Genomic DNA, 144,179 nt, shown 5'->3' with positions numbered 1-144,179 from the left:
ACCATAAACAAGTGCATTGTTAGAGTTAACACGATACAGGAGTTTGAATACAATAAGCACATTTCTTTGCAAATAACACATTCTTTGTGGCAATGTGCTTCTAGGCGCACAGATTGTGACGCCTCCTGTGCAGCTGGAACTACACTGTTTCTACAGCATGTAATCTCTCAGGCAAAGAGGGTGCTGCATCAGAAGAAAATAAATCTGTCTCTCCTACTTTAATGCTAATTGAGGAGACGTACTGGAGATTCACATTAACCTCTTCAAGTTCACAATTTTAAAAAGGAGGCATTCACAAAGAAAACTGCATAGAATGCAGCAGTCCGTTTCCTTGGCAGAGCAATTTGTGTTCTTCCAGTGGATGAGCACGGGTTAGGGCTGGGGTGAGGCAGGAGAACTGCATTTAACACAAATGGGTTGGGGGCAGAACTTTATGATACATAGATCAAGTAGCAGCACTGCATTCCCATTCAGTGTGAGGCATGCTTAAAACAAGCACTAGGCTTTGGGCTACATGCAGGCACTATATGGATGTGTATTCTGCATTGGTCTCCCTCATTTCACATTCTGGGGTGGGCCTGGAGCGGGATCTTGTCTACAGATCAAAAAACATCACTTTGCTTGAGGCAGCCAATACCTCCCGGCTCCTGGACTCTTCACTCTTCTGTTATTGCTGGCTCAGAAACAAACACAATTCTGAATTTTTGGTGTGCCTTGTGTTAATGCTGAGCCCCTGCTGGCTGAGCCTAAGCCCCATCGAAGGGATCCATTTAAATGGGCCTCTGTACAGGCTGCCTGCATCAGTGGCCGCGCCCAGTGCCTAAATGAACTTGATTATTCTGGCACAACAAATGATTGACCCGTCATGCTGTGCCTCTGCTGTAGAGTAGACCTCACAGTGGGAGCCCCCACCCCTCTTATGTGAATAGATTCACACTGTCAATTGTATCTTGTAGTTCAGGTCATTTCCAGGGACAGCAGGAGGTGGAATGACTTGGAATTATTGGATACTTGTAAAAATCCTCCTCTTTCTGCCTCCCAAACACTCATATTTCTCCACTCCACGAAAGAGACACCCAAATGCTCCAGTGCGCTTAACTTAAAGCCAGAAAATGCATTGAAGTCTGCAGATTTGCCCCAGAAGAACAACACATTCTAACAAGTCAAACAGGAAATAAGTCTTGTCTTAAGGAAGCCAGGGGAAATTGTGAGATGCATTATTTTTAGAGTGTAATAAAAGTAAATACTAAAAGGAAAATAAGAACCAAATATAAACTAGAAAGATTAATGTCCAGCTGGCAAATAATACAGCTTTAAACAGGCTAGCACTGGCCTCTAGGGCAATAGGGCAAATAATAAAGTGCTGAAACCACATTCCAGTGTGTGCTGGCTCTTTTGGTCAAATTGGGCAGTTATAAGCACAATGCATGTCCTTCACTGGAGTCCTGTTAAAAACAAGCATTGACAAAACCAACAGTTTTGGCTTGTCATGCGCTTCCTTTATATGCCTAGGTACTCGCACCATTTTGCACCTTTATCTATATAGTACTGCTATATCGTCTTCCTTCCATCTGTTTTATTTTGCAGGGCCAATTAATGCAACTTTTCTATGTTTATATTCCAAAAGGAACATTTGTATATACATATTGACAAATTTCTAGTAGCAAAACACTATTCGGTTCCATATTCGGCACGACCGGATACTTGGGTCAACTATTCGGTATTCGCCCGAATGCTAAATTTACTATTCGGTACACCCCTAGTAAAAATATCCATTTTTTTTATTATTATTGACTGGGAGACTACAAATACCAGAGTGCAATTTAGCAAAAGGCAGAAGATGGTCTGTGAGTGCAAAACAATCAAGCACTGAAAGTAGCACGGTTTAAACAAAATAAATAATGTGGATGCCTATTCGGTCGCCCATCCATGCAGTAACCAGGACTGACCCTGCTTAGCCTCAAAGCGGGACTGACCCAGCTTTGCTTCAAAGCCAGGAAAGGGCTGGCCTGTTTCTCTAAGTGGTCTTGTAACTTTGGCTCATTTATTGGGCAACGTGCCCCGGGGAGGCTGGCTCCTTACTCACATTGAACCCTAAGCAGCATCTGTCGTGGTTACTGCATGGTTGGAAGACCTGGATGGAAATTGTGTCACTGGCCATGGCCACCCCCAACATCACTACAGATGTAAAAATATTGTTTACAAGAAAGAAACGTAACCACTGGTACTGAACTACACATAACCTCAGCTATCTTTAGTCCTTTATAGTCCTTTATAGCCTCGAATATAGCCACAAATATCGGAAAAACAGCCAGAATTAAAAAATGCTTTCCTGCTCCTCATCTGTGCCAGCTCCTCCCACTCCCCAGATGGCCACCTCTCCTGCCCTCTCCTTTTCCCCCCCACAACACACACTGTTTCTTTGACGCAGTTTGCTTTGAGATGTCGGCTATTCGTGGCTATTGCCAAGGCTACAGAAAGCTTTGTGTTGCAAACTCAGCCCGTAGACCCCCTCCAAAAGTCACTGAGTCCCGCTAACCCCCCTCCCACCACCCACCTCTTGCCTGATGGCATTTGCATGTTTTTGACCTGCAAATAGCTTTTCTATTGAAATTCATTTTCCCATATCATAGGCTACATCCTCGGTTATCTCTCGCATCGAGAGAAAAACAAGATGGCGGCTTTTTCATTTCTGAAAACCATGACCCTGCAATGGACCATGGGAGATATAACTACCCATTTTTGAGAAGGGGGCACCCGTCAAATATTTAAAAAACGCTCCACTGAATATCCCCAAAGCATGCATGGATCGCGAGTCAACGCTTCGTGCTCAAGTTGTTTTGAACCCAGTCCAAATCCATCCAGCGATTTGGGCTATGTGCTTTGGCAAAAATGTACCTTGTTTGTCTATGGGAAAATGAATGAGAAGTAGGCCGCAACTTTGGAAAACTTTCTTTTCTTGTCTTCTTAATAACTTGCTTATTTTTTAACGTATCTTCAGGGAATTTTGCAGTCTGAGGGGGGCACCAGTCCCTTAAAACTTTCAAAACTTCGGTCAAATCTGTTACTCGAATCAAGCCTACCTTGTATTACCACTTGGCCTGTCTTGCATATGTGCAGCTATGCAACCATTGTACTTTTTTATTGACCGTTTGTGTAAGAACAGCGCCCAGATGCCTCCGGGTTGGGTGTGCTATACAAATTGCAAAATAAATAAACAGTTATTAACAATAGAATTTTAAGGGGTTCCTATGGGAGTTTAACTCACCTTAACTATGGACGGCTATCGCTGCCCTGTAATATATATATAGGGTGAAACGTGTTGGGTTTTTTGTTTGTTTTTGCTGCCCTCCTGTCCACAACAATGTTTCAATAAAGGACTTACTGTATAGCATCAAGATCTGGGATTTTGTCTTTTTTACTTTTTCCCACAAATTGCCTGAGTGCCGCCCTCTTTGGACTGTGCGACAGTCCATTTTTTGTTTTTTTCAAATATACCTATATATATTTTTTTGAATGAAAAAACCTTTAGTTAATGATCAGTTAAGGTAAAAAACATCTCAACAAAACCCAGGAAATTCAGCTAAAGCGACATTAACTTCGCACCCCCCTGTTGCGCAGCCGCTGACCACAATGATGACATCACAGATGACATCACTGATGAAATCACTGTTTGCATCACTATTACCATCCTGTATGACTTCACTGATGACATCACTGATGCCACCTTAACTTCGCACCCCCTGTTGCGCAGCCTATGACCAGAATGATGACATTACCAGTGACATCACTGCTTTTGTCACTAATAACATCATGTATGACTTCACTGTGGACATCACTGATAACATCACTGGTGCCATTACTAATAACATCATATATGATAACAATGATTATTTAACTGATGGCATCAGACATAAGCTCACTCTAGGTATTTGCACATATTTAGACCACCCTTACGTTTCTACATATGTGATTTTAGCATTTTAAACTAGTTCATAACAATGAGTACATTGTGAAAAATAGTCAGCAGCTACTCATACATCATAAGTATGAAGGTGTGAAAGACAGAGGAAACCCACTGCCCACAGCAGTCGTATCCCACCACCCAGCGCAAGATGATAAGGAGTAGGCGAGTTAAATGGTAATAGAGGACAAAGTGAGTCCCACAGCAGGGGCAGAAGCAGGGCGCAGCAGCATCATGGAGAGAATCATAGAGTTGAGCATAGAGACAGCACCAGTTGTCCAAGGACAGGGTCTGCACTTGAAGGACCATCCATAAACCCAAAGAAAACTGTGTATGTGTGCAGGAGTTCTACTTTGGCCGCTGGTGAGTTGAGAGCTGTTGTCACCAGTGATGTCATTAGTGATATCATCATTGTGGTCATAGGCTGCGCAACAGGGAGAACAAAGTTATGGTGCCTTTAGCTGAATTTCCAGGGTTTTATTGCAATACGTTTTTTTACCTTAACTGATCATTTACTAAAGTTTTTTACATTGAATTTCAAGGGTTTTGCTAGTCAATAGTTTTATTCTGTGCCACTGGTCATGGCCTTTGGCCATGCCCACGGTCTATTTTAGAACACTACCAGACAATTAGAACACTACCAAACAACCAGCCATAGCCTTTGTCCATGCCCACTGTCCATTTTAGAACACTACCAGACCACTAGTCATCTGGCCGTGCCCACTTCATTTTTAAAATCACTCCCAGACCACTAGCCATGGCCTTTGGCCATGGACAGTGGACACAGCCTTCACCCGTGCCAAATGTCCATTTTAGAACACTACCAGACCCACTAGCCCCGGACGTGCCCACTGTTATGTTACAAATCACTAGCAGACCACTAGCCATGGCCTTCGGCCATGCTCACTGTCCATTTTAGAAAGACTACCAGACCACACCACAGCCAGTGTATTTTTTAAATCACTACCTGGTCACTAGCCATGGCCTTTGGCCATGCCCACTGTCCATTTTAGAACACTACCAGCCCACTAGCCATGGTCTTTGGCCATGCCCCCTATATTTTCTAAATCACTACCATACCACTAGCCGCAGTGAGAATGGCCTTTGGACATGTCCACGCTATCTTTTAAAACACTTGTACGTTCCCATTGAGTTCCCCGATAACACTGTAGCCCCCCATAATGCAATTTTCTGTGGCATTGTGAATCCCTTCTCTTCTAATAAATATGTCCTTTTGGGCTTTGCAATGGGAACGCATCGGGATAAGCAGGTCCTGAGTTCCCAAATGCGTTGAGTGTCAGGAGATTTGTTGCAATAAGTTTCTTACCATAACTGATCAACTTAGCTAATGTTTTGTTCATCGAATTTCAAGGGTATTGTTATTCCACAGATTTTTTACGCACCGCAGGCCAGTCTTCGCCCATGGCCATTGGCCACAGCCTTTTGAATGTGCCCACTGTTTATTTTCCAAGTCATGTCCACAGTATTTTTTAAATCCCAAACTGGTCACTAGCCATGGCCTTTGTCCGTGCCCACTGTGTAGGAGTACAGTGCACTGTTGTATAGCCGACCTGATTGTGAGTTTGTTCCGTTGTGTCCAGTGCGGGGCTAGAGGCCCTACTGGTCAGTACATTTTCACTGATGGAGTGTCCTTCCTGTACAGCCGATTGTTCTTGACATTGGATTACCAGGCTAGTAGGTGGATTGACAGTAATCCCCTCACTAGAATCGATCAAGCTCAGAGTACCATCGATCAAGACCGCCATATGCCCCTGTGTAGGAGTGATCAGACCCTGCACAACGGATTCTATGAACTTGGTTCCAATGCATGGGAGCTTGGCACTTAGTTCTTCCATGAATTCCGCATGAAGGTCACCAGGTGCTTCCTGCAGATAATTGTCTGTGGCAGGCGAGACGTCCGTAATTTTAGTATTGTGCCTAGGCCGGGGTGTTAAGTCTCCAACGACTACCATCCGTTGGGGGCAGCCACGTGATAAATGCTGTGGACTTCTTTGTGGTTGCCCTTTGGGAGTTGTTGTTTCAAGGTGTTCCAATTCCCCTTCCATCCCCCCTCTGCTAGGTATGGCCATGGCATCAGGCCAATTTGTGCCGTTATTTCCGACTTCCCCTGCTGGGATAATCATAAGTAGGGAAGAGCCAGGAGCCGGAGTAGATGCTTTATGCATTATCCCTCGCGATCCTCGATCCTCCGCGCCCCCACCTTCCCTGCTTTCCTGCCTTCACACGCCCCCCCTGAATTGTGCGGTGCCTCGCTTTCCTGCAATCACGTGTGCCCTAGCGCCCCCCTCATCCTTGGCCACTCTTTGTCAGTGCGTTCCTCTGAACTTCCACAAGCATTGTTTTTCTCGGCGCCCTTCCATCCTCGGCCTCGCTCGCGCCGGCGTGCCTTAGCCCGTGTGGTCCTCACAATCCCTGATCACTTGGTTTGTCGCACTTCCACCCTGGTTCGCCCGCAGCGGTGCGTCCCTGATCGTGTGGTTCCTCGCAGCTCCCTGATCACGTGATCCTCGCAACATCCTACCGCATGCTCCTCGCACTTCCATCCTTGGTTTGTTGCATCGTGGTCCTGGACCGCTGGTCCTTCGCAACTCGTGACCACGTTTGCCTCACGCCTCCCCTTCATCCTGCACCCTTGAATCCCCTACTGCTCTTCCTCACTGACTGCCCTGTTCATTGTATTGTTCTATTGTTCTGTGTTCTGCGGTATTCATCCCTCCTCTAGGTTATCATTTGCAGACTGCTCTGCTCTGTGTTCATTGCTTTGTGTTTTTCCTCACTGACTGCCCTGTTTTGCATTGTACAGCTTTGTGTTCTGTTCAATTCCTCCCTCCTCTAGGTCATCATGTGTCAACTGCTCTGTTATTTGTATTGTTCTTGTGTTTTTCCTCACTGACTGCCCTGTTTTACATTGTATTGCTGCGTGTTCCTATGCATTCTTGCTTCCTCCAGGTTTACATTTGCCGACTACTTTGTCCTTTTTGTATATTGTTCTGTGTTATGCTATGCTCCACCCTCCTCTAAGTTACTAGTTTTAGCTACAGCTCTGTTCTTGATGCCCTGGTAACCTGAATGTGGCTGGACAGCCTTTCCGCCGCTCTTCCATCTGAGTTCTTGTTTTCTTAAATTGTCTAATATTGTCTGGTCCCTCTCTGTCTCGTCTGCTTGCACCCCACCTTGTGTCCTCCCATAGCGTCTCGCACCCCTTCTTTCCCCTCCACCCATCTCTTCATCTCTCCTCTCCTCCCACCTACTCTATGGTGCTCTCTGTTTCTCCTCTCTTTTCTAACTGCTTCTCTATTGACTATCCTGTGCTCCTTACTCAGGGTCGTCATTTGGGGGTTGCCACAGGTCTCCCTTGCGACCTCTGTAAAAAAAAAAAAAAAAAAAAAAAAAAAAGTTTTTTTTTTTCTTCCGTTTTTTTGTAATGCAAGGTCCTGGAGTGGCTGGCTCTCATGTTCAGGCCCTTTAAAAAAAAAAATAAGAAAAATAAGAATAGGAGTGCCACAAGTCTAACACTTTCAGCACTCACCCTGAATAAGAAAGAATAGGAAACCAAATAATGTGTCTTTCTGGAATTCTGTACAATAATTGCTAGACTCATTAAAGGTTTATTTCAGGCACACTTCAGGGGGAGAGCCACTGATTTAGTCTGTTCTTAAACGCCTCAACTCAGCCTTTCATCCTTCTGAGGTCGATAAATGAGTACCACGACAGGTTGGGTGATATTGGGTGTATATTTTTTCTATATAAAGAGCTTAAGCGTAAGTGCTATATAATAACACATCATTATCATTTGGTCATGGACGTCTGCTTGCATTCACAGTAATTTGGTAATATAGGCCTATACACACTGATCTTAACGCTACATATGGCGATCCATTCTTGCATGAAATGTACATCACATTATATTGATATCGTAACCATATTTTTCGTAGTGTACAATGCTGTGATGTCACTTCCTGTTTTGGCAATGGGTGAAAGGTCGTGTTCCATCGCTTCCCGCGATATCACTTTGGGGTGGGGTCAAATGACATCACTTCCTGTGATGTCATCAGGGGGTCAAGGGTCGTGTGATGTCACTTCCGCTACCCCTGGCATTTTGGTGAAATGACGTCCCTTTCCTTACTGAGTCTGGTAGGAGGAAGTTCAAGAGGGACATACTGGTCTCCAACCCAGGCCTCCTTATCACTGATACCTATACCAGTGCTTCTTCAAGACAGACCCTCACTGACATCCTCTTTATTGTTCCCTCACCAGACCTATGGACTCTTCATATGGTCTCTGTGCTCTCTCCTTTCTCTTCTTCTCCCATTAATGGTGGCATCCGGTGGGAGGTACTCTGGGCCCCTTTCCACTCTTCCAAGGTCATCATTTATGTTTACCTGAATGGCACCGTCTTGGTCCAAGGCCCTCAGGCCAACCTTCTCCTCTTTGATAGACGCTTCCTGCACCTCATCAATTTCCTTTCCTCTCCTGCTCTCCTTTCCTCAGCTTCCTTGCCTCCCCCCCTCTGCCTCCTGCTTGGCTATTTCTACACCTACGCAGGGCGTATCTCTGATCTGTACCCCTCCCTGGAAGTCTTTCAAGGATGGAAACCCTCTCCATATTGCCACTCTCAACTCTTGCTCAGCTGTCAAACACTCCTCTGACATCTGGCGCCTCCTGGAAGAACTTGACCTCGATGTCCTCGGTCTCACATAGACATGCTTCACGGCCAGCTCTGTCACAAGCTTTGACACTCTCCTTCCTGATGGCTACAAGATCCTGTACGCACCCATATCCAACTGTTCTGGAGCAGGTGTAGCCTTGATTTTCACTGAGTGGATTCCTGCCTCTGTCATTCCTATGCAGGCCTACTCCTCTCTTGAATGCCTTGTCTGCAGGCTTTCTCTGTCTCCTAGCCCCTCTCTTACCATGGCTACTATCTATCGGCCACCTGGCCAGATCACCTCCTTCCTCTCTGAGTGGGCAGACCTCTCCTCATCCGTCCTGGCCTCGACCACTCAACTCCTCCCTCTTGGAGACTTTAACATCCACCTTGATGCTTCCTGTCCATCCTGTGGACTCTTTTGTGCCCTCTGCGACTCTCTCTCTCTTTCTATTCTCCCCTCTGGCCGACTCACTCTGCAGGGCACACTCTGGATGCTCTGATCTCCTCAGACCTCCCCCTCTCTATCCCTCTCACCACTCCTCTCTCCTGGCGTGATCACTTTCTCCTTTACTCCCATCTCTCCCTCTCTTCCCCTCAGGCCAAGCCAACTCCAGCACTGACACCTACCTTCTCGGTCATCCGACCCATGAAGCGTGAGTCAGTTAAGGCTTTTGCCGCCACTTTCTCTCCCCCTCCTCCTCCTCCTCTGACTGACTCACATCCTGACACAGCCCATGCTATGCTCCACTCTTCTATCTCTGATACTCTTGATGTGCTTGCCACTGTCATGAGGATCCGCTTGAAGCCCAAAGCCAAGTGCAACTCCTGGTGCGACTCTGACCTCATCACCCTTAAATGTAAGTGCAGGGTGGCTGAGAGGAAATGGCTAGCTTCTTGTGCATCCTCTGGCAAACTGGCCTGCCGCCTGCTACAAAGGCAATACTGGCTCTCTGTCCGCACCAAGAAGAGAGCCCACATCGAAGCCCGCGTCTCTGCAGCATATAACAACTTGGCCAAACTCTTTAAAATCTGCAAGGAGCTGGCCAATCCTGCTGCAGTCGCTACCTCTCCTGTCCCCTCCTAGGTCCTATGCACGGCCCTGGCTTCTCATTTCATCTCTAAAACTCAAGACATCCTGTCCACTCTCTCGTCCTCTCCTCCTCCTCCCTCCACTTCTTCCCTGTTCTTCCAAAAACATCAAGGACCACATTGACACACTCACTCCTGCCCTGGCTGACTTCTGCAACCACTCCTTTGCCACTGGAGCCTTCCCTTCCCCCCTGAAGCACTCCCTGGTGCACCCTCTTCTTAAGAAACCCTCAGCCGACCCCTCCTGGCCGGCTAACTATGGCCCGATCTCCATCACTCCTTTCCTGGGAAATCTCCTGGAAAAGCTGGCCATCTCCCAGCTTAATCTCCATACTGAATCTGTTGGTTGTCTGCATGACCATCAGTCTGGCTTCAGAGCTGCTAGAAGCACGGAAACTGCTCTTCTGAACATCCGTGAAGACCCGCTCTCTAACCTCGATTCTAATCTCCCCTCTGTTCTCATCATACGCTAACTCTCTTCTGCCTTTGACACGGTCAACCATGCCATCCTGCTCAATCGTCTCTGTGATAACCTGGGTATCAACGATCAGGCCCTGGCATGGCTGACCTTGTTCCTCTCTGATCGACCCTCCCAGGTCCAACGTGGGTCCTCCCTTTCCTCTATCTCACTCTCTACCTGTGGTGTTCCCCAGAGGTCTAACGTCTCTCCCTGGCTGTTCAACCAATACCTGGAACCTCTTGCCCACCGCATTGCTGCTCTCTGCTCTAACTTTCAGGGCTATGCGGATGACACTCAGATCGTTTTTAGGCCCCCCTCTGCCACGTCTTCTCCTTCTCTCATTTCTGACTCTCTGTCTGCTATCCAGGAGTAGTGTGCCGCCAACGATCTCTGCCTAAATGCCAGTAAGACAGAGATTATCCTCACCAGCACACCTGCACCCTCCTTTCCTGTCACTCTCTGGCCGGCCTCCCGTGGCCCTCTTCCTGCTCCCACCTGCGAGGGTAAGAACCTTGTGGTCATCTTCGACTCCACACTCTCTATTTCTCCTCACATTTCTGACGTCTCTAAGAAGTCAAACTACCAACTGCACCTCCTCAGAGGTATTCTTCCTTTCCTCTCCTTCCCCCGGAAGCTCACTTTCTCCAGAGCTCTGGTTCTCTCTATGCTGGACTACTGCAACAGCCTCTTTCTAAATCGGCATGCTTTCTACTCTGTGCCCTCTGCAACTCATCCAGAACAGGATTGAGAGACTTGTCCTTGGCCTCATGCCCAGGGATCGTACCACTCCAGCACTGAAATCTCTGCATTGGCTCCCAGTGGCTGCGAGGATTAATTTCAAGACCCTCTGCATTGTCCACAAGGCCTTCTGCGGCCTGGGGCCTAAAACCCTCCAACTCTCTCTTCGTAAATACCTTCCTACTCAAGCTCTTCGCTCCTCCACCTCCAACTCCATCAGGGTCAGTTGCTTCTCCAAGCAACAAGTTGGTGGTAGATGTCTTTCTTTGGCTGGGGCCTCCCTCTGGAACAGCGCCCCTGACTCTCTGAAACTTGAGGAGAACCATCTCCGGTTCCGGAAGTGCCTCAAGACCTTCCTCTTTGTTTCTGGCTTCTCTCTACCTCTCCCCTGCTGATTTCCTGTCTGATACTGCCCTGGTCACCTGGCTACCCTCTGCACTTGGGCCCAGGTCCCTGCCCGCCCAGTTGCACACCCGCACTGGCCCCTGGCAACCCTTGCACTTGGGTATCTATCTGTAACCCTACAGTCCCTCTACCTGCACTTTGGACACCTGCTGTCTGCACTTACCCTTGCACCTGCCACCCGTTGGCCGCACTTCTTGTTACTGTTTGATCCCATGTTCAGCACTTCCATCCCCCCCATCCCCTCGCACATTTCCCCTCCACTCTCCCCTGCACATGCGCGATCTCAATGTCACTTGGCCTAGTAAGATTGTTGTCTCTGTCCTCCCTCTGTCCCCCTTCCTTACCTCCTCGTGCCTTTAAACATTTGTGTATAGGCGCATTATAAATGCCATATCATATCATATCACTGCGGCACGATTAGATGCTTGTGCACGGCAGTTGTAGTTGCTTGCTGCTTCGTCGTGTTTGTACTGCAAACACTGTCGGAAAGAAAGAAAGATTCTACTGTGTCTCTTTTGCATGAATGTTATATAGATTAAGTGCTGTTAGTATGCTATAATAGGCATGCTGATATCAGATGGTATAAAGCTGTGTATCGCGCTGGTTCAGTCTTACTGTTCAATGCATGTTTGTTGTTATAAGGAGTCGGAAGAAAACCAGAGATTGTCCATCAGTGCCCTCATGCCCAAACACCAAAACAATCAGCGTGCTCCTCGCGGAGTGAGGTATTTGTTGCAAGGTTATCCTCCCTCTCGAGCTGACAATAATAGAAATTGGGAAAATCCGGAACAAAACAAAAGTGTTTTAGGGATCCAAATCAATGCGGCAGCCACAGCCTTCACCAAAACACTCTGCTCACTATGCGCGCTCCACCTGGAGTGAGGTATTTGTTGCACAGTTCTCCTCCCTGTTGAGCTGGCAATAGTAGAAATGGTGAAAAGCCTCAGGAACAGCACAAAAGTGTTTTAGGGATCCAAATCAACGCAGCAGCCACAGCCTTCACCAAAACACTCAGCTCACCCTGCGCGTGCAGTGAAGTATTAGTTGCAAGGTTCTCCTCCATCTCTAGCTGGCAATAGTAGAAATGGCAAAAAGGCTCAGGAACAGCACAAATGTGTTTTAGAGGGTGGCCACCCGGGGGCCCAGAGACAACAATGCTCTCTGCGTGAGCTCTGTTCCTGGGCCCCCAATAAGTGGATTGAGCCCCCACTTACAGGACCCGCCCACAGCTACAAACAAAATGCCAACTGTCGGAATACCCCCCCCATCAAGTGGGCGAAAACCTGGAGAAAATCAGCAAAGGAGTTGCCAATAAATCAACACGACACGAATTGGCCTCAACAAGCTGGCTGACGAGAAAGTGAAACCAACGAGACACACAGGCACTGAAGCGCGCTATACACCGAAAATACACCCCCAGGAGCTCCCAAGGCAAGGCAGCACGCTGCTTTTAAATACAGACAAAGCAGGAACCACAGCAGAGACTCCAGCACCGCAACAAGGCGAACAGGTGGGTGCCTTTGACCGTGCACCACTCGCTCGAGGCAGCAGACGCGTGCTGCGTGCTCTCGCCCCCTTGGGTAGCCCACTCCGGGGCCCGGACCGGAGCGCAGAAAAAGAAGCGGCCCGGGGCCCCTCACTTCAAAGGGTCCTCCAACTTGGCCTGGGAGACATCCGCTGTGCCCTCAGGCACCCCGGGCCTCACGCTGCAGCATCAGGCACTCGAGACTGGCCCTGGCAGAATACGGAGGGGGCGTTGCGGCCCCCGTGGAGCGGGCGCATGCACCCTCTCTATCAGCAAGCCCCATCGCCACCATAAAACGTGTGCAAAGCACCCGTCGGTGCACTAGATAGCCATACGAGGGCCCGGACCTGTTGTGTCCACATAGACCAGCAATATCCTGCTTACCCCACGCGGAGGAGCAAGACATAAGCCAAAGAGAGAACAGCGACCCCGTCACAGAGTGTGGACTGGCCCCATAGGACACAACAACACTCACCCACTGGCACTCAACCTAGGGGGATAACATTGAGTGGGGGTACAGCCACGAGAAGAGCGGGCGACGGACCACGGACCCTCCAGACCCCGAATACTCAGCTCATTACTATAGGATCCAGACCAGCATTTTACACCACAAGGTGTTCCCCGAGGCGAATTGCCAAAAAGACAGGCAACACCAGCTGCAGGGTCTCCAGCTCTGCACAGCACAAGATAAGGCGAACGACACAAGGCGCTTGAGTCCTCTCCCCTCAGCTCACAAAGATTGGATCTCCCCTCACCTCACAAAGATTGGGCCCGAAATAAATTAAACATTCATACATTACGCCCTCCTGCCTGACCCAACAAACAACAAAGAAGAAAACCCGACTCACCATAGCCCACACCTCGGGAAATCTCTGGGCCTCGCTTCGCAGAGAGCACAATAGAACAAACCACAACCTCAGGTACCTCAGCATACAACAGCGTACCCCCCAAACAAACCCTGCGGGGCGCATAGAAAAGCCGAATCAAAGAACCAACCTGGTAAGCCGCCCCCCATACTATTGCGGCAACACTGGCCCAAATCTAAACGAACATCACCTCTGAGATCTCCCAAACCCCATGAGCATAAAAGAGAAATTAGCCCCATTCACCTACGCCTCTTTGCCCTCTGGAACCAGCGAACTTAACATGGCAAACACAGACACAATGGCAAGTGAATTAGCGGCCACCAAAGGCGACATTGCTGCCGTGGGCACCAACGTTGGATGTAAAAGACACAAAATTACGAATCGCCTAGACACTATGGAAGAAAGGCTGGAAGGAGTTGAAAACACCCAAGCCTCTATAGACACACTAGAGGCACAGCTTTACCAGAGGATGACGGAGCTAGAACAGCGGGAAGAAGACTTCAAACTAAAGCTCGATGACTTGGAAAACCGGGAATGACGGAACATACGTATTTTTGGTATCCCGGAACGAGATGGGGAAACGGAGAGCAACCTGAGAAATATTTTGCATGACATCATTAAACTCCTAGTCGCTGACGACGCAATTGATGAACCCAAAACCGAAAGAATACATAGAGCCGGAGGCCCCCCAGGCGGACCAAGATCAGTACTCGCCCGATTCCATCACTTTCAGGACAAGGCCAGAGTCCTAGAGAAGGCAAGGAACAGCACTTCGATCACGCTCAAAGGCGCTCAGATCTCAATATATCAAGACTTGTCATCCATGACACTGGCACTCCGGCGGATGTGCGGACCCCTTACAAAGCACCTGAAAGAAAAAAACATAAGATACAGATGGGGCTACCCCTTCTCCCTCTCCTTTGAATACAAAGGCAACAAAATAAGGCTGAGCTCGGAAAAGGAAATCAAAACATACATCTCCGACCTACTTGAACTGCGCTCAGAAGGAGATAACCGAGAAGGACCACGACGGGAAGACAGAGGATGGCGCCTACAGGGTCCCAGGAGAAGGTGTGTGAAGGGCTCGAGGAAATACCGAAGAGGTAATGCCTCCCGGAGGCAGCCAATTGACCACCCACAAGTATCGGTAAAATGGCATATGTTTCAGTGTAAAAAATAGAGACCTGATTAGACAAAATATTTCATTTTTGGTCGACAACAAGAACAAGGTCAAGATTCCAACATAAGGGGGGGGGGGGCATAGGAGGCTCAGGTGAAATCGAGATGTTATATTAAACAAGGGGGCCATGAAGTAACGGTCCCCATAGGTGGCTCGATGCAGGACCAGAGTAACCATCTAGGTTCAATCGAACGCCATCAACTCAGGGAGGGAGTGGAGGGGGAGAAAAGGGGGGACAGACATTTTGAAAAGGTTGTAGCAACATCTGAGTTCATCAGAAACATTAAAGACGTTGTGGGACTTGGTGAGAAAAGAATGTTGTGGTTATGGAACACAAACAACTCTGCAATAAAGAATAACAATGGCATCACCTGAAGAGCTGAAGGGGAGAGACTCTCTCAGAGTAGGGACAATCAATGTAAAGGGATTGAACTCACCAACCAAGAAGTCGCTGGTATCTAGAGAATTCCGGAGATCCAGAATTGACATCCTTCTCTTGCAGGAGACAAAGTTTGCAAAGGGTGAAGAACTAAGCATTCTGGGGAAGTGGGGAGGACTATAATTCTGGGGCTCTGGGCCACTCAGAAAGGGAGGTGTCGGAATCCTGCTCAAGAAGGGAATTAACTTTGAGGTAGATAAACATGGTCAGATGTGGGAGGACGTGCTCTGCTGATAACGGGGAAAATTGCAAAAGTAAAGGTAACAATTGCTACGGTATACTCCCCCAACACTGACAAGCCAAATTTCTTGAAAAAACAATCCCCAAAACAATGTTGGAAGCCTCAGGTCATATTATTCTGGGAGGTGACTTTAACCAGTGGGCAGACCCGACCAAAGACTGGAAACCAGGTAATCCCGAAACGAGAAACCATAACAAAAGCGACCGCACTGAACTCTTAGAAATCATGGACATGTATGAAATGAAAGATGCGTGGAGAATCTTACACACCAACGATAGAGGATACACCTTCTACTCGAGCCCACACAACACATTCACCCGTATTGATTATGTATTCCTTACTAGGGATCTCCTTAACACCACAACATACTCAGAAATCATTCCAATTACATGGTCCGATCACAACATGGTCCTGGCAGACATTAACTGGATAGATCTACCTGTTATGGGAGGGAAATGGCGGTGCAATGAGAGCCTTTGGAAAGATGCAGTTTTTAAAACAGATATGGAGAATGAAATTAACAAATACTTTAAATTGAATGAAAATTGGGAAGTATCCAAACAAACAATCTGGGAGGCTGGGAAAGCCACATGGAGAGGCATCCTAATACGTGAAGGGTCCTCTAAGAAGAGGGAGCGAAAGATCATAGAACACAGATTCAGAGCTGAAATATGCCAATTAGAAGGAGATATAAGAAAGAACCCCGAGGTAGATCCCGATAAAATGAATACAGCACAACAAAAAAGGGAGGAACTACGATTGTTGGAGCATGAACAAGTAGTGCGTAAATTACGATTCCTTAAACAAACATTTTACGAAAAAGGGGACAAGGCCGACACACTATTAGCCGCCAGACTTGGAGAACAAAGGGCAGAGCGCAAGGTACAAGAAAGAATAGAGGACAATCCCTCCACGACTCAAACCCCTCACACCATACCAGAGTGCTTTGCCAACTTCTTTGAGACCCTATATACCTCAGAAGTAACCCCCGGCCAATTAGACACAGATTCCTACTTATCCCCAATCAAAATACCCAAAATAACATATGTAGAAGCTGAGCTGCTCGACTCCCCAATAGTTGAACAGGAAGTCCAAGATGCAATAAAAAGACTAACCCTAGGCAAATCCCCTTTAGAAAACAACTAACACCATTTATGACAAGCCTATTCAACGAGATACTAGAGACAGGAGAAGCCTCAGACTCCTTCAAAAAGGCATTGATAACGGTGATCCCTAAAGATGGGAGGGACCCTAAACACTGTGGATCATACCGCCCTATCTCCCTACTCAATCTTGATGCCAAAATCTATACGAGGGTGTTAGCTGCTAGACTAGAGATATTAATGCCTCAGATAATACACTCTGATCAAGTCGGGTTTATATTGGGAAGGCAAGGGGCAGACATTATGCGCAAAACACTCCACCTGGTTCAAGCATTGCATACCTACCCGATGATCCCGCCCTCTTATCGAAGACGCAGAGAAGGCTTTCGACAGAGTGGGGTGGGAATACCCAAGAGCGGTCTTAAGGAAGGTGGGAATAGGACCGAAATTTAGAAAGGGAATACAGGCAGTATACACATCCCCCAAAGCATCGATATTTGTAAACGGAGAATACTCCAGATGGTTCGAACTGAAATGTGGAACCCGACAGGGCTGTCCCCTCTCCATAATTCTGTTTGTGCTTTCCCTAGAACCCCTAACACAAAAAATGAGAACCGACCCCATGGTGGAGGGTATCGACTGGGAGCAACAGAATATAAGGTAGCACTCTACGCAGATGATATACTATTGCACATAACTAACCCTTCTGTATCCATTCCCCGCGCCCTACACCTACTAGAAGAATATGGACGACTCTCTGGGTTCAGGGTGAATAAGACCAAATCGATACTATTCCCTCTCCAAGGATCCAAAGAAGAAAATGAAACCAGATTCCTCCCACTAGGCCTCAATATTGAACACTCTACACTAACTTACTTGGGTATACGGATCACCAAGACTTTGATCGATCTATACAAAGCCAATTTCCCTCCCCTTCTCCAGAGATTCGCTGCTGATCTGAATAAATCGAGTAAACTCACGATTTTCTGGTTGGGGCGAATCAACGCCATTACAATGGTGTGCCTCCCCCGATTTCTGTATCCCTTCCAAATGCTACCTGTCGAGATGCCAAAAGAATTCTTCATTGAGGCCAAAAAGATTATGGTAAGGTTCCTCTGGCAGGGGAAGAAGGCGAGAATCCCGTACAACACATTAACGCTTCCCAAAGACAAAGGTGGGGTAGGGCTCCCTGACCTACAAACTTATTACAAAGCCACCCAGTTACGCATCCTCATTCCACATCTTCGAGATCGCAAAAACCTCCAATGGATTCAAATGGACAACCATTACCTATCACCAGCCACAGTATCAGAGTGGTTATGGACCCCGCAGAAAAGGCTTTAACGAATACTCAAAGGCCACCCAATATTAAGCACCATATGGAGAATATGGCGAATAGGCAGAGAAATGCGCAAGATTACCACTTGGCCGTCCCCACTTAGCCATCTATGGTCCCCCGGCATAAACGACCACATCCCTAACGTAGGAAGATTTCAATCATGGTATGAGGCGGGCCTGGAGAGGGTTGGGCAGCTACAAAGAAAAAACTCCTTCATTTCCCTCCCGAAACTGACTGAAGCCCTACGAATAGGTACACTATCCACATTCCAATACATCCAAATAAAAGGCGTTTTAACGAAACCTGAATAGAAGGATAAACTTAAGAGGGACCTTACCCCATTTGAGAAACTCCTAGACTCCAAATCCGAAATGAAGGGCCTCATATCCGCAATGTACAAAGAATTAATAGAAGCAGGAGATGGATCCACGGACCCTCTGAGAAATAGATGGGAAAAAGACATAGGGGACGAGATAAGCTCTGACCAGTGGGAAACAATGTGTAAAGCGGCATCCAGAACGTCCATATCCAACCAATACAAACTTCACGCCATTAAATTATTACATAGGTGGCAATATGACCCACCCATGCTCTCTAAAATGTCCCAAACAATGAGTCCAAAATGCTGGAGAAAATGTGGGGAAACAGCCGACTACTGGCACATGTGGTGGAGTTGCCCGCACATAAAGGTGTTCTGGTATGAGGTCCTGGGTTGGATCAAAGAAATAGATGGTATACAGAGAGGTGCCGACCATTACTTGATCCTATTTGGGTTGGAAAAGAATGAAGACGATTGGATCAGAATTAAAGGACTGGTCCCCCAATTAATACTGGCGGCCCGTGCCTTACTGGTAATGAAATGGAAATCCATAACTGTCCCGGGAAAAAACGAATGGATCAACATAGCTTCCAACATCTATACCATGGAAATGATCACAGCCTCTGTGCACAACAAAGCCTCACAATGCGAAACCCTATGGATGGACTTCAAAAACAAATACCTAGCACCGTCCGATGAACCTCCAGAGACTTAACGCAAACTGGAAGGATCAATACAAGACATAGGGAAAAAGCCCAGACCTCTCAACTGAGAAACCACTGCATCAGTATAACTCTGATCACTTTCTTCCCACAACATGTACTGCATTTGTAAGATGTCTGCTCAACCAACGGGGGGAGGGGGGAGGGTGAGGGTAAAGTTTCTTTTGTTAACTGTTACATCTAGAGAATGAAGACAAGGGTAAAAATGTTTATAAGTATAACAATGCTATAAGCTCAGCTCTTCTCATGTAACCATGAGCCAATATTCATGTACTATATAATGTGAATTTGTTTGTTTAAAATCAATAAAACCAAATAAAAAAAAAAAGTGTTTTAGGGATCCAAATCAATGCTGCAGCCACAGCCTTCACCAAAACACTCATCTTGCTACGAGTGGAGGGAGATATTTGTTGCAAGGTTCTCCTCCATCTCGAGCTGGCAATAGTAGAAATGGCGAAAAGACTCAGGAACAGCACAAAAGTGTTTTAGCGATCTAAGTCAATGCGCCAGCCACAGCCTTCACCAAACCACTCAGCTCACTCCGCGCGCTCTGTGTGGAGTGAGGTATTTGTTGCAAGGTTCTTCTCCCTGTCGAGCTGACAATAGTAGAAATGGTGAAAAGCATCAGGAACAGCACAAAAGTGTTTTAGGGATCCAAATCAAAGCAGCAGCCTGAGCCTTCACCAAAACTCTCAGCTCACTCTAAGCGCTGCGCATGCACTGAGGTATTTGTTGCAAGGTTCTCCTCCATCTCTAGCTGGCAATAGTAGAAATGGAGAAAAGACTCAAAACAGCACCAACCAACGCGGCAGCCACAGCCTTCACCAAAACACTCAGCTCATTCTGCGCGCTCTGCATGGATTGGGGTATTTGTTGCAAGGTTCTCCTCCCTCTCGAGCTTTCCCAGACACAACTGCCACTTTGCTTTAGCGTGAGCAGGAAGCTGCGTATCATGCGCTGTGTGCTCCCCAGGCGCTGCCGGTATTGCCAATACTACTGCTACTGTAGCCACGTTGTAGCCAGTATCAATGTCTGTGTGTGCCTCCTTGCAGCAAGCCAGACAGGTGGGACGAACACACAGATTAAGCCAGACAGGATGAGGCAAAAGGAGAAGACGGGACTATGCGCTTGCTGGAAACAGGACGAATCGTGATTGCAAAATTTCAATTTAGGAGTCAGAGGATTCTGAGAGAGCAAGCGGGTGACAGATATTGTCAAAACCTGCCAAAGGGCTGCAGGGAAAGGCCTCTGAGAGACTCCGAGCAACCAGGAGCAACAGCTGTAACGCAGACCTTGCAAACCCAGCAAAAACAGCCCACTACACTACATCTGCAGTATAAAATAAGCTTAAAAATCTAGACAGTATGAGTTAACATTTGCTAGCACCAAGCAGGGGTTACGGACACCAGGGTTAGGGAGGAGGTTCAAAATAAGAGCGATAAAAGGTGGCCTTAGGACCCACAAAGGAAACAATAAAAACCCTTGAACGGTCTGGTCACTCTACATGTCAGAGTGATTTCTGTGCAATCGCTGACAGCGGTCCCACAATGACTGCCCTTCTCTGTAAAGTCAACTCCTCTTATAGAACACACTTTCAAGACAGACTACAAACAGGCCTCATCCTCTTCAAAAAAAACATCCTCGACCCGAAGGATCTGACAAACTACTGTCCTATCGGTAGGCTCCCTTTTATCAGAAAGATCAGTGAGAAGGTGGTTGCCAATCTATTTTCAAAATGTCACCATCTCTGCCTTCTTCAGGATTATCACTCCGGCTTCTGCCCCCAACTCGGCAAGGAGATAGCCACCACTGAGGTGAGTGATGACTCCTGTGGAGTCATCACTGATAACCCAGTGATGATCTCCTCCCACATGGCCATCGGTTGGCAGCCGCTACCTGATCCTGACCCTGGGCGTGGTATTATGAGGGAGGATGTGAGGAATCACCCACTTAGACCTGGTGGCGAGACCGGGGTTCAGTTGAACGCGTAGTGTAGCCGTAGAAATCTTCCTGACAATGCAACTCCCAATAGTACCAAAGGACTGTTTGGAAGGGGAATTGCCCGGAAGATTATGGTGAGTCGGAACACAGCCGCCTAGACAGAGAACACAGTGTCAGGAGTTGGGTTCACGAAGCAAACAAGAGCAAACAATAACTGAGCAAACCAAAGTACTCACGTAGTGGGATACCTCTGGGCAATGATAGCAAGTCAGACAGAGCGGAAGGCCAGAGATATCCAGGAAACCAGTCTTGGTGCTTGTCCGTGAAAATGTTCCAGCAGTGGAAGTGGAAACCCAGAAGAAAATAGGAAGTCCGTCCGAGGAGCGTGGTTCCAAAATAAAGACAATCCAACCTAAACCTGTACCCGCCGGCACGCGGACGCCTGTAGAGAAATGGAAGTCCGTGACAAGTTCCCAAAGTAAATGTGTTCCTTGTGACAAGTTTGCAAAGTGAATGCGTTCCGTGTGACAAGTCCCCAAAAGTGAAAAGAGTTCCTTTCTGGGTGAAGAGGAGAGTTCGGGCTCGCGAAAGGTCCCGGAAAAAACAGATGATTGATTCTGTGTAACAGGACGTGCAGGAAGTGAGTTCCGAGGCGACAAGACAGAAAAACGTAAGGCAAGAGGAATGGTCGTTCGTTCCGAAGTCAAGGAATACAAAGCATCAAGTACGAGGCCAGGGGTGTCCAATATCAATCCGTAGGGCAAAAACAAGGTTGTGGTTCAAGGCAAGAGGTAACAACAAGAAGAGAGCTCCAAATGACAAAATTCAGAAGCAGCGTTCTATGGTCAGGGCGGAGATTTATACAGAGTCACGTGACCGCGAGGGGAACGTTGCACACGCCGTAGTCGTGTACGTACGTGCTCAGGCAACCAGCGTTTCCAAGGCAACCCCCAGCGTTGTCGGAGGGTTTGGAAACGTGAGGAGACGAAACGCTTCGGCTCCAAAGATCTCGGGGATTCGGGACTTGCATGTTTGGCATAACGTTTGGCGGTACGGGGAGCTGGTTTCCTGACAGAGGATCATGTGGGAGGGGACAACTATCGGGAGGAAGTGATGACTCAACTAGAAGAGACACAGTATTCTCCCCCCCCTTCTGAAACTCTAACCGCTAAAATACTGATAGGCATACTGTCAATCTGATCCTACCATTACACCTAATGCTCACTTAACATCTCCTGTATTAATGGTTTTGAGTTAAACAAAGATCCAAAACAGGACAACTTTAAAAAGCACAATAATCCTATGGATTCCAACTCCCATAAAACCTCAGGTACTGAGACGAGGAAAAGAAAGGAGTTAATGTACATTCAAAGTAACATCAAGCTAAACGTGCAGACTAGTTGTGATGGAAATCAGCTGTGCAGGACTTTTAAAAATTGTGTGCCTCTTCCAGTAAAGAGAAAAGGTGAGCAAGAGAAATGCAAATCGGTCGAAGCAGGAAGCAGAACGGAAGGCAGACACCCAAGAGCCGACTGTGCTGAAGGAGACAGGCGCTTGCTACCAGAAAGGCGAGAGACCGGGAGAAGTACAGCGGGTATCGTAGAAGGACTGCTGGGGAGCCGGCAGCAGTGGAGAAGCTGTTGGGGACGCAGTCGCATTGAAGAGCAGCAGTTAAACCATTGTGTGAATGAGAAGCCGGCTGGAGAACTACACAAGGGTCTCCAGAGCCAGAAACGATTTCCCAAAGCAAGGACTTTGCCTCAGCTATACACCACGGGTGGGAAACGCCAGCAAACACTGCTGAGTCTGCCCAGAACTATTGGGTGTCCCAGGGCGTACCAACAGGCGGAACAGACAATTAGACACTTGTTATGAATATCAAGCAAGTAATATAGAAAGATGGAATTTACACAAGTCTCCATATATGAGATGTCGATATGGGGAAAACTGGAGTACAAATTGTCATAAGCAACTGAACACTAATGAAGAAGTTGAAATGCAAGATCTGTACAAGTCTTCATATATGAGATGTCAATATAGGGAAGATTGGAATAAGTATTGCCACAAGCTAATGAATACTAACAATAAAGCTAACAAACCAAACTTGAACAAGTCTCCATACATGAAATATTGATATGGGAGGAGTTGGAACAAGTGCTACCTAAAGCAAATAAAGTATAAACAGTGAAGGAGTAGAACTGTGTTATACATAAAGAGAAATCCAAGATTTGCACAGCGCTAGCATTTATTTTTCATGCTTAGAAACACTTGTGTACAGGTGAGTTATAAATGCCATATCATATATAAATAACGGAAGCATTACAAATGTCTGCCTTTCATTTTTGACCCCTCACAGGTGGTTGTTGAGACCTTGAAAATTATTGCTAAAGGTGATGCATACCTATTAGTCCCCTCCAACCTCATTCTACACATTCTACCAAGACACACTATCGTCCTCGCTTTGTCACAGAATGGGCTTTGCAGGCAGAGCAGTTGTCCTTCTACCTATCTAGGAGACACTAGACTGCCCAAACGGGCTCTCTAAGGTCGACATGCTACCAAGTGACCTGTGGTGTGCTTCAGAACTCCATCCTCTATCCGGTCTTATTCAGTCCATACATTGAACTGCTGAAAACACTCCTAACGGACTGACATCTGAAAACACCAATACGCGGAAGACACTCAGCAATACAGCCAAGCCATTTGCTTTGCAAGGTCTCATTACACCTCTCCAAAGATGCATCCAAAACCCAAACATGTTCAACTTATAAAACCCCATACAAATCGTATCCAGACTGCCCAGAAGTACTGGGTGTCCCGGGGCGTACCAACAGGCGCACAGACAATTAGACACTTGTTATGAATATCAACCAAGTAATATAGAAAGACAGAATTTACACAAGTCTCCATATATGAGATGTCGAAATGGGGAAAACTGGAGTAATAATTGTCATAAGCAATTGAACACTAATGAAGAAGTTGAAAGGCAAGATCTGTACAAGTCTTCATATATGAGATGTCGATATAGGAAAGATTGGAATAAGTATTGCCACAGGTTAATGAATACTAACAATAAAGCTAACAAACCAAACTTGAACAAGTCTCCATACATGAAATATCGATATGGGAGGAGTTGGAACAAGTGCAACCTGAAGCCAATGAAGTATAAACAGTGAAGGAGTAGAACTGTGTTATACTTATGAACAGAACTGCTAGATTTGCGCAGCGCTAGCTTTTATTTTTTGTGCCTAGAAACACTTGTGTACTGGCGTGTTATAAATGCCATATCATATCAAGATAAAGAAAAGGTCATAAGAAGACCTTGTGAAGACATACATCAGGCAGTGAGCCTTTGGGTGAAAGATACCTGGCAGGAGAGTATACCAGGGGATCGTCAAAGCCCAGAGAGGATTCCTGGCAGGGGAGTACACCAGGTAATCCACCTAGATTAGGTGAAAGGAAAAGACATTGTAAAAAGGTTCCCTTTGCCACTCTTTAAAACACAATTTCTTGAAAAATACACTTTTTTAACCAAGAAAGTGTTATGCAAAAGAGACATTTCTACTGTTCTTAAAGAATCAGGTTTTGAACAGAAGATTTTCAATATTCTACTTGGGACAGTTCAATGGAATGGAATCATCTCCTGGATGCAAGGATTGTTTTGTTGCATTTACATACTTTGTTTTTGCACACTTTTTGCTGAATCGAAAGCAGAGACATTTACCTAGCACCTTCTGTTGTTCATTTTTAGTGTGAGAGTCGGATACGTTTTGTACACAAGGACAGATAGCTTAATTTTGACGACGAACCACAGACTGATCTTTAGTTTTGATTTCCTAAGCATGGAAAAACTCTTTCGGATAGGGACAGAAAGGCCCTTATCCAAACCCTTTTATTTTAATAAAATGTCTAATGTTGAAAACATTACAACTTTGTGTCTGCCGCTCATTTCTGACCCCTCACAGGTGGTTGTTGAGACCTTGAAAATTATTGCTAAAGGTGATGCATACCTATTAGTCCTGTCCAACCTCATTCTACACATTCTACCAAGACACACTACTGTCCTCCCTTAGTAACGGAATGGGCTCTGCACAGGACAAAAAACATCCAGCCCAGGCTTGTGCCGCACATGCAAATCTGTATATACCCACATCTGGGCAGGGAAATCTAATCCCATTCTCTGCACCAGCAATACTGTTTTTGGTCAAGTAAACTGTCCCCTGGTACATTTTCACATTTCAACTTAAAAACCTGTTCCTAGTCCCATGGAGACTGCTCTTCACAGAACCCAAACCCAAAATGTAACATGGTTTACCGCAATTCGCCTCTCTCCACAAAACCATAAGAAATGTACCGCTCTGTAAAGGGAAAATCCACCACTCTGCACAGAACCAGAAAGTAATCTATGCCGAAACATGTCCCTCTCTCTGCACAGGACAAATAACATCCACCCCACACTTCTGCTGCACATGCAAATCTCTATATACCCACCTCTGGGCAGGGAAATCACATCCCGCTCTCTACACAGGCAAATACCCAACTTCTGTTTTTTGGTCAAGTACACTGTCCCCATATCAAATACCCAAATATCTCTGCTGTGCAAGGCAACAAATTCCATACTTCCCGAGCTTTCTGTGCAGGACACATACCTAACTTTGCACTCTCCACAAAGGACAATGACCCACGTTTGCCACTGCAAAGGCCAAATTGTCACACCTTCCTCATTACACTCCGTTAACCCTAGCTGTTCCCTTGACACAACTTCTCCCTTGTACCCAGTTACCCCAGACTGCCCCCCTACCTTGAGATCTTCTGTGCTCACCCAGCGGCGGCATCTGTTTACGGCACTTTGGCACTCCCGTTGCAGATGGCTTACTCACGTGTCGTTGCCGGCAACCATGGCGTCTGTGGCCTCAATGGAGACTGCGGTTTCCGTGGAAACAAAACGCAAGCAGCAGTACCATTCGTAACAGCCGAGCAACGCGGACCCAATCACGTGATCACGCAAACCTGCGCTCACGTGATCGCAACGGGACGCTCATAAGGAAACCGATGCCCTAGAACAGTGCTTATCAGCTGTTCTCTGCAGTTGCTACGTGATTTCTCGACCTTGTTATCTCAGACCTTTTGGAACTTTGAACCTCTGCTTCGCCCCTGGATTGCTTTTGCCTGACGTTTGGATTGATCTTTCCTGTGCTACTGACGACCACGGACTGTTTACCGGACTGCTCGTGTCTTTGCCCTTATCTTTGATGTTTGGCTGCCGACCTCGGATTGGTTAACGGATTACCTCTTAAGTGAACTCTTGTTTATTACGGAAGTACCTCTTGCTGCCTTCTGTCCTTCCCCGTGTATTGGCAGTACCTTTGTACTTTCTTGCTGGAACACGAAGCAGAATTCCTCCACTATATCTGCACGCCATCATCAACCTGCAGCTGCTGGGTTTGCCTTCTTGTTCTTTAGTATACCTTGCCGTTTCACAGCTGCACACCAGGGTTAGAGACCCCTCATTTCCAGCGCCATACAATACCCAGCTGTCCATTGTCTTTTGCCCTGAACCTTGTTACCTAAGAAAGTTCTGTCAACTGTCGTACCATTGTATTTTCCTTGCAGCGGCCCGAGGTCCTGTGTTCCTGCTCTCAACTAACTGTGGCCCCAATAACCGGTCAGCAAGTTTTTATTAATCTCTCTGACTGGTGCTTGGGGATGGAGGTTTTCATAGTCTATGTGGTTATGGTTTCCTGACACAAATACACCATCTGCACAGGACAAGCTGCTCCTTTATGCTGGAGCACAAGTAGTCTGCCATTCTTCAATACCCAAACATGTCCATATGCGCAAGACAAATGCTCAAGTATGCTGGTGTACCATCAGCTCTCGACCACGATGCTGTCTCAAGGTCTTGCCTTCCCGCTTGTGCAATGATGACAAGGTGCTAAACTGAAGGGCGATGTAATGCTCAAGTATCCTCAACTGCACAAAACTCCCCCCCTCCACTGCTCGTAAGAGATCCACAAACTCTGCTAGGGTGATCACACGTCGCAATTTTGCTGGGACAATCCCAGAGTTGGTCCTCTCTCCCCCCTGTCCCAAAAGATTTTTTAAATTAAAAACCCTGTCCCGGTTTTAGGGAAAGGGAAGTGACCACTGACAGTTCCATCACAAAAGGATTGAATGTTGACAGTGGGCAACACTTATAAATCAAAAAAACATTGGAATACTTAACGTATTTGCTGTATCACATTAACCAGATCTCTGACATCGCAGGGTGGGCTCAAACCCCCAATCTTTCAGGTACCCAGGAACCCTTCACACAAATTACCTGATAGTGTCACAAAGGCTGGCTACAAAATGAATACCTAGGAAGATCTGTAATAGTACTTGGATCAATCACAACAAAAGCTATTTTATTAATGGCATACGTATCTTATACATCAGGTTCAAAAGGTCATAGTTTAGTAGGGATAGATGGTCCTCTGCGCATTGGTTTATTGGTTGATCGTATTGTGGCCTGCAGCCTGGCACAAGGTTTGTCAGGGAACCTACCTCCAGAGGTTCCCATAGGAATCCCTCGACACCAGACGCACGATCAGGATATACCCAGATGAGCTCAGCTATCCAGCTTGCAGCTGGCACCCTAACGGGGATGCCCGCGCATCTTTCAACTGTCACCTAAGACAACAACCATTCTCTGCCTTGATAAAGACTACGGTCGAAACCCGCGTCTGCTTTTGTTTCACCTCACATGGCTCATGTTGCCAGTCCTAATGTTCATAAGTACATTAAAACATGTATATAAAAACAAGTCAGGAGTGATGTGCATATGATTTCAATTGACTGAAGCAATCTAGTACAAAGATAAAGTCACAGATACTCAGCAACCACCAACTGCCAGCGCCAACACTCAACAAAGTTTGTCTCCTCACCCAGGGTCGGACTGGGACAAGAAATAGGCCCGGACAACCAAAAGAAAGTGGCCCACCCCTCGCCTCAAAAAAGTGGCCCACCCCGCACCTAAAAAAAGTGGCCCTCAAACCATCATCCGTGAATCGCGTCAACTCATAACTTTACAGAAAATGCTACTTATGGAGGGTTCATGTGTCTGTTACATTACAACACAACTCATAAAATAATATAACTTTGCATACAGTTCTGTGACAGGGTCCACAGCTCTGAGCAGGAGTGGCATGAACACGACCTTTCACCCCTTGACAAAACAGGATGTGGCATCAAATAGCATTGCTCCTAAGTACACTACAAAAAATACGGTTATGATTTAACTAATGTGATATACATTTCATACAAGACTGGATCACCATATGTACCATTAATATCTGTGTGCATTGATGCGTATTGTCAAATTACTGTGAATGCAAGCAGACGTCCAAGGACAAATGATAATATGTTGCTGTATACCACCTGTGTTGGTACTTATTTATCAACCTCAGAAGGATGAAAGGCTGAGATTGCCTTGCTGGGATTCGAACTTGCAATCTGCAAATCACACACAGATCGCAGCAGCGAGCGCTGAACCGACTGAGCTATCATATCAGCAATAGTAAAATGAGCAATTATTATGTTGTGGATACCATTAAACTGGTAACTGAGATTTAACAGCAGACCAGTGAGTTAAGTTCATCTGCAGGTCTGGTACAAATTTGGCTGCATTTCAAGCCTGCGTCACGTGCATCTACTTTCAGGTTTCAAAAGAGGTTGGTAAATTACGGAAAGCAGCGCATCACAGGCGTGGTGTTTTTCCCACAAAATGAAGGGACTTCTGGCAATCATGTCATTGGATGCGGCAGGGAAGAAGTAGTGGCGGACCCCATGGAATAAGGAGGCCTTCTGCTGTGAATGAGGCACACATGTATGTTCGGGATCACTTATTAATTCATCTAACCCAACTGCCTGAAAGACACAGAACCGCTGAACTGCAGATTGTCCTTTGTGGCATAAAATACCTCCTTAACTCTGCCTTAGTGCACATTCAGCAAAGATTGAGGAGTTGCTGGAGGGCAGTTACGCCGTCACAGCCAAGTTCACAGTGCCATAAGCTGAGGGCAAACAGATACCAGGGCAAAGCAAAGCAGTGAGGGTAGGTGTGGAGTGGCAGCACCATTGGCACCAAACAGGCCCTACTCTATGGCTTCATGACTGCATCAGTGACACTGTTCCGATGACAAACCCAGGAAGGCCAAAATTCAATCGTATTTGCATCAGCTTTAATCATCTAAAATATTATGGACTAGCACAATATTTACATCAGAGCTGTGGGAACCTTAAGATGAACACGTTAAACACACTCTCTCTCTCTCTCTCTCTCTCTCTCTCTCTCTCTCTCTCTCTCTCTCTCTCTCTCTCTCTCTCTCTCTTCTCTCTCTCTTTCTCTCTCTCTCTGTCTTTTTCTCTCTCTCTTTCTCTCTCTGTCTCTCCTTCTCTCTCTTTCTCTCAATTTATATGCCCTCAATAATAATATTTATAATCAATGCATGATCTTTAAATAACATTCTGTGCACATGTAGAAAATAGTGATGGATTTGACAAAGGTGGTGGGGCTGTTTTCTGTCACTCTGCACACTGCATTGACTTCGAAAGGGCACGTGGTGCCCTTATCAAAGAAGATTTAAAAACACTGTGTTCTAACAGCTCTAGCACTGCAGGTACAGGGGAAGGGTAGAGACACACTTTAATAATGGAAGAGAAGAATAATTAGTCTTCAGATTATGGCCCTGCATTGCTAATAAACAGTGCTTAATGGGATTTCAACATCCACAATGTACTATAATAAGCTGGACAAATACCTACAATGATTTACCTAACCTTTTGCTGCAGTCATAGACCGGGAACGGTCTTCTATTTACAGTGTATGTGTCTATTTAATGTCGTATTAATACGTACATTTGTAATCATTATAGTCTTGCAATGTCGCTTTTAAAAACAGAAAGCAGTCTTGGAAAGTCCAAAAACTGCATCTATTTGCTAATGAAATCCACAAACACAACGCCACCTCAGTAGACTGCGGTGATTGCTTTGTCTTTCAAGTAGTGTGCTAGTTTGCAATTGCAAAGCCACCGATGCCGAAAGGGTCAGGCTTTGGGCCCGCCAAGTAGTGTTACACATTTGTAAGGAGCCCTCAACACTAACCCACATTATAACTCTTTGGATTGTGAGCCCTGTACTTCGCACGATATAGCAAAGCTCTGGAGCTACTCAGGAAGTCACAATGCATTGCACAATTATTTCCTCACAATAACCCTGCAAGTCCTTTGTGGAGGAGTGCATGTACCTAGTTGCCACCAGATTAGTAAAATTATCAGTATTATGTGCATGAGGCACTCAGCCTTTTGGGTGTTGAAATCTGCCTTCCCATTTTCAGTATAGCCATGACCGATAGCTAGAGTCCCTGTCCCAAACACCAGTTCACACGGCAGGGAAGACAGAGGATGCAAAGGCAGGATGGGAACAACCAGGAATACAGAGTGGGAAAGGCAACACACCGACGCCACTCTGCTATGCCACAGGAGAAACATTGAGGAGCACATAAGCTGCCGCAACCAGAAAGATATTTGAGGGGGTATGCTCCTTACAAATGGTCACAGTGAAAGTGCAAAGCTGTGGCTTGACGGTGACAACTCTGCAATATTTTTTTAAGTACTGCTAGTGAAACTATACTGTTGCCTGTTCCCTAGCAAGCCAGCTATGACCTAGGGGCACATTTCTTAGGTGCCGCCAACGTCGTTATGACTCTACTTTCGATGCCTGCCATAGTCCCATCAGACCACGTACCATAAGTTTCACTACAGGCCCCCATAGGGCCACACGGCACCGGAGGAGCTCCCAGGTTATGTGGTTACTAAGATAGATTTAGATTTGTCTAGTCTTACGTGCCTAGGCAGGCAGACACGACATTGCTCTGCAGTCCGCACACCTATATCCCGGGGACCGGCTGCACTGCACACAAAGCCGCTCTGTGCCTGGCTGGCCATCGGCCGATGCTCACCCTGGACAGCAGCCTACCGTAAGAGTGCTTACATCATGCCATGATACTCCTGGTGATGATGCATAATAAATATACAGCAAAAGTACTCTTGCAATCCCGCCCGGGGGTACAATGCAGCGCTTCCCACGGATGGGTTGCACTGCGGACAGAGTCGTTTTTTGTGTGGCGACCTGTAAAAAAAAGGATGAATTTTAAGACAGTATTCCTGACCCATATGTGCCTTTTTGGCCTTCTTTCTTTCATGTCTTATCTTTGGCTTTAAACTGCAAAGTAGGAACCCAGGTCACCAGTCGGCCACTCGTGACTGTACCGACTGGTGTTCTGTTCACTGGCCCCCAAACAGTGAACATTTTTCAAAGAGGGATGGGGCGGAGTAGGGCAAAGTTTTTACTGAGCCAGGGGCCCTGACATCTTCCATGGGGCCTGACTAGGCCAAGTCTGGTTAAGTTCTGCAGCTGTCTCTGCCAAAATAGCAACTAGTCTTGAGAAGCGAGCAGGCCCCTAAGCTGCTTCATGAAGAATCATAAAATCATTTAAAATAAAGAAAATGTATTGTGTTCTGGACCAGTAGCACACATAAGCCAGGTCAAAGGCAGCGGTGAGATGTGTGTCTGCTGAAGGCCCCAACTCTTGATCAGTTGGTCATGCATGGGTGCATTAACGGTGACTACAAGAATTACAACAGAACGTATTCACTCTTAAAAGGTGCACGCTAATGCGACACATTGGTACATGTGCCCTGGTGGTCAATCTTACCTGTGATTTTGTCACAAGTCACTCACCATAAAAGCTGTGTAGCCACTAACTGCCTCCGGTCAACACCTGATGCTGCTGGGGTCTACTCTTCAAGCCGGTGGCCGGCCGGGAGGGGGGCAGCCAAGTCTGCTGCTGACTCTCCTCTTACTGTGCTGCATGCGTGTCGTTGTCACTCGTGGCACTGCTGCTGGCTGGCTGCCTCGTCGTGGTGGCCAAAAAATAATGCCCAGGGTCAGGAGGGATCCTAATATCCTCTCAGACTAGAGTTAGAGTCACGTGTCCCTGTGTCCACCACTCCAGAATTGTGGCGGCACGGAGTCTGTGTCTGCCCCCAGGCCCAGGCACAAGTTGCTTTCAACTTTGCAGGGCAACAAATTCGTTGTTGTTACTTCTTGCAAAGTTTGAAAGCAACTTGCTGTGAACTTGGGGGCAGCCCCGGCCCCAGCCCTGCAGGCAGGAGGAGCCGGAGCAAGCAGTCATCCAGCCTCCTGCTGCAGAGGTGTTTGTATTAGCATTTCACACATCATTCAGGAGCACGGCCAGTCGGCCACGGCAGCCCTGAAGTGGATGCACGGCCGCCGGCCCTCCACAAACACATGCATGATGCTGCATCATGCATGCATCATAATTATGATGCATGCAATTTGCAAATCATCAAAGCAAGGTAACAACATGTGTGTTGTTGTCACCTTGCTTTGATGAATAGTTATGCTCCAGGAACAGCTCTGCAAGGCAGCCCCTGCTCCCCTGCTGCCAGAGAGAGTGTCAGTTTCCTGCGGCGCCGCTGCCGAGAGGCGAGCTGCTCGGGCCGCCCCCAGTCCCACAGCACACACACTGACACTGTCGGCTCGGCAGTTTGAGCGTCTCGTGACTCAAAGTAAAAACATCAACACAAAAAAAAAATGTCCCAGCTTGGGCCGCGCGGCCCGCAGCACAGTGGACTGTGAGTCTGCCGTGCAAATGTTTTAATAAACATTTTTTTTTAAAACGGCCCAGGTGTGGCCTCTTAACAAACCAGCCCCCAGGTCCTCAAAGGTCATCGGCCAGTGGCCGATGGGCCGATGCTGCCAGTCCAACCCAGTCCTCACCTTATATTATACATCTGCACATTTTATATGGAGGATAGCAGTCAAGTCCAAGAAATACTGTTCGATGGGGGGTTTTGAGGGTCTGCTTTGGTAGTGCTTTTATGTTTGTGGCCGTCCCAATTTGTGATCTTGAAAATCTGGTCGCCTACCCTCTCCACGAGAAAATAATCCAAACAATTACTGTTTTGCTGGATGTGTCTCTCTGCACAGGATAAATAGTCAAGTATGTCCCACTGCCCAAAACACATCTCCCCTCTCTGTTGCACATAACAAATCCCCAAAATACCCTTCTCAGGCAGACAGGACAACAAAAAGCCTCCCCACAAGAAAACAGAAAAAATAACTAAGAGTATTCATGTAAACTGGGGTAATGGAAATTCACCTGGGAACTGAGTGCTCAGCCTGACTGTACAGTGTCTATTCCCCAAAGTACACCGATATATCCCCTCCTCCGACAGGAGAAATCGCCCCACTAAAATAACAACCAAGTATGAGATGGCTTGAGACTTACTGTAGACCAAATTAGCTTGGTAACTGAGGAATGACGGTGTTCATCAGTTCTCAGCCACGACTTGTTGTTGATATTGTCTCAAGTTCCGAACTCCCCCTCTCGGCCACGAGGCTGCGCCAGTCTCCCGCTCATGCGACGCTTTGCAAACTACAAGTTGATGTAGTGCGCAACCTGAATCACGTGACTTCTTAGAGACGCACGAACGTGCCACCCACGTGATGAAGAGACGGCGGAGCGTTGCTAAGGTCCGGCACTCGGATGTTAAATAGATACTGCGGAGAAGGGACGGGAGAAGTATCGCAACTTCAGGGCGTGACATCACTGTAAGACAATGGGAGTCAGCTCCATTATACGTTAAAGTTAGCAGGTTGGTAAGAATTCGCTGACGTATTGCATGCGTGACTTTCAATGTATTGAATTTTGGAGGGTGTCCTGTCACCACCTTATTTGCGCTTTACCAACAATAGAAATATCTTCTTTAGACTTAAAAGGGAAAACGACGCTCCCAACACAGTTTAATCGCCTTCCAGAATGTGTTATCTCCGTTGTCGTTAGAGAGACCTCGACCTCCACAAAGGCATCTTGTACCTTGCATTGTCAACAGGTTGGCAGATATTTGAAATCTCTCTAACTTGTTTGCAGCATTGTTTCAGCTAATTAACCGGTTATTTTGTACCCATGGAATCTCGCGCAAGTATACTGTTTAGAAGGCGTAGACCTGCAACAGGTTGTGAAAAGGCATTCTATTGGAGCGAGAGTGCCAATAACCGTTCCCCGGGGATAATGGGACACGAGTTCTACGAGCCCATGCCAAATAAGGCTTGCAGCTCTTCAGGGCAAACTAGACCGTCTAGGTTTTAATGGAAAAGAAAAACGCAGGCCTTTTCATCCAAAGATAAGAAAACAAGGTATTGTATTTGGTGTCTCCGGTTTTTTAAATTTATTTTTTTACTTTTCACTCCATTTTTACACATTAAAAGAGAAAAATGGATATCTTGAATTGCCAGCATTCTTTAAAATACTAATGCTGGTAATGCAAACTGGTTTACGATATAAAATTACAACTAAGTTATTTAATCTACATGAATTCCGTTAAAAAACATTAATGCTCCTAAATCCATTTAATCTACATGAGTTTTTATGACAAATATATCAATCTTTCTTATTATTATTATTAATACATCTTGGCCCTCCAGCTTGGCTCTTTAGAGTGCGGTTGTGGATTAACTTCTTATTAGCTTTGATGCCCTCAGCTGATTTGTATGTATGTTATGTTAAAGGTACTTATATAGTGCACCGTCACCAACGGAATTGATCCCCAGGCGCTCTGGCGGATCTGTAAACAGGAAGGATGGGTAGGGTTAGTCGGGAGGAGGTGAGAAGGAGATAGGGAGAAGTGGTTTAGTTTATTATTTATAATGAGCATCAGGGCGTAGCAGAAAGGATATGTTCAGCTTAGTTACATGGCCAAGCAGGCCGGCATATATAATAACACGTCAATATATACAGAGTAAATTACATAATCACAGGAGAATGCACTGAAATTGCATAGGTCCATGAGGTACAAGACAAAGTAGGCAGTGGCATGTCAATATATACAAAATAGGTTCCATGGTTTAGGTGGCATGGAGTGAGGTAGACACAGTACCTTAGTAGGTTGTCCAGGTGGACTGATGCAAAATAGGCCAATCCATGGGTAGAGTATAAGAGGCAGAACGCCGCGGCGGTGTTAGTCTGAATTTATTTGTCGTTTTCTTTTTGCCAGTTGGTCAAGATCTGTCTGAATTTGGCATAAGGCTGGGGGGCTCTAATACTTGGAGGTAGGGAGTTCCATAGTTGTGCAGCCTTGACTGGGAAGCTATGTCCACCAATAGTGGAGAGTCTAAATCGTGGAACTTGGAGGCAGTTAGAGTTAGCTATTCTCATCGGTCTGGAGGATGTTTTTTTGCAAATTCTGTCTGTAAGGTAGGGTGGTTCATTGTTATTAAGGCACTTGTGGGTGAGGGAGGCAGTCTTGAGTTTGATTTTGTCAGCGGTAGATAACCATTTGTATTCTCTTCTTGTAGAGGAGATATGCTCACTTCTGTTGATCTTCAATGCTGCTTTCAGGGCATTGTTCTGGAGAACCTGTATTTTATGGATAATTTGTTTATTCGCTCCAATGTAGAGTGCATTACAATAATCCAATTTGGAAAATATGAGGGCTCTAGCCAGCGTGAGGCAGCTCTCAGTGGAGAGGAATTGTTTATTGGCTCTAATGAGTTTGCATGTCTATGCAGTAACCGATGCAAGGGAGTTAGCTTGTTTAGTGAAGTTCATGGTGGCGTCTAGGTAATAGCCTAGGGTCTTCACTTCTTTTGCTACTTTTATGTTATTACCATCAATAGCGAAGTTGGCATAATCTGGGCTAAATTTCGCTAAAAGGGTCGGGGTGCCTAGAATGATGAGCTCAGTTTTGTCGTCGTTCAGACATAGACCATGAGTGGCCATCTATGCCTGAACGATACTGTAAATTCTATTCACCAAAGCCAGATCAATGGCATAATCTCCTGAAAGCGGAAGGAGGATTTGGGTATCGTCTGCATAGTTGGTGTAGGCGCTACCCAAATGGTCCATTTCGTCAAAGAGGGGCTTGGTAAATATGTTATAGGGTGTGGGTGACACACAGGATCCCTGTGGAACGCCGCAGGTTATGGGTATAGGATCTGCTGAGGCCAAGGGAGAGAAGACTTGCATGGTCCGGTTACTCCGGAAAGACTCTATCCAGGTTATAGCCTCATTAGAGAACTGGTCTGCGGAGTTTAGGTGACTACATAGGACTTTGTGGTCGACCAATTCAAATGCAGCCGAGAGGTCTAGAAGGAGGAGTAGTGCTGCTTGGCCTCTGTCTCTAAACTCATCTATTTGGGCCTTAAGATCAATTAAAGCCGTCTCAGTGCCATCTTGAGGGCAAAATCCAGATTGACGAGATCCTAGGAGGAGGTTGGATTCCAAGAAATTCTGGATTTGAATATAGGCCACTTTATCTGAAATGGCAGTCGTGATAGGTCTAAAGTTCGTGGGAATGGAAGGGTCAAGGGTTTGCTTTTTCAGTAATGGCAGGACCCAGGATTCTTTCAGATTGTTCGGGACCGTTCACGTGGTGAATGATGAGTTGATAAGTTTGGTTATGAAGGGAGAGAGTTCTCTTGCAGCATCCTTGACAAGCTGCGCCGTGCATTGGTCTCCTTTACAATTGGAGGGTTTGAGTCCCAGTATGACCTTCTCTACCTTGATGGTCGATACTTTTGAGAAGCGTGTTTCTTGTTTATAGTGTGATCGGGTAGCTGTACTCTGAGGCGTTTGGGGTGCTAGAGCAGCTTTTTTGTGGGCAATTTTAGTCTGTAGGTTGGCTACTCTGTTGGTAAGGGCATTTGGATACTAGAACACCACTTTTTTATCTTTAATACAATTTTCTTGTGGTACAATGGGTGTTTCCAGTTCTTTCAGGATATTGAACAGTTCTTTAACACTAGACTTAGATTGGGATATTCTATTGTTATAGGTTTCCTGTTTGGCTAGGAGAATGTCTTTCTTGTATTAAGATGAGACTTTGGTAAGGTTGAGTTTGATTTCTGCTGATGGGGAGAGTCTCCAAGCCGTTTCCAGCTTTCTTTTGAGTAATCTCAGGTTTTTTAAGTGTGGGGTAAACCAGGAGTTGAGGTGTTTTTTAGGTTTGCTATTCCTTAGTTTCAACGGTGCGATATTATCTAGCGCTGAATTCATGACTTCGTTGTACCGTTCGACTAGGGCGTTAGGGTCCGTGTTGTCTGGTGTAGAATTAAGTTTAGGTAGTATATGGGGCAACAGTTTTTCAGCTGTCATAAGTTTTTTTTGTTCCTTGTAAGAGAGGGAGGGGTAATCATAGGCTGGACCGCGGCTAGGTTAGTGGCTAGTGTGAATACTAGGAGATGGTGGTCTGTCCAGATCTGCGGAACGATGGCTGTGATATTTACCTCAGTTAAATTCTGCAATCCAGTCGAGGATTCGACCTTTGTTATGCTTGGGTAGGTTGACTTTCTTGGAGATGCCAAGCTCTTGCAGGGTCATAGCAATGGCCGTAGAGTGGGTATCTTTAGTATCATTATAACCTAAGTTGAAATCGCCTAACACTAGTGTTTGGATAGTGTTTTTTAGGTTATTAGACAAGGCCGTAGAGATGTCTTTCGAGAAGGTTCCAATAGGACCTGGAGGCCTGTAGATAAGGAAGATGTTTAACGTTTGTGAGTTGGCCGTGGCGACTTTGACCGACAGGCATACACAAGATTTCATGGTTGGAGCTGTCACAATTCTCAAGTCTAAATTAGTCTTGGCTATTATTGCTATTCCTCCACCTCGAGAAGTGTATCTATCTGCTCGCAGGATAGTATAATTTTCGGGGACTGCCAGCGATAGGGCAGGGCCTGCTGCGTCATGTAGCCAAGATTCTGAGATGGCCAAGAAGTCTAAGTTGTCTGTTAATAGAATGTCAGAGATTTCAGTTGCATGGGCAACTAAAGACCTAGCATTTATGAGGCCTCCTCTGAGGTTAAGATAGAGGCTGTCTGGTTTGAGGGCAGTGCTATTGCTATCTTTGGGCTTCTGTTTAGTACTGTTCAAAGTCGGTCTTTTATGATTAGAGGGACTAGGATTGGACTCCCAGGGTACTTTCTGGAGTGGGCATTTTTTTTTGAAGGTTTAATTGTTCCATTTTTTTCGCTGGTAGTTCATATAATTTGGAGAGGCGGGCACGCAGTCTTAGGTTTCTGTCGGTGGTGCTGCATGGTAACTGTGGATGAAAATTCTTGGTAATGGCTGGTTTTGTACTTTTGTATGTCTAGTGATGTGGGCAGAGGGGAATGTTGGGAGGAGCAGTGCAGGCGCGCATCATGTCACTGGTTTTAATAAGCAGACTGTTGGACTGTAATACTAATATGAGGGCAAAGGCAATGCATCTTGGGAGGGGTTCATGATGGGTGTTTGTACAAGCTATGAGTGTGCATCCCGGTAGTAATGGGCAATTCTAGGTGAGCCAGGAGGGCTACTACTCAGTTGAATTCTGGGGCATGCTATAGGCTGTAAGGCTACGTATGCAGTGGCCAGTTCCTGGGACAGTATCAGATTTGGTCTCAATGCTTTGCTAATATAGTCAAGGGTAGGAAGGTGATAGCTAGTTCCATGCACTCAACATGCGACTACGCTTACCTAAATGCTGCATAGGTGGCTTGGACTTCGTGGTGGGGGGCCTGCTGCTCCAACAGAGGCAGAGCCTGGCCCTGGGGCTCCTAGGCTGGGTGGGTGGGAGGGGATTCAGGCATAAACGGGCACTAGCCTTGTTTCCGAGGGCCTTGTAGGAGGTGGGCCGGCTACGCCTGCCGGCACCCAGTCAGGTAGTAAGTAGGCACGAAAGCCAATCAGCACGCAGTGCTGGTGTGTTGTTGGTAGCTTCAACTCGGTATACACGGAGTGCTGGGCTTTGGTGCTAGTATCGGATCGGGCAAGTCCTCGTGTGCTGTAGGTGATATTTATGTGTTGATGCAGTGTGCTAAAGTGCGTGCGGATTGCTGGGAGAGATTTTTTTGAGGATTAAGTATGCAGAAGATTGAGGGTTGTGTTAGTGGGGTCTGTATCCCGATTCAGGTACTTCTGGTTCCGTGAGAGTTGTATCCCTGTGGGTTGGGTTGTTGCTGGTTCCTTGTGGGCCATCTCGCTTTGGTGGTGCTGCGCTGACCCAGCTTTATCGTAGTGAGTATTGTATGAGTGATGGGTGTGTCTGAACCTTTTCTTCAGATGGGGGTCTGGGTTGGTAATATCTATTATCTTGTTATCTGGTGTGACGCTGGTCAGTTGAGGCTTTAAATGGTTCAGGGTCGGAGTTCTGTTGATGTGGCGTCCTAGTGCATCCGTCTTAGTGAGCCTGTGTATTCAGTCGTTTGTTTCCTCCTGTCATGACTATCTTTCCGTTGGTTCTTTGGTTTCCGTGGGGTGAACTTCCTTGGGGCTATTGTTTATTTGTAGTTTGCGTGTGATGGCGCATTGTGCTTCCCGCTGTGTATTGGTGAACATTGTGTAATGATGAAACATTCTGTTTCTCACCCTCTGGATTGGGTCTAGTGGTGCAGTGCTTCCTTTCCCTCTCTATCTATCTGTTGTCGGAATAGCTATAGTTTAGGTTCATGGTCCTCTTGATGAGGAGTCCTAGTGTTTCTGTCTTTGTCTTGCTATGTATACGGTCCTTGGTCGCATTGCGGCTGTCTCCCGGTTAGTCGTTGTGCATGTTGTGGGATATTTTCCATTGATTGCTTGGTGTGGATCAGGGTCTCTCTTCGTTCATCAATGTTTTATTTGTGTGTGTTCCCCTGTGGCCGGTTTTTCCAGTTATGACGTGAAGAGCCAGGTTTTGAGTCGTTTCCTGAATAGTTGGTGGTTTCTTCTGTTACGTATATGTACTTTGGAAGGTCATTCCAGGTCTTCGGGGCTTGGTGAGAGAAGTACGATCCTCCAAGTTTTCTTTTGTTGTAGGGTTTGGGGTCCAGGCGGATGTCAATGCTTGATCTGAGCGTTCTTGTTGGTTGATGTAGACACAGTTTGCCTCTCAGTAACTCAGCGCCTTCGTTGTGTACTGCTCTATGCGTGATGCACATTGTTTTGAATTTTATTTGTTGTTTTATTGGTAGCCAATGTAGTGTTTTCAGCGCTGGTGTGGTGTGTTCTCTTCAGGGTAGTTTCAGAAGCAGTCTGGCTGCTGCTTTTTGTATGCGTTGTAATTGTTTTAAAGTCGTTCAGGCATACCCAAGTAAAGGCTGTTTGCGTAGTCTACTCTGGACATGACGAGGGCGATGATGATGATGATGGTGGTTGTTTTGTTGGCGAACTATAGGAATGGTAGGATCCTCTTTGCCGCTGGAAGGAGGAAGAAGCTTTTCTTGAGAAGGGCGTTACTTGTGGCTCTAGCGTGAGATTATTGTCCATCAGGAACCCCAGGTTTTTTTACAATCGGAGAAAGTGCTGGGGTTGTCCCGAGTTCTCTTGGCAATGGGATGAAGTGGTTTTTGTGACGATCATTATTTCTGTTTTTCCTGGGTGGATTTTGAGGCAGTTGGGAGTTCATCCAGAAGAATACATTGCAGAGGCAGTTTTCTAGCGTTGAGTTTATTTTTGGGTTGTCTTGTAGTTAGAAGATTTGTGTATCGTCGGCATAGTTGTAGAAGTTGAGGCCGTGGCTTTTGATGATTCGGATAAGTAGATACAGGTAGATGTTGAATAGTAGCGGGGAGAATGTTGATCCTTGTGGTACTACACTGGTGAAATCGCTCGGGCTGGATTTGAAGGGTTTCATTCATACAGTTTCTTTTCGGTTTGTTAGGAAAGATTTGATCCGTAGTAGGGCGGTGTCTGTTATTCCAAGTCCTTGTAATCTCGTTGTGAGGGTGTCGTTGTTAACTGTGCCCAATGCTGATGATGGGTCTAGGAGTATCAAGGCAGTGCTGTTGTCCGAGTCTGCGTTTAATTTTTAGATTGTCCCATATTGAGAGTAGAGCTGATTCCATTCCTCTCAGTGGTCTGAAGCCAACTTGTGCCTGGTCTATGAAGTCTTGGGTCGTTTTGTATATGTACGTTTCGAGCAGTTTGGCTGTGTACGGGATGGTGGAGATGGGTCTGTAGTTGGAGTGGTCCTCTACGTTTCCCAGTGTATCTTTGAGTAGTGGCCTGATGTATGCAGTTTTGTGTGGCACTTTCCCAGTTGCGATAGAAAGGTTGAGGAAGTTCCTGTGATATTCCATGGACCTTCCTTCTTTAAGAATCGATTTGTATATGTCTGGTTGGCAGGGTCTTCTTAATGCTTGTAGTTTGTTTGGGTGTTCCTACTGGATGTAGGTGGGGATCGTGGTCAGATAAGGAGGTCTGCTTTGTATCGTTTGTTGGATGCTGGTGATTTTTGTTTTTGAAGTGGTCTGCAAGGTCATTAGGCTGGAGTTTTTGATGGTTCACCAGTTTCTTTTCATGGTATTCAGTGGTTTGTTGGGGTGGTCATTTTGATTACGAAGGGGATGATGAGATGGTTGCTCCAGAGTATTTGAATTGGGGGTGCCGTGGTAAGGAGTTGTTCGCGAAGATTGCATCAAGTGTATGCCTTCCAAATGGGTTGTTCCTTTGACTAGTTGTTGTAGATTAATTGCTGCTAGTTGGCTGGTTAGCGATTTTTGTATGGTTGTGGTTTCTTCAAACCAGATGTTGAAATGAGGACTATCAGGCGATTGTATTTGATGGCTAGGACGGGCGTCTAAGAAGGTTGCATCGTAGGTTGGTGGTCTATATATCAGTACAAATTTCAGGTTTGTTTTGGGGCTTACTGCTAGACGTATGATTAAGGATTCGCATTTATCGATGTTTAGTGGGTCTTCCAATTTGATGTCATATATCATTTTGTATGCATATGGATTTATGAATTGCTAACGCGTGTGTAATAGAATACTGTACACAGGGAGTGAAAATAACTTACTGTGTAGGTCATTCAGGGGCTGACTAAGTTTGATAAATATATGAATATATTTCTGCTTTGACCCTCCAAACTTATCACCATGGCACTACTTTTCATTTTAAACTTTCACTTGTAATTGCATTTTAATTTCGGAGGGCCCTCATTACAATTTTGAGCCTTTGGGTGCTACATCGTTGGGAGGAATGGGTTAACCTGTTGGGTAATATAAGTCATGATACAAAGTATTACTTATAAAACATAATAATGTAGTCTTTGATTAATATATTCACATAACTAATTGGTTCAGCGGAGATACCTGTCTGTTATCAAGAATGGATAAAATTAAGCAATATTTACATGATCAATAGATAACATTTCATATAAAAGGATTACAATATTTGGTTTGTGCAATCAAAATGGAAATGTTCTCTCCTTCCATGTATATAAACCATAGCAAAGAGATAGAATTCTGGTTGTCTGCGTTGTTGGAAGGGAGTAGGACTTGTCATGTGGTAGCAATGGTTAACTTTGATCAGTTGTTGGTTCATGAGAAATCCTGAAAGGAAAGGATGTACTTATCTTTAAATTTTATTGGATTACGGAAAAACAGAACTATTCTTTGCCTTTGGTTGGGAGTTTAACCTGGAATGGATTTATTTTTATTTCACTCTGGTTTGTTGCTAAAAAATGTTTGCAATTTTTATTAAAAAATAAACCATAGGCGTTCATCGGCATGTACAAACCGAAAATCTGAAAACCGATTGATTGACTGTTGTACTCGGACAATAAGATGCTTGATTTTTATTTCTCTCCAGAAGTTCCAATCTACAAAGCCTACAACCGCTGTAGTAATCTCTGTGATGGGGCAGGATTCCTCCATATTTCAGTGCAGTTTTCTTTCTCTTTCCGCAGGCGTTCCTGGAGTCGCCTAGTTGCAGTGAAAGAGGACTGATCCTTTTGAGTTGCTGTATACCATTTCTACTAACTAGGTGCATGTTTTTCTCTCCGCTTCAGTAACCCTTCCCTTACGGCAGGGGGTAAAGAGGTGGAGAGGAACCATGGCTACCACATTCCACATCGGGGATGACCTGGAAAGGCATGAGTTCCCAGATGTCTTCCCCCCAGGCTTCCAAGAAGACACAGATTCAGCCGGAGGCCAGCTGCCACAGAGGCACAGCTACACTTCCCCTGACCTGCAGAATCCAAGCTCACTCCAGATGACTAGCAGTAAGTACTGGACCATCACATATCTACAATACATTCTGCCTTGCATGCTTTCTCGATGGAATAGCTGCTTTCTTGAAGTAGTTCATCTCTTATATAAAATGTGAACTTGTCATTAAGTGGTATTCAACATTTTTATACTGATCCCCCCCCCCCCCCCCCCCCCCATTAGTAAAAATATTGTTTCTGGTCCCCCCACAAGCTATAGCCGCTTATGTTTTCAATTAAAAGCAGTCACAATAATCTACTTTAAAAGAGCCTTTCACCCCCCCCCCATGTTAATGCTTTGCTGCCCCGCCCCACCCCCTATATGTGAGCGTGTCCCACAGTTTGAAGCCCATTGCAGGACACAGGAACCGGTGTTGGAGGGGACTTCTCTCTTCCAATTTCCTGAGTTGGGGGTGATGAATTCGGACTGCCCTTCTTTGCTGAGCAGGTGCTTCCAAAGGCACATGGGCTCATTTGGTTTTCTTTTCTCCAGTGGTGTCCCAGGTAAACCTTCAGTTACATTCTTTGGCCTTTGAAATGCAAAGGGTATCCACCGGAGGCCCTGCCAATTATCATCCACTTATGTGAGAGAACTGTATATGTGGGGGTGTCCTTGGGATCCACAGTGGTCTGCAAAATGTACTTTTGAATTTCTGTGTCAATAGTGACTTGGCAAGATGTGGATTTCTCTTCAGTAAACACCATTGCTGGTCATTCGGCACAAACAAGTGGTGTTACTATCTACTGTATCTAATGTTATTAGTTGGGGATGAGGTGTTTTTATGTTGTCTTGAGTAAAGAATTACCAGTAGGAACCATGTCCATTTTTTTTCAGATGGCCCATTATGCAAAGTGCCCCTCAGTTGGAGTGCAACCTTGTTGTTAAAACTGGCATGACTTGATGTTTGTAAAAATAAATGTTTATGGTATTTGCAGGTCATGCCCATTCTTAAAAATCCCACCAGACCTGTAGGTCGTGTTTCTTGGTTTACTCCACCTAAGAGAAATTAACTTGCCCCATGTTCAGGGGATAACATATTTACAGTCACGCTTTCTGTAAAAGGGTGCATGTCACCATAAGCCCCCTTCATATTTGGTGAAATGCTGCCACTGAAAGACCGGCCATGCACAGTGAAACATTTATTTGCCATTTACTGCAAACTTTGCTTGCAGTAAATGTGAAATTATTTTCAAACGTCTCAATACTCACCAGCAGAGTTGAGTACCAGGCAAATGGTACTCGCACTGGCAAGATTTTAACAAGAGAGTGGCTAGTAGATTTTGCGAGCCCTGATTTGGTTTTGCACTGAACTTCCCTGCCATTTGCATGGTCTCTTGATGATTATGATCTTTGAAAATAATAGGGAGGCTGGCATTGGTAGAGAAAGAGAGGGGACAATTTGAGAGCTTTGCTGTTGTGTTGATGCTTGTAATTGTGATTTGTTTCTGTGTTTGTGTCAAGTGCACTTGAGGTATCTGGATCCAAAGGGGAGCCTTGTGAGTATTCATTTACTGTGCGTGGGTGGCTTATTGGTGTGCTTTTTAGGTATTCGAAATTAGAATCTGCACATGTTGGTCCGTGAAGTCATACGTTAAAGGTACAATAGACATCTGTAGCATTCTTTCCCTCTTGTGTTCTCAGCATTGGTGCTCCTCTGGAAAGGTCACCTTGTTTAGAGGTCCTGAACCTCCCGAGGTGGGCTGGGTGGTCATATCTCTGGCAGCAGAGCGCATTCTAGACCTGACTTTAATTGCCAGGGGGTATACCTCCTGGAGCAGTAACCCGTAGAAACCAGGTTTCAGGGAAGATTAGACAGCATCAGACAACACCTTGGAATATCCTGTGATGTGAAAACCACCATGAAGTAGCAACAGACATCTAGTAACTGACAGCAGCATGAATAAGCTGCAATTGGGAAATACGTGGAAGACGGTCAGGGCAGAAGACATTGATTTAGAGATGCAGAAGAACGAGGTAGCATAGAGTGATGCCTCCTAGTAGTTGGCAATGGGAATGTGAACAGTGATACTTTATTACAGCAGCAAGAAGTTAGAAAACCTAGGACCCCGCCCCCACCTCCCCCCCCATAAGAGAATTGCAGCAGAGTGAAAATCAAGAAGGGGCACTTAATGAATATGGGAAATCCCAGGGATGGGGCATCTGCATGTAGGAGCTAGGTCATAGTGGATACCTAGGGGCAGGGCAGCAATGAAGCACTCAAGGCACAACTATAATACGATTGTCTTCAAGCCATTTCAGGCACCTGGGCAAGGTAGAGTGGGTATCTCCCAAGTCTACCTATTGAAGTTGATTCCAGAAGGGCTTTCCCCCTTGTGACCAGTTCCATTGACTTGTATTGTGGCAAGTGTCCCTGAAGGTGCTGCCTTTTAGTCTATGTGAGTAAAAACACACGGTGGTGTGTGATCTCTTGAAAGATTCTAGTCCAGTTGATGGCAGTTATGCTGCTCCCCAGCCTCAAGCTCCCAGCTTCGGGTATCCAGTCATATGTCCATGAAAAAACATAGCATGGGAAACAATATTTTTCTACCTCTGCCCAGCACTTCCTCCACTTTTTCTAAGCCTGTTTGTTTATATAATCATACCAGTCTTGGAATATGTTGAGATTGCTGACAATATTGTTGTTCCCTACAATGCTTCTTTGGAAGACCAATTACTCTGCAGTGTTTTCCCAAAGGTAAGATTATCCTGTATTTGTGAGCTCCCCTGGAAAGTACATTTGGAGTTTTTGTGATGTTGGACAAAACCAAGCCTCTGTGGGTCTTTCTGATGTATTACATCATTTTTAGTATGTTTTATGTATTTATTTAATATTGATGGTGCACCCTATACAGAAAAATGGGGTTTCCTGTGTAGATTTTATGGGATATACTTATTCTGCTACATGCACAGTTGGAGAAACGGTTGATGGGACACAAAGGTGAGCTTGAAGCAACAACCAGAACAATAGACCGTTTTGTGTTCTGTACACATCCAAAAGTAAAGAGTCAGAATCTTTGAGCAAAGATGCTTTTGCAAAGCACAGATAGTTGGTACAGCACATTCTAACATGAATATCTGTCAAATGTGCTGCATCTGAGCCTGCTCTGTTGGACCACACATCAACCTGATAGCATTCTGAATAATAGGTTCTCCCTGGCTGCCCCTGACTGATGCATGGAACATTGTTCCGTTCAAACCTAGCTGTTTTTTTAAGATTAAACTGGCAGTAAGAGCCATACTATCCCAATCCTGATATCCATGCCTGGTGGCTGAAATGTATGCGTTTTCTCTCACCCATGGAAGGATAAAATTGATGTAAATCTTGTAACATGAAATGCATGTATATTAAGGTTTTGACATGTTTTGCTGTGGTGTCCAGTAAATCATTTGCGCTCATAGTATTCCCAAACCAAAAGGGGTTATGCCTGGCTAAACTCTACTTGTAAACCCTCTTCTACCAGCTGACCACCTCAGTCTCCAAACCAACACCCATGTCTTCACAGCAGTCTACCAATTTCTCTCACTGTCTCTGCAGGTGGCTCAGTGGATCGGAGGGACCGCCCAGGCTCTGATCCATCAGAGACTCCAGATGAGGCAGTAGGTTTTCGGAGCCGCTCCAAATCTGCCCCTCCCATCCTGTGGGTAGCTACACGCTATGGGCGTGAGCTACGCCGCATGAGTGATGAATTTGATATGAGCTTTCAGGTAAGTACATATCTGCTGCGTCGCCCGCTGCATATGTTTCTAAGCAATTGTTTGCATCTTTTTCTCTCTGGCAGCCTGCCTCTTTTGCATTCTTTTCACACAGAAGTGGAATGTTGCTTCCGTTATTTTGGACTTGCAGGTGTTTGGAGTTATCTTTGGATTTAGTGCTGTATCTCTAACTAGACCTAGTGCTGGAAAGACATGTGAGAAAGTGTCAAAATCGCAGCCAGGGCTAACCTCCTGGGTTCACCACTTAACTAAGGTGTGTGATCATGGACAAATCATTTAATCTCCCTGTTGAAACAATATTTTTAGAAAAACCTCTGTGTGAGTGTCCATAGTAAGGGAGGCAAAGACCCATGCAGCAATCGTGCCAGTTGTAAAACCTTTGTGTGGGTCTGGCACACCTTTTTAGCACGTGACTGGAATGGAATCCCTGCCCACAGTCAGAGGCATGTTGATGCTGTTGCCATTTTTAAAAGAATGGTCATTATGCACAATTATTTCAATGATTTAGTGTTACCTAAAGTCTTAATTTTACAATCTGAAAAGTTTGGCCGAGAAAATATGAATATTAATACGATATGATATTTATATATAACCTAGTGTGAATGCAATTAATGGCTTTGGTTTAGAATATGAACATGTTTCTAAAAAATATTAGAAGCTAATGCATTTTAACATGGTGCCTATCAGTTTGTCACACTGTTCTCCTGTTTGCTGAGTGTATTTCCTGCAAAGCCAGTCGTGAGATGATGTGCAAGGGTGCAGAAGGAGCAGACTGACACACAGGTGGCATGATTGTTTGCATAAACATTTATCGGAAATAAAGGGAAAACGCCCCCCCTCCGCCCCCCAAGTAGCACAGGCGAACACGAGAGGACTCATGGGGCAATGGAATATATGTCAGTTTGTAAAGAAAGACGACCTTGTGTCCAAAACATCCCAATCTGACCCTCACACTAAAACAGAGGAGGGGAGGGGTACTATCATTTTACTTATACCTTCATCAAAAGTATCTTGAATATTAGGGAATGACTGAGAAGCAGAAGGAGGCGGCTCCTCACTTACACTGTCAGTGCCTGCCAAAGACAAAGATTGGGGGCGATTGGGAGACCTTGTGGAGTGAAACCGGGGTTTTGTTGAATCAAGTTCGTCTGAAGCGGAAATCGGTACATTGTGGCGCCCCTGCAAAGAGTGAAGGCACGCTTCTTCTACTTCCGACCTTAAAACCATCATAGGGGAAGAGCGCGTCAAGGCAACATGACAACGCTTTCTCCATTCAGTCTCCACCACCGGTGAGAGAATGGAAACATCAGAAACACTACACCATGCATCCCCCGAGCGGTTTGACTGAAATGCGCCGCTAACTGAAGGCTTGCATCACTTGATATAGGTGTCCTGTGCTCAGGCCATTGCAGGATTGAATAATTACTAGGAGGCGAGTGATTAGACTACATGAGTCTCGGACCAATATTCGGTTCAACAGCTATAGATTGTTGGGCATAAGGAACGGTATCCATGTCCATTAGCCGAACGACAAGCCTCACAGGTTCAGCCATGGGAAGATAGCTAGCTTCATCAGGCTCATTGTCGTATGAAGCATGAAATTGAATGGGAGCTGTCAACTCGAATTTGAACGTGTCTTTAAAACATCTTCCGCTTCTGAGGCTTCCAAACATTTTACAAGTGTGGAGTAGCACTATTTCAAAAGTAAGCAAAAGCATGAACAACGCTGTTTAAACCTACTGACAGGAACTGAGAGAAAAAAACGCTATACCTTACTTTTTTAATGATACACCGTCCTATATTTTAAGCTTGCTAAGGTACAAAAAAATAAACAGAAATAGGCCCGCCTACCCGCCGCTACGCTGAACAGCCCAACAGCCACAACAGTTCTGCACACTTCATGTGCGTAATCCCTGGTCTAAGTAGGGGATGCTGGGAGTCAGGGGGCGTGGCACAAGAGCGCTCTGAATCTGTAGGTAAACGAAAATAAGCTTACGTCATTTAGATCAAATCCAATTCAAACACACTATATGCAAGCCCAACCCACTCTACCCCAAAGTACAACCCACACTCTATCGAGCATAGGTGGCGTGGCTGAAAATGATCCCATGTATGTGCAAATATTTACTTTGGTGATGGTAGTCCGCAAACAAACAGTCCAACGAGGCGTTTCGCCTCAGTAGAAGAGTTGGCTCTTACTCTCCTCTATGGGCATTATGAAAAGTAATTCCAGATACGCCACGCAAAGTCCCGGGCAGAGTCCGCAGCCCAACAGCCAAAACACTTCTGCACCTTTACAGGGCCCATTGGCTGGAACCTCGGATCAAGCTTCAAGGGACAACATGACCCGAGATGGCTCAAACCCGCTTGGCTCTCCCACCTCTTAAATAATATTGTCTGTTTATCCCAAGTAGTTTGGGCGTATGTTATTCCTAGTGATTCCTTGCTAATGGTATTTGTTCATCATTTTGTGTATCGCAACACACACCTGAAGGTTGCGCTTCATCCCTTGATGTCCTGTGCTACATCGTTATTTAGTTAAAAGCAGCCTTCCACTTTCTACAAAACCTCCTACCTTAACCTTGGAGAACAGCCCTTAACTGATATGGGTTGTTTGTACAAATGTCAGCTACTTCCATACTGCACTGACTTCTTTAAGTGTACTTGAAAGAGATGTGCTTAAAGGTTATCCATATTGATTGAGGAAATGCGCTCAGTCCTTTGCCTACACATTTGAATAAAACATGATTGCAGCATTTTAAAAACAAACCCATCTAGGTAAAAATTAGATTGGAGCTGTTCCTTGGCAGTGTCTGCTTCCTTTTAAGTGCTGGTGCAGGAATTCTCTGTGTAGTGGCTAAAGTATGTGCATGGAAGAATCTTCATACACATACTTAAACATTTACAGGCAGGGGAAAGACAAAAGTATTTGTTTAATATGATAATCCAGAGGGCAAGGTGAGAGCCTGAACATATAGTGGACTCTGGCCCTGTTTTCACAAGGAAGTAGTTGTAAACTTGGTCACATGACCTGCAATCTCTTATGTTGGTACAATGTTAAAATGGGGCATGCTATGCCCGTTGAACAATGGATGGGGTTGTTTTTAATCTAAAAATGTTCTTAGTGGAGATAGCTGGGGTGCGTGTTTGTTATAGCTGCCCGAAAAGTACTCTCTCAGCTTGTGCTATTGAAGCTTGTTTTCCCCCTGTTAGTGATGAGTGGAGCAACAGGAAAGACCTTTCTCACACACGCGCTCTCTCTCTGATGGCTTTTGTGTGATTTTTCTCCCTCATATTTGGAGCCCCAGCTTTGGTGCGAAGCCAGCATTCCTCTCTGGCTGGGCCAAGAGGGAGGGGTGCCATGTCACCAGGGCAGTTGGTGAGGTGTATGAATTGGAGCTCTGTCAGAGGAAGGAACTGAAAGAGTAATGCAATCTCTTGCAGTGGGGCACGGTTGAGGTGGTGGTCATTGGTTGAGGACTTGCCGAAAGACACCGGGGCCGTACACTGATATGGTAGTGGCAGGTATCGACAGACCCATGCGTTTGACAGAGGGGCCCCCGGTTGAAGATGTGGTCATTATGGCACTTGGCCTCTTGAAAGTTCTTAGTGTGGGGCCTGCTGAGGTTGATGGCTTGCTTTGCACCCACCACACCACTTATTGTTACTGACTGAGACTAAAGCAGCACTGTAGGTTTGGCTTTGAGCGGTGATGTTTCTCAATGGCAGGTGCTGACGCCCTAGAAGGGTACACTGAGGAGAAGGTGGCACTAAACATCAGTACTCTGATAGAAGGCCCAGAGAGAGAAGGATCTGTGTGGCCTTCAGGAGTAGGAGACCTTGAAAGACTGTTCAGAATTTGGTTTAGTTATCTGTATACACCAGGAGGACCACTAAGGACCTAAATTAGTGTGTTGGGATTTTAAGCCCGCAGGGAACCACTGGATTCTGGGTGCAGATAATGAGTGGAGATAATGAGTGGATTCACAGTTTTCCCAGAAGGACAAACGCCAGGGTTTACGAGAACCGACCGACTAGCCACTTATTAAAGATGGATCACCAGAATGCAGCAACACTGTCCCCTTCAGCCCACCACTGAAACCACCACCAAACAAGACTTAAAAGATTCCTAGATATTTTCAGGGATCTCTTCTTAGGAAGGGTGTGCCTTGTTTCGGACCAATGTATAGCTTAACAAAATGTACAAGGGAGAATGGAAAGGATCTTGTCGAACTTTCCGCCTTAGGGGTTTCGGTACTGCCCACAATGGGATATAAGTACTTTGGGGGTTGCCTCCTAGGGGTGAGGGAAGAGAAACCTGGCACGGGGGTGTGCTGTAAAGATTACAACTGGAAGCAGGGTTGCAGGAATGGTGAAGGGTATGGCATTGGTTGCCTGGACATATGCAAGTGCACACAGGATCCTAGAGGTTGTTTACTTGTGTCTGAGGTTTGACCATGTGTGACTGTAAGAGGCTGTGTGATTGGTTATCACCTTACATTTTAAGGGGCTCAATTCTCTTAACAAGGGCTCTTTGCGGCAAGGGAATTTAAAGAGTGCTCTTGATATCCTGTTCCTCCAAGATGCCCTTGATCAGTCCAGCCAAGATTGAGTGCCCTGAAAATGAAGTTTTTTTGTTTTGTTACCATGCATCCAGTAGCTCTCCCCAAGCACTTCTGCATTATTTAAACTTTCTCTGATTCCATTTGTAATTGAGTCTAAGAATTGCATGTGAGAAACCTATTATCTAAGAGTGTTTTAGGTTGGTTTCCTACAAATGCAGGCTTACACCAAGTGATGCCAGATTATTTCCCAAAGGCGGAGTCAGTAGATCGTACTAGGAAATGTGGTCTTAAGACCACTCGCTGTGGGAGAGTGGCTGAGAATCACGAGAGCAGCTGTTCCTGTGTTGGTAAAGTCTTGCCCAGTTCTTTGCACTTCATAGTAGTCTGGATGAATCCTAGAAATATCACTGCTCGTGTCCTCACTCTCTGAGGAGCCTTTGTGGCTTTTCCCTCCCCGCCACACACTGCCTCTTTTTGGGTTTTTTCTTAAGCCGCTGTTCATTGTGCAGTGTGGTTCCATGGGTGGTTTGAAGCAGGCTTTGCGCATGGTGGCAAATTGGAGGGAGGGAGGGAGGGAGGGAGAATTTATTAATATGGTCATGTTGAAACAAGATTTCTTTGCCTGCAACTGAAGGGTACTCTTTACCAAGGAAAGTGGATGGGGAAAAGGTTTTGAAGCAGCTGACTGATTTTGAGTTTGGTGCCGTATGCCGACGTGATAAGTGATAAGGACATAATATCAGTGATTCATAAGCTATTGATTACTGTAGAAGCACCTTAAGTGATCACAGCGAGGAATCCACTTTGCGTTTCACTTGCTGATGATAATTGGGTTTCTATTGCTGAATAGGAGCACTATAACTGTGGACTGCCGCACTTCCAGATTAGTTTGTGTGTCCTGCGGCGCGTGACCGGATCTGATAGGGACAGTGGCCCACTGTCCCTTTTAATTGGAATAGAGGTGTGGTTTCGAGACAGTTGCGCTAGACACTGAATTGATATCAAGAGATCCCCAGGGATCATGTAGTGCACCTACCCTTTACAACCTATTTACAAAGCCACTCTTTGACAAACTGGACTCGCTCGGCATAGCATACACAAACTATGCCGACGACGCGCAAGTACTCCTCCCTCTCACCGGTGACTACGATCCAGACGCAGCAGCCCTCCTTCAAATTTACAGCACCATACAAACCTGGATGGCAGCCAATGGTCTCTGCTTGAATGGGGACCAAACCGAGCTCCTACTCCTAGGCCCCAAGAAAATACTGCCTAACTTTAACAAAAAATATGACACTTTACCATCGACGGCACCAACATTCCTGTCTCCACTTCCGTAAAGACCCTTGGAGTGTACCTTGACTCGACCCTCTCAATGACTCCACAGGTCAGCGCCATTGCCTCTGCCCACACCACCAAACTTATAAATGCCATTAAAACATTTCTACTCCCCCCAAAACTGTCTATCCATCGCCCGTGCCACGATAGGAGCAAAACTGGATTACTGCAATGCCCTCCTTGCAGCTACTTCAGCCAAAAATCTTAACAGGCTCCAAATAATTCAAAACAATTCGCTCCGCGCAGCCCTTAGCATCCCCAAAAGAGTCCACATCACACAGGCCAGGTGAGCCGCACATTGGCTCCCAGTCAAGGAAAGGGTCCACTTCAAGATCCTCACGCACAAATGCATCAGTCTCTCTGCCCCATCCTACTTTTTTGAAACCATCACCAGAGACACGTCTACACGCCCTAAAAGTAGTCGCCACGCCAACCAACTCCGCTTTTCCCACATCAAAAGATCAAATGCCGGAGTTATAGGTTTCCCTCACATAGCGGCCAGACTTTGGAATGCACTTCCCAAAGCACTCGGAGCTGAACCTTCCTTATCCACTTTTCGCAAAACCCTCAAAACCACTCTATTCAAATAGCTCCATCTGCTTACTCAGCATAACATGTAACTAAGTTTTCTGCATCCTATGTAACAACTAAGCTTTTTGTATCCTCTGTAACCAGCAAGTTTCTTTGTAACGGTGCCATGATGCCTAAGGCCACTTTATAAATGCTAATAAATTACTTCTCTACTTAATAGTCTCCAAAATCTAATTTGGTGTGCATGAACCACTGTTTATTTGGAAAAATAAATCTGTCATCTGATAATAATTGGACCCACTCCATTGGAGGATCTGATGAGTGGAAGGTCCCTTAAAGAATTGACCACGTGTCAAAGAAAACCAGAAGGAAATGAGGCCCTGAGAGCAGAGTTATCCGAGACTGGGCCAGCCTCTGGAAAGTCAAAGCAACCCTGCTGGCTCGGCGCTCCATGATGACGGGCACAAAATGTGCTCTTGGAATGTTGCAGGCCGGTTGTCAGTGCAGTCAGAGTGACTGCTGCGGGATCCTCACATCAACGTATTGGGAGGTAATTGGTTCCCCCACCGCCATGGAGACGACGGAAAACGGCAAAGCAATTTTGTCCCAGACCGGCTTTGAGACCGCGTGAAAGGCATGCTGCAAAAGGGGCTGCTAAACATACCCCATTAATTGCGATCCAGGCATCCAGGGTGATAGTGGCAACGGAGGGCGCAGGACTGAGGCCCATGAAGCTCCTATAAATAACTCACCCGGGGAATGGTGTTTGTGCCCTCCCCGACTTGTAAGTGTAAAAAATGAATAAAACGCACTCCCTGGACAGGGAATAAGGCACAAAGGAGCAGGCTGCGAGAGTTCAAGGAAAAGTTTATCTAGATCTCTGAGAGTGCTCTGACCACATCAAGGTTACAACACATTTATATAGGACATTGACATATTTAATATATGATGCTATGTTGGACCTGGATTGGTCAGCCGGGGTGGTGTCTTAGGTGTGGGCATCATCTCTTCCTCGGGGTTGGTTGCTTGGTTGGCGGGAGGATTGACGTCAGACATCTGTGCTCCGGATGGGAGAAGGTCAGGTCACTGTGAAACACGGTGGTCACTACCTAAGCTAAGAAAATACATTCTAAACATTGCATGCACTAAATAATGGTTGATCAAAAGACCCTCAGTAGTGTATCATGTCATTGTACAAATCGGTTTATATCATCTATAACATTTGGGTTATACAGGTCACAGGTTTACGGGTCTTGACCACTGTAATACTGCCATTGAACTGTAGGGTTAGTCTCACAAGAATCTCAGGTATGTGGCATTTGTTCGTATTGGGCACGATATACTGCAGCAGGGGTCTAATGTTAGTTGAGGGTCTGTTGGGTGGGATTTATAACATGGTCAGCAGTCTGGCACATGAACGGAATGCCTTTCAAGGACACAGGGTTAGAATGGCAATAAGTTTCAACTGGCGAGGGTAAGAGGGCAAGGACACTTTTGTGGAGACGGACGAGCTATGCGCTTGGCTCATGTTGGTTCACATGCAGGACAGTGATCTCGGAGGAAAAGAGATGTTACATTTATTATTTGTTGCAAGCAGCTCCGGCTTCAAAATGAGAATGGAGCTGTAGAGTTTTCCAGTTGGAGTGGGAACGAGGGTGGGGGCCATGTGCTCCGAGCTGCTGCGGCGGGGAAAAGGGAGAGAGGCATTTTGTACTATCGCAGTGAGGCCTGGTCACCAAGATGGAGTGGAAATGGGGTACAAAAAAATTGATGCCCCGTGTCCTGCTCGGTGGTCCCATCTATGCGAATGTAACCCAAAGTTAACATCGCATAAGGGCGAGGAGCGTACCCACCACTAGAGGCACTTGGTCTGAGTTTTGTACTGAGAAGTGATGGCAGAGAGGGGCCCATTGGCCCCTCGCTCCCACACGATGGCCTAGAGAGAACTCTGGGCCCTGTTCTTTAGGTGTGGACCCCTGACCAGGAAAAGGGCCGTGTGCCCGCCTCACTGTGCCGTTATTAGTTAAGACTTTTCGATAGGGTGCACTCTGAGCCCAGCTGGTTCACAATAAGGTGTGGGGCCCCAGGTCGATACTGGGGCGTGTGCCTGTCTTAGTGGAAGAACACTCAGAGGTGGTCAGCCTCAAACGATTACAATCTGTCAACGGTGGTCGAAGCAGAAGAGCAATTTATGTTATGTAATGTTACTTGGCATTTATATAGTGTCTTATGTATCATTGGTATGATCTCAAAGCGCTGGTAGGTTGAACGCCCTCGAGAACCGATATATATAGCGTGGGCGCACCGGATATGTGTGCAGCTGATGTGGTTGTTGCATGAAAGCTGCTTCTTAGCGGTAGGTGTGGTGTTCAGTCTGGAGGGTGGACACCCAGACTGAGTTCTGGCTGTGTTAGGCCTGAAGAGCTGCTTAAGATAGCCGGAATGTACTCGGCTAGCTGTGTTTTTATTAGGAAGATGTGGAGTTCGTGGTGTCATTTTAATTAGGAGAACCGCTAGACCTAATGTGTCATAGTGCCGCTGTGTTCTAGTTGAATGCCGCTGTATATGGATAGTAAGCATAGTAGTTTAATATGGTGATTATCAGTAAAGCGCCTGTGATCAAGCACAAGAACAGGACATGGGACATACATTTAGGCACAATTTCTAAGTTTGTCAATACCACAGTTACGCTATTGGGCACATTTTCTAGATCCAACTTTAGTCACTGTGGTACATAGCGTCACTGTGCTATACTACAGAGAAGCTATTAGGCACTTTTTCTAAATTCAACTATACCAGTTACGCTATTAGGCACATTTTCTAGATCCAACTTTACCACATTGACGCGATTAGGCACAATAGATTCAACTTTACCACAGTGACTATACTACAGAGACGTTATTAGGCAACATTTCGGCCGGCTCTTCGACTACGATGTACTTTGATCCAGTTCCTGAAGATATGTCCACGCCATTAAATCAAACAAGACTGTTTTCTCTCCTCTCTATTCCCAAATTGTCCTCGATATCATTGTCAGACATAAAATTAATACTTTAGTGTTCCAACAACAAGAGGACTTTCTGCTTAATGGTTTTGAATGCTATTATAACAACGTGACTGACCAGGATGGAGCCTGTAAACATCATTTGTCAACATGTCACTTTGAATATGATAGTCGGTGGCGCACACATAGATCCCAGCCCGACCCTTGGGGGCTGGTTTACTAACACCATGCCACTCATTCTAGGACCATGATCCTTTGCTGGAACACTATGGGACATAATTCATTTTTACATTCTGATTCTTCTTCTTCCTGGTTTAACTCTGACATCATAATGTTTAAAGTCGGGTATAGACGGCCGAATGGTAAAATAATAAATCGGCAAGTAAAAGGAACACGAGGTCCGCCTAAAGGAGGTTTGCTGACTGCTGTCAAGGTTAGTTGTGGTTGGTCGCTTAAGAACTGGTGCTGCAAATCTGAGACTTTATTAGCAACAGAATTGACAAATCAGGTCCAACTAAAATACATTTGTTGATCATTAACATCTACTTTTAATTCCATCTGCTCTCCAATTGAAGAAATGCTAGAGGACCTAGATAATCTACTCAAATGGGGGAAAAATTCACCCTCTGGCACCATTTCTACTAGGGGCCGACTTCAACTGCTACTGTGCTGTCAATGTGGAAGATTCTGATTTCGGGGCAGACTTAAAATTCCCAGATTGTACCAATTTCCCACATTAGTGGAACAGGGTCCAGGGTCACAACATTGTAGGGCCTGCTCATCTTTGTTCTCAAGATGGGGATTCGGTAAAACAAATTTACTTTTTGGTGGCTGCTGTGCAAAAACAACTACTTGGCATAACATTGGGGCTGACTCGATTGACTATTCTCGTGTAGTGTAGAACACAACAGTATTTGTTCCTTTTGAGATAATTAACACTCTTCACAGTGATCATTCAATGCTTTCACTGACTTTATCACTGGGTATTTTACCATTAGTGAATAGGTGTCTGCAACTGGAGTTCGGCCTTGTATCAGGATAGGAAAGAACCTTAAGAGCAGACTAAATGTTTGGTGGGCTGGGCTCTCTGAAGCAGAGAAAAATGCCAGTACCTGCACTAGCGTCTTTAATCACTTTGGCACAATAGGACAGGGCTAATGCTCAGTCCTATTCCTTCGTACCTACACATTAACAACCTTTCGATGCTGACGAAAAGGGACACTAGAAGGGCGCTCCTGTTCTGAGATCTTGCTAGATGTCTTGCCAAGGGTAAAAAACGATTAGACTGGCTTACTCCAGATGGCTCAGGAACTACAAACTCCAGCTTTATATTGATGAAAATCAGAAAGTTTTTAGGAAACTTTCTGATAAAGATGGTGCAATATGGAGATCATTTAATGGCACTGCTAAGCAATTAACTCTCCAGATATGTTGTGTGTCTGAAAGAACCTGGTTGGAATACCTCTTTAAAATCTTTAAGCCTGAAATGGGGGTGAATGTTCCGGAGAGTGTAAATACCTTGGAATGTGTTTTCTGCGACTTTAATAGAGAAGATATTATCATGGTGATTGAGAAGTTAAATAACTCAAGAGCCTGTGGGCCAGATGGGGCCTCAAACCAGTTCTTTAAAGGCAATGCCCCTTTGTGGCCCGACATCCTGTTTAGATTATTCTCTCATATTGCGGCTGGTGCAGATTGTCCTAATTCATGGAATAAAGCTACTATTGTCCCAATTTTTAAATCGGGGACTAGATCTGACCCAGCTAATTACCACCCAACAGCCTTCATTGATTCTTCGGCAAAAGTATTTGCTAAATTAATTTTGAAAGACCTTACTAAGTGGGTGGAGAGCAAGAATCTGTTAAATCCCCTACAAACAGGGTTCAGAAAAGGGGTGGGGCATTGATAAGTGCCCTGGCTCTGTCCACCTACACCTCAGACATAGGCGGCACCTTTGGCAATTCATTATACGTTGCACTCTTGGACCCAACAGCAGCTTTTGATAACATTGATACAGCCATTCTTTAGGATTATGGTAGATGCTCTAATGACGAACTGTGCAGGGTGTCCTGGAGACCTCATAGGAAAGCAAATAAGGTGGCAACTGGTGGCATGGACCCCACCAGTGGGCGAAGGGAAGTTACGGAGAAAGTACTGGTATGCACATAGGGGATTTCCAGCTGGAGTGAGAGGTAGTGCTACAGAGGAGTGGCTGACCCTGTTCACACAGATGCCACTATGCCTACACATGGACTGGACATCGAAATTGGAGCGTTTTGAATTCCCACGAAGCCCATATTTGCAGAGAGCCATCCCAGAGGGGAACATGCAGGAAGAAGGTGAGGACCCTGTGTCCACAAAGGGAGACCTAGCTGCTCTACTGCGGAAGAGACGAAAAATGAGGGCGGATATCGGAGGCAACGTGGATGAAATAAACCTCAGAATGGATGAGAGGTTACAAGCGGTTGAAATAACCAATCCTCCCTAGAGACCTTGGGGACTCAGATGGACATGAGGATGGCAGAGCTGGAAAGGTGGGGGCAATCACTCTTAAGAGGGATTATTTTGAGAATCGGAAAGGTAGAAATAACCTGAGAGATTTTGGGATCCCTGAAGAAGAGGGTGAGGCAACTTAACAGGATCATACACAAGACGGCAAAGGTCTTGTTTGGAGAGGATACCATTTATGAACCCAAAATTAATAGGGTTCATAGAGCAGGTGCTGCGAGAAGATGGCTGAGGTCAGTCTTGGCCTGCTTTCTCAATTACCCAGACAAACAAAAGATCTTGGAAAAACCGAGGAAGGCTAATGCAGTGTTAACTGGGTACTGCAAAATCGCCATCTTTCAGGATCTGTCTCCATTCGCATTGGCTAAACGACGCCTGTGCATGCCCCTCACAAATGGTTGAATGAGAAGGAAGTGAGGTGTAGGTAGGGCTCCTCCCCTCCCACCCCCCCATTTTTCTATTGAGGGTGATGGTTAGTTATACATTGATCAGAGGATGATATACAAAGGTTCATGGGAGAGCTGATTGCGGGGGGAGGGGGGACTGAAGACCCTACCCTTGAAGGAGCTTTATATAGGAGTGGTCCATCAAGGTGGAAATGTTCGCAACAACACAGAAGTGGACCTGAATAAGGGGAGAAAGGATGACAGTCTTCGAATTTGCACATTGAATGTAAAAGGGGTGAATTCGTTGACCAAGAGGTCGCTAGTGAATTTAGAAGAATGGGGATTCTCTTCCTCAATGAAACGAGATTTTCAAAGGGAGAGGAAAGAAGGATGTAGAGGAGGAGTCAAGTACCCCTACCAAAAGCTCTGCCCCCATGCTGCCTATATGTTGGAAGCCAGAAATTGCAACACGTGCAGTACCAGTGAGGATGCCTGTACCGCAGAAAATCCTGGAAAGAAGGTATCTATTGAGAAAACCTTTATATGCATTCACAAAGAAATAATGGCCTTTTGGACAGAGTCCCGGAAGAAGTGTGAAAATTAGTGAAAGAGAAGACTGGTGACGTCATGCGGAGCTTGACTCGCCCAGAAAAGATGCACAAAGTAAAGGAACATAGACATTCTATAAGGTCTGAAGAGGAGGTGTCAAAGATGAGCAACATTTCGGTTTGAGAGGAAGACGCTCATGCTACAGAAACACTGAAGAAAATGCAATTTTGTTTACGCTTATAAAGACGAAGTAATGTAAGTAGACAAAGTGATCTTAAGGCTGGCTACGTAGTTTGTGGCGATGTGCCAGTGTATATACATAATGTATAGAACCTGGATATTCCACGATGCACTTTAGCAAGGCCTGAAACCCCCGATTGGAAAGTTTGTTTTTTTTTTTTTTTTTTTGTTCAGTGTGGCGCAGTTGGAGAAATTCAAGAAAGGCTTGGCTGGCTAAGCACCAAAAAGTCGAGGCCACCGTGAGCCTGGTTGTCCATCCAGTAGTTACCTGGAACGTGAGAAAGAAACAAACTTCTGTTTGAGGTGGAATGGAAAAACACTCAATGAGTCGAGAGTTTATCATTTAATAGAATTAAATGCTGCAAAGGCTTGAAAACGTGGTCTTCCAGTATGGTCAGATCAAAATAGACATTGGGCCGAGCTAGGACCGAAACCAAGAAGATGCCCCCTTTTATTTCTCAGGCACAGAACTTCTGCAAGGCCAAGTTCAAAGCCTTAATTGGCTTGCATACTGCAAGAGTGATGATAGATGTTGGGCTAATTGGGAATAGGGAAGGCATGATCATGCTGACTGTCCCTGCACCTGGAGTGTAGCCTGCGTGCTGCTAGCGTGTGGTATATTCCAGAAGGGTACAAAGGTGCCAAACCAATGGTAGGGGGGCCACGTATCAAAGAGTTGTATAGTTTGTATAACCAATAAAGTGTCGGTATGACACGGAAGATGACTTGCACTTGGGATGGGTTTAGTTGCCCACCTCACAGTAGCCCCAATCACAACCCCCGTCAGTATGGAACATATACTTAGATTTTCCCTGTAATCCTATCACATCCCCAAGTAGGTTTTTGTAGTTTGCCACGTAGTGTGACGTCACTTATGAGTTTTGACTATAAAAGTTGTGTTTTTGTTTTTATTTTTTTAATTTTTTTTTTATAACATGCGCTTAGAGAAATCGAGCGACCGTCCGTTGTAACTCAGACAATTGCAATTAAAACAGACTAAGTCTTGCTAACTTCCTGAGTCGGTTTGATTATTGATATTATTGCTACCTCGTCTTAATGGGCCCAAGGTACATGGGCTCACATGGTAGCAGAGAGATGATGGTTCAAGATCCGTCGACCCAGTAGGCTTTTAAGGGTCTCGGAAATATTGGATGTCCTCTGCCATTTAGCTGGAGGACCGTGAGGTTTCCTGTGGATAGCGGCCAATAACCAAAATCTTGCAAGAAAAACGAAGCAGGTGGAACTGGTTCCTCTTTCACAGAATTCCCCTCTCGGTTTCTACAGGCAGGTGAGCGGACAGAAGGCTAAGGTGGCCGGATGAGGAGGAGACTATCCCGAGGGTTAGGAGTTGAAAAGCGAATGGTGAGTAGATGGTGAGAGGTGGCAAAAATATTTGTGTATTAAATGGGGAAAGTGATGATGGGGAAAGAGTAACGGAGGGTTGGTTATTTGAGTTACACTTGTGTATGAGCGCGATAGAAATAACATTTCAATTCAATAATGACCAAATGCGTCGAGGTATTACTTGTGGACGAGGAGCGATCCATAAAATAAGCCCAGAATCCTATGTCTAGAAGGAGTTGTTTGACAATCCGAACTGATTTGCATGATACGAACAGATAGATCTGTTAAAGAAATTCATTATTAGGGGTGAGAATAGCCACTAGGGGCGTTGGCAAGGATATATGTGGGGCCGGCCCATCTGTCTGTATATTGTATATGTTGTATGTCTTCAGGAAATAATGAAATGACGGAAAGCGACCGCTAATAGATTGTGGTAAAAGGCTGAGAGTAGAATTATTTAGTTGTCAAACGTATTGACTGAACAGGTAGATTGAAGTAAAGTGAAACACAGAGGTTTGGAGCTGCGACGAATGGTGCACGTTCATATTGTAGTATTTTTCTGAAAAGTATTTTCTGTGTAAAATAAGGGTAAGTATTGACAGTAGAGTGTGACTAGTCATGATGGAAGATGTTACTCCTCTCATGCACCCGTGCAAACAGCTGCCAAAACGCACCCAAGACAAAGTTTATCAAGAGATGAGGACAAAAAGTTAAAAATAAAGGGACACATGATGTAGTTGAGATTTCCCAGTCACAAGGTAAGGAGGGAAGCGCGTTTAGTTTGAGCACAGAGCCTTGTCTTTGGACGGGCTGACTCTAAATCGAGACGAGAAGGAGGATAGCCACGCGAGTTGGGGACAAGACATATCAAAGACAGGGAAACCTTCCGTATGGAAAAGGGAGCTGGTGCATGCGGTTCAGAGGGATGTTTTCAGACAAAGAGGTTTTATGGTCGGATCTGGACCTACTCAAAGAAAGCACGCCAAAGACTATGGCATGCACAAAACGTTCTAAAGGGTGATCCCATAGTGTGTGTGTGGGGGGGGAATCGCCACCATAAGTGAGCAGATTAAGGTCACTGCCAGGAAGGCGGTGTTTAGAAACCCTTGTCCTTACTATGGGTAGGCAAACGATGGAAGCAGATTGCGATTTTGGATCCCGTAGACCCAGATGGACAAGGTGTAAGCTCCGGAGTATGACTTTGGGCGCTGGAAAATGGATCTATGAATTGGAATAAATGGCAGGAGGAAACGCGTTAGCTATTGGGGACATTAAGATTCTTCTAGCAGCTATCCTTGGTGAGAGGGCTGATGCCCATCCGGATCGCATCCAAAGGTTGAGTGTCACAGCACAGATCACTGTGCACAATGGCGCACCGTTTTATAATTGTAGAGCGGCAGTCTGGAAAGACCTTGGAGTACAATATCCTATACGTCAGATATGGGTGCTATAATGGCACACAAGATGCACAAAGGGGAAGATTTGCTTGTTTGCATTCAACATTTTCAAGAGCAGTGGTCTTTGGAAACTCGAGAGCCGTGGGGAAAATCTATACCTGTATTCTATCATATACTATGTCAGGGGTTGCCAGACCAAGTACAGACAGCTCAAGAAGCAGATGGGCATGATGCAAAACCGTGGGCAGAAACACAGCTGACCATTGTGTGTCATTGCCGATTGTTGCAAGAGAAAAATCAAAAGAGAGAGAGGATGTTAGGAAGCTAGGTTAGTACAGAAGAAGCTGTCGGGGTGATGCTGACTAGTAGAGAAGGGCCAGGATCACAGCAAGTGACGGGTATGCCGCAAGTGAAAAACCTACGGCAGTTTGATCAAGGAGGGAATGGATTTATACCGAGAGGCAGAGGAGGCTTCTCTGTGAGAGGATGCTTTCAGAATAATCAGGGAAACTTTCAGAACAATCAAGGCATGCAGGGTGGGCAAGTTGGAAGATTCCCTCCTGTGTGTTGGACATGTGGAATGACAGGACACAACCGCGCAAACATGTGGGAGCCGAGGGTATGTGCAGAATGGGCAATTCTTAAGGTGGGAGGGGTGGGTGGGGGCGGGAAAACGGCTTGCCTGCATATAGCCCACAAAATAGGGACGGGTTTACCCAAGATCAGACAGTGTATTAAGCACAAGTGCCACAAACGCAACAGGCTTTGCAGCATAGCAAGCACCATCCGCCGCAAGGGCAGTCAAAGCATGCACCTATGCAAATGCAGCAAAGCGCAAATACTGGACAACTATGGACTCCTAGAGTAGGGTGTGTCACCTTGAGGGTGGGAATCCTTTCACGGGCACAGGAATAAGTATGTACCCACAATAGGACAGTGTTCAGTACTATCTGTGATGCCTAATCCTAAAGAGGAACCAAGGGTTCACATCACGATAGGAGGCAAATCCTTATCTTTTTTAGTAGACACTGAATCGACTCTCTCATGTATACGAGAGGGAACATTTTAGTTGTAGGTTAATGCCATGAATGTGCAAGGGTTCTCAGGAGCTACAAGTAGAGTTTCTTTTACTGAGAAAATGCCAGTCTCTTTAGGAGAGCGTGACGTGTCTGTCCCATTGTATTCCAGACAGCCACCAGTTAATATACTGCTGCGAGATTTGATGACGAAGCTAAATGTCAACAAGTTTATTCGGATTTTCAAAAAAATCCATCAAACACAAAAAAAAAAATGCAAAAACATCACATATAAGCTATTACAATTACTACCCCCAAACAGAAAGAATAACTCCACAGTTCATTAAATCCCTAATTCTGTCCCAAAATGGCCCTTTACGGTGGCCTCTCCACCAAGGTGCTTGTCCGATCACGACCCAAAGGGATAAGGTTAGCGCCAGACAATGGAGATGGCCTCACAATTGGCCGCCAGGTGCACCCAGACCCTGTATAGGGATGTGGACTAATTAAGATCCCACTCATGTGCATCCTGCCAGCTCCCTCACGTTGTCCCAGGACTTCATTTGCCACACTCCGGTCCCTAAAGGCCAATTCCACATTATCACAGAACTGATTCCCCCACTTGGTACTCTATCACAACCCACCATGGATTCCCTATACACTGAGGCACAACCTTTAGTGGACCGTAGCCAGTGTAAGGTTTTATTTAACAGGGCATCCTTTGATTCACGCACATCCCTCGCCAGTTTGGGAACCCCATGAAGGTACACCCTAACATGTCTGGGCTGACATTGAGGTAGGGGCTGGGAGGGAACCCCACTACCCCGTGGACCATACACTCTCTTTTTCCCTGGGTTGGGACATTGTGGGCTCTCTTTGTGGAGCATAGACCCACAAGGGGGTAGGCTTTGCCTTGGGTGCCCTGTGAGGCTCTCTAAATTTAGCACTTCTTGCACTGGAGTTGGTGGCATTTGCTGGTCCTGTGTTCCCCAGCCCCAAGCTAAGGGAGGTGATTGTAGAAAGTACAGTTACAGGGCAGCCTGTTCCCCATGATATACCCATGGAGGATCGGGGGGGCCCTTGCACATATTTGGAGTAATCAGAGGCACCCCAACCCTCAAAGCCCACCCCTTAGATTCTATAAGGGATGAGAGCAAAGTTCTGATAGCTGCTAGCTCCACCAGCACTTGGTTACATTTACAGCCGGCCCCCCTAGGTATAAAGACACCCCCGGCTGGGGGTGTCAGTAGCTGTTCCAATGTCAATGCTAGTTCTACGACGTTGTCGATTGATAGTCCTAAGTGGGGAGAGATGGAGATAGGAGCTGGCTACTGAACTGGATGACAACCCTTGCTCACTACAGGGGCTACGAGAGCAGAGGGGATGGTTATGCATTGAGCCGTCGATAGACTGTCCATCCTCTGTGGGAACAGAGGCAGGAGTGGAACTGGGCAACCATTCCAGAGCCAAAGTTAGGATTGAGATCCTCAACAACATCCAAAGCGTGCAAGTTCTGGACAAAACACACCCAATGAGGTGCAAGGGGAAGTACCAAGGGGGGGGGGGGGGCTGGGGGGCTGGATGGTTGACAGCCACCGGTAGACTCTGGGTGCCGGACCGTCCCCGGGCATGGTCCACCAAAAGCAGGAAGCGGGAATGATGGGCAGGATGTCATAGTAGGGGCCCGGAGCTCCACTGCAACGGGGGGTGGACAGACTAGCCTGCCACCCTTGCTTGGGGCTATGTCCGCGAGGCCTCCCAAACTCAGCCGTCCATCCGTAGTAACTTCTACAGTTATAGATGACTCCTTGGTTACCACCTTAGTTGCTAAGCCCCTTCCTTCCCCCATGTAGGTGATACAGGCCAACCTGACCACCAGCCCCTCCATCGGTTCCAACACGAAGACCTTCCAGATCAATTTTACTGTCCCTTAGAACTTGGAGGTCTTGCTGGGCTTCTATTTCCGACGAGAGAGTAGTGGGGTGGCTAGAAGAAGTCACTTCCCCGAAAGCAAATGCAGTATCGGTGAGCGAGGAGTCCGCAGTAAGGGCCTTAGCTCCAGTTGTTCCTCCTTGGTGGCTCTGTTTCTAAATAACCACAATTTTTCGCGCTGATGGCTGCTCAATACTAAAGTGGGCGGGCTCAGAGCAGTACAGGAGCGGGGTGAAAAGCAAGATGGCAGAGGGTTTTTTTGAGTTCAACATGGCCCTTGTGGGACCTTAATGGCTTTAATAGGCGTATGGCGGATTTCCCCCCCCCCCCCCCCCCCCCCGAGCCAAGACCTCAATCACAATAACAGTTCCGGACCTTTACTCCTAGTAAGCTCTCCCCTACACTTACTTTCTCCCCGGCAACATCCGGAAAAGGCCTCCCACCACGAACGCCGAACACCTGTGGCGCCAAACCCCTTGCCCCGCCGCGGGCTTCACTGCTTCGGGGTCGGGGCCGGTGTATTCTGTCCAGGGGGCGTGGCCAATGAGGAAGGACCCAGGAGGGGTCTGTTGCCGCCAAACACCGCGCCCTTGCCCCGCCGGAAGCTAAATGTGACAATCTCACTTATGAAGGCATATTGTGCAACGCCAGGACTACATTATTTGAACGTGGGCAAATTTATCATGGCATTTACAGGACAAATAGCCATGTGAGGAGCGATGTTAGAACCAGAAGTCTTTCACTATGGGGTATGCATTTTGTTAACGTGGTTACCGGTTTAGTGGGTAAGACTGAGAATACCTGATGAATTTCTGTTCAGGCCACAGATACCCATGGACGAAGAGGTGGGACAGGTTTTTACCTTGGAATTGTAGGCAGCTGTAGTGCGAGGGGAGTTGGCCATGCTCATAGGTTTGGATCAAGGCAGGCCATGGAGAACAGTGATTGCTATTTGGGAGGGATATAGATTGACTGATGTAACTGACAAGGATATGTTTGGAGACGACCCGTCAGATGACATAGTGTTTGAGATGAGCATTCCATATTGGATCGGGGCAGAAGGAAGAGAGATCCCTCAGAAGATGATGATAGTGCGGCAGAACCCCATATTTTTTGTGAGGATATGGAGAAAGTGCTAACTTCTTTATGGACTTCGGGCCCCTACGATGGAGGCCTGTTAAAGGGGGTGGTTGACGTTAAGATTAAGCTGAAGCCAGGAGCAATTTTACCTCGAGCAAAGCAGTACTCTGTCTCGAGAGGCAGATGAGGGGATTTTTAAGACTATATCAGCCATGATGGATCAAGGTATCTTAGTGAAGTCGGAGTCGCCATGCAATACTGCAGTGTATCCTATCAAGAGAGGGGGGGGGTCGTGGCATTTAATTCAGGACATGAGGCCGATTAACCAGATTGTAGAGGCAGAATTTCCTCTAGTTCCAAATCCCACGAAGATCCTATGTAGTATCTCAGTTGAGGCATGATATTTCATGGTGATTGACTTGAAAAATGTGTTTTTCTCAATCCTGTTGCATAAAGACTCCCAGATCTTACGTCATTTACGTTTCGTCAGACCAAGCTGAAAAGTACAATTTTGCCCCAGGGGTGTTGTAAGTCTCCATAGATTTTCAGCAGGGTCCTGCAAATGGACCTAAGCAATATTGATTTTCCAAGTGTCATGCTGCAATACGTAGATGATATTTTGGTCTGTAGCACAGACTCGATTCAGCTAATGATTATTCTAGCGGAGAAAAGATATAAAGTGGACAAAGAAAAATTGCGGTATTGCCAAGAAGAGGTGTTGTACATAGGCCAGTTAATCTCGCATGAAGGAAAGAAGGTTACGCCTGAACGAGCTGAGGCAAATTTGAAAATGGCAAAACAGCACGCGATAAAGCAAATGCTACAGTTTTTATGATTGCGCAATTATGTCAGAGCATGGGTATTTGATTATAGTTCATACACAAGACCATTGTTGCGGGCCCTGAAAAAGGCACAGGTATCAGGAAAAAATTGTGGACTGAGGAAATGGAGGAGGGGTTTGACGATTTAAAAAAAATAAAAGGCAATTTGCACAGCTCTAGTTTTGGGGTTCCCAGTTATTCTGAGGAGTTAGTTTTATTCTCACACACGAATGGAACAGTCATGATAGCAGTACTTGGGCAGAGACCCACATTGGGGGTACAAGCCTTTAGCATATTACAGTGGGATTTTGGACCCAGGAATGAGGGGTCACTTCCCTTGCAAACAATCGTTGGCAGCCGCTGGGTTCGCTATTGAGAAGTCTGCAACCATAGTTGCAGACTTCATGATGTTGTTTGTTGAGCATGTTTTGTTTGCTGTTACGCAGACATCTCAAAGAGCTTCTGCTTATGAGGTGGTCATATCGAATCTGGCGATCAAAATAGTTAGGTGTAAGATGGTGAATCCTGCCACGTTTGTAGCTGAACCACTGGTAGAGGATGAGTAAGCGCATTATTGCTCAAACTATGAGGAATTCTATGATGAGATCCAGAGAGTGAAAGAAAATGCTCTAGCAGCAGGGGAGATTCTCTTTATTGATGGTTCTTCGAAAATCCATCAAACCGATGGAGAAAGGCATTCACGTGTCGCTGTGGTAAAGCACGGGGCTAATGGGGAATTCAAAGTAATGTTAATTGCAAGACTACCGTCTCACTTTTCAGCACATGCTGCAGAATTAGTGGCGCTGATTGTCGCTCTTGAGAAACGCGCAGACCAGGACGTCATTGTACAGTGACTCCGCCTACGTGACATCCACCGTGCACGCAGGGCTAGCACGTTGGAAAAGGAGGCGTTACCTCAGAGCGGATGGCACTCCAATGCAACACGCCATTTTATTGAACAGGCTTATTAAAGCACTACAACCCCCAGTAGCCATTGCAATAAAGTGCGCAGCTCACACTAAGGGAACAGACTTTATCTCATGTGGAAACCAAGCCGCAGACAAAGAGGCAGAAAGGGTTGCATATTCAACGGCAGGGGTGGACTGGCCTATAGGGAACTCTGGAGATTTCCCGGTGGGCCTCTGCACCCTGGGCCTCTTTTGTGTGGTATTTCCAAATGTTCTCAAAGGAAAAGCATTGGGCTTGCTGAAAATGTGTCATATGGGGCCACTTTGAACTTTATTTCCAGGGCCTCTTTTGGTCCCCAGTAATTATTTCCAGGGCCTCTTTTAGTTCCCAGTCCACCTCTGTTCACCGGACATAATTACACCTGATGTGAAAGAGAAAATGGTTGAATGAAGGCTCTAATCACTTATCGCAAACAAAGTTAATAAGTTCAGGGTGAAGCCCCACAGGAAGAGGAAGACCTGTGGACATGGAGGGGGCGTTCTTTTTTCTCTTCCGAGGCACTGTGGTGACAAGACAGCACTGGTAAACCGGTGATGCCTGTAGCCTTATTAAGGGTGGCGTTGGAACAGCTACACTACCCTGGTCATGTCACTAGGGAGAGCCGTGCAACAACCATTGCAGAGGACTGGTTAGTACCAAACCTGTTAGAACACGTTGCTTTTTATGCAGTAAATTCCATTGTATGTCAAGTTTATTGCTGGACACACGCTGCACAGTCAGAGGAGTAATTCCTCGACCAAATGGTCCTTTTATATTGATTATGTTGACATGCTGCAGGTCTGTAATGGATACAGGTATATGATAGTGGTGGTGTGCCCCTACTCCAGGTGGATTGAGGTTGGTCCATGCATACACCCCGACGCCACTTGCGCTAGTTTTTAGTCCGAGAAGGATTTCCTAGGTGGGGAATATGTGAGGTGTTGAGATCAGATAATGGTCCCCATTTTGTGAATGAGGTGTTTGACCAAATTAGCTTATTGCTTGGTATAAAACACTTCTTTTGCTTATCACCCGCAAGCGAACAGGATATTTGAGAGACTCCACCTGGCTCTGACCACCACCTCACGAATTAGTCACAGGTAGGTGAATGAGAACGCCTCCAACTCCTCCATCGAGGACTAGAAGTGATGCCCCGACAACTGCAGAATTGTTAGATGAGTTGTGTGCGTGCTTAACATGTATGACGGCTAGTATTTCTGTCATTTCAGATAAAGTCTAGCGGACGGTGTGTCGGTCTCAGAACACCGATTAAGACAATAAAGCAACCAAGTTGAAGTTAAAAGTTAAAGAACTATCTACCAAAAACATTTGTTGGAGATCAAGTTGTAATCCGATACTTTACACGAAAGTGGCACAAGCCCAGATTTAGCGGCCTTTTTCGTGGTGGAGGACATCACTCCATCAGCAGTTCAAGTCCTAGGAAGACCAGCTTGGATACATCAGGGTGACGTGAAAGTCTACGCTGGAGAGGCTGCAGCACCCCCAACCCATTCGGAAGCAATTCAAGTAGAAGTTCAGCACGTGCATACTTTGTCGATGACGAGGAAGGACGCAGAGACTATCCAGTAGACGGATACAAGTGTATGTTTTGACTGTGGCTCCCTTGAGACACTGTTTGTAGCTGCTAAGCAAGGAGTGAAAATGCTATTTGTTGAGCCGCATGAGCTTTGCTGAAATTGGAGTATGGAAGTAAACTAAACATGCCAGATCTGGACTTTGTGTTCGACTGGAAAAGGGAGCAGTTCCCCGATTTGTTTTTCTTTGGAGGGGCCTATGGTCCTTTCCGGTGTTGATATACGAAGACTACTTCTTGCTGTCTTCATGTTTATACTCTGAGCTTACCCTGCTCTTGTTGAGAGCAGCACTGACATACATGCTTTTCTCCAGGATCCTAAGAATGGCCCAGCTATCAGGCGCTTACTGGCAGTAATAATAATAGACTATTACCTGAGCATCTTACTGGAGGTACAGATGGTCTTGTCTAATGACCATGCCCACAAACTACTTGCTATGATCGTTTACTATTTTCTTCAAGTTCATCCTTATCTTGTTTGGCAAGGCACCCACACTTTTGTGTTCATGCGAGATCCTATAAACCGTCCAGCAATCGGTCAGTTACTTGTGGCCGTTCTTGAGCAGATTCGACAGCTACCAGAGCATCTGACGAGTTTGTCTGAATAAAACAGTTTTTCTTTCCTTTAAAAGTAATCATAGGCAAAGATGTGGTCCAGAAAGTGAGCAGAGTCAACGACGAGTGGGGGCCGTTGATGGTACAGCCTCATGTGCTGGTGCATAATATATGCCTGCTCCAGTCATCATTGTTTTTCTGATTTTGCTAATTCACACTGTGTATTTCTTTGGTCTCAAGAAAGCAGTAGTCTCTTGATCCTTCCTACTCCAGTTACATTGGCAGAACTAGACGTTGAGAGACAGCCACAGCCTTATGCCTGCTCCAGTAGCTCATGTAGAAACACGTGGTCCTGTGGCAATCATCCCTAGACATCCTTATTCAGGACGGACTCTTATAGATATCCGCACTGAGTGCCAGATACAAATTCTGAGAGAGACACAAAGAAAGAGACCGAGAAGTACAAGGGAGGATGACTATGAATTGTATTTGGACAGTACAGCACATTTGGGGAACAACATGTGGTATCGGCACATGAAAGAGAACTTCTGAGGAGGATTGTTTGAGGAGGATTGTAATGTATGGGCACTCCTGCCTTATGGCATGGGAAAGTCCAAGATATTCAAAGCTATTGAAATAGATGTTCATACAGCTCATTGCTTTACTCAACTTGCACTCTGCCTTACAAACGGTCACTCCCAGGGCCGCAAAGCATTTTTGATATGGGTAACAGAATGGTCAGCACCCGATGAAGATGACCATGTGTAAGATTTAAAGACAAGAGCGAGAGCACACACCACAAATCATGTGATAAGATATGAACAGCCTGGCATGAAAGGAGGAGGAGTTAAATGGGAAATAAACAGAAGACTCAATCGTGAAGGAAAAACTGATGGAGAGGTTTCAAACTGCAAAGAAAGAGGCCAGATGCAGATCTGGAGAACAGTGCTTTCTCCGGATGGATGGGAAGAATGTGTGGTCCTATGCAAAGAACATGCAACAAAGGGATCACACTAATCAGCTGTAAAGAATACAGAACGATTATGCAAACCTCTATGGCTGAGGATTGCAAAGCTTTTGACATGGGTCGAAGACACAGGAGGCCCATTGCAGATGGTGCCTTTTGGCTAGTGCAGAACTGTGTTTCAGAAGCAATGGCACGAGAAAAGATGGAAAGAATCAGCAATGCAGATGAATATTTGAAGTGCCGGGAATGAAGGATGGGACAAGAGTGATAGTGGATCACTATTGGGCCTGTGGATCCAGAGCTTGCATGAAGCTGCCCAGAGATTGTGCAGGCCTATGTTCTATAGTGATTGTTCATGTTCCAGCATAGGTGATCCCCCAAAAAGTGACCTGAACATTGGCAAGTTTCCAAAGGCAGATGCTTACCTGAGAAAGAAGAGATCTGCTGAGCTCTTGAATCGGATGAAGAGGGAGAATTATTTCTCAGCCAAGTCAATAGAAGCTTTTGATGCCATCCCTTTTTGAACACAGATTGTTCATATTCACGACGATCTTTATGCCCAGGATCTAGACGGCAGCAAATACTAAATGGTTACAAATAATCGGATGGGAGCTTCTGCAGACGATCAACACCAATATAAAGGGATTCAATACTATCAAAGGGTAACTGAGCGCCATAAGACTGATGACTCTTCAGAACCGATATGTCCTGGACATGATCACAGCCATGGATGGAGGTGTTTGTGCCAAAATCGGAGAATCATGTTGCACACTCATCCCTTCCCACGACTACGAGAATGGCACCTTGACAGAGGCCATAATGTTGCTGACAAACCTGCACGTCAAGATGGAGGATGAAGTGGAAGACATTGGTGATAATAGCTGGGGTCAATATTCTCGTGGGTTCCACAATAGATGGCGAACATTTTCAAGTTGCTTGGAGCCCTGTTGGTGGTGATCATGTTTGGATTCTGTGTGATCAGGATAATAATCGCACAATGCAAGAAGACTGCAAAGAAAGCAGTAAGAATGAAGATTGTGATTGATGAATCATGATTTGGACCTAAAGAGCTGACCAATGAAGAAATTAGAGACTACGTAAAGGCCAGCATCCATGCAACTGAGGGAATGAAGTTCCTGTATCCCAAGAACCACAAGAAGTGTGTGGGAAGATGGATCTACTGCAGTCCCAATGGACAATGTAGATTATGACCTGGAGTATTGATGAGCATGTGAAATCAGCAGGATTCTTGAAAGGAAACGTAAATATATGGGTCCCAAAGAAGAATTATTTCTTCAGACAAGGATGTCTTGATGTAAAGATTGGTGAGAGAGTGGTTGAATCGACCAGAGGGGGTTTGAGGGAGGGTAGTAGAGGAGTCAAGTGCCCCCATGCTGCCTATATGTTGGGAGACAGAAATTGCAACACATGCAGTACCTGTGAGGATGCCTGTACCGCAGAAAATCCTGGAAACAAGGGATCCATTGAGAAAGCCTTGTATGCATTCATGAAGAAATAATGGCCCTTTGGACAGAGTCCATGAGTAAAAGAGAAGACTGGTGACGTCATGCGGAGCGGAGCTGAAGCACCCAGAAAAGATGCACAAGGTAAAGGAACACAACATTCCAAAAGGTCTGAAGAGGAGGTGTCAAGATGAGCAACCTTTTGGGCTTGAGATGAAGATGCTCATGCTACAGAAACACCGAGGAAAATGCAAGTTTACACTTGTACAGACACAGTAACACAAGTAGACAAAGTGATCTCAAGGATGGCTACGTAGTGAATAGTTTGCTGCAGTGCGCCAATGTATATACATAGGAATGTATAGAACCTGGATATTCCACAATGCACTTTAGCAAGGCCTGAAACCCCCTGATTGGAAAGAGTTTTCAGTGTGGCGCAGTTGGAAAATTACTGATGGCAAAGGAGAAATTCAAGAAAGGCTTGGTTGGCCCAGCACCAAGAAGTTGAGGCCACCGTGAGCCTGGTTGTCCATCCTGTAGTTGCATGGAACGTGAGCAAGAAACAAACTTCTGTTTGAGGTGGAAAGGAAAAACAATCAAGGCGTTAAATCATTTAATAGAGGTAAATGCTGCAAAAAGCTTGAAAATGTTGTCTCCCAGTCACCTGGTCAGGTCAAAATAGACATTGGATCGAGCTACACCGAAACCAAGAAGATACTCCCTTTATTACTCGGGCACAGAGAGCTTCTGCAAGGCCGAGTTCAAAGCCTTAGACTGGCAGACTGCAAGAGTGATGGTAGATGTTGGGCTAATTTGGAGGGGAGGCATGATCACGCCGACTTTCCCTGCACCTGGAGTGGTAGCTTGCATGCTGCTAGCGTGCAGAATATTCCAGATGGGTACAAAGGTACCAAACCAATGGTAGGGGGCCACGTATCAAAGAGCCGTATAGTTTGTATAACCAATAAAGTGTTGAGTATTATTATTATGACATGGAAGATGACTTTCACTTTGGATGGGCTTAGTTACCCACCTGACAGTAAAGACCCCATCACAACCCCATCAGTATGTAACGTATACTTAGTTGTTCCCTGTAATCCAATCACATCCCCAAGTAGGTCTCTGTAGTTTTCTACGTAGAGTGACGTTACTTACGAGTTTTGACTATAAAAAGTTTTTTTTTTTTTTAATAACATGCGCTGAGAGAAATCGAGCGAATGTCCGTTGTAACTCCCTGTTTTAGACAATTGCAATTAAAACACACTACGTTTTGGCAACTTCCTGGGTCGGTTTGATTATTGATGTTTAAGTAAATTCTGCATTTCTGTCTATCTTTAAGTCTTGCTACCTGGTCTTAAAGGGTCCAAGGTACATGGGTACACGGATCCTGTGGTCTTTTGGGACAGGGACAGGTGTATTGACAGTCAGGGGAGGCGAGAAAAGGCGGGTTGGGCATCTTAATACCCAAGAAAATGAAAATGGTGGTAAAGGTGTGGCGCTGTGAAGAGGGGAGGGCGATATGGTTGACAGGCCTCTTGAGGGGGATTAGAGTTAGTGGTGGCGCTTTATGCCCCCCAACTAAAGCCAGTTGCAGTTTCTTGAGCACATGTTTGCAAGAGTTCTGAATGAGGGGGAGGGGCACCTGATCGTGGGTGGGGATCTTAATATGTGGGCAAATCGCCAATTTGATAGAAGGTCCATGGGTTTGAATGTCACTGTGGTTCCCCTGATGGGTGGAGGAGGACTCCAGGGTTGTCTGGATTCTCATGGCTTGTGTGATCAGTGGCATTTCTTTTCACCCGCAATAAAGGGGATTCACCTTTTATGCCATGCCACATGTGACCTATATGCGTATAGATTATCCTTGTGTTTCAAGGGACCTCTTGCAGGGGTCTACCCAGTTGCGTGGTCCGACCATGATATGGTTTCTTTGGACCTGGCTTGGTCGGATTTGATCCCTGGAAACTCAATGTGGAGATGCAATGAGTCCCTGTGGAAGAACCATGTCTTTCAGGAAGAATTCGAGGGGGGGCTGTAAGGAACTATTGTGCTTTGAACGACACAGGAGAGGTGGACTTGTGCACGATATGGGATGTTGGTAAGGTGACGTGGAGAGTCCTCCTGATGGGGGCTCGTAGGAAGAGAGAAAGGTCCTTGCAAGAGAGTAGGTTACGTAAGGAGATGGGGGTTTCGGAATGACTCATACAGACAGAAGAGATGGAAGGGGGAATCTGGATCGAGGCGGTGCAGGGTAAGCTGGAGGAGCTTAGGCTGTTGGAGGAAGGCAAGATTATCTGGAAGCTGCAGTTCCTGAAGCAAAAGTATTACATGAAGGTGGATAATTCAGACGCCATACTGGTGGTGGGATTGCGCGGCCAGCGTGCCGATAGATGGATCTCTGGAGTGCAGAGCCTGGGGAGCACAATAGAGGCATCTGCTAGGGGAGTAGTAGACACTTTTGCAGACTTTGATGCAAACTTATATAGGGGAAGACTTGCGGCGCAGAGGAGGAAATGAGAACCTATTTGGTAGGGGTACTGACCCTTGCCTCCGGAGGAGACTGCGGAGATGGAGGCCATTATTACTTACTGGCAATTCACGGGTTGCACCTGTGGGATATTTTGACCCACTTAGATGTGCTACAAAAAAGGTAGCAGGCGCCCCTCTCTCGAAAGAACACGGCATGATAACCTGTTCAGTGGTTATTAACCACATTGAGAGTTCGCAGCCATTGCTTTTTGCTCACTGTACCTTCACAGATGGGAAATATCCATTTGCATATCAGTCTTTGTCCCGCCCACAAGGGCAGTCCAGCACCGAAATGCTATGGCAATTCCTCTCTGAACAAGAGTACCATCAGCAAACCCCATACACGTGTTTCAGCCTTGTTGGGCATCATCAGTGAGGTGAAGCTGAGCCTCTCTAAGCACAGTGAGCACTTAGATGTGCTATGTTACACCACTTTGCTGCTTTGATGCCAGAAACAGCATAGAATGGATGCGCTGACTCACGTGTGCGCCAGGATCCCTGAACTGCACTTTGCAATAACCAGGAAATGGCTGCACCGCCCTGCCAACACACATTTCAGGTGGGGTGGAATAGAGTACTCGCTGCAGGAGTATGCCAGTGTGCTCTGCAACATTTTACATGGAGCAAAGGAAAGAAGCAGCATTACTTTGCTGTAAACCCAAAATGCTTCTTTAAAATGTCAGCTTTTCAACCTTAAAAAGTGCCGTTTGGCGCTAAATCCCTTCATTTCTACGGAACCACTGTGACCAAAAGGGCCCTGCAATGCCCAGGATCAGTCTGAAGTCTCGGAGGAACCGAGCCTCATTTGAATGACGGCTCCTACAAAAAGTATCTTTGGGAAAGCAACCAGGGACTTTGTTTTTCATTTTCCACAGGAAACATGGCTATTTCTTTGCAACAGTATCTAAAGAATCAGCTGTCCAGAGAAAGACTCTAAACAAATGCTTGATACATTTATCCATGCTGCAAACAATTCCAGCACTCAAGGGAAGGACTAGAGCTGACTAAAATATTTGCTGCAGATGAAAACCGAATTTAAAGACCTAAGTTTAATGTGCTTTTTCCTGAATGAAGGGCAAAACCGCCTATTTTTAAAAGTATATTATTGTGTAAAGGATGGATTATTTAAGAATGTAAAAGGATTTGCTACTGTGAAAAATCCACCTATAAACTGTTTTAATTCCATAGGTTTAAAGTAAAGATTTAAAAGGGGAAACTCAAAGCTAAACCCAGTCTGAATTAGTAAATTAAATTTAAAAAAAACCTGCTCTGCCGGTGCAAGCCGTGAGAAAGGGCGACGCCTCAACTGCTGGAACAGGAAAAGGCTAATTGCTGGCTGGAGGCTTTGAATCCCCAGGACAATGGGGCTTTTCAAGTCGCATTAGGCATTCGTCTTTGCCCCGGGCTAAGACAATCGCATGCTAAGGCACTCACCCTTCCAGTGCGAGGGGCAAGAAGCTTCACTCTCAAGGAAGAGGCCCCTCATTCTACTTCCAAGGGATTGACACGTGCTTACACTTGGTGGGGGGGGGGGGGGAGCACAAAATAAAACAGACAAATGACATTTGGTGTTTAAAATGCCTATTTTGCAACTGAACTCTCAAACAAGAATGAGGAAAAATCTAAAAGTGGGTAGTTTTAAATCTAATTTTATGCTGTTCATTTGAAGACTTGGTAGGACTCAGTACTGCATAAGGAACAGAAGTTATGAAGAATGACCAATTGTGTGGAAAGTATTAATGTTGCAAACATAACATTGTGTACACATATCCAAGTCTAATTGCGCATCTATGTACAAAATTGGGAAATGTTAGGCCAAATCTTTCATGGTTAAATTTGCCAAAAATGTCGCAGAAAGACTAAACCAGGTCCCACAGACTTGGGATTTGGATTGAAATGTAACCCACAAAATAGGTAACCTGTGTATCTGATTTTCTTAGAGGTCATAATTCCATAAATATGTATTTGTGGGAAAGTTAGATTTTGGTTCCAGTGGCTAGGGGAGGTTCTAATCATTGTAAAAATCATCCCATAAACATGACATCCTTTTCTATCATCCAATCAGCGAAAAAGCAAGGCAGAGATTATGCTTTTGTCCAATCCTAGCATTAGGGGTGCGGACAGTAAGACGGCCCCTGCCATATACTTGTGTCATTTGGCATGATAAAAAAAGGGAACCTCACAGCACACAGAGACTGATTCCTGATTTCTCCCTGATTTTCTGCGTGGCACCTTGTTCTTGTATTCTCCATCCTTGTTCCTGGTTCCTGATTTCCCTTACAAAGCCAAGGCCTCAGCATTGCTGAACTCTTTTTCAGCTAGGCCTCTAACTCTAAAAATCCCCAAAACCTTAGTGAAGCATTCTGATCCAGCTGGCTTACGAGTACAGTACCGTCTCCAGTCCGGTGACCAGAACCGCCCACCTGATCCTGTTCTGCCCGAGTAGCCCAGCTTGCCTTGGTTAGACCTGATCCGTGTGATGACCACAACCCTTGACGATCCAAAATCCTAAATTAAAGTGGACTAAGTATTAATAGGAAGCATAGAAAATCATAGCATACCTTGCCTTGTTGTGTTCCATCCCAATCTATAAACCATCCTATCCTTAACTTGAGAACTTGTAATATTGTCACAACCATTCTTGAAACCTTACCTTTGATGTCCTGCGCTAGTGATAACTTCTTTAAATAATATTGTCTTGTGAAATCCCAAACCCTTAATCCTCCCTCGGGTAATCGAACTGAGTCCGCCAGGGCGGGCACGGAGGTGCTGGTGTTTGTTCCGCGGATCAACTCTAGACCTTACTGTGTTTCATTCTAGTAACCTAGCCTGAATGCCCTAGTGTATAATAAAACTATCCTTGTTTTCTGTTTTCTTTTTTGCGCCTTTATTTAGCAAAAACGCCTCTTATTCAACATTGCATAACTCACTCAATTTAATAGCTAGAGACTTCATTTCAGCTCTGGTTTATACCCAAGACCCATAGCTACATCCCAACCTAAAGACTCCAAATTAGTATATTTCACCCATTTTTCTTAAAAACCGGTTGGTCATTTTTAGGCGGGAATCCGCAATTCTGCAGAGATTAACGTGCGATTTTTGTTTAAAATTATTTTCAAACTTCCATTAAGATTCAAAGTGTTTAATCTTGCTCAAACTATAGTTTATGATTATCATCTTTTCATTGTTGCTCCCATAGAAATGTATACTGATTTTAAGGATGTTTGCACACTTCATTGTTTTGATAAGCCATTTTCGAATTTCATTTTAAAAAGTGTAAGATTGCAAACCCTTTTTTCTCTTGTTTGGGGAGGGAAGGTAGGATTTAAATTCTGTTTACTGTTTATTCCTGAATACCTGCTGCTTCCTCACATCTGTTTAGAATTGCTTATTTGTGGGTTGAGGAATATTGCAGGGGGAAATCCTAACCTAAGTGCTATTGTTTCAAACAAGCCACAAGTGTTCTTTTTGATGTTTTATGTTATTCTTTTTTCCCTTCCGAGGCACTGTGGTGACAAGACAGCACTGGTAAACCGGTGATGCCTGTAGCCTTATTAAGGGTGGCGTTGGAACAGCTACACTACCCTGGTCATGTCACTAGGGAGAGCCGTGCAACAACCATTGCAGAGGACTGGTTAGTACCAAACCTGTTAGAACACGTTGCTTTTTATGCAGTAAATTCCATCGTATGTCGAGTTTATTGCTGGACACACGCTGCACAGTCAGAGGAGTAATTCCTCGACCAAATGGTCCTTTTATATTGATTATGTTGACATGCTGCAGGTCTGTAATGGATACAGGTATATGATAGTGGTGGTGTGCCCCTACTCCAGGTGGATTGAGGTTGGTCCATGCATACACCCCGACGCCACTTGCGCTAGTTTTTAGTCCGAGAAGGATTTCCTAGGTGGGGAATATGTGAGGTGTTGAGATCAGATAATGGTCCCCATTTTGTGAATGAGGTGTTTGACCAAATTAGCTTATTGCTTGGTATAAAACACTTTCTTTTGCTTATCACCCGCAAGCGAACAGGATATTTGAGAGACTCCACCTGGCTCTGACCACCACCTCACGAATTAGTCACAGGTAGGTGAATGAGAACGCCTCCAACTCCTCTATCGAGGACTAGAAGTGATGCCCCGACAACTGCAGAATTGTTAGATGAGTTGTGTGCGTGCTTAACATGTATGACGGCTAGTATTTCTGTCATTTCAGATAAAGTCTAGCGGACGGTGTGTCGGTCTCAGAACACCGATTAAGACAATAAAGCAACCAAGTTGAAGTTAGAAGTTAAAGAACTATCTACCAAAAACATTTGTTGGAGATCAAGTTGTAATCCGATACTTTACACGAAAGTGGCACAAGGCCAGATTTAGCGGCCTTTTTCGTGGTGGAGGACATCACTCCATCAGCAGTTCAAGTCCTAGGAAGACCAGCTTGGATACATCAGGGTGACGTGAAAGTCTACGCTGGAGAGGCTGCAGCACCCCCAACCCATTCGGAAGCAATTCAAGTAGAAGTTCAGCACGTGCATACTTTGTCGATGACGAGGAAGGACGCAGAGACTATCCAGTAGACGGATACAAGTGTATGTTTTGACTGTGGCTCCCTTGAGACACTGTTTGTAGCTGCTAAGCAAGGAGTGAAAATGCTATTTGTTGAGCCGCATGAGCTTTGCTGAAATTGGAGTATGGAAGTAAACTAAACATGCCAGATCTGGACTTTGTGTTCGACTGGAAAAGGGAGCAGTTCCCCGATTTGTTTCTCTTTGGAGGGGCCTATGGTCCTTTCCGGTGTTGATATACGAAGACTACTTCTTGCTGTCTTCATGTTTATACTCTGAGCTTACCCTGCTCTTGTTGAGAGCAGCACTGACATACATGCTTTTCTCCAGGATCCTAAGAATGGCCCAGCTATCAGGCGCTTACTGGCAGTAATAATAATAGACTATTACCTGAGCATCTTACTGGAGGTACAGATGGTCTTGTCTAATGACCATGCCCACAAACTACTTGCTATGATCGTTTACTATTTTCTTCAAGTTCATCCTTATCTTGTTTGGCAAGGCACCCACACTTTTGTGTTCATGCGAGATCCTATAAACCGTCCAGCAATCGGTCAGTTACTTGTGGCCGTTCTTGAGCAGATTCGACAGCTACCAGAGCATCTGACGAGTTTGTCTGAATAAAACAGTTTTTCTTTCCTTTAAAAGTAATCATAGGCAAAGATGTGGTCCAGAAAGTGAGCAGAGTCAACGACGAGTGGGGGCCGTTGATGGTAGAGCCTCATGTGCTGGTGCATAATATATGCCTGCTCCAGTCATCATTGTTTTTCTGATTTTGCTAATTCACACTGTGTATTTCGTTGGTCTCAAGAAAGCAGTAGTCTCTTGATCCTTCCTACTCCAGTTACATTGGCAGAACTAGACGTTGAGAGACAGCCACAGCCTTATGCCTGCTCCAGTAGCTCATGTAGAAACACGTGGTCCTGTGGCAATCATCCCTAGACATCCTTCTTCAGGACGCACTCTTATAGATATCCGCACTGAGTGCCAGATACAAATTCTGAGAGAGACACAAAGAAAGAGACCAAGAAGTACAAGGGAGGATGACTATGAATTGTATTTGGACAGTACAGCACATTTGGGGAACAACATGTGGTATCGGCACATGAAAGAGGTGGGAAAGAGAACTTCTGAGGAGGATTGTTTGAGGAGGATTGTAATGTATGTGCACTCCTGCCTTATGGCATGGGAAAGTCCAAGATATTCAAAGCTATTGAAATAGATGTTCATACAGCTCATTGCTTTACTCAACTTGCACTCTGCCTTACAAAAGGTCACTCCCAGGGCCGCAAAGCATTTTTGATATGGGTAACAGAATGGTCAGCACCCGATGAAGATGACCATGTGTAAGATTTAAAGACAAGAGCGAGAGCACACACCACAAATCATGTGATAAGATATGAACAGCCTGGCATGAAAGGAGGAGGAGTTAAATGGGAAATAAACAGAAGACTCAATCGTGAAGGAAAAACTGATGGAGAGGTTTCAAACTGCAAAGAAAGAGGCCAGATGCAGATCTGGAGAACAGTGCTTTCTCCGGATGGATGGGAAGAATGTGTGGTCCTATGCAAAGAACATGCAACAAAGGGATCGCACTAATCAGCTGTAAAGAATACAGAACGATTATGCAAACCTCTATGGCTGAGGATTGCAAAGCTTTTGACATGGGTCGAAGACACAGGAGGCCCATTGCAGATGGTGCCTTTTGGCTAGTGCAGAACTGTGTTTCAGAAGCAATGGCACGAGAAAAGATGGAAAGAATCAGCAATGCAGATGAATATTTGAAGTGCCGGGAATGAAGGATGGGACAAGAGTGATAGTGGATCACTATTGGGCCTGTGGATCCAGAGCTTGCATGAAGCTGCCCAAAGATTGTGCAGGCCTATGTTCTATAGTGATTGTTCATGTTCCAGCATAGGTGATCCCCCAAAAAGTGACCTGAACATTGGCAAGTTTCCAAAGGCAGATGCTTACCTGAGAAAGAAGAGATCTGCTGAGCTCTTGAATCGGATGAAGAGGGAGAATTATTTCTCAGCCAAGTCAATAGAAGCTTTTGATGCCATCCCTTTTTGAACACAGATTGTTCATATTCACGACGATCTTTATGCCCAGGATCTAGACGGCAGCAAATACTAAATGGTTACAAATAATCGGATGGGAGCTTCTGCAGACGATCAACACCAATATAAAGGGATTCAATACTATCAAAGGGTAACTGAGCGCCATAAGACTGATGACTCTTCAGAACCGATATGTCCTGGACATGATCACAGCTATGGATGGAGGTGTTTGTGCCAAAATCGGAGAATCATGTTGCACACTCATCCCTTCCCACGACTACGAGAATGGCTTATTTGTGGGTTGAGGAATATTGCAGGGGGAAATCCTAACCTAAGTGCTATTGTTTCAAACAAGCCACAAGTGTTCTTTTTGATGTTTTATGTTATTCTTTTTTCCCTTCCGAGGCACTGTGGTGACAAGACCACCTTGACAGAGGCCATAATGTTGCTGACAAACCTGCACGTCAAGATGGAGGATGAAGTGGAAGACATTGGTGATAATAGCTGGGGTCAATATTCTCGTGGGTTCCACAATAGATGGCGAACATTTTCAAGTTGCTTGGAGCCCTGTTGGTGGTGATCATGTTTGGATTCTGTGTGATCAGGATAATAATCGCACAATGCAAGAAGACTGCAAAGAAAGCAGTAAGAATGAAGATTGTGATTGATGAATCATGATTTGGACCTAAAGAGCTGACCAATGAAGAAATTAGAGACTACGTAAAGGCCAGCATCCATGCAACTGAGGGAATGAAGTTCCTGTATCCCAAGAACCACAAGAAGCGTGTGGGAAGATGGATCTACTGCAGTCCCAATGGACAATGTAGCTTATGACCTGGAGTATTGATGAGCATGTGAAATCAGCAGGATTCTTGAAAGGAAATGTAAATATATGGGTCCCAAAGAAGAATTATTTCTTCAGACAAGGATGTCTTGATGTAAAGATTGGTGAGAGAGTGGTTGAATCGACCAGAGGGGGTTTGAGGGAGGGTAGTAGAGGAGTCAAGTGCCCCCATGCTGCCTATATGTTGGGAGACAGAAATTGCAACACATGCAGTACCTGTGAGGATGCCTGTACCGCAGAAAATCCTGGAAACAAGGGATCCATTGAGAAAGCCTTGTATGCATTCATGAAGAAATAATGGCCCTTTGGACAGAGTCCATGAGTAAAAGAGAAGACTGGTGACGTCATGCGGAGCGGAGCTGAAGCACCCAGAAAAGATGCACAAGGTAAAGGAACACAACATTCTATAAGGTCTGAAGAGGAGGTGTCAAGATGAGCAACCTTTTGGGCTTGAGATGAAGATGCTCGTGCTACAGAAACACTGAGGAAAATGCAAGTTTACACTTGTACAGACACAGTAACACAAGTAGACAAAGTGATCTCAAGCATGGCTACGTAGTGAATAGTTTGCTGCAGTGCGCCAATGTAAATACATAGGAATGTATAGAACCTGGATATTCCACAATGCACTTTAGCAAGGCCTGAAACCCCCTGATTGGAAAGAGTTTTCAGTGTGGCGCAGTTGGAAAATTACTGATGGCAAAGGAGAAATTCAAGAAAGGCTTGGTTGGCCCAGCACCAAGAAGTTGAGGCCACCGTGAGCCTGGTTGTCCATCCTGTAGTTGCATGGAACGTGAGCAAGAAACAAACTTCTGTTTGAGGTGGAAAGGAAAAACAATCAAGGCTTTAAATCATTTAATAGAGGTAAATGCTGCAAAAAGCTTGAAAATGTTGTATCCCAGTCACCTGGTCAGGTCAAAATAGACATTGGATCGAGCTACACCGAAACCAAGAAGATACTCCCTTTATTACTCGGGCACAGAGAGCTTCTGCAAGGCCGAGTTCAAAGCCTTAGACTGGCAGACTGCAAGAGTGATGGTAGATGTTGGGCTAATTTGGAGGGGAGGCATGATCACGCCGACTTTCCCTGCACCTGGAGTGGTAGCTTGCATGCTGCTAGCGTGCAGAATATTCCAGATGGGTACAAAGGTACCAAACCAATGGTAGGGGGCCACGTATCAAAGAGCCGTATAGTTTGTATAACCAATAAAGTGTTGAGTATTATTATTATGACATGGAAGATGACTTTCACTTTGGATGGGCTTAGTTACCCACCTGACAGTAAAGACCCCATCACAACCCCATCAGTATGTAACGTATACTTAGTTGTTCCCTGTAATCCAATCACATCCCCAAGTAGGTCTCTGTAGTTTTCTACGTAGTGTGACGTTACTTACGAGTTTTGACTATAACATTTTTTTTTTTTTTAATAACATGCGCTGAGAGAAATCGAGCGAATGTCCGTTGTAACTCCCTGTTTTAGACAATTGCAATTAAAACACACTACGTTTTGGCAACTTCCTGGGTCGGTTTGATTATTGATGTTTGAGTAAATTCTGCATTTCTGTCTATCTTTAAGTCTTGCTACCTGGTCTTAAAGGGTCCAAGGTACATGGGTACACGGATCCTGTGGTCTTTTGGGACAGGGACAGGTGTATTGACAGTCAGGGGAGGCGAGAAAAGGCGGGTTGGGCATCCTAATACCCAAGAAAATGAAAATGGTGGTAAAGGTGTGGCGCTGTGAAGAGGGGAGGGCGATATGGTTGACAGGCCTCTTGAGGGGGATTAGAGTTAGTGGTGGCGCTTTATGCCCCCAACTAAAGCCAGTTGCAGTTTCTTGAGCACGTTTGCAAGAGTTCTGAATGAGGGGGAGGGGCACCTGATCGTGGGTGGGGATCTTAATATGTGGGCAAATCGCCAATTTGATAGAAGGTCCATGGGTTTGAATGTCACTGTGGTTCCCCTGATGGGTGGAGGAGGACTCCAGGGTTGTCTGGATTCTCATGGCTTGTGTGATCAGTGGCATTTCTTTTCACCCGCAATAAAGGGGATTCACCTTTTATGCCATGCCACATGTGACCTATATGCGTATAGATTATCCTTGTGTTTCAAGGGACCTCTTGCAGGGGTCTACCCAGTTGCGTGGTCCGACCATGATATGGTTTCTTTAGACCTGGCTTGGTCGGATTTGATCCCTGGAAGCTCAATGTGGAGATGCAATGAGTCCCTGTGGAAGAACCATGTCTTTCAGGAAGAATTCGAGGGGGGGCTGTAAGGAACTATTGTGCTTTGAACGACACAGGAGAGGTGGACTTGTGCACGATATGGGATGTTGGTAAGGTGACGTGGAGAGTCCTCCTGATGGGGGCTCGTAGGAAGAGAGAAAGATCCTTGCAAGAGAGTAGGTTACGTAAGGAGATGGGGGTTTCGGAATGACTCATACAGACAGAAGAGATGGAAGGGGGAATCTGGATCGAGGCGGTGCAGGGTAAGCGGGAGGAGCTTAGGCTGTTGGAGGAAGGCAAGATTATCTGGAAGCTGCAGTTCCTGAAGCAAAAGTATTACATGAAGGTGGATAATTCAGACGCCATACTGGTGGTGGGATTGCGCGGCCAGCGTGCCGATAGATGGATCTCTGGAGTGCAGAGCCTGGGGAGCACAATAGAGGCATCTGCTAGGGGAGTAGTAGACACTTTTGCAGACTTTAATGCCAACTTATATAGGGGAAGACTTGCGGCGCAGAGGAGGAAATGAGAACCTATTTGGTAGGGGTACTGACACTTGCCTCCGGAGGAGACTGCGGAGATGGAGGCCATTATTACTTACTGGCAATTCACGGGTTGCACCTGTGGGATATTTTGACCCACAAAGATGTGCTACAAAAAAGGTAGCAGGCGCCCCTCTCTCGAAAGAACACGGCATGATAACCTGTTCAGTGGTTATTAACCACATTGAGAGTTCGCAGCCATTGCTTTTTGCTCACTGTACCTTCACAGATGGGAAATATCCTTTTGCATATCAGGCTTTGTCCCGCCCACAAGGGCAGTCCAGCACCGAAATGCTATGGCAATTCCTCTCTGAACAAGAGTACCATCAGCAAACCCCATACACGTGTTTCAGCCTTGTTGGGCATCATCAGTGAGGTGAAGCTGAGCCTCTCTAAGCACAGTGAGCACTTAGATGTGCTATGTTACACCACTTTGCTGCTTTGATGCCAGAAACAGCATAGAATGGATGCGCTGACTCATGTGTGCGCCAGGATCCCTGAACTGCACTTTGCAATAACCAGGAAATGGCTGCACCGCCCTGCCAACACACATTTCAGGTGGGGTGGAATAGAGTACTCGCTGCAGGAGTATGCCAGTGTGCTCTGCAACATTTTCATGGAGCAAAGGAAAGAAGCAGCATTACTTTGCTGTAAACCCAAAAAGCTTCTTTAAAATGTCAGCTTTTCAACCTTAAAAAGTGCCGTTTGGCGCTAAATCCCTTCATTTCTACGGAACCACTGTGACCAAAAGGGCCCTGCAATGCCCAGGATCAGTCTGAAGTCTCGGAGGAACCGAGCCTCATTTGAATGACAGCTCCTACAAAAAGTATCTTTGGGAAAGCAACCAGGGACTTTGTTTTTCATTTTCCACAGGAAACATGGCTATTTCTTTGCAACAGTATCTAAAGAATCAGCTGTCCAGAGAAAGACTCTAAACAAATGCTTGATACATTTATCCATGCTGCAAACAATTCCAGCACTCAAGGGAAGGACTAGAGCTGACTAAAATATTTGCTGCAGATGAAAACCGAATTTAAAGACCTAAGTTTAATGTGCTTTTTCCTGAATGAAGGGCAAAACCGCCTATTTTTAAAAGTATATTATTGTGTAAAGGCTGGATTATTTAAGATTGTAAAAGGATTTGCTACTGTGAAAAATCTACCTATAAACTGTTTTAATTCCATAGGTTTAAAGTAAAGATTTAAAAGGGGAAACTCAAAGCTAAACCCAGTCTGAATTAGTAAATTAAATTTTTAAAAAAAACCTGCTCTGCCAGTGCAAGCCGTGAGAAAGGGCGACACCTCAACTGCTGGAACAGGAAAAGGCTAATTGCTGGCTGGAGGCTTTGAATCCCCAGGACAATGGGGCTTTTCAAGTTGCATTAGGCATTCGTCTTTGCCCCGGGCTAAGACAATCGCATGCTAAGGCACTCACCCTTCCAGTGCAAGGGGCAAGAAGCTTCACTCTCAAGGAAGAAGCCCCTCATTCTACTTCCAAGGGATTGACACGTGCTTACACTTGGTGGGGGGGGAGGGGGGGCACAAAATAAAACAGACAAATGACATTTGGTGTTTAAAATGCCTATTTTGCAACTGAACTCTCAAACAAGAATGAGGAAAAATCTGAAAGTGGGTAGTTTTAAATCTAATTTTATGCTGTTCATTTGAAGACTTGGTAGGACTCAGTACTGCATAAGGAACAGAAGTTATGAAGAATGACCAATTGTGTGGAAAGTATTAATGTTGCAAACATAACATTGTGTACACATATCCAAGTCTAATTGCGCATCTATGTACAAAATTGGGAAATGTTAGGCCAAATCTTTCATGGTTAAAATTGCCAAAAATGTCGCAGAAAGACTAAACCAGGTCCCACAGACTTGGGATTTGGATTGAAATGTAACCCACAAAATAGGTAACCTGTGTATCTGATTTTCTTAGAGGTCATAATTCCATAAATATGTATTTGTGGGAAAGTTAGATTTTGGTTCCAGTGGCTAGGGGAGGTTCTAATCATTGTAAAAATCATCCCATAAACATGACATCCTTTTCTATCATCCAATCAGCGAAAAAGCAAGGCAGAGATTATGCTTTTGTCCAATCCTAGCATTAGGGGTGCGGACAGTAAGACGGCCCCTGCCATATACTTGTGTCATTTGGCATGATAAAAAAAGGGAACCTCACAGCACACAGACTGATTCCTGATTTCTCCCTGATTTTATGCGTGGCACCTTGTTCTTGTATTCTCCATCCTTGTTCCTGGTTCCTGATTTCCCTTACAAAGCCAAGGCCTCAGCATTGCTGAACTCTTTTTCAGCTAGGCCTCTAACTCTAAAAATCCCCAAAACCTTAGTGAAGCATTCTGATCCAGCTGGCTTACGAGTACAGTACCGTCTCCAGTCCGGTGACCAGAACCGCCCACCTGATCCTGTTCTGCCCGAGTAGCCCAGCTTGCCTTGATTAGACCTGATCCGTGTGATGACCACAACCCTTGACGATCCAAAATCCTAAATTAAAGTGGACTAAGTATTAATAGGAAGCATAGAAAATCATAGCATACCTTGCCTTGTTGTGTTCCATCCCAATCTATAAACCATCCTATCCTTAACTTGAGAACTTGTAATATTGTCACAACCATTCTTGAAACCTTACCTTTGATGTCCTGCGCTAGTGCTAACTTCTTTAAATAATATTGTCTTGTGAAATCCCAAACCCTTAATCCTCCCTCGGATATTCGAACTAAGTCCGCCAGGGCGGGCACGGTGGTGCTGGTGTTTGTTCCGCGGATCAACTCTAGACCTTACTGTGTTTCATTCTAGTAACCTAGCCTGAATGCCCTAGTGTATAATAAAACTATCCTTGTTTTCTTTTTTGCGCCTTTATTTAGCAAAAACGCCTCTTATTCAACATTGCATAACTCGCTCAATTTAATAGCTAGAGACTTCATTTCAGCTCTGGTTTATATCCAAGACCCATAGCTACATCCCAACCTAAAGACTCCAAATTAGTATATTTCACCCATTTTTCTTAAAAACCGGTTGGACATTTTTAGGCGGGAATCCGCAATTCTGCAGAGATTAACGTGCGATTTTTGTTTAAAATTATTTTCAAACTTCCATTAAGATTCAAAGTGTTTAATCTTGCTCAAACTATAGTTTGATTATCATCTTTTCATTGTTGCTCCCATAGAAATGTATACTGATTTTAAGGATGTTTGCACACTTCATTGTTTTGATAAGCCATTTTCGAATTTCATTTTAAAAAGTGTAAGATTGCAAACCCTTTTTTCTCTCTTGTTTGGGGAGGGAAGGTAGGATTTAAATTCTGTTTACTGTTTATTCCTGAATACCTGCTGCTTCCTCACATCTGTTTAGAATTGCTTATTTGTGGGTTGAGGAATATTGCAGGGGGAAATCCTAACCTAAGTGCTATTGTTTCAAACAAGCCACAAGTGTTCTTTTTGATGTTTTATATTTTGTGTTGCTAGAAGTGAGTTTGACTGCATTACATACCTTCTTACTGTTATTGTCACCACATTGGTGATTGCTGCTCACTATTAAAAAGTATGTTTAATTTGAATGTTAAATAAATATTACCTTTACCAACCAGCCTGAATCCTGGTCCATTGTGACCTGAGGTATTTTGAGAAGAGGTGTGATATGAGTGGTATATCACTCAGAATATTGAATCGGTAGACCTAATAAAATAAGCATTTCATCTGTGCGCTGCATACTAGGCTCAGACCAGGGTGTATCGCCTGATTGAAATACTTAACGCACCTGGGGAAGGGAAGGCGCTGGGCGACCTCAGGTATACTGCTGTTGTTTCTAGAAGACATTTGCGAGTGGCCTGGTTCCTTACTTGGTTAAATTATTCAACAACATCTTAGAAACAGGTAGGGCCCCCTTTTGTATGGGGTCTTAATCTCGGTGATGCACAAAGAGGGTAGAGACCTGCGGATCTGTGGTTTGTACCGCCCCATCTCACTCCTAAATGTGGATGCAAAAACTATTTGCCTGTGTTCTAGCGACACGTCTCCATGTACATATGCTGCGATTAGTCCATTCAGATCAGGTGGGCTTCATAAGGGTATCCAGTCATAATGTCGAATACAATATTTTCGAAAGTAAAAATGTCAAATATTTAGTCGAAAAACAAAAATGTCGAAAAACAAAAATGTCGACTTTTTTTCGATTTATGTGTTAATAATAAATATTTTATTATTATTTTTATTAAAAATAATTAAAGGTATTTCCATGGGGGGTGGGGGTGATGGGGAGGATGAGGATAGGGGTTTGGGATGGTTTTTTTAATAATTAATTAATTATTTAATATTATATTAAAGATTTTTTTTAAATAATTAAAGGTATATCTATGGGGGGTGGGGGGATGGGGAGGAGGGGGGGGTTGGGGTAGGGGTTTGAGGGGGTTGGGGGGGACCCCCCCCATAATAAATGTTACTATCTGGGTAAAAAAAAAAGTGTTTTGGGTTTTCGATTTTTTTTCGAAATTATGACTTTTCCTATTATATGTATGTGTTTTCGACTTTTTTATATTCGACATTTTTTTTCGACATTTTTGCTATTCGACATTATGTTTTCGACTTTTTGACTATAAACCCTTCATAAGGCGTAGACTAGGGGCAGACACAATGCACAAATCCCTACACCTGATTGTGGAGGCTGGTAAGGGGGTGGGGATAACCCCATGCTTTTTGTTGATGCAGAAAAGGCTTTTAACAGGGTTGCTTTGGGCTTTATGAAGGCAACTCTGTTTAAATTAGGTCTAGGTGCTAGGTTTTTTTCGGGGCATATTGGCGTTGTACACCGAACCAAAGGCTTGTGTATCCGACAATGGGAATATTCCACGTTGGTTTGGATTGGGAGGAGGCACGAACTCTTGCTCTCTCCCTGGAGCCCCTGGCTCAGACATTATGAGATGACCCCAGAGTAGAGGGTATTGTTGGGGGTGTGGGGAGGTGTGGAACACAAATTGGGTTTATATGCGGATGACATTCTGTTACATCTTTGATTTCCGAGCTCCTCGGTACCATCGGCGATGGAGATGGTGGAAAGGGACTCTCGGGGTTTCAAAATTAACACTGGGAAATCCATTTTGTTTCCGTTGAGCCAGTTGGGAGCTGACGACAAAGGCTGAATGTGCTGGGGATGCGGTTGGAAGAAAACCAGCTGCGTTACCTAGGTTTAAATGTCAAAACAGAATAAAACGGGTTTTATGATTCCAATTTTCCTCCCCTTTTGCTAAAAATATTTGGGGACCTTAAGAAATAGGGTAAACTGTCAATGTCATGGCAGGGATGACTGAATACTATAAATATTAACTTTCTACCTAGAATTTTATACTCCGACTCACAACCCGGACTCTGTTCCATGAGGTTAAGGGTTGCATTTTAAGGTTCCTGTCGCAGGGTAGAAAAGCACAGGTGCCATATGAAATCCTGGTGCTCCCAAAAGAGAGGTGGCATGAACTTCATTGGTACTAGAAAGCGGCGCAGCTAAGGATTCGAATTCTGCACATGAGAGAGCAGGGGCACTGTCATGGGTGGAGTTGGACAACTTTCATTTTAGACCAGCAACAGTGGGTGAATGGATATGGGTTCTGAGGGACCAATTCCCGAGGAGGATTAGGGAACACCCCATCCTCTTGACCATTTGGAACATACGTCGAAAGGGCCTCGTGATGAACTGTGTTACGACCGAATTTGGATAGATTTCAGAGGTAGCTTAAGGCGGCTCTTATGAGAATTGACCAATTGTGGAGGGATGACGAGTTCATTTCATTGGCTGATTTGGAGCGGGAGCTTGGAATTGGAAAGTTGTCTGTGTTTTTATATTTACAGCTGACCGGGGGGATGGAGGGACGGGGGGGGTGATCACAACTGTAGCTTGGAAGGAAATGGTACAGAGGTACCTAACCCCCTTTGAGAAGGTCTTGAATTCCACTCTAGAGATGAAAGGTTTGATTTCGTCCCTGTTTTAGGGCTTTGGTAGATGCAGGCATGGGTAGTACGGAGAGAACTTGAGCCAAGTGGCAGAGAGATTTGGGAATGGAACTGGATGATATTTTATTGCATCGATATGTGTAGCAAAGCATATAGTCTTGATCTCTTGCCAGTACAAGCTCAATGCAATCAAACTGCTCCATAGGTGGCAGTACAACCCAGTCCGTCTTTCCAGGATGTTTCCGGAGGTTAGTCCTCTCTGTTGGCATGAATGTGGGGAGCAGGCTGATATTGGCATATGTGTTGGAGCTGTGACAAGGTTCACATTTATTGGGCTGAGGTGCTGTGGTGGATTAAAGACCTTGAAGTAGTCCCTACGACCAAGACCTCGTTATTAGTGTTATTTGTCCTGGAAGGCACTGATGGGGAGTACAATGGTTTAGCACACCTACCTAATTTTAGGGAGATCCTGCCTAGCAATACATTGGAAGAGATTGTTACTACTTAGTAAGAAGGAATGGATGAACACTGGGAAAAACATCTGTGATGGAACGGATCACAGCGGCCACACACTAGAGCATGGGGAGCATTGAGATGGAATTGGCTGAATTTCGGGCTAGATCTATGCCTGACTGTCCTTGAACTGGCAAGGTGATGGTGTGCGGGGGAGAAAGGAGAAGCGGTTGAGGGGGAACGTTCTTTACTATATGTGATGAGATGTACGTTCTAAGGTGATAAAACAATTGAAATTCAGGTACCACTGTGAAGGCGATGGGAAGATATTGGACATTATTGCTATACCCTTGGTCAAGAGGACATGTTAGTGGGGGGGGGGGGGGGGAGAGGGGGACGCGCGGGTGGAGGGTAACGGTAGTCCTATACGGTTGACATTAAGGTGGCCATGTAATGTAGTCCGTTTCCTTTGATTCATGTTGTTTTCTGGCTGTATTGTACCGTACAACACTGGACAATGTTAATAAAGGAAAACCTTTTTTTAAAAGGTGGCTAAATTGTGTTCCAGCTGTCTGTCTCCCTTTCTAAATCATTTTGTTAACTATCGCTCCCAACTCCTCCTTTCTTAACCACTTGTTGCCACACAGGATATTTGTCCTCTCTACTGTAGGTCCTGCCTTCTCCCTATAGGGCAACTCTCCTTAGACAATCAAGAGGCTCTACTGGCCTGCAGTGTTTATCACCTCTTTGTGCACTACCCTCTTGCCAAACGTGGAGAATTCCCTCTTTGTCACCCCTTTTAGCATGTCATCTTACACAAGCATCAAGCTCTAGTGGTCTTCCTCAACTGTTTTCTCCCCTATAGGCACCATCATAGGTAGCTCTAGTTAACATTTAAATGTTGTCATCCCCTCCTGATATTCGCTCCTCGACCGCTGCCACCCCGGATGTTCTCCTGATATTTACTACCTTTTTGCCACCTAGCGCACTCTTCACTTCTGCTTCCACTCCCCCTTCCAACTCCTAGGCTAAATCCACCACTCCTTCCTCCTGATCCTATATTTGTGCTCAAGCTTCACCACTTTCTGCTACTTTCTCCAGCCTTCTTTCATTACTCACAGACCTGGGGCTTCTATAGCCCTGCAACCCAACCCTTTAGGCTTGGCTCCTGGCGATGGTCTGCGATTTGAGGGTACATGGTGAGGGCCTATGATTGGCTAGCTGAAGTTAATTCACCTGGGCCTGATTTGGGCTCTAGGGCCAGATGAAGCCTTCAGAGGCTGGTCACAATTTTGGAATTCATCCCTCCCTCTGGTGAGATGTCTGCAGCTGCTTTGAAATGTGCAAATGCCATCCGCTGTAGCTTCTGATGGTGAGCAAATGAAATGCCTTTTGGAAATCTGCACCCTTGTTGGGTGCTATGGGGGATTAACTTGCCACTGAACTCTGCATGGACACGCTGCTCGAGGGATGCAGAACAACTTGTGTTCCCTTTATCTGTGTGCAATACCTGTGCGAGCTGCGTAGTGAACTGCAACTGTCTGCGAGCCACAAAGTTAATTCCAATTTGCTGACTTGCAATCTTCTGTGTTCCCGATGCCTAAGTGGCCCTGACTGTTAGTGGCAGATCAAAATGAATTGTATGCTGTATGTTTTGCTGGGCTGTCATGCCCACATCCCCTTAAAGGAATAGTACCTACAGATGTATTAGCCTGCTGAATGTCAGCAAGGCTCATGTTTACTGATTGGGGAGACATTGTGCCAATGTTGCCAAGCTTTTTGGACTTCGCCAGCATGAGAGTTGGGTCTTAGAGACTGTGCCCTCAGTTGGTTTCCAGTGGCAATCCTCTGCCTTCTGGCAATGGACTAAGTGATGGCGACAAGTTACCCCTCTTGGTCGCCAAACCTTCTCCCGCTGGATGTCCCCAGAGCCAGGAAGGAGACTTAATCACAGTATATATTTTCCGATCGTCATTCTTGCTGCCTTCAGAAACAATTCAGTCTTTGGTAAGAAACTATTGAGTAATATAGCCAGTCTTCTCTTGTACTCCTAAAGGAATATTGTTTAGCCTGCTAACTTAGTGTTTGGAACCGACATTTTAATGCACACTTTAAGTTGCATATTCCAATTGCTTAAGAAGGCCCTGTTGATATCTTAAGGGATTTCCTCTATCTGATAACCAATGCTTTATATTAGGCCTTCCAAATTCTAGAAATCCCACTAGACCTGAAGGGGAGTCCCTTGGTTTACATACACGCCTAAGAGACATGCACTTGACCCATGATGACAAGTAACACAATATTTACCAGTGCTTTATGTAAAATGGTGCATGTCACCATAAGCGCACTTCATATTTGGTGCATTCTGCCACCCAAAGGCCAGCCATGCACAGTGAAACTTGTCTTTGCCATTTACTGCTATTTACTGCAAATTAAGCTTCTTTAAAGTAAATGTCAAACCAGTTTCAAGCATCCCCATTTTGGCTAGGAAAGCTCAATACCATGCAAATGGTACTCGCCCTTCATAAAATCTTTGCCAGTACGAGTGAGTAGATTTTGTGAACCCTGGAAATACAGGTCCATGTTTTTCAATAAGAAAATTACTTGATCCTTCATTTGCTAGATGCGAAGTCAATTGTGTCAACATTCAGTTTGCATCAGTTTATTATCCTTTTTATGCAAGAATGCGATGTTTCAAAGGAGCATGTTCAGTAAGCTGTACAAAATAGGAACACTACAAAATATTACAGATTAAATGAACGTGTGGCTCCCACTCCGAACTCCACTTGTGAGTCGCAGACGATTTTAAGCCACTGGTCCTGGTAGCCCTATTTTAGTAAGATGCTTCATTACTCCCCATTTAAACTGCACGCAAGTGCTACTTTAAAAAAATATATATTTATTTTATTTGCATTTTTAAAGCGCTCACACAGCCCGTGGGCATTGAGGCGATGTTCCAGGAATTGTTAGTTTTAGTTGTGTAGTTTGTCTTCGTTGCGTATTTGTAACGCGCTTAAATACCCAGAGGTTTCTAAGCACGGACCCGGGGATTGAACCTGTGTTGCTTCATGTCATCTTGCTTCCAAGGCGAGCACGTTGCTGTTGAGCTATCCTCCCGGGAACTTCACAAAATGACTTTGGCAAATATTTGAGTGTGTTTTCCTTTCTCTCTCTCTCTCTCTCTCTCTCTCTCCTTGTGAACTTCAATTTGAGGACTGAGGTAGAATGTAAAAATGATGCAGTCGATCCTGCAGGATATTGTTCAGCACATCATGAACCATTCTTCACACTAGGATGTGACTCCCATCTTTATCGTGATACTGAATTTTTTGCTACATGATATTGACATGTAATTTCCCAGCAAAACAACCCAAATCTATCAAGGAAGAGGCAAGAGGTTGTAGCAATAAAAAGAAATAAAAAAAAATAGGACTAGGGAAAATATAATGAACAAAGACACTACAGCAAACTCTAAAAGAAGCAAAAAAATAACAAATCAATGAGGTGTTGCAAGCCTCCTCCATTGTACATTGTTTAAAAAAGCAATCCTGAAAATAATAAAACAAATGTTGATACTTTTGTTTAATGTACATGTCAATTGGAATCATTTTCAAATTTTTATCTAATTTCCTAGGATTTGGGTGGTGCTAGAGAGCCTGACCGACATGGCCGCCTAGCTGTGAGCTCTGTTGCACTTTGCGAGCCAGCCCTGAAAATCCTGCTATATTCTTGACCACCACAATATGTAACTTCAGTGACCCTCCCCGCACCCCCAACTACCTGGTGTGCAGGTTGGTGTGAGCACAAGAACATCAGGGCCACCGTTGCTGCCTGATTTCAGTGCAGCCTGATGTATGGGCTGATCAGTGGTGCTTGGGCGGGGCGGTACCAGTGTGCTGCAGCAAGCCGCAAGTAAGTGTCAGAGGGGCATGGGAGCAGACTGATGGTCCTCCACGCCCGCTGTGTATGTGGGCTGTGGGTGGACACCATGAACTCTGGAAGAGAGCAGGAACGCTCTAATGGCCTGCATTATCTGCCTGGGCTGTGAGAGGACAACATGGTTCAGGGAGAAGTTCTGGAGAGCCAGTTTGCCAGCTGGGCCACTGGAGGCCAGCCACGGTTGCTGTGCCGTTGTAATTGGGGAAGATGAGGTCGCGAGCGCCTCTTGAGGGCTACCCTGGAGTGAAGGACTCCCAGGAGGCCGGAAAACGGGCAGGGTGTCGCTACAATGTGGAGCTGGGAGAATTCACTGGAGCATCGTTCTGAGTGGTGGGCGACACCTCTGCCATTGCCAGTACCTGGGGCCAGAGGATATGCGCAGGGTGAGGAAGTGGTGGTTCTTTATTTGAGGATTGCGCTGTGGTCATTGGCGACTGGTCGAGATCTGATTAGAGGCTAAGAGGTGTCCAGGGGACTGGCAATCTGCATTAAGAGCCAACAGTATATGGCATTTGTAACGCGCCTATACACAAGTGTTTCAAGGCGCGACGAGGCAAGGTAGGGGGAACAGGGGGAAGACAAACTATCTACTAGGCCAGGTGTCAATCAAATGCATGGGAAAGGGAAGGGGGAGAGTGCGAGGGGGGGAATAAGAGGGTAGAGGGCGGGAGGAGGGGGTGGGACAGTGCAGTACATGGGATAAAAGAATAAACAACCATAGTAGAAGTGCGGCCAGCAAGTGGCAACGGTAAGTGCAGGCAACATGTACCAAGTGCTGGAAGTGGGACTGAGGGGATACAGAACAGTCCCCAAGTTGCCAGGAGGGCAGTGCAGGTGTGCGACTGGCTTGGAGGGGACCTGGGCCCGAGATCAGACGGTGGCCAGGTAACCAGTGCAGGTTAGGTTTGGGTCTCCTCAAGTTTCAGGGAGGCAGTTCCAGCGGGAGGCCCCAGCCAAAGAGGGAGATCTACCACCAAGTTGTTGCTTGGAGAAGCGACTGACCCTGAGGAAGTTGGAAGCGAATTAGCGAAGAGCTCGAAGGTAGATATTTAGGAAGAGAGTTGAAGGTATTGCGGCCCCAGGCCCCAGAAGGCCTTGTGGACAATGCAGAGGGTTTTGAACTTAATCCTTGCAGTCACAGCGAGCCAGTGCAGAGATTTCAGTCCTCGAGAGATACGATCCCTGGGCTTCAGGCCAAGGACAAGTCGCGCAGTCTTGTTTTGGATGAGTAGCAGAGGGCGGAGAGTAGAAGCAGGAAGATTTAGAAAGATGCTGTTGCAATAGTCCAACCTAGAGAGAACCAGAGCTCTGGAGACAGTGAGCTTCTGGGGGAAGGGAAGGATACTGAAGGCAAGCGTCCCCAAACAGCACAATCCTCCCCGCAATGAGAGACAATGAAGGACTCTCCCAAAATGGGAATAAGGCCAAGACAGAGTGCGGGTGAGCGTAAATGGGAGTCTATCAATCAGAATAGGGCATGCAAAGGACTCTGCAAACTCCGAGAGCGCTCTGTCTGACAATAGCAAAGACAGGCGTATATATTTACAAAAAACGTCATAAGAACCTACACACTATAGGGGGCACAAGTTCATGGGGATTGGGTGGCGACGACTAACTATAGGTGCTGCTGTGATGTGGTTGGCTTTGGCTGGAAGACGTCACTGGGCAGCCTCGTGGGTTGGGCTGGGCCTGGCAGGGTGGCGGAGTTCATCCAGGCGGTGTTGTGGGGCCATCGCGGCCAGTGGCAGAGATGAATGTCTTCTCCTGACTTATTAGCCCTAGGCCATGCACACCGCAGTCATTCAGGCATTTTTAGTATTATCTTCTTTAGTAAATCTTACAATAGGTTATACAACAGGTTAATGCAACACAGGAGGAATGCACCTTGTGAGGGGACTGGAGGTAATACGTCAGGGCATGGTTACCAGTGTCCTGTTGACCGGGGCCATAGGTCGAGGGGCTAAGCTTCAGGGCCTGGGACGGGCGATACATGTCTTTCTGCCTTGTTAGAAGTTGTTATGGATGTTCCGCTGTGTGTTGTCAAAGTGTTGGGTGTCTTGATTGCACAGGGCCATAAGTCTGAGATGGTTCGGTGGGTTGTGAGGTTTACAAGGGGGCGCGTGTGTTCAGGCAGAGGTTTACTGCTGTGCTGTAAATAATGCATGTGGCAGGTGGTGGCCTTGGGTGCTACAGAGGGGGTTACAAATCTTTGAAGCGACTCCAGTCTGGTTGGGGGAGGTAACGCAGCGCCGCGCGGTTTCTGCTCTCATGCCTTGGCAGCCGTCGTAGGGTGGGAGGGGGAATGGCCTTGCATGTATTTCACAAAGGTATCTCCCTCGTGTGTTGCCGATTTAGGTAAGGACATCATAAACATTTGAACACTCTATAATACTTATTCGGAACATTACAAAACATGCATTTAAACTTTGCTGGATGTGTCTTGATTATACCCAGTCTGAGTACCTTATTCATACATTATGTTTTAACAAGTACAGTATTTAGTTATATGCATATATATATTTGCAGTAAGTGAGGTAGAGTTAGGATTGGTGGAGAACATAGAAAGTAACCCGCCACTTGTTCGTGACGGTGGTGGCGCATGTGGGGCCTAGACATGCACACATGACATGTGCCTTCTCGTGCATTCTTCACATGGGCCCTTTGCATGGTTACATTCGTTTTCTTGTGTCCTCTAGCAGCATTAGTTCAGTTATGGCGCGAGCCCATGGGGTGTAAGTTTTCCAGTCATACACGTAACAAACAGATTCCTGGTGCGTTCCGTTATTATTAGTACCCCACTTCAATGGTATAGGCTCACCATCGCTTATATCATGGGAGCATGATCTCTTGTAATTATACATCGTACAGGCTTTTGTAATATAAGGGACTATGGAAGAAAAGCATCCTTTGCAAGTAGTCTCAACATTAATATACAAAGATTGTCTGTCATCTAACGACCATTTTACTGTTCTTTTCATTTGCCTAGGCCTGTTGGCCGGGTCATGCTGGGAGCGATGATGCATTGCGGGAGGTGAACTGTTACAATGTCAGTGTATTACACTAGCTCATGTCCGTCTTGTTCGTGGGAACGTGCTCGCAGCGGATCTGCCAGGGTGCTGCGGCAACAAGGATGACTGAAACCCTCCAAGGGTGGGGGCCGCGCTACAGTGCGCTGAGCTCACACCATCTTTACCAGACAAAATGGTTTCTAGGCCTAGCTAAATTTTAATACATGTGGGCAATTAATACATGCGGGCAATGTCTCCAGTGGGTGAACCCTCCACCACCTGGGCCCGGGTGGCATGAGGGGACGCCCAAGAGAGCCATAGTCCTCACCTGGGGAGAAAGCGTAGGCGAGGGGGGGTCTTCTTTGACCAGTCCTCCCCTACATTTCCCCCCTTTCGTTACTTAAAGTAACAAATTCTTCAAATCTTCTATCTGCCTCGTTCATCACCGCCTCATCCCATGCAGGAGTTCCTTTGATGGGCATCCATGCTCTGCACACCCCCCTTAAGCTCTCACCTCTCCGGGCGTATTCATCTGGGGTACACATTAGATATATGCACCCACCATCTCCTTCCAAATCTACCCAAACTTCCTCATACCATTCTAGTATACGGGGCTCTTTGATGGTGGTGTGCCACAACTTATCTACAATATCTTTATCGTGGTATATGGGCACCAGTTGGTACTTGGGCGAGTTATCTACCCCTGATTGTACTTGTGCTTCTTGCATCATTTTTATTGTACCGTGTGAGTTGCCCATTGTCACCATCATCATTGCACCATTTGGTACTGCGTTAGCACAAACTCGAAGACCCACCTGGCACAGGCAAAAAAGTAGAAGGAGGAACACAACAGCTGGTATTAAAAATTTCACAGTTGTTCCAAGCCATGAGGGAACCCAGGAGAAGATGTTGTCGAACCATGTACTCGCTTCTGCTCCACCTTCCATTTTCATTTTTTCTCCTAGGTTGTGGACTGCTTCGATCACATGGGACAGGGAGCCATTCTCTGCGTCTTCAGAAGGTACGAAAGTGCAGCAGGCACTTCCTATTTTTCGGCAAACACCACCGTCCATCGCCGTCAACAGGTCCAGGACATACCTGTTTTGCATGGTCATTAGTCGTAAAGCTCTTAGTTCCACTTTGATTATATTGAATCCTTCTTCAGTGTCGTTTGCCAGCTGAATTAGTTCCCAGCGTGTTATCTGGAGCCACTTTGCGTTTGCCCTTGCTTGGACACTTGAGACGAGTGAGGCAAAAAATGTTTCTGCTGAGCTGAATAATCGATACTTGTCTGGGATCTGAGCCAACAGTTCCGATGATGCCTTTGATATGTAGTTTGATGCTTGTCTGTTACGGGTCAGCACTTCTCCCTTGCTTCCAGAAGACAGGACATATATTTGTGTCTCTGCAGTTGGTTGAGCCACACTCTGCATGCGTTCCTGTGTCCCATCGACGTGGCTTTCTGGTATCACCATTAGGGCTGAGTGCAGAGTGGCCATTGAACAGCTGCCACTCCATGACTGGGGGAGGTGTAGGTATGCCTGTTTGCCGCACACCCAGTACGTGTCCATCAGGGCCGCTGTCCCTTTCCTTAGGTCTGGGATGGTGAGGGTTTTGTTGCAGTTCTTGTTTGTTCCCATGGGGGTTCTCCCTTCTCCTTTAAAGCACAGCTTATAGTCCATTTCGCTCTGCAGTTTGAACGGCTTTTCAATGGCAGTTACCCAGGTTAGTTTTGAAATGTGTTCTCTCCATACTGGTGTACATGTTTCCTCTATCCACTGCAATTTATCCGGTGCCACACCTCTTAGTGCTTCCGCTTTGCACAGTACTTCTTCATCCTTCCGCTTGTTGTCAGAAAAAAGTGTCCCTTCTATTACAAAAAATGGTTCTTTCAAACATACCACTCCTGCCGTTTTTGGGTAACACGTTTTCTCGTTCTGCAGCATTTGAAAAGCCACTTCGTGTGCCTGGAAGGTGTTCTTAATCCTGCACAGCGTGAGATGAAGGAGACATTGGGCATCCACAATAGGCAACTCTTTGGGTAACAACACTTTGGGTGTACCTGATGCATGGGGGATGAGGGAACAGACATAACAGCTTTCGTTTGTTGTCTGTTTAGCTGTGGCACTCATGTCTGCATACCACTTATTTGTTTGATGGGGGTGTCGTGGGTCTTCCATCTTATCTAGACCTAGCCCATAGTACTCATCATACTTCCTCCTCCCTGCTTCTCTCTTTCGTCTGTTGTTCTTGTTACTCATGTACTTCCCAACCCCCTGGGCAGTGGACAAACTAGACCCCCCTTTCTCATTCCCGCCCCCCTTGGCCCATTCATCATATAATATTTCGTGCATTGCTAGTAGCTTTTCGTCTTCTTTCCTGACGGTATCTGGCAGATTGTTTTTTGGGATGGGGGCAAGCTGGCTGGTGGGGGTGTTATACGACCATGATATGGCAGACGGGTTTCGGTCATTGAGACTATGGGCATTGTAATTGGATACCCCTGGTGGAGACACTGTGTTGCTCTGCATTCCACCATGTGGCTTTTCTCTTTGTGAGGTCACAACACTGGATGGTGTGGTATGATACCCCCACACAAGTTTAGTTCCGTCCCATATCAAAAAATCACCTTCCCTGGTATTGACACCTGCAGTTGCATTGGGCCCGGTGGTACTGTTAATTGGTCCAGTAGTGTTGTTACTCCCTCCCCCCTCGTACATCTCGATAGAGATGAACGCTATAAACCAATACGTAACCAAGCCAAACATTATCATAAAAAACAATGTGATGCATACTGATAATCCACACTCATACGAATATCTACATCTCTCATATACTAATTCTCTCATTCTACTAATTCTATCCGTTGCAGGCTGCCCGTTAGATGCCATGGAAGCTCCTGTTTGAGATATAAAAGTGCATTAAGTGCATGCATGTAAACGTTTTGCTGGCACCATCTGTGCCAATACATTTGACGGGGAATGGAAGCGGGTGGGGATGCGGGGGAGGGGTATTCACAGACAAGGGTGTATACAAGCTATAATATTATTATTTCATTAATTACATACCACTCAACAAGATAAAAAAGAAAGCACACACATACATTTTTTTTTTTTTTTTTTTTTTGGGATATCCTTGTCAGTCATTATTCCATTCAAGTCCAGTGCTGACACACACACACGCAAGTCGATATGTAGACATCCTACTCATTTGCATCGTTTGCTGTTGTCTGTGCCTCCTCATCTATCTCCTCTTGTACATTGCTGTATGCTTTTCGTACGTCGGTCAAGTGTACCCAGTACCGCAAGCCCTTTACCTTCACTGCTGTGGGCGTGCAGAATATTACTTCGTATGGGCCATGGAATCGTGGTGCATTCCACCGACGCACAAAGCTTCTAACATAAATTGAGTCACCTGGCATCAGCTGTAGCTGTTGCCCTGGCTCCGTGACAGATCCTGTTACGTTTCCCTCTTCTCTAGTGAAGGGTGGGGAGAGTTGCTTTGATATTGCGCGCGCTGCCCTTGTTAATTTTCTTAGATAGTCTGTGAACTCATCTCCCAATATTGCGGCGCTTCTGTGGGCATCTGAGTGTTCGCGCAGTGGAGAGTGTGCTGTGTTCATTCGTCTCCCAGTCACGATCTCGTGCGGGGACAAATGGTGGTCTTTGCTTGGCTGGTTTCTCAATTCAAATAGCGCTAGGGGTAGACAGTAAATCCAATTTTTCTTCAATGAGAAGCTTAGTTTTGATAACCTGCCCTTTAACAGGCCGTTCATCTTTTCCACTACGCCATTACTTTGGGGATGATAAATCGAACACAATTTATGTTTTATACCCAATAACGTGGTAACTTCCTTGAAAAGTTCATTCACAAAGTGAGAGCCGTTGTCTGAGCGAATTACGTCACAAATTCCCCAGCGCGGGAACACTTCCCTTACTAGGAACTTGGCGGCGCTTTTGGCATCAGGTCGCGCACAGGGTCCTGCTTCCACCCACCTTGAAAACGGGCACACAACCACGATCATGTACCGTGCGCCATTACACCTTTCCCCCATGTCTGCATAATCTATATGCAGTTCTCTGAAGGGGCCAATGGGTTTAGGAATTGTTCCCCGGAGTGTGCGTAATGTCATTCCTGAGTTGTATATTTGGCATGTTGTACATTCCATTGCCAATCGAGACACATGCTCCTGGAGACAGGGCACAAACCATTCTTCCTGTATTTCTGCTGCGATGTGCTGTTTAGTGTTATGTGCGGGGAAGTGTAGCTGTTGAAATGCAACCTCTAGTAACTGCAGTGGCATTACCACTTTCCCTGAGTTATTTTGCCGCCATAGTAGGTCTGTTCCTGTTTGGCTGCATCCCCGTTTTGTCCACGTTAGTTTTTCTTCTGCACTAGCTCCTTCCTGCAATTCTAGTATTTGTGATAAGGACATCATGTTGTACCCTTCTGACAGTTCTTCGGTTGTTGTGTTCTTGATCATGAACTCACCTGTGTCGTATTTCTGAAAATAGGAAGCCTCTTTGGCGGCAGCGTCCGCTGCTGCGTTCCCTAAAGACACAACGTCTGTGTTGGATGTATGGGCCTGGCACTTCACTATTGCTATAGCAGTAGGGCTTTGTAGGGCCTCAATTAATTCTTTTAACAATTCTGCATGCTGCACTGGTGTTCCATCTGCCCTTCTGAATCCCCTACGGCCCCATCTTGGTAGACCTCCATGTACTGTCGTCGTCATGTAAGCTGAGTCTGTGTATATTGTTACTGCACAGCCCTTTGCTGCGTGTAGTGCTTCTATGAGCGCAATCAGTTCTGCTGCCTGTGCAGAGTAATGCGACGGGAGGCGGTACTGTACTAGTGTTTCAAACTCACCTTCCTCTAATCTCACTACTGCCATGCCAACGTGTTTTTCTCCCGTGTCCATATCAATTGATGCGGACCCATCCACAAAGTACACTTCCCCCTCGCTGAGAGCGTTTTCACACACAACTGTGCCCTCCCCTCCTTCTCCTGTGTGGGTTGCGCAATCGTGATTTTGCATATCCTCTAATGTGCACGCTTCTGTAATGAATGTGGCGGGGTTCACTGTTTTACATCTCACTATGTGGATGTTGGCGCTGGACAATATAATCTCGTATGCTGTTGCCCGCTGTGTGGTCAGTGTGCTTTTTGATCTTTCAAGTATTGCAAATAATGAGTGTTCCACAAACAATGTCACAGGGCACCCCATCACTATTGTGGCACTTTTCTCAATCGCGAATGCGGCTGCTGCGAGCGATTGTTCGCACGCGAAATGACCCTGCATCACGGCATCCAAAGTACCACTATAGTAAGCCAGGGGCTTGTGTCCTAAGGATGTTTTTTGTGTCAGTACCGCTGTCATAAGTGTTCCTTTGCAATGGGAAAATAGGTAAAATTCGCATCCATAATCAGGGTTTGCTAGTACTGGAGCGCTTGAAATTAGCTCTTTCAGTGATTGGAACGATATGCTCATTTCTTCTGACCATTTTATTTTTACATTCTCCTGTTGTGCTTCTTTGAGTGCTTGTAGGAGGGGTCTCGTGTATGCTGCATAGTCTAGTATCCATGCTCGGCAATAGTTGCACATCCCCAAGAATTTCTGCATATCTTTTACTGTTGTGGGTTCTCCTACTGATCTTATTGCCTCTACCCTGTCGGGAATTATTCTTTTTCCATCTTTTGATATGAGCTGTCCCAGGTATAGGACCTCAGTCAGGCAATACTGTAGCTTCTCCCTGTCTACCTTGTATCCTTTGTTGGCTAGTAAAGTCAGGAGCGTCGTTGAATCTTTTCTACATGTTGCTTCGTCTTGTGCACACACCAATAAATCGTCCACGTACTGAATAATCGTACTCTCTACTGATAGGTTTCCCAAGTCTTCATGCAATATGCGGTTGAATATGCTCGGGCTCTCACAGTATCCCTGTGGCAGTCTGCAGTGTTCATATCTTTTTCCCCCCAGTGTGAACGCTGTAAGGTATCTACTCTCTTCAGCCAGGGGTATTGAGAAAAATGCGTTTTTCAAGTCCACCACTGTAAAATGTGATGCAGGTTTTGGGATACTGCATAGTATTGATGCAGGGTTCGGGACTAGAGGGAACTCTTTCTGGATTACATCATTGAGGGGGCGTAAGTCCTGTATCATCCTCCAAGATCCCCCTTTTGCTTTTTTTATTGGATAAATACATGTGTTACATGGGGAGTTTGAAGGCACTATTATCCCTTGTACTAGTAGTGCATTTATCGTTTCTTTTATCCCTTCTTCAGCCTCACGGGACAATGGATACTGTTTCACTCTGGGTAAGATAGCTCCTTGTTTTAGTTTTATTATCACAGGTTGTACTCCATGCAACAGCCCTACATCATGGGGGCCAGTTGTCCATAAATTGTTTGGTACTGGCCTCATGTCGTCATCAAAAAATGACGGTGGTGTTCCTACCACTGCCATCAATTGAACGGGGATCTCTCTGGCTTGGATCAAAATGTCACAGGGCATCGCTATTTCCATTACTATCTCACCATCTGCTTCTGTGTCTAAAAAGAGATCCTCATCTGTTACCTCGCGTAGGGCGAGGTTGGCGTTTGTACACAGCACTGTGCGCCATTCACATCCTTCTCTGTCCATTCCAATCACAGCGATCCGTTTCGCTGATACCTGCACGGCGTGCAAATCCAACGACACCACTGATCCTGGTGCTGCGTTTGGACACACTATGGGGCGGAAGAGGAACTCTGCTGGAATCCTCCAATCCATGCTTTTTAGCTCTGGAACTATAAGGGCCAAAGTCTTTAGCCCTTCAATAAACATCTCTTCATTCTGTGGCAGACCTCGTATTTCCTGTGTGGTTGTGTAGGCTTGCACTACCAACATTGCACGCAAGGGGCATATCCCGGGTGTCGAGCACACTATTCCTCCTTCGGTAAATGATATGGTCATGTTAAGTTTACTCATAAGGTCCCTCCCCAGCAAATTTATCGGGGACTGTTCATAAAACAGTAAGGGTGCCTTTACAGTCTTGCCCCCTACGGTTACATCCAAAACTTCTGTGTAAGGAACTTCAATTACAGCCCCAGAGAACCCCTGCGTCTCTAACTTCCTGTTAGATAACGGGAACCGGCCCTCCCTGACACATGATTTCTCCGCTCCCGAATCAACCATGAATACAAACTGCCTGTCTCCTATCTGCGCCCCTACCAATGGTTCCTCTGCTGCACTGTGGGTGGTAGATAGAACTGGACACGCAAGTGTTCTCTGTGGGCTGTCCTATGCGGGGTGTCTCATCTCCCCCCCTTCAGTGAATACGTTACCTGAGACCACTGACATGCCGTTGTAAGGTGCTGGTGCGGGGGCCCCGTTTGCTGCTGTCGCGAAAGGGTTGCCTGGTGTATATTGCATACTGTCATTGTTTTGCATGTTTTGTAGGTGGTTCTGTGTTCTATACTGGGGTCCCTGTTGCTGGCCGGCATTACCTTGGCTTGGGTTTCTTAGTTGTTGTTGTCCCATTGGGAGGCCATATGGGCTTCCCGGGTGGGGATGGCCATATTGTTCTACCTCTTGGAACCCGTTATTGGGTCTACTTCTGCACTCTCTAGAATAGTGCCCCCATCGCCCGCAGTTCCAGCAACTTCCTTGTGCACCTCTAGGGCCCTGCCATCCATTTCCTCCCATTCCCCCATACCCTGTTCCACCTCCTCTTCGGCCCCTGTACCCACCTCGTCCCCCTCGAGGGGTCCACTCTTGCCACTGCGGACCTCCACCTTGCTCTTGCTCATTCCACTGCCGCTGTCCTGCTCCCGCCCAATTAGCTGCCATCCTTCCTTGTATTGCTATCAGCCCCTCCTCCTCATCGTCTCCCTCCCTGCTGTGTGGGAGTGCGGCTACTGCCGCAGCGACCTTCACCAATTTTGTCTGTACTAACTTTGCTTCGTCTGCCAATCTTTTCTGAGCTAACTCCCTCTCCCTTTCCTTTATTCGTTTACAATGGTGTACTATTATGCTCTGAATTTCTGGCCATCCCTTTGCTTCAATACCTGCTATTTTGTCGAGCGCTTTCTGCACTTCCTTTGGGAGCCCTCTTTTTATAATGAAGTAAAATAAAGAGGTCGATTGATACCAAGGCGTGCCCGTTTCCGCTCTCCACATCTCTTGGACCCGAAAAATGTAATCCATAGCCTCCTCCCCGTCATTCATGGTACACTGCATCACGGACTGTAAGTCAGGTGTATCTGGAAATGTTTCGCGTAAGGCGTCCCACACTCTAGCCCGCACTGTGTTAAAGGAGGCCCCATCATGGCGGTCGCAATCTAACGTTACTCCCGGGAAGCCGGCTTTAACCCATACTCTTTCAGCCTGATCGCCCACCGCTGATACGAGCAGACTTTTCACATCCCCTACAGCTAGGGGTACCCCAGCAGTATGTTTTTCAAAGGCGTATATCCACTTACTTGCCCCTCCTGATAACGGGGGCAATAGCTTTAGTAAGTTGGCTTTATCCATTTGTGCCCACGGGATATAGTTAGGTCTCCCTCCTCCTCTGTGTATCAGCGGGAGCTGTAGCTTTCCTTTCGTTATGGCACCCGGGCCCGATGTGGGTGCTGATGTCTCTAGTGATGCCATTTTCCCCACTCGGTTCCTTAGTCGTCCCGACCACTCATCGTCCAGTGTTCTCACTGAACATGTGCCATCCCCCCCCTTCACTTCCTCCTCCCATAGCCATGCTCAACCTGTCACTTTCTTCTAACTCGTCCCTTATATCGCATAGTAATTCCTCTCTATCCCCCATAGGCCTTTCATCATTGTCAGGATCTCCCTCACGTGTCTCTATTTCAATTATTCGGGTTGGTTCTTCCTCAATTCTGAACAGTATCTCACCTTTCTTCCACCCCTCTTCAGGTCTTCTTGTCTCGCCTGGCGCTCTAGACGTGCGCCCTGATCTAGTTGCATTAAGTGCTGTTTGTCCGCACATGTCTTTTATCCTTGAGAGCTCATCTTTTGCTATTGACAGTCTTGACTGTAAATCATCTGTGAGTTTCTCTATGTCCACCCTTTGTGTACTCGCCTGGCCTCGCTCCCTGGTACTTTCATATGGTGGGGGTGCAGTGGGCCGGTGGGGTGTAGTGGTTGTCGGGGGAGGCACATACGTCGGATCACTGTATCCTTCTGCGGGTACAGGCTTTTTTAATATCGGGTACAAACTTATTACCTCTACTGGTGGCGCTACACTTGACAATTCTTTGATATCTTTATGTATCATCAGTGGATTGTCTGTAGTGGATGGGAGATCAGGATTTGATGCTGGCGCTTTAGGCGGTGGTACCTCTTCAAATAAGCACCAAAGATCTAATATTTCCCTCCTATTCTGCAGCTGCTTCCCTCGGTACTTCAAGAAAATGCATGTCATCACCATATCCAGAACGCTTTTGTCAAATGACCCTCCCTCTGGCCATATCTGGGGTTGCCCCTCTCCCTTCAACTGTTACCCATTGGTCGTGATATTTCTTAATCCGCTCCGCGTACCCTGGAAGACTTTTACAAATATGTGATAAGGGTGTTTCAGCCCCCATCTCTGTGCCCTCCTAGTGCTTATGTGTCTGCAACTACAATGTGAATGTAGTATCAATATTATTTTTCGTATTCTACTTCACATTCAGTGTTATGCTCGGTTGGGCTCTCCCTCCCTTGACTGTACAATACAAAACTGACTGTACACAGTTTCTACTTTGTTCTCTTTGGGGGACACATACAAGAGCAACCCATCATTTATTTTGACAATATCAACCCGGAAATCAAAAGGCACCCACTCACGTCACTGTATCAACGTTGCCTTCAAAAAGTTTTATCCGGTCACACTTACCATGACCATTTAACAATTATACATTTATAGCCGTTTTACACATTCGCAACATCAAAGTCGTCCCTTGACACATACGAGGTGCACACACCTCTTGGTAGCATTCAATTCACCATTCGAGCTGCCCTCCCTTTCCTCCCTAGCCGGCTGTCCCTGTCTGTTTTACTTAGATAAATGGATGCGCATATACATATATTTGTGTTTTTTAACCTGCTCTCCCCCTTCTAGTAGGACCCTTGTTCTCTTACTTTTCTCCCAAGTCCGTGCTAATTCCGTTTTTATTCTCCCCCTACCCCTAAAGAAAAAGAAAAGAAAGAAGTAATAGCGATCACTAATATATTCTCAGTGCCCCCTTTTGCTGAACACTTTTATCTTGTATTTCACTTCGTCATATATTCCCAGTACTAGTCAATATAGCACTATGCGGCGCCGCCTTCCACCCCCTTTCGGAGCTAGGTTCCCGTCACTTCTATCTCTTATTCACCTCGTAGTCCTAATGGCCATATGCAAAGAAAAAGAAAGGAAATTTTAGAATAATCTTTAGTATATCTTCGAACCCCCTTCTCGTTCCCTGTCCTACACTTCTCTCCCCGCTCCCTTTACAATCGCTCACACTCAGTACTCACGTGCCCGTCTTGAACCGATAGTCTCCGAAACTGGGTCCGTCCAGGCAGTGTCGCCGTCAGCTCAACAGTCAGCCCCGACTCCGGCGAGCGGTACTCAAAGGGGATTTTTCAACCGGGATCCCGTACCCTTTCTCTATTGAGTGCGCACTTCTTAGTGTACCGGTCGCCGTTGGCGGGCAGCCTCCCGGAGCCGGCTCACCGTGCGTATCCCTTTTCGACCGGAGATTCTCGTGCCAAAAGGGGACGGTTATAACGAGTTTAGGAAGAAATAATATCACGCTATCGGGGTCACCACTGAAGGCAAGCGTCCCCAAACAGCACAATCCTCCCCGCAATGAGAGACAATGAAGGACTCTCCCAAAATGGGAATAAGGCCAAGACAGAGTGCGGGTGAGCGTAAATGGGAGTTTATCAATCAGAATAGGGCATGCAAAGGACTCTGCAAACTCCAAGAGCGCTTTGTCTGACAATAGCAAAGACAGGCGTATATATTTACAAAAAACGTCATAAGAACCTACACACTATAGGGGGCACAAGTTCATGGGGATTGGGTGGCGACGACTAACTATAGGTGCTGCTGTGATGTGGTTGGCTTTGGCTGGAAGACGTCACTGGGCAGCCTCGTGGGTTGGGCTGGGCCTGGCAGGGTGGCGGAGTTCATCCAGGCGGTGTTGTGGGGCCATCGCGGCCAGTGGCAGAGATGAATGTCTTCTCCTGACTTATTAGCCCTAGGCCATGCACACCGCAGTCATTCAGGCATTTTTAGTATTATCTTCTTTAGTAAATCTTACAATAGGTTATACAACAGGTTAATGCAACACAGGAGGAATGCACCTTGTGAGGGGACTGGAGGTAATACGTCAGGGCATGGTTACCAGTGTCCTGTTGACCGGGGCCATAGGTCGAGGGGCTAAGCTTCAGGGCCTGGGACGGGCGATACATGTCTTTCTGCCTTGTTAGAAGTTGTTATGGATGTTCCGCTGTGTGTTGTCAAAGTGTTGGGTGTCTTGATTGCACAGGGCCATAAGTCTGAGATGGTCCGGTGGGTTGTGAGGTTTACGAGGGGGCGCGTGTGTTCAGGCAGAGGTTTACTGCTGTGCTGTAAATAATGCATGTGGCAGGTGGTGGCCTTGGGTGCTACAGAGGGGGTTACAAATCTTTGAAGCGACTCCAGTCTGGTTGGGGGAGGTAACGCAGCGCGGCGCGGTTTCTGCTCTCATGCCTTGGCAGCCGTCGTAGGGTGGGAGGGGGAATGGCCTTGCATGTATTTCACAAAGGTATCTCCCTCGTGTGTTGCCGATTTAGGTAAAGACATCATAAACATTTGAACACTCTATAATACTTATTCGGAACATTACAAAACATGCATTTAAACTTTGCTGGATGTGTCTTGATTATACCCAGTCTGAGTACCTTATTCATACATTATGTTTTAACAAGTACAGTATTTAGTTATATGCATATATATATTTGCAGTAAGTGAGGTAGAGTTAGGATTGGTGGAGAACATAGAAAGTAACCCGCCACTTGTTCGTGACGGTGGTGGCGCATGTGGGGCCTAGACATGCACACATGACATGTGCCTTCTCGTGCATTCTTCACATGGGCCCTTTGCATGGTTACATTCGTTTTCTTGTGTCCTCTAGCAGCATTAGTTCAGTTATGGCGCGAGCCCATGGGGTGTAAGTTTTCCAGTCATACACGTAACAAACAGATTCCTGGTGCGTTCCGTTATTATTAGTACCCAACTTCAATGGTATAGGCTCACCATCGCTTATATCATGGGAGCATGATCTCTTGTAATTATACATCGTACAGGCTTTTGTAATATAAGGGACTATGGAAGAAAAGCATCCTTTGCAAGTAGTCTCAACATTAATATACAAAGATTGTCTGTCATCTAACGACCATTTTACTGTTCTTTTCATTTGCCTAGGCCTGTTGGCCGGGTCATGCTGGGAGCGATGATGCATTGCGGGAGGTGAACTGTTACAATGTCAGTGTATTACACTAGCTCATGTCCGTCTTGTTCGTGGGAACGTGCTCGCAGCGGATCTGCCAGGGTGCTGCGGCAACAAGGATGACTGAAACCCTCCAAGGGTGGGGGCCGCGCTACAGTGCGCTGAGCTCACACCATCTTTACCAGACAAAATGGTTTCTAGGCCTAGCTAAATTTTAATACATGTGGACAATTAATACATGCGGGCAATGTCTCCAGTGGGTGAACCCTCCACCACCTGGGCCCGGGTGGCTTGAGGGGACGCCCAAGAGAGCCATAGTCCTCACCTGGGGAGAAAGCGTAGGCGAGGGGGGGGTCTTCTTTGACCAGTCCTCCCCTACAATACCCCTGAGGAGGTGCAGCTGATAGTGTCACTTCTTAGAGACGTCACAGATGTGGGGAGAGTGTGGAGTCGAAGATGACCCTGAGGTATTTAGCTTCAGGGGTGGGAGCAGGAGGAGGGCCAAGAGAGGCTGGCCAGAGAGACAGAAAAGGAGGGAGTTGGTGGTGCCGATGAGGAGAATCTCAGTCTTACTGGCATTAAGGCAGGGATTATTGGCGGCACACCACTCCTAGTTGGCCGACAGGCAGTCGGAGATGAGAGGGAGAAGAGGTGGAAAATGAGCTGAGTCATCCGCATAGCACTGGAAGTTATGGCAGAGCGCGGCAATGCGGTGGGCAAGAAGTGCCAGGTATTGTTTGAAAAGCCAGGGAGAGAGGTTAGACCCCTGGGGAACACCACAGGTAGCGATCGAGATAGAGGAGAGGCAGTACCAAAGTTGAACCTGGGAGTAGAAACTGAAGCAATGTATGGGGGGGGGCGCAAAGCTAGACAACCTAGATCGAAAGCACTGCCGGTGGAAGACTGAAGAGGCCTGAAATCTATGGAAAGAAATGTGACGATGGGTTGGCTACTGGGGGCAATTTCAAGATTCGACAACCTCTTTGGAGAACAAAGTACAAAGAGTATCTGTGGAACTTTCGCTGGTGAAGGTGGACTTTAGCCAGATGGGCGAATGAGTGACAGAGGTGGAACATAGTGGGTGAGGTGGATACGGTGACAGTGCTGCTATTTTAAAATAGAACAAGTAAATAAATGTTCTTCATTGCTTGTAACTGTATTTGAATGAATGTTATTGACGTAAAAATAAGAAAATAATTCTTCTATTTTCACTGTATGGCTACAAACCCTTGCAAGAAGCGCAGAGGTAGTACAACTTCTTCAAACTGAAGCTATTTCATGTTGCTTTATTGTGCAGCGCTTGTAGTTTTTGCACCAATGTTTTCTGTTTGGTTGGTAACCAGATTAACTGAAATGCAATATGCCAGCATGATTTTAACGTGTATGACCCTGCGTTTGTCTGTGGAAGAGGACAGGTAGACTGGTAACAGAGATGTAAGTTAGTGAGTCTTAATCACTGATTGGCCTTGGTGTACAAATAAAAGCTTGCTCTTAAATGTCACACACTGATTCCTTACTGTCGCCAAGTGGGATTAGTTGAGTGCTCGGATGTGGTAGCTGCCTAACAGTAATAGTGCTGGAGCCTATATAGCCCAAGAGTAGGGCTTTCTCCCTTATCGCCATTAAGGCAGTCATTTTTCCAGCCCCAAGTGTTACCTCTGAAGTCCAGCAGTACCTTGTATAATCTGCACAATGCTACAAGCTTAATTTACGGACTGCTGTGGCTTGTGACGAATTCTCTTCACAGTTGGCAAGGAGCATTGGCTGAGGCCTATGTTGTCATGTGGTAACTGTGTGAAGAAGGGAAATCTCATTGCTGTGCCACCAGCATGTTTGTTTTCTAATAAGCTAACAATTAGTAGTGGTACTACTCCTATTCTTTATTTACTGACAATTTTTTTTTTTGGGCTTTGGGAGAGATTTCATATATAAATAAGAGCCTGAAGTGTGGCACTGTATTTGCTGGTGAACTTACATATTTGAACGTGAAGATATTCTTTTCTGTCCATTTTTTTTTTCCGCCACAGTTGAATTTGTACTACTGAAAGCATGACCCATGCCCAGCCACGCCCATGGTGTTTCTTTGCTTGCGTCACTCCTATTGTCCTGTCCTTTCGTTCTTATTTTTCCAGTTAGTAACGGATGCTCTTTTAATGATGGGTTCCTATATTATTTTTTTGTGTATGTTTACATGTTAGAATGTTTTTTTTCTCGAACATTTGCTTTTTTCTTTGCCTAAAATACCTTTCCCTCATAGTGTAACCTCTGATTATTTTTAAAGCACTTTATGAAAAGGAAATGTATTGCCTTTCGTACAAGCTGTTCTGTAAGAATGTTAAAGCTTCTATGAAGTTGGCTTCAAGGTCAATGAAGGGTCTAAAATGCTTTCTTACAGTGTGTATTGAAATTGTTTCTAAGAAAAGTGTGGTCCATCCCAAAAATTGATTTCCTCACAGCATACTATTAACCAACCCTTCCCCTTGCCAACAGAAACCGTAACCAATTGCACTTTTGTTTTTGTTTTACAGGGGTTTCCTCGTCCCAAGAGTGCTGGATACACTAGTGAGCTGAAGAAAGGAGGTGGCTGGACTGCCTTCTGGCGAGGAATCTTTGGCCAGAGCCGTCAGAAAGAGGATCCCCCAAAACCAAATTAATTCTGAAGCTGATTGCCAAAGAAACTCACTTGTCTTTTATGGAATGATCGAGACAAACCTTTTTAATTGGAACAGCGTTCTCTGCTGGCAGTGCTGGGTCTACACTAAATGCTCCTTCTCATAGATGATGAATAAACTACTATAAAGATTCAGAGCAAGTCCATAAACTACACATTTTGTTTCTTTGGCATTTGCTGGAATAATGAAATGGTGCCCATGTAGGGACAAGACTTAACACTCTGCTCATTGCCACCTTTCTATCCAGTGAAGAAGGGCTTCACACTCAGTTGTTGTTCACCTGGAGCCTCTTGTTGAGGGAGCAGGTTACTTGTGCTATGGACACTTGAAATGGACCGTGGTGATTCTACGAAAGTGGTGTAGTTCTGAATTACACAGAACCTCTTACAGGCCGTGATTTAAGGTTGCTGCTACAAAATAAATGTGCAGGTAGGGGGAGCAAAGTGATATTCTTAGGGTGGCCACTACTGAAGAAACATTTAGAGAGAGGAGATTATTTTACTGCTCAAAGAGTTTCACCCGTTGGACGTGCTGCCCTAGTAAACTCTCTTCCCTGGGCCGGGAGAGGCAAGGACTGATGGAAGTGCTGATATCAGTCTGTGGGAGGGAGAGTGTGTGCTGCTTGTGAAGCAATACCTGCTGGTCGGTTTTGCTGAGGTACCGCACCTCTGCATGGGAGTGCCACCCATATGTCATTTTGTGATGTCTGTCCCTTGACTCGTCAGGATCTGTCTTTGCAGGGGAAGCACCTGCTTCAATGAGTTATTAGATTCCCACGAGCCACAGGAACACGTGACTGGCCAAAATGCCCGGAAGCAGTGGTGGATATGTCATAGCGGGAAAAGTGTTTCAACCTTGTTTTATTTTATGCCTGTTTATATCAAACACTATTTTTAATGGGTGTGGGGGCTTTTATCTTTATAGAAAATAAACCAAACTTATGTGGCTTCCCTCCCTCTTTGTGCCAGCTGTGCTTGCAAATGCAGCTCTGTCTTGGAAACCAATGCTATATTAATTGCCAGTATACAGGGAGACGCACTTGGCTCAACAACGGTTCAATCCAAACACCAGAACACGATTGGTGCAGTTGCACATGCCAAAGGACCTGAATTTGCAACTTTGAAAATGCGCTTTAAGAGGGGGGGCAGCGCTTTAGTTTTTATGCTAGTGCGAGAGATCTGTGTTGTTCTACAGTGTGGGTATAATATGGCGCTGCTGGGTTAATGACACCCTAGTGATGGGGCACAGATCCACGTTTTCTAAACCACCATGGGCCAAAAGCCAAAGTCTCATGAATAGTAGAATTCATACTATTTGTGTGCCCAGATCTGGGTCGTAAGTCTGGTAGTCTCTCTTGTTCCACTGTGCACCGTCCACTCATGTTTTTTCAAATGTTTTGTGGGCCGTTCCATCACTATGTAGAAGTGGGCTAACAAATAACAAACGGAGGATTGTTTAAATTGTGTTTTTTGACCGGCCCAAATTTGACATGTTTGATAGGATAATTGTCTTGCTATAAAAGTTTATTTATTTACTTCTTTGTGTAATTTTTAAACCCAATGGTGTACTGTGCACAGACCTAGGGTGGAAAAACAACCTATATGCAGCAAGGTCTGTGGCTCAGTGAACTAATGCACCAACCACAATGGCCTGTGTTTGACCTCATTAGTCACAGGTTCGTATCCCGGCTGGTCCACTCAGCCCTTCATCCTTCCGAGGTCGATAAATTGAATACCATTAAGTTGGTTGTTATCTGTCCATATACCCCTGTGGGGAGGCGGAGGGGGTGAATGTGCGCTCTACAAATACCTGTTATGTTATGGGAGGCAGGTTGGGGAGAGGACAATTCAAAGATCCATTAAATTAGCTGCTGGCATGGGGTGGGAGAGCATAGTATTTTCAGAGTTCTTTTTTGTTGCAATGTGTGTTTGGGTATGTTGATGAATGAGTTCTCTCAGGTCTTTATTATGAAGTATTAAGATATGCTGTGCGAACAGGAAAGTTGTATATTTTCAAGAAAGCAATACGCAGGGTGCTAGGCGTACTGGGAGTAGTGTTTCTGGATCGTGGGGGTGGGGGGCTAGTTAAATGTGCCTACCTGTAAACGGAAGCTGGTGGCACTTTACTTTAGGTCTGTGTACCGTACGTGAGCCTCAGACAATACAGAACATCATCCATCTTTGTGGCGATGATAAAGGAGTGATCACACTTTTCAGGGGGAAGACGAGAACTCAAATGGTGGGGTCATCCCGCATTGACAACGTTATAACACAACATAAAACATCAAGGGAGATACCCCCAATATTAGAATATGGTGTTTTTGTCACTTTGTCCCTCTAGAAGAACTCTACTGGCCCTACAAGTACATGCTAGCTCTTGAAAGCGGTGCAGTACCGCACCTCTAAAAGAAATAGGAGCAGAAACTGCCCTATTGCTAACAGGCGCACTAGATTATAAATATGGGACTTTCAACTCGTGTTTCCCAACAATGTAACTGCGATACACTGCAAGTATCTGTTTTCAGATGATGCATCCAGCATTGTTCTCAATATAAAAGCATTGAGCTGAGATCTCCTACTTTAAAAAAATTGTATAAACCGTTTCCAAGACAGTCCAATGCAGTTGGTCTGCTGTGTGTTTGTGTTCAACCATTGGCGCTGATGTCTTCTTGGTTCTAATACATGCAATGATTCTGTTTTTTATGGGTCTATTTGTCACCTCTATGTATCTACAATTACGGCGACAGGCAATGGTATAGATCACAGTGTGGTAATTGCAGTTGGTGTATTCCTTTTGGATAGAAAGGTACCGCCAGTCTGTCCACCATATGGCTTTGTTCTGTTTGAGGGCAGACTAAGCATGACCCGCATGGTACATGGCCAGATAGGCTCCTATCTGTCCAGTTCTGTTTGGTTTTGGCCCTCGCAAGGATACCTGCTGGACCAGGATATCGAAGTTCTGGTGACGTTTTATGGCAAATCTGGGTTGCTGTATGTTCACATTGCCAGCGTTTAATATTGGCTATAACTTTGCGAGCGCTCTTGATTTTGTTCACAAGCAGACAATAACTTCTGTGAATTATTTTCTCTTCTGAATGATGTTGTAGGAGCCTCAGCTGCTAGGGGATGTGGTGCTGAATGAATAGTGATTTAGATTGGCAGGTGTTCAAGTGTCCATGAGGATGATTTAATTCACTGACGTGCAGGTTTCTGCATTTGGTGCCGTCATGAAACCGATTCGCTGTGTCCAGCTGAGATGGTAACTGGAGTAGTGGACTGCTTCCCTTTTCAACCCCTGTGTCTCACAAAGGGATGGGTTTCCGAGGAGAGCTGCCTTTGAGCAGTGGTGCTTCTCCTTGGGCTGCGTGAAAGCCATGATTATTATACAATAATGTATCATGGTAGATTTGGGGGGCGGGATATGCTTTACTGTTGGAAGGGCAGTAGTCAAAATAAGGGGTAAATAAAAATGAAACAAAATGGTGAGAAATTTAAAACCCAATGCACAGAATCTGAGAATAAGGGAGAAAATTGAGTACTAGGGCCAGAGCAAAGGTGTAACAGGCAAGACACCTCCGTAAGTGAGCGATAGATACTTTGGTTTCAAGGTAAAGAAATTGGACTAAATGTTTGGAAACAAATAACATGCTAATAAGTATGGGATATAATAAAATATAACCGGATGGGGAGAAAAAAGCGCTAGAACCTCCTGACAGGGACACATCTGCATATTATCATTGCCATTTTAAATGGGGCAACACATTAAATTGAGGTATAAAAGTGAGGCGTAATGCTTTTACACTTGGTTTTCATGCCTCCTCATTATGGAGCATATATGAGGGGAGGAGCTTGGAGCAGAGATGGATCTCTGTCCTGTTACTGTGCCCAAAAGTATGTCTTTGAGATTTTCGTGCAGACATGCAACAAATGGATCACTGTGGAATCTGCTTTGGTTTGACACCTTTAACGCAAGACAGGGGAACCCCACTTAAAAGTATCGGTAGTAAAAACTGAGTCCATTCAACAAATGATACTTTAGGGAACACATAGTTCAAAACAAAAAATGATTATATAGGTGTGGGAAAAGAAATCGCAATATAGGGCATTATGAACGCTCTTGCTATACACCAAGGAGCGTGTTTAACAGCTGGTTTGTTTAATAAACAGTTGTTTAAAATTGTATTTGAAGTGCAACGAGATGGCTGTTATCCGCAACATGCACTTTTTAGACTATTGAAGCATATTGAAATCACCAGTGTGTGCATCTAGTTAGCACCACCATAAATGCCACAAATATATACAAAGAAGTAGCTGCCGTGAGTAAACAATAAAGCTTGGAATATGTATGTTGCATGTCTGCATGAAAATCTCATGCAGACCAACAATTCTTAGGTTAGTGAGGTCTGCACGGCACCTATATAATGTTTTAACTATGTGTTCCCTCTAGTACCGTTTGTTATATGCACTTGGTTTGACAGCTGGACCTTTACAAGCGAATGCAGGGTACACCACGGCATGTAATTGTGTTGGTGGGCCCCTGCATTCAATTTAGATTTTTAATAAAATTACCCCATTTGATTGACTGGAAAATTGTATATAGCTAGACCATAGTGACAAAAGGAGTTCGATGTGGACAATTTTCTGTAGACTGGATGTTGGGAGAGTTTGAAAAATCACCATCTTGGATAGGACCAAGGTTAGCAAGGTTTCTTACAACCTGAGCTGAGCAAAGCCGCTCACTGTAGTAGCATGGCTGAACTAAGGAGGAAGTGGGGGGCACGTTATGTAGTACAGTTAACACAGACAAGATGAGTGAAAGACCCATATAGGTAAGTTATCAATAGAACACCCTTTTATTACAATACTACACTAAGGCTCACTTCAAATATAAGGTAGGTAAAAATACTTACACAAATCCTCTCCTAATGTTCCAAATTCTGTAAACGACAAAGGCAATACATTGTTGGAGAACCTTTAAAAGGAATGGTTTTACAAAATGTAATAGTTGTTAAGTGTCCTGGCAAAACCAAGAAATCAGATTATCTAAGAAAAAAAAAAGAAAAAATGGTTTATAAACCATAGGATAGATTACTTGACTAGATTTGTGGTGTACCGAATAACCTGTCCACAATACTTTGCGTTAGCCCATGTGTCAGAACATAAGAGGACAGTGGAGAGGGGAAGTTGAAGCAGCTAGAATCAAGACTTATCATACAGTTTAATACAATGAAACCACAAGGGCATAATTCAGATGAGGAGCTCTCAGTAAATCTTTTAATTAATTTGATTCATAAGATGTATTGGAGACATGTTACTTCAGACAGTGTTAGTAAGTTACTTTTATAATGGTACTTTGTTGATTGCTGCTAATCTTTCCTTTTTCCCTGATATTTAAGAATTGTAAATGTTTGTGTCAAATGATTTTACAGTGGTTTTTAAATTTGAGAACTTATATCTGAGAAATATTCATTAGCATAGCTGTTTATGAAATGGTATAGCCATAGATGGTGGTTTGGACATAGTTTTTGCATGTGCACTTTGGTATGGGTTGATCATGATTTCTCCCTTGAGCATCTCATTTATTTATGGACTGTACATTTTAGTAATTTTGGGAATGCATGAAGTGATTGTACCATCGTTTTTGAAGGTTGAAAATGGTTAACATACTTTCATACTTGTACGCAGCCCACTTGGGTGAAATTTCATTAAAACTGAGTAGTAGTGGAATTTCATTAAAATTGAGTAGTAGTGAGGTGGAAATGAGTATATGAGGCACTTGCACCGCTCTAATGGGGATTTTTTCTTGAGCATGCCATGAATAACATTCATTGTATATTTGCAGGGTTCGGAGCTGGGAGATATTTTGCTCCCATTATAGGCAAGGGAAGCCTGGTTAGTTTGAAACCAAGAGCTACCAGGAGCAATTTTTTTATTTAATTTTTTTTTGTTAAAACCTTTTTATTATACACCAATAACTGAAAGAGCCCGATACATAGGGTGGGCGCATGAGACAGCACTTTGGTAAAGATTGAGCGTAGACATAGCATTTATTCCTTTTATCATATATGGCAGTGCTGAATCTTGGTTGCCTTGTCCCTTCCTTTGATCAGGGCTACCGCCCACCCCTTCCATATCCACCCGCAGGTTCCCGCCGCCATTGCACATTAACCTTACAATCCATTGTTTTACCCTGTAAATATTGAATGTTAAATAGTGTCCTATATTGTAGTGCTGCTCATCTGAGCCCTATATCCCCTGGTTTGAAAGTCTTGTGTGATGCCCTTGCCACCAATTATATATTTGTGATATATGACTGTGTTTGGGTCTGTTGGCATGCTCTTCCCATTCTATGCATGTAGCCCCCTGGTTGCTTATCGTGTTATGTTTAAAATAATCCTATACATGTGTCTGTTCTTTGAAATCGTGCAGCTTGTGCCGGTCTAGGCCAGCGTTTGTAGGTGTTGTATTCTAGGGAGCATAGTTTGGAGAGTAGTTTAGTTATTTGTTAATTTGTAGTGTGCACCTAACCCAAAGGTATCTGGGCTCATTCCTTAAGAGATTACAGTATAGTTGCAGAAGTGACAGACATTACAATACATTGGTGTACAATGGAGACATTCCTAACAAGTACAATTCAAAGCACAAGGTCCACATTACCGCTTATGTTAATGTTAAAGACTATTTGTACCGTACACTATCACCACAGAGTGGTCCCCTGGCGCTCTGGCAGCTCTGAAAAGGGGAGGTGGGGCGGGTTAGTGGGAAAATTGCAAAAGAGCAGTGATGTGCCGTTGGCAGCCTCAACCCGGTAAACACTACTCGCTGGGCTTGGGTTTTTTTCTGGTTGGTAGCCGTCGTGTGCTGTTGTGTGTGTGTGTGTGTGTGTGTGTGTGTGTGTGGGTGGCTATGTGCAGTTTCTTTTGTTGTAGTGAAGTTTGTGCGGATTGTTGTGCTATAGGGTTGTGGTTGTGTTTGGTTAAGAGTTTGAGAGGTGTATGCAGAGGGTTGAAATTGTTAGTGGATTGGTTAATTGGCATCGCTGTCTAGAAGCGACATGCAGACTTCCACGTTACCTCCAGGTGCTGTGCGCGAACTTCCCTGCACCTCCATCCAGATCCGGCACTGGCCGACAGCCACGACCCCTTCCACGCATGATACTCATCAACATTTACAACTCTGTCCAAGTTCTGCTCCCACCCATCTACGACAAACCTGTCTGTATCCGAGGCAAGGAAGCGTTTGTGATTCCCTTCAAATCTAGCCCTGATTTTAATTCCCAATCTGGTCCAGAAGTGATATCGGTCAACTTTCGCTACTCTATCTAGGTGTGGCAGTGGTCAGCATTAAAAATAATCCTATCCAGCTGCTCACATAGGCTACCCCTCACAGCCCCCACCAGGAGTGGCACATGCCAACACTCGCAACACTGTCCGGGCCTGACGCATGCCAACTCCGTCCAAGTATGGCAACTGCTAACATTCATACAATTCCATCCAAGTTTGCTGCTTGGCAGCGTTCATGGAGTGGGTGAGGTTTTTGGATGGAATTGGGCAGGGATGCTAATTTCTGTCTTCATGGGTGTGTCGCTTGTGTCTTATTCGATGCAGCGTCGTCTCTCTTGTTATTGTAAGAGATTCCGTTAGTGTCATCCTAAATTCTGTCAACCTGTTATTTGTGTTTCCTGTTTGATTGTTTAGTTGTTTCAATTTGAATCTGCGGTGTTGGAAGAGCCAGCTTTTTTGTAGTTTTCTGAATTGTAGGTGATCTTTGTTCCAGGTTTTTGCAGCTAGTTGGGAGAAGGAGGAACCCCCTAGTTTTTTTTCTTGAGGTATGGTTTTGGTTCCAGGCGGATTTCATTGCTCTGACGAGTCTCGTTGGCTTGTAGATTATTTTCTTTTGTAGGAATTCAGCTCCCTGTCCGCTGATTGCCCTGTGTGTTATGCACATTGTTTTGAAGGTGATGCGATGTTTGACTGGGAGCCAGTGTAGTATTTTTAGTGCTGGAGTAATGTGGTCTCTTCTGGATAGTTTGAGGAGGAGTCTGGCTGCTGCATTTTGGATGTGTTGTAGTTTCTTAAGGAAGTATTCTGGCATCCCGAGGTAGAGGCTGTTTGCATAGTAGATTCTTGACATGATAAGGGCGACGATTGTGAGTGTTTTGTGGCTGAAGGAGAGGAAAGGTAAGATTCTTCTTGTTGTGTGAAGGTGGAAGAAGCATTTCTCGATTATTGCGTTTATTTGTGGTTCTAAGGTTAGGGTGCTGTCCATCAGGACTCCCAGATTGTTTACTACCTTAGATGGTGCGGGTGCGGTTCCCTTTTCGTCGCCCACGGAATGTAGGTGGTGTTCGCTTGGTTTTTTGATCTGATCATGATTTCTGTCTTCCCTGGGTTGATTTTCACGTTGTTGGCGTTCATCCAGAAGACTTTTTAGACATTCAATAGGGTTGAGTGGCTGGCTTGAGTGACTTCGATTTTGTAGATGAGTTGAGTGTCGTCTGCGTAGTTGCAGCATGTAATTTTGTATTTTTTGAAGATTCTGATTACTGGAGTCTGGTAGATGTTGAAGTACAGTGGTGATAGTGAGGATCCCTGTGGTACTCCACAGCCGTTAACTCGTGGAGTAGATTTGAAGGGTTTTATCCATATGGTTTCTGTTCTGTCGGCTAGTAATGATTTGATCCAGAGTAGTGCCATGTCCGTTATAGCTGTATCTTCCAATCTTTTGGTTAGGGTGTCATGGCTAACTGTGTCGAATGCTGCAGAGAGGTCGAGCAGAATCGGAGCTGAGGTTGTGTTGGAGTCTGCGTTCGTTTTTAGGTTGTCCCAGATGGATAGTAGTGCCGATTCTGTTCCTCTTGCGGGTCTGAAACTGACTTGTGCTTGATATAGAAAGTAGTGTTTTTCTACATGTTCTTGGGTTAGTTTGTATACGTGCGTTTCTAGGAGTTTTTCCGGGTAGGGAATGTTTGAAATCAGTCTGTAGTTGGAGAGGTCTTCCACATCGCCACTTGTGTTTTTTAAAAGCGGTTTGATATATGCTGATATGAAGCATCTTGGTACAGTTCCTTTTGTGAGAGATTTAGGAGGTTTCTGTAGTATTCTGATGGCGTTCTTGTGCTAGGATTGTTTTGTAGATGTCAGAGGGGCAGGGATCCACGGGTGATCCCGCTTTCTTGCTTTGTTTTACCAGCTTGGCGAATGCCTCCGCTGATCCGGGAAGTTTTGGAGTTTGTGCTGTGGCTCTTCGTTGGGTCCGGTTGGTTGAGTGTTAAACCTGTCTTTTTTGTATGATTTGTCAGATGTCGTTGATTTTGTTCTTGAAATGGTCTGCCAAGTCATTGCAAAATTTCTCAGAGGGGGTTTGAGTGTTGTCACAACCAGGTGAGTTTCTCATTTCTTCATTCTCCTCGCCTTTTGTATTTGCTATTCCATTTTGTTCTTTGATGGTGCTTAGTAGTGGGGTAAACCATTTTGCCATTGCTCCTTTTTTATTTGGGGGGGGGGGTAAATGGTTTTTCTGGGGCGATGTTTCCAATTGTATCAGCAATTCATTTGTGGAGTAGCTCCGCTTTCCCATCTAGGTCAGCCAGCTCTAGTTCTGTAGTTGAGGGTTTGGTAATCTCCAGTTGTTCCATTAGGTTGCTTGCTTTGACGGTTTTCCAGTTTTTTTTGTGATGGTTGTGAGCTTGGGTGGCTGGATGCAGACTTGAGTTGGTAGTGTGATCACGAATGGGATGATGAGATGGTAGTTTTTTTGTTAGCAAAGATTGTATCTAGGGTGTGTCCTACCGAGTATGTTGCCCCTTTGACGAGCTGTTGTAGTTTCATGGTTGTTAGCTGCCCAATTAGTGAGTTTTTGGAGTTGGCGTGTTTTTCTTCGAACCAAATGTTGAAGTCCCCCAGGATTATTGGATGTTCTTGGTTGATGGCTACATTGGTGATGGCTTCTATGAAGTTGGTGATGAAGGTTGCATCGTATGTCGGTGATCTGTAAACCAGAAAGAATGTGATGTTTGTTTTTGGAATCGCTGATAGGTGTCTGACCATGGTTTCGCAGTTGATAATGAGAGGTTCGTCTGCCGTTGTCGCAGAGAAGGTCAAAGATCTCTGAGTGTTTTGACATGGATCTTGCGTTTATTAGGTTGCAGTGGATTTTAAAGGTGTAGTTTGGTTTGTGTTTAAATGTTGGTTGTTGTCTTCTGACTGGTGTTGGGATTTCCTTCCAGGTCTATCTCTTGTTGAGGTGTTGGTGCAGTTGTGTCTGTGTCGTTGAAAAGTTCTTCTAGGTTCAGTCTTGGGTTTTTGTTTTCATCGGGATCCTCTTCTAAATTTTGTGGCTGTCGAGTGGAATGTCCTCTTTTGGTGATGTAAGGTGTTAGTGCGTCGATTATGTTCTTGTTATTTCGATCATTGTCTGTTCTTCTGTGTGGCTGTGTTTGGTTGTCTGCCGTTGATTTGCACTTTGGGTTGGTTTGTTCGGGTGACTCGTTATTTGCGAGGTATGGAGTTAGGTGGAGAGATTTCTCTATTCTCTCGCTGTTGGTTCTGTTGTTGTTCCTGTCTGTGGGAGTGTGTTCTGCAGTTGAGTCTTCTGTGGTGTTCAGTTGTGTTTGTTCTTTCTTTTCATTGTCTTTCCTTGGGTCCAGTTTGTTTGCGCTGCATCTTGAGCTTGAGTGTTTTTGTTGGTTTTTATTTCTATTAGTTGATGGCGAGTTGGTCTTTTTTGCTTTGGTCCGGCTGGCTTGTGCTGTTGTACCGGACCCGGTACAAGTTGGGCTCAATCTGTTAGGTGTTCTAGTCATGTGATATTGCTGGGTGGTTTATTCGCTGTCTCGAGTTAGGTAGCGAGGATTACTAGGGTTATATCGCTAGGATATTTCAGTGGCTGCCCCTAATGTGGGTCTCCCTGGAAGAGGCTTGCTGCAGTAAACAAACTCTGTGGTGTGAAGAAGGTATAACTAATAATTACAGAATTGTCCCAATGGGCGGAACTGATAATCACTTGTCATCTCACAAGGCGCAAGCCAACAATCACAGTACCACTCCACAAAGATGCTCTCTAGATGTGAATTGGAATTGGTCAATGTGTGCCAATCTCCAAGGATGGTGATCAGTCAAACCACAAGTTGCAGTTTCATCCTGGGGAAGAAGGCAATAATCGCAGTACTATCCTGGGGGGCGCAAGCTAGTAGTCGCAGTACCATTCCAGAGGACACTAGCTAGTAAATACTGTGCTATTCTGTAATGGAAGTTTCTAGATTTAAATCAGGTCAATGAGTTTTAATCTCTAATGGTAGAGGGCAGTTTGACAACAGGACGCAGCTAGGTTCGAGAGCCCCGAACAGTGGGAGAGGCCACCAGCCCACAATGCAATATGGAATAGTTTAGTGGCAAAAAGCCAAGTTTTCAAAAATGTTCTGAAGGTCGGTTCTGTTCTTAGGACTAGGGGCATAGAGTTCCAAAGTTTAGCTGCTAGTACCAGGAAACTGTTGCCCCTGCTTTTTTAAGTTTAAATCTAGGGATCTCTAGTAAGTGTGTTTGTGTATATACAGCGTGGGTCTATCTGTTTGATTATTTTGTAAATTTATTAGCTGGGTATTTTGGGGCTGTATTTCAGAGACATTTGTGGTCAAACCAGGCACAGGGTGTGTTGGAAAGAATCTTGGTGTCGCAGTTTCGGTCTGCTATCCAGTCCAGCGATCTACCTTTTGTTATGGGTGGGGTTAGTTATTCGATGCAAGAAACCCAGTTCTGTGATATAATGGCTAAGGCTGAAGCGTTGTCGTCATTAGTGTCATTAAGGCCCAGATTTAGGTCTCCTAGCATCATAATAATGGGAGCCTAGTTTGGTGTTGCATGTAAGGAGTTGATAGATATCGTCCTCACGTGAGGAGATAATGTGCGAGAGGCCATGAGAGGTAGTTTGATGGACAGGCGTTCTCCTGAAGGGAATAGTGACTGCCGCAGAGTTGGTGTGTGGCTCCACTGCTTTCCAGTTACGAATCCAAGTTTTACACGCTGCAAATAGAATTACATGTATTATCCTGCGCTGCATGGTGTTGGAGTGCCAGTGCTCCTTCTGTCCTCCCAGAAGTAGAGAGCCTGGGGTCGTCATAATCTCTGCCCTTCAATGCATGAGATCTGTCTATGCACTTTGTCCCAGAATGTCTATCTTTGGGCATGACCATAGAATGAGTCCTATGGTACCCTGTCCCCACACACAGTCTCCAGCAGTCCGGGGAGTGTATGAGACCCATCCAAAACTGTATAGTACATTCTTTGGATGAGTTTGTATTGGATGTCCCAATTACGGATGTTCACCAAGACCATTGGTATGGCTTCAAAACCGTCATAGATGTGGAGATGTGCAGATGTGTCATGGACAGGGCTGGTGGCAGCTTATCTTTTCATGTAATTTTAACCCTTTCCTGCCATATTAACCGCGTTTGGCATGAATAGGTGGCCTGGCTCCAAAATGGCCATGCCACAAGGTTTTGTCCTGTCCTTTGGCCATCTTGCCCCTTTGCCTTCTCCAGGTCGAGCTGACCCGTGACAGTCCTTATTTGGTCATTCAGATTCCCGCGAAATGCCAAGTTTTTGCAGGCTTCTGCATGCCTTGTGTGTGCGCCTCCAGGTTGTGGGCTGGGGTGTCTGTCCCCAATACACATCCTGGGTGCCAGAGAGTCTAGAGTGCTGTGAATGCCTGGGACCACAGCGGTCCGTGATTGGTCCATGTATGGAGTTGTGTTTGTGAGCAGATCTCCCATTGGGTCCTCTCTGTTTTGGCACGAAGGGAACTTTGGATAAGAGGACAAACACCCATACCTTGTCGATCTCTGGAGTTCTCACTGAACGAAGGATAGGATCCAAGTATCCTGAAACTAAGAAGCCGAGTGGAGGAACCACTGGAATGTTTGACACCCTGAGCCCGCTGACATCCCGTGGGACCCCTCTGCCTCTGGTCGTCCTAGAAGGTCTGCGAAGACGCTTCGACCCATTAGAATAGTGGGCCCAACTAGTCTCTGCGCCTTCAACAAAACCTGCAAGTAAGCCTTATCGGAAGTGTCCCTGTTCCAACCAGTGGGCTGACCAGCTTATGCAGGACCTTTGCTCTGTCTTTGCCGTCGTTTCGAGGAGGCCCTCGAAACTTGGTATACTGCTAGCTCTTTGTCTCCGGCATGCTCACACCAAATTTCGAACAGTGTGCCATGACCGGAGTAAACACGGTTACCTTGTTGCCCAGCCGCAGTGAATATCTTTGCAGGTGCGCTGCATTTGTGACCCTCTTGCCCCTGAAGCCTGCTGCAGTGAAACTGGCCTGATCCATCCATCAGGAGCGGAGAAATCATCACTATCCCGTTTGGGAATCCTCACTGTATCTTCGGAACTGAAAGCCACAGAGCCGTCATATTGTCGCAGTAGAACCCGCAACCAAAGTGGACTCGACTGGCTAAGTTTGGTCTGCAGTGCACCTGGAGTCGGTGAGTAGACCTAACTGGTGGCCCCTAGCCCCTCCATCCATTATTACGCACGAGTGGCCGCTGGGGGTCCCTCTCCTTTCCACTGCTAGTGCAAACTATTCCCGAACCTTGGAATCGCCTCTGCCTTCAAATGGGTGGCCCTCCTCGAATAGTGGCAATCTATTCTTCATTGCCTCACCGACCTTCCTGAGCTGCTAGAGACCCCTCTTAGTTAGGGGTGTGTTTGATGTTGAAGAGGACTAAAGACTATCTGCACTGCCTATTTTCCTTCCCCCTCCAGGTTGTGAATAGATTTCGTGCCTTTAACCCTTTAGACCCCAATGGTCTTGTATATATCTTGTATTGATTGTGTTGGTTTGATAGTATTGCTGTGATTCTTTTACTGTGTATTGAGTTACAAAGGCCTTATAATAAATGTGTTTACATTTTTGATATATTTTTGAGCTTACTCCTCAGGGATGTGATCTATACAACATTCTTTCTCCTAGATCCACCCCCGCGTTAGATTGTTTTTCATTGCCTTTATTGCTGTTTGTGTAAAAACATTAAATAATCAGATGGGACGTAAGGAATGTTTATCCCACTTCCTACCGTTAATCAATTTTGCCATGTTTTTAGCTATTGTTGTTTGGTTGAATGTCACTGAGTGTGATCTATGGTCTGAATGCTGCACTATGAATGGTTGTTGTGATGGACTAATTTTAGCCAGTTTTTATGTACTCCCATGTTGTGTTATGTGATATAATGATGCTATGTAAAAGTACTATGTCATTGACTTTTTTGAAAAATGTTTGTATCATGGTGAATAAAATGTGATACACCTTTGTGATTAATATAGTTTTGCTCTCTGGACACTCCTTCAGATTTTGTGATTTATAGTAATACTCTGGTCCTGAGTACAGAGTCTTCCTGCATCTTTCTGTTATTGTGGTGTATATTTTTGATATATACACCTGTCTGGGAGTTTTGTGTAAGTGCCTGGCTCTGTGTGCTCATTGAGGTCTTTCAGTCACCCCCACCCCTCCTGAGACTTAGGGCCTCATTACACGTTGTGCGGTTAAAAATAGGAATTTACCGGCATGGCGTAATTAGCGTGTCCGCCCTTGCAAGAGGCCGCCAATTGCGTGCCATTACGAGTTTGCGGGCACGAGCATAGCGCCATGCCGGTAATGATCCTACCGCCATGCCGCAAAAGTCCCCAAAAAGTCCCTTAACGGCATCGTCGAAAGCGCTGTTAGCACTTCCGACCTGCCGCCACATGCAAATAGCGGTCACCGCAATTAGTGGACATCGTTATTTTGCGGAACCAGAAATAGCGTCATCGCACAGAAATGGGAAACAGCACGGCGGCCATCTTTAAAAACACAATCCATTGCGATCCTCCTTATCCAGGACACCTTACCGGGAAACACGTTCGAAAATCCTTCCAGGACACTGTAAAGATGCCCAAGGCCGTGAAAAAATCGTCAGAGCGGCAACGCAAGGAGAAATTCAGCAAGGAGGAGCTCATAATGCTCACTCAGACACTAGCAGAAAATGCACAGGTGGTCTTCTGCAACGACATGCGGCGGGAGACCATCCTGAAGAAGAAGGCCATCTGGGAAGAGGTAGCCCACAAGGTCAGCGCGGTAGGCACCACCACCCGCACAGTTAAAGACTGCCGAAAGAGGTGGGACGACCTCCGGCTCCGTGTGAGGAACATCCTATCCGTAAACCGCAACCTGGCTACGGGCACAGGAGGAGGCAGCGAATCGCTGATTTAAGCTCAGTGAGTGGGAGGAGACCTGTGCATCGACAATCGGCGTGGAATCCATCGAGGGAGTTCGACAAATGGAGCATGGCGTGGCCATTTGTCTGATGGAGGTGAGTATGCATCAAACAATGCACAGTGAAGTGTGATGGTCCCCCCCTCAATCATGTGTCCATATGAATGCCGTGGATCCAGCCACAAACAAACATGCATGCATCACCACATACCCGTTCAACATTGAGCCATTCATGCATGACCCACCCAACATCCCCATTACCTGCATCCACACTAAAGAGCCCTAAATGCATAGAACGGCATGACGTATTCATTCAGCATAAGGCAGGTCGACCCATAAATGATGATTTTCCCGATTACTCGCCCGTACAGGATCACACACAGAAACTGAGGAGGCACGCACTTCCACACCTGCTCCCACATCCAGCAAAAAACCCAGGAGGGATGCCACAGGGGACACCGCCACATCCTCAAGGGCAGCCAGGAGGAGTGACCATGACCACAGGGACAAAGGCAGCAGGAGCACCAGTTGCACGCAGCCACAGGCCATGCCTGCTGCCGTCGTGGCACCCACGGGAGTGTCTCCCAGCAAGTGAAGGCATCATTGAGGGAATGCACTCTGCTGCCACCAGCTCAACGGGTGAGGCAGCAGCCACTGCCCCACTTTCGGATGAGGAGGAAGCACCTGGCATTGAGGATCTAAGCCAGAGCCCCAGACCAACATGCCCCTTACTGGCAAGCACGAGGTTATCCGGTCCGGTTAGCCAAGGAGAATCACCCACCCTTAAAGGGCCATGGAGCCCCCAGGTATTCTCACCTGATGCAAGTGCCATGGATCCAAGCGCATCAGCCATCCCACCAGCACCCACCATGCGACATGACCTCTCATCCATCTTTCAGTGGCAGACCGAGATGACTGGTCTAGTAGGGCAGCATGTGGCTGAGACAGGCCGCCAGAGGGAGGACATCGGTACATTTGCACAGCAGACGAGGGAGGCCATGGAGGCATGCACCAACAGAATCTGCAATGAAATGGCCCAACTCAGGCAGGCCATGAACCGCATAGCAGACGCAATTGAGTGCCGATGCCCACTCCCAACCCAGGATGAACCGGGCCCCACCTCCTCTGGGAGTTCACGGCAAACTAGCCCCCTACGCCGGTCTCTGCGCAACCTGCGGCGCACCACTTCACACCCACCAGATGACGGAGCAGGCACTGGCAATTGGGGCCAGCAAGGACTGGGTGCCACATGTGGAGAAGGACACATTCACGCCATGAGGCTCACATGGGGGTGTTGTGGGGGGAGGGGGGGTAAGGGTGATTTTGGGAGTGTTGTGGGGGGAGGGCGGTAAGGGTGTTTTCACAGTTGGGGCCCTGCACTTATTGTTGTCTTTTGTTCACAATATACTGTTTGAAAGTTTACACTGGCTTGGTATTCATTGTGTGTGTACTGTATTGGGGAGATGGTTCTTTGTGGGACTGACCACATGCATCAGGGCAGTAATACCCATCTTTATCCATTACAGTCATACCTTGTATGACATGCAATCTGATGCATCAGATGCTGACTCACATCGTGGCCTGCCTGGACATTGCCACTTGCATGTCCCTGCGGGCCTTTTGAGCCATCCTCATCACCATCCACATCATCCTCATCTTGTGCTTGCATGTCAGGTGGCATAGTCACATTCCACCTGATGTAATTTTAGTCCCGCAACACATGCCATGGTTTACTTCGGCACTTTGTCATGGCCGTACAGGAGGGCTTCACCCAGCACACTTAGGGACCGGTGCTGTGTGTTGTAGAGGCCGGATGCCTGCTCCATCACAGCGCAGGTACGGCTATGTGCAATTTTCTTGTCCTCTTCCTGCTGGTTATGTGGTATTTCTGGGTGCCCTGCTGGTGCTTGCTGTGACTGTCTTGCCCTACTCCACTCCTCCTGCGTCTCCTCTGTGCTTCGTGTTGTTGATGGTGCCGCACTACAATCACATCCTCCAGCCCATGTAATGCGGGCAGTATTGGAAGCATTTTTGTGTGGGAAGGGGTGTGGTGTGTCCTTTTGTGCTGCCACAGTGCCATCCCCTACACCTGTGCTGGATGTGTCCACCTGTGGCAGGTGGACTGCGCAGGTCTCTTAACGGGTGGTTCGCGATGCCGGTATTAGCGCCATGGCGGTAGGCTGTTTTGGGGTCTTTACCATGCTGATATTACCATGTCCACCTACCTTGTGATGGGATGCTATTATCGACATGCCGCTATTTCCGACCTGGGGGTCGCGCGCCCAGACTTGCTGCTATTAGTGCCACCGTACTTAACGATGGCGCTCATAGAGGCAAGTCCGGGTCGTAAAATGGATAGGAAATTTAGCGTTACCGGTATTCACTTACCGGTAACGTTATTTCCTTACCGCCGTCCGTGTAATGAGGCCCTTAGTCTTGACCGCCTGCCATAGCTACCTTGATTAGTCTGGCTTGTCCGGAGGTTACCCTGTTCCAAGAAACTAGGCTGGCCTTCTGAACCACTGATCACTAGGTCAGAGTTCAGAAATCCGTCTTAACAAGCATGTGTAGGGGACCCTTTTGTGTATTAGAATAGATACTACCCTCTTCCCGTGGCATGGGGAGTGTACTGCCGTTGCCACCCATCCCCGACATTTCTCTTACTCGATTGAGTTGAGGTGTGTTTCATGGAGAAACAGTATGTTTGTATATCGCATGTGTAGTTGAGCATTAGTTTTCTCTTTATGGGGTGGCCTAGACCCTGAATATCAAGGGTGATGCAGTTGAGGTAGTCATTTTAGTTTGAGGGAGGGAAACACTCCCTCCATGTGGTAAGCACCAGCTTTCTCGTCCCTAGTGTGTCGTCCTTGGGCTGGTATTTCATACAGAGGATTGTGCCCCTAAACATACCCCAACATTTCAAACCATGAACAAACAGTGTAACAAAACACTGGGGATGTAGAACTGTACCCCAGTACAAAAAGATGACAGCCCATTCGTGGGGGTGGTCTGGGGAGGACTGAGGGTCTCCTCCACTTTCCACACTTTCCACACATACTGAAGTCTCCTTCCTCCGGGGTATCTGTGGTGCCATGAACTCTTTATCTTCCAGTCTCTCAATGTGCACCAAAAACGAACAAAGGGGGAGATGAAGAGAAAGGGGGGGAAAAAACATGGGTGGGGTAGATGAGCTTCGGGTGATGCAGTGGAGCTGTAAGCGACATCCCATCTGTTGTTGAAGAGTCAGAGATCTGTGTCCCTAGAACTCCTTGTTACATCAGAGTCTGCTTCAAGGGAGATGAGAGCGAGCCCCTTCTGATCGAGGCCTTTTAACAGGAGTTCAACCTTCGAGTGTATTGCCCACAAGGCCGACGTTAGTGTAGGCCGGGTTCAGGTGCAATGTCTGGGATATTAATTTCGCTGGGGGAATCTTGCCGGCTTCCCTGGTCTATTGGATATCTGCCTGTTTTCCTCCAGCAACCTTATGGTCTATTTCGACATTGAGGTCTAGGTGGAGATGGCCCATGTTCTGAGCGAGCGTTTGCTGTGCTGGGAAAATATGTGGAGACGAGTTCTCTTTGATGCAGGAAGTGCCCTGCTGCTACTGGATCTTCAAATCAGTGCCACTTTTTGTCCAGCTGGATGCACCATATGGCCGGGAACCGCAAGTAGAATCTGTGCTCTTCAAGGCTTCAAAGATCGGGCTAGCCTCTTTCCTGCGTTTCAGTTTTTTGAAGGAAAAGTAATTAAATATCGGCCCCATCTATCCTTATCCTACCAGCGGCTCTCTATGCCTTCAGGATGGATAGTTTGTGTTGGAAGTTTAAGAGCTGCATCGTGATGACTCGCGTGTGTACTCCGGGGGTGGGTTTGGGGATGGGGGCCCTGTGTACCCGCTCTCTGATGTTTCGTGGTTCTTGAATTGGCAGCTTATCATGGAGAAACCCATAGATCTAGACTTCCAGGTCGGGTCCTTCGCTGTGTTCCGGCAGGCCCACCAGGTGAAGGTTGCCTCCTGGACCAGTTTTCCTGGTCCTCCATCTTTGCGCCAAGTCTTTGGACCTCTCTAATTAGGCCATCAATATCAGTGGTGGCCGTCTCAACATTGTCTTCGAGGAAACTGATGTGGTGCTTGTTGTTGGTCGTCCAGTCAGCTTGCGCAGAGAGTCAGTTTTAATATCTTGAACAGTATTGTTTGTTTCTTGTGTTCTGCGGCCAATGGCTTTCATCTCCAGGAGTATTGACTGTAGTTTGGTCTGAATTTGGGCCACCATCGTAGGCTGTTTCCAGGTAGAGCGGGGTAATGGTGCGTTGGTCGAGCCTATTTCCCTGATGTCGTCTGTAAAGGGATCAGGGGTTCCCTGTATCATTCCAGGTGGGTGCAGGTTTGAGGCAGCCCAGGTTGTCAATTCGTATGATGGGGCACCCACTGGGCAGTATCACCCCTGCAGAGCCGTGCAGAATGTGAGCAGATATGGTAGCGTGAAGCACTTATCACGGATGAGTACGCAGATGAGTAGACCTCAGTTTTTTGTTTACCTCTATGGAGCCGGGTAGAAGTCTGTAATTTGAGGGTCCCTCCTCAGGGTCTCCCTCAGTCACTGGCATAGCCTGGTGGTTCCCGGAATCCAGCAGATGTTGCACCCTTGGGCCGCAAGCAATATGGTCTCATGATGCTCCCGGCAGTGGGTATTTGCTTGACTGCGGGTCGGTAGCTGGGTGGGTATTCCACCTGGGGGACTGGCGATACTTGACCATGTGTTAAGGGTGGTTCATGGAGGGAGGAGCACAAGTCCCAGTGTTTGTGATTCAGTGGGGGTGGGGGGGTGGCCCCCATGGTCACCGGCCTACTGGGGGTATTGCCATTTGTAGCCCCCCATGGCCCACAAAGTCATGGTGCCCAGTGTGCTCCCAGGTGGCTCACCTCTGTGTCAGCAGGTCTTTGTGATCCGGGCCTCTACCTCTGTGATCTCTGGGGGAGGAATCCTCCTTGGTCAGCAAGTGCATCTCCTGGCGTACAGCTACTGGTGGTGTTCGTAGTCCGTAGTGCAGGTTTCCGTCCTGGCTGCTGCACTTAAAGATATGCGCAGTGTGACTGCACCGCCACACGTCGGTCGTCCCTCATCTGTTTGCCTTGGACCAAGGCGTCCCACAACATATAATGGAGACACTGCCTCTGGGCCTTTATGTCTCTAGTGTTTGCTGGCCCCCGCAGGGTGTCCTCAAGCAAAGTTGGGTCTGGTTGTGTCCCCATCTTACCCGGGTGACGCCCAACTCGGCTCCCTGGGGAGGCTCTGGTCCTTTTAGCGTGTTGGAGCAGTCAGCCCACGGGTTTCAGGGCAGGCTACTTATCCCTCAGATCTTCTGCTGACTCTGTATGTAATTTTTGTTCATTACAAATGGGCAAGATTATGGCGGGGAAGCTCCTCTGCGTCGGAGCTTCGTTACCCAGCCACCATCATGCTTGGGCTCGCGATCACCCTCCCAGGAGCTATTTGTGACTTCCCAGACAAGTGATGCCATACAAACATAGCTATGGAATAATTAACTGTTTAGGTTTGGGAATGTGTATAAAAGAGAATAAAGGGCACACCTAGAGACATTTAATGGATACTGGACAGTAAACGTTAGCGTTTGCATCTTACGCACAAGTTGGATCTACTGTGCACAATGTACTAGCTCCTGGTTCCCCATACTTAGCTCCTGCTTAAAAGATGGTGCATGATACCCAGGAGCTGCTGTTTGCTCCTAATCAACAAATCCTAATTTCGACCACTGTATTTAAACACTTGATTTTATAATGATATGGGATGAGGGGGAGAATGTGGCTACAAACTCTAATTATTGATTGCAAAGTGAAGAAAGGTGTCGATTTTAGATCCTTGACTATAACAAATAACTTTTTGTGAATATTCAATGGAACTATCCACTGCAAAATGGCCGCCTCATTGAGGTGTTATTTGAATAGCTGTTAGAATTACTGGAACAGGATGAGGTAATCGAGTAAACTGCTAGAAATAAAACACTGCCCCAAAAATGAGAAGTATAACAAACCTTACGAAGTCCCTGTAGAGGGACGGAACACGTGGTTATTTGTTGGCTCAGAAACCGATGTTGGCTTTGTAAGTCCATGTTTGTATTATCTTTTAAACATACATGTTTGGTTACATTTTTTTTTTTTTTTGTTGCACTGAGATGGAGTGCTGGGGTATTTTTTTGTCTGTTACCTTTAAAACGCTGTACGACTTTGTCAGCTGTTGATCAGTTTGGTGTTTTAAGTGGACGGTGTTCTCCCATCGTACCCAGTTGGCACCGGCTAATGCAGGCTGAGCATCGTAGTTTGGAGAACAGTTTGTAGAATAACTTGAGCACAAATATAGAACTCACAGTTGACACTACTTTTAAAGTACTTTAGCATAGAACATAGACAGTTAATGCAAACGTTCAAAGTCGGGCGAAAGTAATGTTATCTCATAGGTAGGCCCAATGGCATATAATAAACTTTATCAGTCTACGCCAAGTCTCTCAGGTGTCCCAAAATGTTCTGGAGGGTGGAGGTGAATAGTCAGGAGGACGCACTCAGTTCAGGCAGGTACAGTACAACGTTTAGGCCATAGAGGCCATAGAAATCAGAAATCAATGGAAGATAAGAACTTAAGAAGGTCCAGTTTGAAGAGGAGCAGCTACCACCCCTGGGAGTTTTGAGGAGGACCCACAGAAGTACTGGCCTGGACAACACCGCCCTGGATAGCGCTAAGGTAAGAAAGACTTTGCACCCAATTCAAACCATATGGGGAAGGGGCAGGTCAATAGATATAAGCAATCTCAACCTCCCGAATTCCTCGAAAGTTAGAAACCGGCCCAGGCGATAGCAAATAACTGGGAGAAGCAAGGCTCACTGTTGGAAGTCGCCTGGCAGGGTTGTCTGGTCGTGGTTTTGAGCTCATTGACACAGAGCTGTCGTAAGAAGCTTCTGGTGGCCTCAGACAGTAGACTGGCTACCTGGATTCGGTTTCATCACAAATAGGGTACTCTTGATTTGATTTTGCATTTATAACATGCATACCCTATAGATAGGCTCCAAGCAGAAACTGCATCTAGGCGCAGGTGTTTGTTGTTAAATCAGAGTTTGCAACATTGAGCCATCATAGGATCTGACCTAATTTGGTTCCATTAAACCGAAAAGATACATTTTTAATTTCTTTCTAAATGCAGGCAATGAATCAATCTGTCTAAGGTCCTTAGGCAGGAAGTTCCAAGAATTATGAGATCTTCACAGATATCCTTGCATTGACCCCGTACAGAGTCAGGGGACGCCCAGCAACTCGGTGGTTGAACTCTTGATGTCCTGCAGGCACTTCTTGTAGTGGAGGTAGCTCAGTGGATTTCTACAGTCCCAGCAGATCCTTGAAGATGTCCAAGTTGAGTTTCGGCCATTCGGCTTACCGAAGGTCCGTGCAGCTGAAGCGGGGTAGTTTTGGGCATTGCAGGGTTATGCAGCGGTGTATAACTGGTGTACAGCCTCGAGCAAGAAAGGTGACTGGTTGGTCCCCCCAGTCTTAGGGAGGAAGGCACTTCACAGAGGTCTTAACCTGTCGATCAGAAGGTTGAGGTGCGTGACATGTCTGTTTCTACTGGTCAAAGTGAAGTCCTCGGGCATCCCTCAGTTGTTGTCTTCTTCAGATCTCTTCTGGTCCAGTTATCGACTCGTATTCCTTCATCCAGCTCCTTTCCTTGTACCCAAGACCAGGGCGGAGGGTGACCCAAGCCCTCCAATAGAGACACAAGCAACATTCAAATTTGAAGGTGGCTGTCCAGTTGGGGACACTCGGCCTTCCAGAATCTTCCCCAGCAACAGACAGACCCCTAGAGGAATGTGTATTGGGGTCTGGGTGACCTCCTCCCCACTTCCTGCCAACACAAGCAGGGGAGCCCTTTGCAGGCTTCCTGCAAGAAACCTGTGAAGGTGCATGAAAGGAAAGGCCCCCCTCCCCCTCCCCCCCCCCCCCCCCAACCTGGGAAAGGACGACGACGACGGGCAACAAAGTATAGGACTCCTTGATCAGGACTTACGATAAAGGTAGCCATTTTGAGTATATGCCCCCTATACTGCATTATTGCAGCTGCAGCAACAGCCTTGTTCAATGCATTTGCTAAATAGGGTATCAAGTAACAACTGCCACCAGCCTGTTATGGGAATGCTTGGAAAGTAACAATATTATCACGTTCAACAAAGTTAGGGGATACAAAGTGAGGATGGCCTGTGTTGTAAAGGGCAAAAAATACCAGTCACAAAAAGGAGGTGACTTCTTCTGCACTGGGGAGCCTGGGGGCACGTCAGTGAACCCATAGCAACATTGCAGGGGGGGGACCCATAGGGGTCCCCTGTCAGCATACCACCTATAGTGGGGTGTTGCCATAGGAAAGCATGAGGCTTAAACTACGGGGAAGAGATATCCCCTTCACTGGGTGCTTGTTCGAGGGCGTCTAGTGAACTCAAACCAAAGTACATGCAAGAGGTGGGTGAGACAAAAAGGTTGCACTCGCCTCTGGAGTCGAAAACATATCCCAGTGAGTCCAGCAGTAGTGGGGGAGGCTCTGGACAGAGAGAGGACTATTTGAAAAAGAAATATGTCCCTAACACTGGACAATCGACATGATGAAGTAGTCCACTTAAAGTTCTAGAAGCCAAGGAGTTGTTAATAAAAGCATCACAATGGAAGTAGTTTTAAATTGGTTAGCAGAGAGTTCAAAATATTGGGGAACTGCAGGGTAAGAAACCAACCTGAAACTACACCATAAACTAGAAAAGGTGTAAACACATAAAGGAAAAGCTGAACGGTATAGATGTAACATTCCTGATTTCCATGGCTATGATATGCCTGCTAGTGACAGAAATAAATAGGGGTCTAAAACAGATGTGGTGGCAAAAGAGGACACTGACGCACTAGGGATGCATCGCACAATTTGTCAATCAGCGAGGTGGCGAGCCAGTACCAGCATTGCTTAAAGACGTCTCAGGCAAAGTAATGTCTCATATTACAGTGGCAGTTAACACTTCGTTTTCTGAGGGATCTATTCCCAGTCCACTGAAATATGCTTTGGTCATACCTCTGCTAAAAAAGCCCTCACTGGATCCTGGGATGCTTGAAAATGTTGGCCGCGTTTTGCTTCTCCCTGTGTTGATGAAGATCATAGAGGCCCTTGTTTCCCCACTCGCAGCCTCCTTTTTGAAATCCTCAGGATGTTTTGACATCTTCCAATCAGGCTTTTGCCCAGGAAGGGGCATGGAGTCGGTGTTAAATTCTGTACGCCACAATCTTGCTCGCCTGGTTGACCAGGGTGGAGTGGGAGCAGTACTGCTGTTGGACTTATCCGCGGCCTTCGACACGGTTGACCACACCATACTTATCTCTCGTTTGTCGGAGGACAGGCTATCCGACAAGGTCCTAAACTGGTTCTCTGCCTTTTTGGCCGACCGCTCTCAGTCCGTCTCCGTTCCCCCTTTCTGCTCTGAACCGGCAAGGCTTGCTTGTGGTGTTCCTCAAGGATCTGCACTTTCCCCTATACTCTTATATATAAAAATCGGGATGCCTCCTCCTTCTCATCTGCTTCCATGGATTTAGATTTACTCCTATGCTGATGACATCCAGCTGTTGGTTCGTCTTGACCTTACTCGTCCTGACACTGCTGCTCGGCTGAGGAGCTGTCTGCAGGACCTGGGAGCATGGATGGCACTAAACCCACTCAAACTGAATGGGAATAAGACAGAGGTCTTGGCAGTGGGTACTACCTGCCCCCTCTCTTTCTGGACCCAAGACTTTTGGCTGAACTCTCTTGTCCCGTTTCCACTTCCGTCCACTACTGTGAAAAATCTTGGGGTTAAGCTCTCCTCCTCCCTATCTATGGCCGATCAGGCTGCTGCTGTCAGTAAATCTGGCCATTTTAAACTGTGTATTGAGGAAAGTTCTCCCCTTTATCCCTACCCAATTTCATGCTCATGTGGTTGCTGCTCTAGTTCTGAGTACAGTTGACTACTGTAACTCACTTTATCTTGACCAACCTGTCTATCTCATAAACAGACTTCAGCTGCTCCAAATGGCTGCTGCTAGAGCAGTCTCTCGCCCTCCTTCTCGTACCCACATGTCACCTGTGCTCAGAAAACTGCACTGGCTTCCTGTGGAGCAGGAGATCCTGTTCAAATCACTTTTTGTATCGTCCACCGTGCCTTTTATAAACAAGGAGTTTAATATCTCCAGGAAAAGTTCTCCCAATATGTACCCTCACGTGCGCTCTGCTCCCAGTCTGCTCTCTTGCTCTTGGTTCCTCGTATCAGGCTGGCTAGGAGGATGTGCCTTCTCGGTGGTGGCTGCTAGGCCCTGGAATAAACTCCCACCTACGTTGTGTGTTACTACTGATCATCTCTCCTTCCGGCGCTCACTTAAAACACTGCTCTTCTAGGCCTTTTTCGCTTTGCTCCTCCTCTACTCTCAGCGCCATGATGCCCCCGTGGGTACGTGCGGTTTTATAAATAATTGTAACATAACAAGAAGCACTGAACGTGTCTAGGGAAGACGTAAAGGCCCTGGTTTTCTACTCGTGGTCCTGGCAAAACTAGGGCATGCAAAGGGATTCTTGACTTGTAACACAGCGTGTCACTTGGAAATGGGGGAGGAGGGACATTGGAATTATGTGTTCCTAAAACAGCCTCTCCCCAAAGCCACATAGGATGGAACTCTATGTAGTTCCTTATGCACCTCCTTTTTTCAAATGTAACAACCGAGCCATTTCACAGACAAAACAGAATACCGGTTAGGATTTCCAAAGAGCAGCTACCAGATCAGGCAGGTTGTAATAAAAGCAAAAGGCTTTAAAGCAGTTCCTCTATCTTCTCAAATGCTGTAGAGTCAACGTTTCCTATAACCTGACAATTTACAGTTGCAATTGGCCCCCATTTCAGAGCAGTATGTTTTTCTGTGGCGGTCCCCACCCGAGTGAATCTATTAGGCAGATGGCTCCTGTGCAAATTGAGATGTAATATGTATTGTACCTGGGTGGATGTATTTATGTATCCCCATTGAGCATGAAAATCATTGCTACGTTACAAGATGAATCAGAAAATATGCCATGAAATGAGCAGGTAGGGATTTCCTTGCATGTGTGAGGAGGTAAAACAGTACAAAGCCAGCGTTATAATTTTATATTTGAGGAGCACCCCAGTTACACCTTGGGAGACATTGTTTGCAAGAGATGCGTCTAGAATGTTGGTACAGAATGCCCTATAAGAAAATCCCGATTTCAACAGTTGCACAAAAAAGTATGGTTCTGCTTTTCCAAACTACATTGAAGCAATTGTGGTGCATGGACACATGTCACTGCATAGTGGAACATGTTCGGAAAAGGGGACAATATTGAATGCAGTGTTTGGAACAATGCATTTCGTCTTGCTGATTTTGAACTTCAACTGTCTTCTCACTTTCCCAATTGCTCTAGCGGGGCAGTGATCAGATGGGCACAGAAGGAGGACATGATGTGAAGCAATAGGTAGAATCAAATAAATTGGGAGGGTGGAGTGTGGAATGGCCTCAACTCAGTGGCCTCTGCATGGTTGATCCTTTTATAAGGGACAGCCAGAATTAGGGAAATTGCTAGTTTCTTAACACCTAAGGCCATACCTTCTCTACTCCACACCTAATCGGAGGCTGGGCTATCTGACTCTGTCCCCCCTGTTTCCTTCTCTAGTTGGTTGTAGATCCCTTGCCTAAATGCCCTCGCTCCCAGCCCCCTGCCCTTGCATTGATCCCATGCAGTCTGCTTCTCCCCCTATAATGTTCTTTGTTGCTTCCTGAAGCTAGGTCTGAGCTCAATAAATACCCTAATAATAATAAAAGATTACCTGACCAATCAGGTGAGTTCCATTCAAAATGAGGTTGTCCATAATTTCATGGCTGGACGCACTGAAGGAAGACCCCATAGTCCCAATTTAGCTGTGGCCATGGTGACAAACATGGAAGTACACCAGTGGGTAGTGTGACATTCAGTCCATATGCCCCTGTTCAAGGTATATAGGCCCCAACATACGCTGACTACAGAATTTGGGCAGGCTGTGTCTGAGACTGGATTGTTCACCAAGACGTCTGCCCCAGGAGAGGACATTTGTTATGTATATAAATCTGTAATGGGCAAATTGTTAGGATTGTGATTCCTTTGACTGCTTTGGTTTTGTTGCATTTAATTGTTTTTATTTTTCTTGATTCTTTGGTAGGAATGTTGTAATGCGCTCATGTTTTTTGCCAGAATTATGGATTGTTTGGGTAGTCGATTGGACCTGTGGTGGTTCTCTTGGCCATAGAGTTCAATGTATGGCGAAGCTAAATATGTCCATGTAATGAGTATTGTGTGAAGAGAGTGCTGGGAAGGGCCTGGATGAATTTTGATACTGCTGGTACTCCTGTTCCTGTTGAATGACCATTTCGTGCATCTTAAAGATGATCTTGAACATGATCTACGATTCACTCTCACCTCACTGAGTGTTAATCACTCACCTGCAGTAATATGTTAGGACTTTGAACTGAAATATTAGATGAACGACAATTGGGCTAATATGGTCCGATAACGTTTTGAGAATTTGAAAAAGCTGTTGCCAGAAATCCATGAATTAGCAGATGTTCAGAAAAAGCTGCATGCTGTAGAAGCAACATTTCATCAAGAGAAGGAAGCTTTCAAACTGATTATGTGACACACTATGCACAAATGACGAATTATCTAGAGAAGAAACTACAATGTATACAGAATGCAGCGGCCAAACTCTCTCAAAGAGACCACATCACTCCTGCGCTAGAGCTGCTACATTGGCTGCCAGTCAAAGAACAAATCCCGTTCAGAACAATGTCCATAACACACAGAGTAATCCACGGCCAAGGAGCAGATTCCTACTGAAGAAAATCACCATTTACCAGCTGACCAGAACAGCAACGACATCCGCCACAAACCTAAATCATACACAAGGAAAAAAGTGGTGGCTCAGCATTCTCTTGCCTAGCTGCAAACAGTTGGAACTCCCTCCCAAGAGAAATACAAAACATAAAGGACGTTCTAAAATTCAGAAAACTCGTAAAAACCTGGTTCTTTAACTCCGACCCAGATGAAAACAAATGAGCAACACCCACACCCCTCGGAACAAACACACATATTGCAAGACGAAGGACTAAAGCGTACCACAATAATTGCAGGGAGGTGGAGAGTCTTCAGAGTGGGAGGGAGACCCAGGTTCCCATGGAGGGCCCTAATGGATGCTAATGAGATAGATGGGAGTGTCCTAGGTTTAACCACAGACAGACATAAGAGTTGAAGTGGCAAAAGTGGTGACCAAACAGATAAACCATGGGTACCACGTTGCTCAAGGGCACAAGGAAGAGGTATCCCAATCCCCCACACCCTTAAGGGGGGGGGGGGCAGGAAGGCGATCGTGGCTGCACACTAAGTTATGCCACAGGCCAAAGAGATGCAGAAATCCATTATTTGGGACACAGGATGGAGTCGGCATCACTGCTAAATAGACCTGCAGAGAACCCACATCCTAGCACAGAATATAGGAGGGAAACCCCTCCAGCACACCACAATATGCAACACTGGCAGGGACGTGTACCACAGGGGGCCAAAGTGGAAGAGGGACGATGGAGCACCACTACTAACCAACCCACTAAAAATCCCATCCCTCTGCTTGGACCTCCCAAATTCTAAACGTAACACAACCATACCTATATTGCACAACCGCACTTCACTACACTACAACAATGAAACAAACCAAACATCGCCTCTCACAAAGGCACATGACAACTACCGACTGATAAATCACACCTATTCTCCGCAAACGGTGTAAACTAAACTGAAGCTGCCAACAGCACACCCCAGCTCTCTTGCGCCTTTTCCCTCTCAGTCCTATCAACTTACTCTACCATGTTGCTTTTCAGATCCACTGGAGTGCCAGGGGACACTCAAGTGGTGATAGTGTGCGGTATGAATATACTACAACATAACAAACCTGGATGTCTATCATAAGCAGTGTGTGGGTGAAGTCAGTTGACCTGGCTTGGATCATAATGTCCATTGCTATTGTATTAATTAGGTTCTTATTTTGTTTCTAGTGTTGCCTTTAGAGCTGTCCAGAAAGATCAATCCCTATTCGCAACAAACGTATCATGGCATTCATAGTTAATAGTATTGAGTTAAAATATAATGGGGGTCACTCCGACTTTGGAGGTAGCCATGGTGCTATTAGCGCCATGGCTGCCTCCAAACTCGGGTTCGGGTCATTCCAACCTCTCCATTCGGGTCATTCAGTCCCCATTCTGAAAACCATTCCCCATTCCCATTGAGCCCCAATAGGGCCCAATGGGAATGGGGAAGGAGCTAATAACGGGCCTGGTTATTAGCTCCCTGGTCCCTTAACAGGTCCCGCTAAGGGCGGCTGGTAAAACCAGCTGGCCCTGGTGGGACCCGCTAAGGGACCTCAGAATGCGGCGGTAGGAGGGTTAACGGCATAGGCATCCTTACTGGTGCCGTTAACCCCCTACTGCCGTACTCGTAATGACCCCCAATGACTCTCTGGAATAATGTAAAAATTAACACAATAATATGGAAGACGTGCTTTCA

The 144,179-nt window shown here is 45.8% G+C and overlaps 1 protein-coding gene across 4 annotated transcripts; it reads left to right on the top strand.

The window, feature by feature from the left end:
• The first annotated feature begins 33,541 nt into the window (after nt 1–33,541).
• BAD (BCL2 associated agonist of cell death) lies at nt 33,542–115,222 on the top strand. 4 transcript variants are annotated; one of them, XR_011302090.1, is made up of 5 exons: nt 33,567–33,725; nt 42,771–43,085; nt 46,607–46,776; nt 61,191–61,268; nt 114,133–114,269. XR_011302090.1 is itself a non-coding variant. In XM_069644872.1 (4 exons), the coding sequence occupies exons 2-4, from the start codon at nt 42,917–42,919 to the stop codon at nt 114,256–114,258; spliced, it is 465 nt and encodes a 154-aa protein (XP_069500973.1). In that variant the 5' UTR covers nt 33,542–33,725; nt 42,873–42,916; the 3' UTR covers nt 114,259–115,222. The 4 variants fall into 4 exon arrangements, 3 of the variants coding, with proteins under 3 accessions (XP_069500973.1, XP_069500971.1, XP_069500972.1); XM_069644872.1 differs by lacking the exon at nt 61,191–61,268 and having other exon boundaries at nt 33,542–33,725; nt 42,873–43,085; nt 114,133–115,222; XM_069644870.1 differs by lacking the exon at nt 61,191–61,268 and having other exon boundaries at nt 33,542–33,725; nt 114,133–115,222.
• The last annotated feature ends 28,957 nt before the right edge of the window (nt 115,223–144,179 follow it).

The sequence above is a fragment of the Ambystoma mexicanum genome, chromosome 2p (assembly GCF_040938575.1).
Source record: "Ambystoma mexicanum isolate Mex_15411 chromosome 2p, UKY_AmexF1_1, whole genome shotgun sequence".
Lineage (NCBI taxonomy): Eukaryota > Metazoa > Chordata > Amphibia > Caudata > Ambystomatidae > Ambystoma > Ambystoma mexicanum.
This window is presented reverse-complemented; position numbering and strand designations above follow the sequence as displayed.

What these genes read in the sequence shown, in the direction of transcription:
- BAD (XM_069644872.1), top strand. Translation starts at nt 42,917, where the DNA reads ATGGCTACCACATTCCACATCGGGGATGACCTGGAAAGGCATGAGTTC. An exon ending in CTCACTCCAGATGACTAGCA is followed by an intron (nt 43,086 to 46,606) that starts GTAAGTACTGGA and finishes CTGTCTCTGCAG; the next exon opens with GTGGCTCAGTGGATCGGAGG. An exon ending in AATTTGATATGAGCTTTCAG is followed by an intron (nt 46,777 to 114,132) that starts GTAAGTACATAT and finishes TTTGTTTTACAG; the next exon opens with GGGTTTCCTCGTCCCAAGAG.